Below are 116,308 nucleotides of genomic sequence, written 5' to 3'. Positions count from 1 at the left end.
ATATGATATTTGCACTTGGTGTTAATAGCATCTAATTGCTATTTACACCAAGTGCAAATAGCCGCTGCCTACTTTATAGCGGATGCTAGTTTTAGAAAATGGTGAACGTGTTATATCTTTAATTTGCTGACACTAAACATGTGCATTTGATTAAATTTGCATTAGAACATTATACATCGGCTCTGGCTTTCATTTAAATAGACATTGTTCACACTGTTGTGAATTTAAAATATAATAAGGCGAAATATAATGTGAAGCCTGTCTGCTTTTTATAAAGGAACAATGCTGTTAAAAGTCAGTCCATGTCAAAAGCATGCGTGATATTTTGGAGTTTATAGTGCATTGTTAATCTGTTGAGCACATCTAAGTAGTCACACTGTCAAACATTTGGTGTGTGATCAGTCCTCCACAGTGTTGGGCCGTAACTAGTTACTAGTAACTAGTTAAAGTAATAATATTTCTTTGTGCAGTAACTAGTAGTGTAACTAATTATAAATAAGATTTCAGTAATAAAATGACAGTTACCATCCATAAAACAGCTAGTTACTTTTGATGCCTCAAGGCCTATTGATTTTAAGTCCAACAATCCAATAATTCCTAAATTTATTTTCATAATTTTCACGACTCATGAACACATGGAGTCACCAGAGCAGCAGGAAAGCTTGGAATATGGAAAAGCTTACATTCAACGGATGGAAATATTGCCATTACATTGATTTTGTGAGAAGAAAAGATGATCTGAACACTAGTGTGTAAGTTGTGGCATTACTTTACTCTGGCATTACAATTGCCCACCCACATCCCTCTGATCCTGATATAAATTGTATTACTATAATAAAAAAAATCTTTTTAGAAAACGAAACATTTTCTTACAAAGTAATGCTATTTCTTTTGATAAAATAAATCATGAAATATAATCGTATATGGGTAACAGAGAAATTATAGCAACAATTAGCTTCAAGCAACACATGACAATTTATGAGGTTAATACAACACTTAAAAGTCACTATCAATCACCACTGTGTGTTTGTAATAACTTCTGACTGCGATCCAACGTGGATTGTGGTCAAATGATGAGGCAGAAATATATTGGGTAAGTTACGCAATTACAACTTGTGAAGGAAAAGTAATATAACTAGTAGTGTAACTAATTACTGTTGCCAGAAAGTAATAATTAAAGGAATAATATTACTTCTGAAAGGAGTAACTAGTAACAAGTAATAAATCACTGGTCAACCAATCAAATGTCAGATATTGTAATGTTCAGGACTTTATTTTCACAATAGATCTGTCTTGGAAAAACAAAATGAAACAGAAAAAATGTAACACTTACTCCATAAATAGCTCATTCACCTTGTTTTTAAATGTAAAAGGATGATTATGAGGGTGCAGCAGTGAAGTTTTGAGATAGCAGGCTGAAGATGATGTGAATAGTGCTGTTATCTGAATTACGCACTTAACTGCATTATTGAAATTATTGGCGTTAGGTTTGTTTTTGCTTCCACTCAAGGGTTTGTAGTTCTATCACTCTTCTTTGCCTATGAACGCTAGTACTTGACATGGTAAAAAGCATTGTGTGTAAGTGGTGATTATGCAGAATGGTTGCAATCAAGGTTCATGGGGACATTTTGGAGTAGATACTCTAATCAGACCAGAAAACTCTAAATCAGAATGTCCGATTCTAAATGCAGTAGCATTAAAAAAAATCTTTTAACCTTTTCTTTAACCTTTTCCATACTGAGTAAAGAATATAGTGGACTGACTTCAACATCATTAGGTAGCCAGTCTTTTGCTGTGTTTAATTATCAGCCGTTCGGCATATTTAGTGTGGATTTTGAAGTCAATACAGTGTGGTTGCTTTTCTCATCTTAACTGGTCAGAAAAACACAATATGAATCCTTCAAGAAGATGTTCAAGCTTCAGACACAGAGTGTGGGTGAAACATTAAGTGTGCTGAAAAGCAAAAGGAGAAGATGAAAGGGCCCTAATGGAGGAGTTTTCCATATTCCTATCCAGATCTGGCCCGGACACACATCCATAAACTGAACAACCATAATGCCTTTTGTTATCAGGATAATGTCTTCCCCTTAGATCCTTTATTATTGAAATATGACCGGACTCTTCTCTTTTGTCCCATGATTAGCAGCAAGCATATGCATTTCTGATTACCCGAGGTGTGATTTTCTTTCTCACCTAGTTACATAAGCTTTTAAATTTATGCTTTGTGCAGGTCCGTTGTTAAGCCGCCTTTGGTGATGTTGAAAGTTAGACGTGAACTTCATTGGCCAAATGGTTAAAAAAAATACAGGTTTGATCTCTTATTATCCATACTAGCCCTATCCAGGCTTATGTTCTTATCAAAACCATCAAAACCCCTGTGTCAGCACTAAAACAGCCCCTCTGGGCGGCCCAGACTGCTAATCTATTTCTGCAGAGGAGTGTAGTCTATAGCACATGAGACTCTGAGAATTAAGATTTAGGAAGCTTTTCTGGCACCTCAGGGATGAGATTAGAGAGAAAGGAGCCTCAGAACAGGTTTGTGCTTGTATATGCTGTTCACACTTCCATCCCCAGTTTGTTGAGGCTGTTAATGATCCAGCCACAATAATAATGTTCGTAATCCAACATTTTTGTGAGTGGTTATGCCAGCTGACCAGAACACATGTTGCTCTGAGTGGACACAGAAAACTGGCACATTACATTGACAGAAATGTCATTGAATTCACCCACAGTTACTTTCACACCGCCTCAATTTTATAGTAATTGCTATAGCAATTTTATGTCAATTTGCCTTTAGTTTGAGCTCAAGGTTCTTAGTTTTCCATTACTGATACAAATGTGTTATAAGACCCACAAATCTCTTCAAGTTCAAGTGCTGAAGCTCCATATGACACAATGGACCATCATTTTTTCAAACGTAAATATAGACTACAGGGTGGGCTGCTAAATTAAGCAGGATAAATGAAAGGACTAAATTAAATAATTGCAACAGCAACAACAGACATCAAGGGGGCTGGGCACCTTTTCACCGTAGTAACTGTTCCCCCTGACAACGGTGAAGAGTGACAATTATATTCAGGGTCCTTCAATATACCCAGGTTTCCCTTGCTCATTTGCTCTATTTGGCTCCATTGAGCACCTGGGACGGCTGGGAACGCTGCTTGCACTCGGGGAGAACTGGGAGCTGCTGACGCCACACAGGCAAGACTGCTATTTTCTGACTCAAACATTCTGTCTGTATTGCTACGAATAGAACATTTAATTACATCCAGATTAAGTTACATGGTTAGAAATAAAAGCAGTCTGCTGTATCTTCAAGAAAGTTTCCAAGAAAGTCTCAAGTGACACTATGTCTGATTGTTTGGCAATCAGGGTGAACTGAGGGTTATTAAAGTTGTACTTCTGCAGAGATGTGCACTATAAAGTGTGTTTAAAACAACACTGAACCCCATTGACTCATTGTATGGGGATAGCTTGACACTTGTTACTGCAAAGTGTAACACTGCTTTAACAGCGCTGCTCCATAGTATGGTTAGCACAATTCTAAGGGTTAACTGAATCTTCAAAGACCTCTTATTTGTTTGATTGACAGCACAAGGCTCACATGGTTAGAGACTTGTACTTAAAATTCTTTCTTTATTTCTTGTTTTACAGAGAACATTTTGTGGTTGGTCTTTTGAGATCTGGTCTTGGTGGATCTGCTACTGGATAGGGGTTCCAGGACAAGTGGCTTACTAGTTCATCCTGTCAGCATGGGGTCTGGCTCCTCCTCCTATGCTCCCAAAACCATCTATTTGGATGTAGATGGTAAAGTGCAGAAGGTGAGTGTCTCATTTAATCTATGTTTATCTGGATTTAAAATCACAAGCTGGTTATCTTGAGATCATGAAGTACTATTGGTGGTTGACCAAAAACTAGAAAGCTAGAATATAAAACTAGAATATAATCCTGACAATTTAATGAGTTGAATTAAATGCACACACACAATTGCTTAAATTAAATGAATGCATTTTATGAAAAAATACTGAAGCAGAATTATTATCCATTGACAAACAAAATGGATAAATATGGTCCTGGTTGATACAGCAGTTCATTACAAATATGAAGTCCTGAAATCCTGAATCAAAGCCAATAAACCAGATATTAAGCAGTTTGTCATGGCACTAGTAAATCTATCAAGAGGAGTGCTGGTGTGATCAGTGTGCACAGGTTAAAAATAAAGATGAAGGTGGTGTGTTCCACAGGTGTGACTGACATTCAATGCTTATGACACTTGACACATTGTTTTCTCCTGTTGTTTCCTTGAGAATGACTGAAGAACTATTAATAATTGTGTTTAAGTCCAATTTACAGAGTGTTGTTCTACATACAGATCTTACAGATGCTCAGTCATACTCATTATCTGCATATTATAATTATGATAGATGAAAAATGTTTTATATATTTTAGAAATACATGTGTCAGATTCAGCAATTCATCTTGAAGTGTACACAACTTCTTAAGAGCTCAGAGAGGCCAAGTGGACATTGAGAGCATTGAGTGTGGCATATGTTTACTGTAGTATGGGATCTATTGGTGATCTGAACCTGTCTACCACAGCTGCCTCTTTCACCTTTGTTATTCTCTATTTAAATGCTTTTAATTAATAAACTAATTTAATTGAACATACGAGTTCTAACATATATATCTATACATATTTAAACCCTGAATTCCGGAAATGTTGGGATGTTTTTTACATTTTAATAAAATGAAAACGTAAAAGACTCGCATGAGCCAATATTTTATTCACAATAGAACATAGAGAACATAACAAATGTTTAAACTGAGAAATTTTACACTTGTATCCACTAAATGAGCTCATTTCAAATTTGATGCCTGCTACAGGTCTCAAAAAAGTTGGCATGGGAGCAACAAAGGGCTGAAAAAGCAAGAAATTTTGAAAAGATTCAGCTGGGAGAACATCTAGCAACTAATTAAGTTAATTGACATCAGGTCTGTAACATGAATAGCTATAAAAGAGGCAGAGTCTCTCAGAAGTAAAGATGGGCAGAGGCTCCCCAATCTGTGAAAGAGTGTGTAAAAAGATTGTGGAATACTTTAAAAACAACGTTCCTCAACGTCAAATTGCAAAGGCTTTGCAAATCTCATCATCTACAGTGCATAACATCATCAAAAGATTCAGAGAAACTGGAGAAATCTCTGTGCGTAAGGGACAAGGCCAAAGACCTTTGTTGAATGCCTGTGGTCTTAGGGCCCTCAGGCGACACTGCATCACTCATCGGCATGATTCTGTCATTGACATTACTAAATGGGCCCAGGAATACTTCCAGAACTACTGTTGGTAAACACAATCTGCTGTGCCATCTGCAGATGCCAACTAAAGCTCTATCATGCAAAAAGGAAGCCATATGTGAACATGGTCCAGAAGCACCGTTGTGTCCTGTGGGCCAAGGCTCACTTAAAATGGACTGTTTCAAAGTGGAAAAGTGTTCTATGGTCAGACGAGTCCAAATTTGACATTCTTGTTGGAAATCACGGATGCCGTGTCCTCCGGGCTAAAGAGGAGGGAGACCTTCCAGAGTGTTATCAGCGTTCAGTTCAAAAGCCAGCATCTCTGATGGTATGGGGGTGCATAAGTGCATACACTATGGGCAGCTTGCATGTTTTGGAAGGCACTATGAATGCTGAAAGGTATATAAAGGTTATGCTCCCCTCCAGATGATGTCTATTTCAGGGAAGTCCTTGTGTAAAATGCAAAACCACATACTGCAGCTATTACAAGAGCATGGCAGAAGAGTCCGGGTGCTGAATTGGCCTGCCTGCAGTCCAGATCTTTCACCTATAGAGAACATTTGGTGCATCATTAAACAAAAAATATGTCAAAGACGACCACAAACTCTTCAGCAGCTGGAAACCTATATCAGGCCAAGAATGGGACCAGATTCCAACACCAAAACTCCAGAAACCCATAAACTCGATGCCCAGACGTCTTCAAACTGTTTTGAAAAGAAGAGGAGATGGTAAACATGCCCCCATCCCAACTATTTTGAGACCTGTAGCAGGCATCAAATTTGAAATGAGCTCATTTTGTGCATAAAATTGTAAAATTTTGCCATTTAAACATTTGTTATGTTATCTATGTTCTATTGTGAATAAAATATTGGCTCATGTGATTTGAAATTCTTTTATTTTCATTTTATTCAAATTTAAAAAATGTCTCAACATTTCCGGAATTCGAGTTGTACATTACTCTTCAAAAGTTTGGGGTCTGTAAGATTTTTAAATGGTTCTGGAAGAAGTGTCATATGCTCACCAAGGCAGCATTAATTTGATCAAAAATACAGGAAAAACAGTAATGTTGTGAAATAATATTAAAATTTTATAATAACTCTTTTCTGTTTTAGTATATTTTAATTATTTATTCCTGATGGCAAAGCTGAATTTTCAGCAGCCGTTACTCCGGTATTCAGTGTCACATGATCATACAGAAATTATTTTAATATGCTGATTTAGAGCTCAGTGGAATGATACTAGGGCTGTAGTACTCGAGTCCGGACTCGATTCGTTTTTCTGTCGTCTCGGACTTGTCTTGGACTCGTTGGTATTTGGACTCGGACTTGTCACGGACTTCAGTGGACTCGCCAAATGTTCTAGTTGGTCTCGACCGAGTCCAGCTATATATGCTTTTTTTTCTCTTTCAAAACAAAACCATTAATCTGGCTTGCTTGTTCGGAAAATAGGTAATGTAATTGGTTTAATTTACAATCCATCTAGAACGGGCATTGCCATTGGTCGCCTGGTAAATGCACTGCTGCGTCATATGGCTGGCTCTGACTGTGCTGGCTGCACAGTGGCAAAATTCATTTTTATTTTGGCCACAGACACAATGTCGGCGAATTGCATAATGCAGTTTGGTTTTACAAAGTTTTTTGGAGTTTTCCCTCTCTTCCACCTGACTTTCCTTCGTTTTTATATAGCTTATAAATGCCCGTGCGCATTTTACTTTCATTTTCAATAATGCAATTCCGCTCAATTGCTTATCTATAACTTACAACGACAAATTTTCAGCAATAAACATGGGACTTTTATTAACAAAACGAACACACCATATGCTATAAGCCTAATATAAAATAACAAACTTAGAAATGTTTAAAAGTAAAAAAGAAAAAGTTGCTTGAATCATGTTGTAGTTATATTTTCAAGTTGACTAGTTAAAATTGTACAAAATCGAGAATTGGTCAAATATTCTATGAAAATCTTTTTTTTTTTTTTTTGCCATATCGTCCAGCCTAGAAACAAATACAAAAAAACCTTCCAATTTTTAATTTCTTTAATTTTTCAATCTTTAATTGTCTGTTCTCTAACTGAACTAAATGATTTTTATTTCTACTATTAAAAATGGCCTCAGCTTAACACCTGTAATACTGTCTATAACCCCCTATCCCCGGGGGATATATATTTCACCTATATTATATGGCCTAAGGTAAACAGCAAACAAATGCATGCGCGCCGACACACAGACACACAGAGCTGAAGGTGTTTATGCTACACAGCCTTGCTTGGGAGGGTTGCATTGTACTATGGTTTCTTTAGGACAGGGGTCTCAAAACTTGGTCCTGGAGGGCTGGTGTCCTGCAGAATTCAGCTCCAACCCTAATCTAACACACTTTAAACAGCTAATCTAAGCACACTAACTTTCAGGCAGATGTTTTGAGGCAAGTTGGAGCTAATCTCTGCAGGACACCGGCCCTCCAGGACTGAGTTTAGACACCTTGCTTTAGAACAAGTAACAAGTTCAAGAATGGGAACATGTTGATTTATTTTTTAGACTTATGTTGCTTGTTCTTTGTAATATTTTCCATTGGCAGCCCAGAATGTGATTGTTACACTATAAGAAAAATGCTGAAAATGTGAAGTTGCACTTCAGCTTATGTGACTTTAGTGAAATTGCTAAACCTAAAGTAAATAAAATAGCCTAATTTGATCCTACGGTGTTGCTGCATATGCTTTTAGATCATTACAAATAATAATGATTATCTTAGAATAGAAGATATGCTGTCTCTTGTATCACATAAATGATCGATAGTTAAGTATGTGGTCTCATTTGGACTTGGACTCGAACCTCTTTCGACTCGGTCTTGACTCGGACTCGATAGTCCTGGTCTTGGACTCGACAAAGGTGGACTTGACTACAGCCCTAAATGATACTATGAATATGTAGATCTGGGTAAAGTGTGAAACTTAAGCCAAAGTCTCTATTTCTGCTTAGGAGAAACATTGAGATATAAAGGGATTTTTCTGGTGGAATCAAAATCATTAATTTATCACTGCACCCCATAAACACAAATTAGGACTTCGAAAAAGCTGATCAACCACTTCTTTAAAATCCCCAATATTTTCAATGACATTTCAAGATACTTATCTCAAGATATGTGTTAGAATTGCATTGCAGTATTAATAGCGCAGTAGCATGAGCCTATTGTTTTCTCATTGTAGTACAAGTATGACGACAAATATACCCATAATACAACTAACACACCCTTATTTGTCCTGCTCAGGTGCTTTTCAGTCGTCACTGCAGCCCATGTGATATCAAAGAACTGCTATGTTCCTCCTCCAACATCCCTAGGTCTGTATATCACTGATATCGGCACTAATCAACACCTCAATCGATTTTGTAAACCTGCAGTGGTTGAGAGTGAAGTTCTCTTTAGTGTACAGCACGTTCCGTGCCAGACATAATAAATTCATCAACTTTTTATTTCTTCTGTCTATAGGAACACTGCTATAATGATGGTGGACCCTGAAGGTGCACTTGTGTCCATTGATCCCACGATGCCCACCAACACCCCCAAGTAAAACGCAGCCTGGCCCTTGTTTGTATGAGCAATTATGTTAATTTTCAGTTTAATCTGTCAGTTAATGATCCCTTTTTGTCCTTTTTTGTAGCTCCCTGTACAAAGTCATTCCTTTGTCTACCGGCCAGCTGGGAGGTAACATACATCTTTTTTTATTTTTTACAGTGGTTGACTCACTTATGACCTTTAGTACCCTAGATTTACATTTGCTCATAATGTTTCAAGCTAAGAGATGTTCTGCCCTGATTTATAGCCTGTGTATTTAACTCCACAGAAAAGGAAGATATGTTTCAGAATGTGCTCTCACAGGTAGCAGAGCAGTTCAGCAGGTAATGGACATGTTTGTTTCCTCATGGACTGAAGATGAATCTTTATCACCTTAATGGTTTGTACTAAAACCAGGAAAATATTTTTCCTTCACTCCATAGAGCATTCAGGATCAACGAACTTAAAACGGAAGTGACCAACAGACTGGCTATGCTGGAGAAGAGAGTAGAACGTATGTGATGAAAGTGTTGCTGCTTGACTACGTTCCTCTTGTTATCTGATTTGATTGTTGCTCAGACTTAAAGCTGAAGTACACTACAAGGCTCACATGATTCTAAACAGATTTTCATTTCAAGCAGCACGTGAACTGATCATCTATTACTCTTTACTAGTTATTGCATGAAATAAACTTGAATGAACATCAGAAGGTTTCTTGTTTCAATTGCAGAAACACGTCAATGCACACCATTTTTCAAGTTCAGGTCCACCGACGTTAATCTACTCTCCTGTCTGGTTTGTTTGTCGGAAAAATGGCAGATTCGGCATTATGATTGGTCAGATCGCCTGACAATCAAACTCCTGGCAAAGTGTCAATTATGGCTTGTTGAGGAGAGGTGTGATATTGCTTTAAGCCTTCAAGCTTCTGTTGAAGATCCTGAGGACAACACTGCACAATATTTAGGGACCCAAATATCATAAAGACTAGGCTCTTTTGGCTCTGGCCACCCTAGCAACAGCACAGACAAGTGATAACCACTCTTCTTACTATGATGATTTTCTATGCAGTGGAGGGGTTAAAGGTTGTGGAGATCGAAAAGTGCAAAAATGATTTGAAGAAGCTAAGAGATGAGATGACATCCAGAGCAGGAGGAAGGTAAGTGAAAGAAAATAACTTCTAGTGAAGTCAACGCAAGCGTGACGATCTATCTGTTTATCCATCTAGAGTGTCTCTTTTTCAAAAAAGAAACACAAATGTATCTAAATGACTTATCAACCACTCTCCTTTTAGAGTGAATTGTCCATGCAAATACAATTTCTCGGACGATGGAAAGAAATTAACTCCTAGACGTGACGTCCCAAGCTACCCAAAGGTGCTTTAAAGTTTTATGACACGCTTTGATTGAATTATGGGCCCTGCGGAAGAACATCTTGTCTCTATTTGGTATTAATCTCTGTTAATCTTGATTTCCTCAGTACACGCTTTCTCAGGAGACCATTGAAGCGCTGAAGAAACCAACCTTTGATGTTTGGCACTGGGAGCACAATGAAGTGAGTCTGACTCAGTGGAAAATTCAATACATTTAGAGATGAAATCATGTACACATGCTCATTTTATGATTTCCTGTTTATCAGATGCTGAGTTGCCTGGAGTACATGTACCATGATTTAGGCCTCGTGAAGGAGTTTAACATGAACCCGATTACTCTCAAACGCTGGCTGGTAAGAAAATTAGTATAATTGTAAAAATGAAAGGGTGCAAGAAAGGTGATTTCCACTGAATTTTCCAGGTTAACAGCTCTGATTCTGATTCTTTTTATATGTTCTCAGCTGGGCATTCAGGAAAATTACCGCAGCAACCCGTTCCATAATTTCCGCCATTGTTTCTGCGTGAGTCAGATGATGTATGGCATGATCCACCTCTGCAACCTTCAGGTGAGAACTTTTACGTACGTAGCAATTAGCACAGCAATTACTGTGTTACAGTAAAAGTGGAAACCTGTGTGTGGCCTACAGGAAAAGCTCACGCTGACAGATCTGGGCATTTTAATGACTGCTGCCGTGTGTCACGACTTAGACCACCCTGGATACAACAACACGTAAGATCTTCACCTCTGTGTAATTATGCTCTCGAGTCAGAGCTCATAAAAACTTACAGGTGTACCCAAGTATTTGCCTACACATTCGTGATGACAATTTTACAGTCTTATATCTGTACCGTTTATCTTAATAATCATTCCCATGACATATGACTAGATAATGTAGCGCTGTATGTATGCAGGTACCAGATCAATGCTCGTACTGAGTTGGCAGTGCGTTACAATGACATCTCGCCCCTGGAGAATCACCACTGCGCTGTGGCCTTCCAGATACTCTCACTGCCAGAGTGTAATGTATTTGCAAATGTGGACCCAGAGGCCTTTAAACAGATCCGACAGGTATAGCACAAAATATCAACTCTCGTTTAAGAAATTTAAGGGACCGTTCACACAGAATGCATTTTTGTGTTAAAAAACGTGAGACGCAGGGTAGTGGAATGAAAAAACATGAGGTCTCAAGACATCATACCCTTTCTTCAGAGAGTGTGTGTTTATCGTGCATGGCCAAAAGAATTCAAAATTGCAATATTATCGCTATATCAATAGAATTTTTTTAAATAAATAATGCTATCAGTAGAATTCATCTTTAACTTTGTTTATTTGGTGTTCTCTTTTATTTGGCCACTGAATCACACTCAAAATACGAGTGTAGGGAGGTGGAGAGAAAGTTTGTTACCAGAACTGTACATAAGCATACAAAAAAACTACTTCCTGTTGATCTGTGCTTCCTGCAGACTATGATATTTAACACCCCATTTTTTTTTTTACAGAATCCAAAGAATTCCCATATTGGTGGCTAACTTTTTTCAGGTTTGAATAGATTGTCTTGATTTCTAACGTGCTAACGTACTAACGTGATATCAATATTTATTTTTATTCCGTTATTTTTATTTTTATATGTTTATTGTCAAAATTAGTATATTGCAACACCCGTACACTAGATGCTGAAAAAGATGTAAGTGCAACCATCAAAGATGTCTGTCTAGCACATATAAAACTGAGAGTGGTAGAAAGCAAAATCATTCTGTGTGAATGGCCCCAAATGTTTTTTTGTTTTTTTTTGTAGTAAATGCTCTTACAATTTGTAAAAAATTTTTTATTATATGACCATGTATTGGCAGGCTATCATCACACTGATTTTGGCCACGGACATGGCCCGACATGGTGAGATTCTGGACTCGTTCAAGCATAAAGTGGACAATTTTGACTTCACCAATGAGGAGCATGTGACTTGTGTATGTATCATGCACCCTTTTTGCTAAAACCATCTTACACTAGCTATAACCAGCAAAAAGATTGTTTTTCAGCAGTATATGGCATGAATTTGACAGGTTCAGATTTGTTGACAGTTAGACAAGTAAGGATGTGTCGTCTTCTCATGTGTTCAGCTGAAGATGGTTCTTATTAAATGCTGTGACATTTCCAATGAAGTTCGGCCTACAGAGGTGGCAGAGCCGTGGGTGGACTGTCTGCTGGAGGAATATTTCATACAGGTTTGCTGACTCTACATCTTCTGTTATAATTGCTCTACATTGACAGGTGGGTTTGTTTACGCTGTCTTGTCTTTGTTCAGAGTGATAGAGAGAAATCTGAGGGGCTTCCTGTGGCACCCTTTATGGACAGAGACAAAGTCACCAAGCCCACAGCCCAGATTGGCTTCATTAAGTTTGTTCTCATCCCCATGTTTGAAACTGTCATGAAGGTAGGTGAAATAGTATAGTCAACAGTATACTAATAGTTCACCCAAAATGCAAATTCTGTCATCATTTGCTCATTTCATTATGTTTCAAATCCTGTCATGTTTATCCTCTCAGCTCTTCCCTCAGATTGAAGAGATTATGGTGCAGCCTCTCAGAGACTCACGGGACCATTATGAGGAGCTGAAGCAAATTGATGATGCCATGAGTGAGGTAAACACTCCTCAGCTCATATATATATATATATATATATATATATATATATATATATATATATATATATATATATATATATATATATACTGTATGTATGCATGTATATATATATATATATATATATATACATACAGTATATACTGTATATATACAGTATAGATAGATAGATAGGTATTTTATATCATAGACATAGACATACATATCATAGAGCCTCATTATAGAGCCCCATCTTGCTGAAATAAAGGTATGTTTTTTTGTTCAATGAGGCACAGAAGAAAAAAACTGAAAATATGTCATTAGGAGGGAAGAAGAAATAAGCACTGCTGTGAGCATAATGATACTGTGTAAGTATATTTGATGCATTATACAGTGAGTACAGTGTTTTGTCCTTTTAATATTCCATAAAGCCATTCTTTTCACTGTTATATGCTTTATGTTTTCTTTTTCCTTCACTTGCATCTTATAGTTATTTTCCAGTAATCTGTGCTTTTTATAGTGGAGCATTATTGGAAGAGTGATCATATGACTGGTGAGTTTTATTGTGTCATTTTAGGAGTCAGATTTTTGACCCGTCTGCACTGTGTGGACAGAGTTCTGGTGCGAGGATCTGTGAGACGCTGGGCTGCTGTTGAAGATGGCTGGTTTGAATCCACTGAATCGAAAGGGTCACCTGAACACGAGTGGCTTCCTTTTGCCAACAGACTGCTAGGCCGGTCTGATTATTTATTTTTGTCATCAATCAGTTATAAAGCCTTTTCAGCTAACATGGGCATATATATTTATCTCTGCAGTTTTAATCCTGTTTGGTTGGTTTTTTGTTCTATTTTACAGTGTCCAATGGAAAAATTGCATTTCTATTACATGCACTTATAGTATGTAGTCATCTGAAAGGTTTGTGATCCCAAAGCAATTAGGATACCGGATTACAGCATGATGTATAACCGTAACTAGTGCCTTTTGAAAATGTGTTTTGATGATTATAAAAGGTCAGCACGATATGATACGGTTCCTTTTGTCAGCTTTTTCTCTCCTGAGTTCCTCCAGAATACAGCAGTTCACATTTTAGGTGGTTTTGTGGTGAGCACAATACCACTGTACATCTGAATATAAGCTTTTAAGGAACCTGAGAACTCCCTTTGCAGTGTTTTGATTCGGTTTCCCGTTATTTATTTGGCTTTAAATCAATGCTTTTGCACTAGAACATCCAGATAGATATACAACTGAAAGGAAAATTTGATCATAATTTACACACCCTCATTTTTTCCTACAGAACCAAAGAGAAGTTACTTTGAAAAAAGTCTCAGTCCTGACTTGTGTGGACAGTTGAAACATTCTTAAAAATATATTTTTTAGTGTTCTGCTGAAGAAATAATGTCATACAGGTTTGGAACAACTTTGGAACATCAGAATTTAGATTTTTGGGTCACCATCCCTTTAAATTAATCAATTTCTTCTTTTGCTATCTGAAAAGTCATACCAGAAGTCATACCTGCTAACCACGTTCAATATTTCTACCCTTTGGCTCAATGTTCTCACCGTTTTTTGTTCTTTGTATCCTATTTGCTCTGGTTTGCTTCAAATACTTCCTCAAAATAAGACAATAAAGTCTGTGGGAGTTCTGCCTCCTGGCTGTTCTTTTCTCCTTTTATCAATGTGGTAATAAAAGCTCTCGCTAGGAGGTCACATGTGTTTGCTATTCTGACAAGGTTTGGCCTGTATGCATCATTTCATTCATATGTTTCACTGTCAGCGTTTGGCGTCTTTGCCTTTAGAGCAGAACATTTTGATGGATGGAGATCACGGCACATATTTCCTTCGCTTACGGCTGCTTAACTTGTTGAAACAGGACTGGGGTACAAAGTTTGTCATTGCAAGCTATCAATTAAAGCAGATTTTAAAAGATGAGTGGAAAGTGATGTATAAATAGATGTATTTTTAAGTCATGTGACCCAAAATGCCGGTCTAAAGCACAAATTATATAGCGCTGTTTGTCTGTCATTGTTCCTGGTGCACATGTACGTCTCAACCTGTATTTTAGAGTCACGCTTTTTCCATCCCAACTGGATCTGTTTGTGCCTTTGGCTTGTTTTCATGATAAATGGCATCATTTTCTATCAATTTCTTCATCTTGTTGCCTCTATTAGATGATAAGCCTTAATTTAAGCTTTCAATTACCCATCTGCTGGCGTGTCTTGCTTTGTCTCCACTCGACTGTGACATATTGAGTTCACAGATTATGAAAGCCTGTTTCATCACCCACTTCAGAGAAATGAAAACATTCATTTGAATGAAAACAATGCTCGTTCTGATTTCAGTGCATCCAGGCCCGCCTTTGCTTTTAGCTACATGCGTGATATATTTACACTTTGATTGCATTTTTTAACAGCTCTTGAGTAGAAGAGCCATCATTTATGTCTCAGACATGTTCCAAAAAGTCCCAACATCACTTTTATCCTTCCCATACTAATTAAGAATCAACAAAAAGTTGTTTTGTACCCAGAAGGCACAGACTGACCCATTAAGTTGTGTTTTGTGTGTGCTGGCACCTTCAGGTTTTGTCGCCTGTGCTCCACTTACTGTTCACAGGGTGGCAATATTTCTCTAAAGAGCTCTTTTGTGATCTCCACTCAGACCACTGAAAGAAGAGCAATCAGATGACAAAAGAAAAATTCTCAAGAGTGGAAACTGAAAACGGTAAAGAAAGTCACACCCAGGCATATAAAAGCCTGGTTTTTGGTCATATAATAAACTTACTGTGTGAAGTATTGTATAACTTGGCGCCATTTTCAGCATTTAATATATTTCTGACAAATAACTTTGAACTTTTTACCATCTTTTTATATTTTCAACATTGTTGAATATTGTTTTTTTGTTGTTGTTAAATTTAACATTGGTAGTTGTTGAATTTAATTTTCTGGAAATAAAATGTATAATAAAATATAAGAATAAAGAAATCCATTTCTAGGTCACTAATCAAATATGCGGTTTTGTAGATTTTGATCAGTTTTGATCAGTTTTTTGATTAGATCAGTTTTTAATTCTAATAATATAATTAGTAAAAACAAGTATTAAATATAAAACTAAATATAAAAGCAAAATAGCAGGCATTTTTATGAATATGAAAGTAAATGTAAAATAGAGTGCAATTTACTTATATGCATGTATACAGTTCAAAGGTTTGGATTCAGTATGATTTGAACACTTTTTACTGTTAAATTGATCAAAAAGACATTTATAGCAAAGACATTTATAATGTTATTTTAAAAAATAATTCAAAATAATTGCTGTTCTTTTAAACTTTTTATTTATCAAAATGTATCACTGTTTCCACAATAATATTAAGCACACACACACACACAAAAGTTGAGCAAACTTAAAAGTTTAAGGCAACCAGCTTCAGCAGATTTTTGAGTTTTCTCAATTTATTTTTTAGGAAATTTCTCAACTTTTAAAACAAGAAGTTGAGAAAACTCAAAAATCTGCTGAAGCTGGTTGCCTTAAACTTTTAAGTTTGCCCAACTTATTTTTATTTTATTTTATTTTTTTAACAGTGCAGCACAAGTGTTTTCAACACTGATAATAATAATAAAATGATTCTTGAGCAGCAAATCGGCATAGACATAAATCGGTTAGACTGGACAGAAACATCAGGAATAAATTACATTTTAAAATATATGCAAATAGAAAGCAGTTGATTTAAATTGTAAAAATATTTAACAATTTTCCTGTTGTTTTTTTTTTTTTGGTCAAATACATGCAGCCTTGGTGAGCATGAGAGACTTCTGTCAAAAACAGTAAACTGACCCCAAACTTTTAAGTGGACAATATTTCAACTGTTCTGGTAGTTTTTAAACATTGAAGGGAATATGTTTGGTATCTGGTGCTCATTAGTTTTGGTTTTCACAAGCACAAGTGTCCAGAGTGATTCTCCTGGAAAGCAGCACACATTATCTGTGTGAGGAACGGGCCTCTGGTAATTTGACTCTGCTAAAATTCTCTCTCTGCCACTTATCACCATTTATCTGTTCAGTGTCTCACTTGAAGCTTGTCAGTGAAAGTGCGTTGGAGATAAGTTCCCTGGAACGTTTTTCCTAAACAGATTAAATCTGCTTTGTGTCACTGTGGTCTATGTGGTGTAAACAGTAAAGTCAAATTAAAAGATTTGGATTCTCTTTAAAGGATTGTGTTGTTTTGCTATCCTTTATTGCCATTAGTTTCCAAATCCATCTTGCTAATTAGGGGCTTTTCCACCAATGAATCCTGTTTGGAGTTTTAGGATTTTCAGGGTATTGTGACAATAGCTATGTGTCGTATTTCAAAATGCTGGGCTGGATGTTTACAGTGAAGAGACTGTCAAAGTTTATTCGTCAAATGTGCAACAACACAAGTACTTGTTGATAATGAAAATGTGTGAAAAAATATAGTAGTCAACATTTGAAGTGGCTCAAAAAAGTTCATCAAAGTTGTTCTAATACAAAACACATTTTGGTTTTAGGTTTTAGGACAACTTTGATGAAAGGTTTTGATCCACTTCAAATGTTGACTAGTGTATATAAAAACAAATGATATAAAACGAGTTAAAAATTAAAAGACTTTAAAAGTGAGACGTGCATTTGTAATTGAGAAGCATGAATTGTGTTAACTCTGAGTGAGTAATGGACAGCAGTGGAGCTTTAATAACATTCCTCATCCAAAATCTATTAAACATCAAAGCTGCAGAACTTTCCCCTCATACTGTATTTCCTCTCTAGATACTGTCTTTGTCTAAACACAAGTCTCCTCCGGTCTGTGTCTCCTTTCTGTGTTTTCTTAAAGGGGGCCATGAGTTAAAGGTCAGTGTTCGGGCTGTCAAGGGCCTCTCCTTTAGAGGGGGCGTCTAGATTTCAGTTCACCACAGACCCATGAATCATCTTCCTTTAGGAGAAGAAACAGTACTGAGCAGAATGTTTCATTTCCTTTCTTTCCCAAACCATTTTTTCAACTCTTTCACCATTTTTGAAACCCATTTGTAATGAAATATAAGGTTTTTTAAACTTTTTTCGATGCAGTAATGATGCATTGACATGGGACTTGCGGTTCAGTAAGTGAGTCATAAGGATGATTCATTGTTTGTACTGATTCGGTGAGTTCATTCAGTGAAAAGTTTGTCTTCAGCAGTCTTAAACCGTTAACTGTTAGTTTATGAGTCTTTCTGAAGCATTCCTTAAAAACCACTTTATAAAAGTCCTTAGGTGGAACTCCATTAATTCCATGAGAATCACTAAAAACCTGATAAAGATTCATTAAAATAACCGACTCATTCAACTTCATGAATTGAGTGAGACCCACTTATTTGCATAAGACCCACTCAAAATGAACTATGGTAAAAAATACATTGTGTTTACGTTAACACTTTTTATATGAAGTACTGAAGCAATAACAGGAACTTGCAGTTAAAGTGAGTCAAATGTTGATTCACTAGCTGCTTTGGCAGAGTTCACTCAGTGAAGGATTCATGATGAAGAATTGATTCTTGAGTTTATGAGGTTTTTTTATTTAAAAACCTGCTCATTTTTCATGAATCTGTTGGGACTAACTTGTTCCCATGTGACAGTTAACAGAAATGAAATATGAAATGCATTTATTCTTTCATTAACACTTTTTTTTATTCTTGAAGTAATGATGCAATGATGTGGAACTTGTAGCTCAGTAAGTGAGTCACATGTTGATTCACTAGCTGCTCTGGTGGATCCTGTGAATTTGTTCAGTAAAGGATTCATGAAACTGGTAACTCTTGTGTTTGTGAGTCTTTTGAATCATTTAAAAAACCTGATAATTTGTTCATGAATCAGGTGGGACCAACTTGCTCCTATGAGACAAAATTAATGAAATACGAGTAGAAAAAATGGCCATGATTTTAACGGTAAAAAAACTGTGAAAATGCTACAGTAAAAACATGTTAAATGGTTAACGGTATGTTCCTGTAAAATTTATTTATTTAGAATTCCCTGCGTTGCATTTCAAATTTTGTTTGAATTTGATGCTTTTTTCTTTGAAATAACTGTTTCTTCTTATCAGTTATGTTTATTAGGGTTGTATATTACATCTTATATTGTTAAATTAATGTTATTGCATATTTCAGTTTAATGAGTCTCACCATGATGGTGTTTAGTGCTTGTGTGAATTACACTGTGCACCTTCTATATATAATATTATTTAAAAGCTGCTTGTGATGGGCTTTGGTTCATCATGCTACTTTCTCATTACCACCTGCATTTGGTGGTTATCAGTGTATTTCAAAGGTACAAAACAGTTTCAGTACTTCAATATATTAAGTAATAATTATTCAGTACTATTTGCTATATTAACATTATATCGGTTAATGAAATTACGGTATTTAACTCTAAATTTAAACCCAAAACGTTGTTACCATATCCTTTACGGTAGAATTCCGGCAACCACAGCTGCCGTTTTTTACTGTAGATTTTACAGATTTTTTTTTACAATGTATTTATTCTCTTTACATCAACCCTTTTTCTTCTTAAAGTGAGTCATATGAAGATTCAATGGGTTTGTGAAGAACTCGTGGAAGGATTAAGCGGACTGATTCCTGAGTTTGTGAAGCTTTTTTATGCATAAATTTAAAAATGCTAATTTAATCTATGGCTAAATTTATTCATGAAACTTGTTCCCACACTTCGAAAGCACTACTCTAGATCAGATGACAAAAGAAAAATTCTCAAGAGTGGAAACTGAAAACGGTAAAGAAAGTCACACCCAGGCATATAAAAGCCTGGTTTTTGGTCATATAATAAACTTACTGTGTGAAGTATTGTATAACTTGGCGCCATTTTCAGCATTTAATATATTTCTGACAAATAACTTTGAACTTTTTACCATCTTTTTATATTTTCAACATTGTTGAATATTGTTTTTTTGTTGTTGTTAAATTTAACATTGGTAGTTGTTGAATTTAATTTTCTGGAAATAAAATGTATAATAAAATATAAGAATAAAGAAATCCATTTCTAGGTCACTAATCAAATATGCGGTTTTGTAGATTTTGATCAGTTTTGATCAGTTTTTTGATTAGATCAGTTTTTAATTCTAATAATATAATTAGTAAAAACAAGTATTAAATATAAAACTAAATATAAAAGCAAAATAGCAGGCATTTTTATGAATATGAAAGTAAATGTAAAATAGAGTGCAATTTACTTATATGCATGTATACAGTTCAAAGGTTTGGATTCAGTATGATTTGAACACTTTTTACTGTTAAATTGATCAAAAAGACATTTATAGCAAAGACATTTATAATGTTATTTTAAAAAATAATTCAAAATAATTGCTGTTCTTTTAAACTTTTTATTTATCAAAATGTATCACTGTTTCCACAATAATATTAAGCACACACACACACACAAAAGTTGAGCAAACTTAAAAGTTTAAGGCAACCAGCTTCAGCAGATTTTTGAGTTTTCTACCATTTTTCTTCTTAAAGTGAGTCATATGAAGATTCAATGGGTTTGTGAAGAACTCGTGGAAGGATTAAGCGGACTGATTCCTGAGTTTGTGAAGCTTTTTTATGCATAAATTTAAAAATGCTAATTTAATCTATGGCTAAATTTATTCATGAAACTTGTTCCCACACTTCGAAAGCACTACTCTAGTCTAAACTGTTAATAATCATGTGGACCTTTTTTTATTATAAACATAATAAAAATCTAATAAAAAGCTTATTAAAAGACACAATTGTCTAGTTCCTCTCAGACAGTCCAAAGGCAAACTGAGAATGTGTTTCCTGTGAGGTTTGCGTGGCTTCAGGGGCATTCCTTAGATAAAGTCAAACCACAATCTCCTCGACAGACAGCTTTTACAGGACACCTCACACTTTCCAGACAGTGAACACCTGTAGTGCTCATCAGGTCATTTGCAGTCTAAACAGTTTAAGCGTTATACTACAAAAACCAACTGTCTGTTTGTGAGCAAGACTGTGGATATCTGGGATATCTCGCAAGATTTATCAACAATCCGACGGTTAAGCCAAGACAATGTAGTGATAAATATTTTGTTTAAAAGAGAGAAAAAACAACATGCCTCAGAGGAGATGGAACAGACAATCTAGTTTCCTTTAAAAGTCTGGAAGCCTCCTCTCAGGATGGACCCACAAAACCACACTCTGCTTGAGATCATACTGCTGTATGTCCATAATTTATGCCTGGAGAATCCTGCACACCAGCCAAACATGCCTCAACCACGATTTAGGAGAGCAAAGTTTATGTTTTGGCAATAATGTTCTTGGAGAATTGCCTTATCTCAGTCATTTGACTGCTACATTTTTTTCACCCCTATCAACCTCTGCTGTACTGTATTTTGAAGATGTTACCGTTTGAAGTTACTTCGGTAGACTATTCATCAGTATATTCAAAACAACTAGGTAGAACTGATTTGAGATGCATTTGATCTCTCAGTATCATCTTAAAAACATTTGCACATGATTGGTGCGTTTCTCAAGACAGCATTGCCTTCGGCCCAACTTCTCTTTATTCTTTTCCCCTATTTTTTATTTCTTCATTTTGCTTGACTGTGTCCCACACGAGTTCATAACTTTTTATTTACAAGGTTTTATATGTCTGCAGCCGTAGACGCTTTAATTGGTGGTTCTTTAATTAAAACAATAAAGGCTTCAATGGCTTTTCATTTTGCAGCAGAAAAACTTGACATTGAACATATACTGTATTCTGTTTGAAATGCGCTTGTTTTTATGCAAAACCAAAAATAGGATTTACAAAACTAACTTTTTTAGCTTTAAATATTCCTGAATAAAAATCCAGAACATAGTTTTAAGATTTAGTATAACATTTTAATGTAAATGCACATAAATAATAATTAGGCCTAAAATGTATTATAATATTTATTTTAATAGTTATCTATGACGTATATTTTATTTTAGATTCTATATAAATATTAAAACAATAAACATAATTTTAATGTTTATGTATAACACACTACAGTTCAAATGTTTGGGGTCAGTAAGATGTTTTAATGTTTAAATCTTTTGTACTCAACAAGGCTACAATTATGTAATACAGTAAAAAAAATACAGTAAAACTGTAATATTGTGAAATATTGATCTTGTAATTATTTTTTGAAAAAAATACACAATAATAAAAATGTATAATAAAAAAATATTTATTTTAATAATATATATAAAAAAGTAATTATATCTTATATATATATATAAAATACACATAATTGGTTACATTTATATAGCGCTTTTCTGGGTACTCAAAGCGCTTTTACATGAAAGGGGATAAGAAAAATAGAGTAAAACTGTAATGTGAAATATTATTAAAATTTCAAATAATTTTTATTTTCTGTTTTAGTATATTTTAAATTGTAATTTGTGTGTTACGGAGCCAACGAGAAGTGAGACGTGTGGATCCATTTACTTTTATTTAGAGACGTGGTCATAAACACAGGCAGGGTCGAACATCAAACAAGTATGGCATAGGTAAGACTCAGAGTAATCCTAGGGCAAGCGTGGGTCTATGATTGGCGAACGATATCAGAGGGCTTGAGAAGAGGGGTAGTCCAATAACCTGAGCAATAATCCAAACGAGGTATGAGCAGAGTCCAAACGGCAAGACAAGGGTTAATCCAAGATACCCGGGCAGGAATCAGGAAACGAGGCTATAAACAAAATAAACTAAACTTAAGACTTAGAAAACACAGAAGGGCTCCGTACTGTAGCTATCACTAGGAGAGCGATAAACGCTAGACAATACTGGAACTAAACAAACACAGTATGGCTCGGTAAAGCAGCTACCACTAGGAGAGTGATGAATTCAGAACAATACTCAGAGCTAAACATAAACACAGAATGGCTCGGTGAGGCAGCTAACACTTAGAGTGCTAAACACAGAACAATACTAAGCAATCTGTGAAAGGAGTTTAAGTAGGGTCTGTGATTGTGTAATAGTTCTCATGTGTGAGCATGTGATAGAGACAGCTGGGCGTACTTAGTGCAATCAGCTGTGTATGTGCAATCAGTGCAATGGATGATGGGAAATGCAGTCCATTGTAATGTGAGGTGAGTCAATATGATGGAGAGACGACCTCTTGTGGCAGTCGGACAAAAGACCACGAACCAGATTCGTGACACTACGATGGCAAAGCAAAATTTTCAGCATCATTACTCCAGTCTTCAGTGTCACATGATCCTTCAGAAATCATTCGAATAAGCTGATTTACTGCTAAAGAAACATTATATTTATATAATTATAATATATTATATATTGTAATTAAATGATTTAAAATAATTCCAAAACATTTCATGAAGGATGTTTATTATATTCACTTCTACTAAAAATAGGAAAGGCGAGATGATACCTGAATGTAAAGTACGCTGTAATCAAATTTTAAAGTGCCTTAGGACCCCAAACAGAACTTAAAAAAAAAAAACAGTAAAAGGAAAAAAATCAAGCTGTCTGCGAGCGATCGGGCCAGATGTGTTTACATCTCCCAGTTCTGCATTTATATCCAGCAGGCATCTTGAGTGCAGTTTGGCAGCAGATCAACAGCTGTATGTTGGCTGTGCCTTAAGACAGAACATAGGATTGTGATTATCCACACCTCCTCCGAATATTAGCGCTGATATTAACCCTAACACACTTTACCGATGTGCTAAAGAAGACCTCTGCATCCGAACACACATGTAAAGGTTTTTATTCGACTTATCATTATCACTTAGGCTTCAGTTTGTTCTTTATTGTCTGGTAATAAAAAATAAGTGCGGAAACACAGGAACACAGGGTGTTGTAGGGTATAATCACATATGGAAAGAATGATTCGGGTTTGTGAAAATCGGTTTTCCAATGATTTTCCAAAGGGAGGTTTGCCAGGATTGTTGGAACCTAAATTGGAAATGCAATACTTTTTCCATGCAATTAATACAATGCATCTTTTCTTGCAACAAATGGATGGGTTCTCGTGTCTCCAGAAGATTCGACAGCACCTGATCAAGGCCCATAAGCCCGCAGCACCAAAACCACAGCACTGGAAGAATTTTCCAAGGAATACATGGCAAATTGATGGGTGCAGCAATGACTTCACATGCCACAGATGACTGTTCCCTCAAACTCAGCAGGGAACTCTCATTTATAATCAGAGTGTCAGTAGATATAATCATTTACAGACCAACGTGATAGAGCGCTAGCCAGATGTGTGCGCACAGGCCTGCGACAGCCAGTTCTGTAATTACGAAAAAACCAAGTCTCACTCATGGTATTGTAAAGAAAGGCTTGGAGTGGAGCTCCAGTCATTCCATTATGCCGTTTAAATGTGGATTTTCTTTAATCTTTCATTTGAGCCGGAGCTACTTCTGAGGTTCCTAATGCTTTCCTAGGATGAGCCCAAACATGTTTGTTTGTTTTGTCATCTGAAGACCCTCTTCTCGCTTCTCACACTTTGGGAATTTCCACAAAGAAGTGTGTGTGGAAAGACAGTTTCCACCAGGCAGGAGAGGAGTTAAGTAATCACACTAGCCGCTCCAGTGCTCTCTCTTCAAACATGCTTTGGAACGTAACGGGTTTTGCTGGAACCGTCCCATCTGGAAGCCACTTGTTCGGGTCAAAAGAACAAATGAGAGCTGGGGGAGGGGTCTGTCGCGTAGGTGAACCTTTGGGATGTCCAAACACACTAATAAATTCACCACTATTTGTTTTCCACAAGCAAGTGGATTTATGGATGTCTTGGAGTTTCTTGTATAATCGGAATGTGTTGAATTTAATTAAATGTGTTTTATTTTCCAGATGTTATTGCATCACATAATTAATAATAAAAAAGTATAAGAAATCATATTTATTTTACTATTTATATAGATTATATAGTTTTACTATTTTAGTATTTATATAATATATCTATATATCTATTTATATATAGAGAGAGATATAGATATAAATTCACATAATTAACATTAAAAATGTATAATAAGAAATACTTTTAATATTTATATACAAATTAATGTAGTATTTATATCCTATATAAATATTAAAATAATACAGATCATTTCAATATTTATGCAATATATATGCAACACTACCATTCAAAAGTTTGGGGTCAATATGATTTTTCAATGTTTTTTAATAGAAATGTGAAACCTTTTTGTTTTCATGACTATTTGATGAATAGAAAGTTTAAAAGAACAACATTTATATGAAATAGAAATATTATGTAGCATTATAAATGTATTTACTGTCACTTTTGGTGAATTTAATGCATTTTTGCTGAATAAAACTATTAATTTCTTCCCAAAAATCTTACTGACTCTAAACAGTACAATATCAAATATTATAACAATAGTATAATATACAATAGTATATCAAATGATTTTATATTATATTGTTACTGTTTATATACAAATATATATATATATATATAGAGAGAGAGAGAGAGAGAGAGAGAGAGAGATTAATACAAGAAAAAAATATACATACATAATTCTTTTTATTTGTATGTATATATAAACCATCTTTTGAAAGCTGTGAGACTTAAGCCTTAGCTATTACTAAGCCTCAGTGCTCCTGAGCCTTTAAATCCAGAAAAAGGCCATCGGATACGGTTTCATCTGTGTTTTGCAGGCTTAACACAGTTGTCACGGTTTGCTGAAATAGGGAATGTGATGTACATGTGCTCTGCAGATGTTGGGCTCTTGGTGGAGATGAAAGTGGGGTGGCATTAGACATTGTGCCCACTCAGACCTCCCTGAGCTGTTTACTCACACACCCACATGTGAGATTCAAACCTCATTATAGTATGACACAATGAGAGTGGGTCTGCAAACATTGCTCATGGTCTGGATTGAGTCCTGTTCTCCGTTTATGCTTTTACTCCAGGGGGTGAAGTGCTCTCACAGAACAGAAGCACACATGTAAAGGGATACCCTTCCATCCACCATCCACAAACCAAAGCTGTGCAGACATATTTCCACCATGTGGAAGTGACTCAAACTTAAAGCCAGCAGGACTTTTTATATAAATCCCTCTTTGTGTTGCTCTGGAATAATGATCAAGGTCCAGGATTCAGATCCATCCATATTGCATGCAGCTTTTGGAATGGGCCAACATGCAGACGTTCCTTTTCTATTTTTCTGCCAAGTTCAGTGTATGGGGATCTTGAATCATATTGATTCAATGATTTCACTTATAATCCAATGAAACGTTATTTAAAGAACATGATTTACCAACAGGGGACATCTTTTTATCTGAAAAAGATTTACTGATGTTTGAAACAGGAGTAGGATGTGTTTTAAGAGCTGAAGAGTTGTTCCATGTGTGGCTCTTATTTATTTCAATGTCAGTACTTTCATTATAAATCTTACCCCCACCACTCACTGTAGAATTAATTAAGTTTAAAACAATTTAATATCCAAGGACATCCTGTTGGCCTGAGCCAAAGCTATCTTACATTTTTTGATAATCTATGTATTTTATGCTTGCATAAAATATTTTGTTTACAAAATTTTTCTTTTCTTTTTTGTAACTTTTTTAAAAATTGCAAAATTTACACGTGTGTAAAATGACTAGCATATGTAAGAATGGGTGGAAGCATCCTGTATAATTTTTCAATGTTTGCATTTCTAATGAATCCATGGTTCTGTATTTGATATTATAATATTTAACTATATTATAATATTTAATCATAGAAAACATGCTAAAAACCTAAATTTCACACAAATATGTAAAAACACACATACATAAAGAATAAAAAAAAAATACATATTGTATATTCATCATGTGAATATAAAAGTAGTTAAACTAATAAAAAGTAAATTTTCATGTATTGGGTCTAGCAAAAGAAACCTACTAGCTGATTGCATGACTGTGCCATCAGAAAAAAAATGGTTACTGTTGAGCCTTATAAAGTAATTTGATTAAAGATTATGACACTGTTTGCTCTCAGATTGGCATTTGTTAAACTCAAACTGTCTGAACTGGTGCAAAATCTTCTTTGTGGTGTAAATCCTCTTTGTAAAATACATTCTTTCAACAGAGGAATTGTGCATTAGAAATCTTTAGACTCAAGCACAAGTTTAACCCAAATACCACACAAACATTCTTGCCAATCATCACGTAAGAAAACATTCTCAAGACATTTTGTTAAGACAAACATTTCTTTGCTGTTGCAATGGAAAAAGAGGAAATAAATAGCAGAATGCCTTATTTTGATATTGTTTGCCAAGTTATTAAATCATTGCAACACCTCAAGGGGAATGTATAGAGGAATTCCGTTTAAATGAATGCACCTGCAGACTCTTCAGTCTTTACAAGCTCATTTTCGTATCCGCTCAGAGACAGTTTGCGTGAAAACATACAAGTTGTCTTTATGTGAAGGGTTACCTGTTTGTCCCCTCATTATAGGAGTTGCGCCTATACAGGCCCTTATTAGATACATGTGCATATGTGAGCTCTAAATCTTTGAATAGGTTCGAAAGCAAAAAGTAGGAAATGATGATCCTAAAATGGCATAGATGACGATTACAATGGAACAAAAACAGTGGCTAGACTCGTCGGTGCTTGTCCTACTCATCGTATTTCTGTCATTGCTCTGCGTATTGAGACAACAAACCACACACTCACGATCAAACAGGTATAGATGGGGTTTTTTTTGGGGGGGACTACTTTGAAACGGCAGTTTTTTAAGTTTTTTACTTATAATGTAAAGTAGAGTGAAGTTAACCTTGAAAAGTGAGAATATTTTAGATCTTTCTATCAAAGCATTGTATATCTGGCACATAAGCATGAGATTCTTAATAAAGGTGACACTGTTAAAGTTGCATTGAAAAATGTACACTAAATACAACTAATATAACTAGAAATAGAGTGATAAACATCAGAATTTAACCAATCTTTACTGCAAGGACTCTTACCCCTGCTTCTTTAAAATGAATCAATAAATCAATTGTGAACCAAAGTAACGTAAAATGTTGCTGTAAAATGCGTCAAAATTATGCAGGTCCACACAATTAAATCCACACAATTTAGAATTTCGGATTAGGGGTGTGTGAGGTGATTCAATTAGTGTTTATCTTTCAACATGCAAAAACACTGTTTACCAATATAAAGATGCTTAGATAGGAAGCGACCTCCAAGTAGTGCTTCATGCATTGCTACATTATTGATATTACTTATACTTTGCCCCCAAAATTTCACCTAAAGATCTGGACACATTTACCATTGTTCAGTGAATTTTCTCAGATAAAATCTAGTAATTTCAACAGGAATCCATACAACCGTGAATTTAATGTGAGTGCAAAAACTTTCCAAATACAGATTTTACAATGAGTTCAAGTTGGTCACATGGATTCACTATATTAAACAAAAGAAAGCTGCTTGGTTTGAAAGTGACCTCTGTGTGAATGGTACTTCATACATCCCTATACTTTTGCCCGCAAAATTCCACTAATGTGACCGCACCTTACATTGTGCACCTATAGTTCATCCAAAAAATTAAAATTCAGTCATCATTTACTCAAACCTGTATGAGTGTGTTTCTTCTGTTGAACACAAAAGATATTTTGAAGAACTCAAAAGTTGCAAGTAGCCATTGACTTCCATAATATTTTTTCCATACTATGGAAGTCAATGGCTACCAGCAACTGTTCGGTTACCAGTATTCTTCAGAATATCTTCTTTCGTGTTGAAAAGAAGAAACAAACTCATACAGGTTTGAAACAACTTGAGGGTGAAATTTCATTTCTGGGTATTCTTTTCCTTTAATAGTGTTAATACTACAGTGCTGAATGGGAAAATACAAGGCAAGGCAAGGCAAGTTTATTTATATAGCACATTTCATACACAGTGGTAATTCAAAGTGCTTTACATAAAAGAAAGTGAAATAGACATTAAAAATCAATAAAAACATGGGAATAAAGATAATAAAAACAAGGAATTTTAAAATGATATAGAACACCATGTTTAACTCAAAGAACAGTTTCAACAAGAATTACAATATTAAATATTTAAAACCTATTTAAAATAAAAGATACATTTTTGCTACCCTGACCATATAACTTATCTATAATCTATAAATTGCATACATTGGCAGTTTCCTCTATAAGCCATGTCAACATTTCAGATAAGATTTTACAACACATGAAGGATATGAATCAGCCTTCAAATCATTATTTGATGATAGCCACATCACACCGTAAGTGGAAGCACATTACGTAACTCACATGTGATGATTCATATTAAAGAAACTTCCACCAATTACTGTATATTGGTAAACAATGACAAAATTTGAACAAGACAAATTTAGTGTTGTTTTTATGAGTTATTATTCCATGCTTAGTGGTGCCAATGCACCCAAAGAACAGGAAGTGCCAAATGTCCACTCTTTGTCCAACTATAGACAAATAACTCCGCACTCTTGTAGCTCTACACACATTTTAGTAGTTTAAAAGATCAGGAAAGACTTGAAACAATGGCCTGTTCCAGTGTAGCAGTGTGGTGTGTGTGTGAGTCTCTGTGTGTGTCTGTGTGTGTGTAAGCATCTGACAGCTAAATTAGTGAATACCTTGTTAATGATTTACAAAAGTTATACACTATAACCTTACCAGGACGCCAAATGTCACTTTGTACTACAAAACCTGGAAAGACTGTAGAAGTATGATTTCCAGAAAAGCAATTATGTAAAGCAAGAAAATATTGTCTAACTCTATTATGACATCTTTGTCGTCTGACATCAATTCAAATACATTTACATTCACACTAAATACATTTTACGTTACAATTAAAATAGACAATGTGCATCATACAGTATGCAACTGCAAAATGATGCAAACATTCAAAACAAAAATGGGGAGTAACAGCTGATCAAACGTGATTGACTAAGATCCACACTCGCTGTCTCTTTTACCTCCTCCAAAGCTGTAAATGCTTTAGCTTAGCCAGTCACAAAAAGCCATGTTTACCTGAACTTCCCTCCAATCTATCACCTGTATTGACCAGTGTCCTGACCCAGCTGACAGTGTTTACTCAAGCCCATAGTCTGTCTGTTTGCTTTCTCCTCCAGTGAAGCTCTCCAGCACATGTGCCCAGTGGTGATGTGCTCCCTGAGGAGGTCACATACTTGGGCCACCCAGCAAGAAATACGTCACCTGGTAATATGAGCTCTGATGAGCCACAGCTGGAGGATCTTCTCCTCAAGAGGCAATTCACTGTGTAATATGCCACTTCTAGCATCGTAAACATTTCCAGATCTGGTGTATGGAAATCATTATCCTAGTAGCTATTGTAGAGATCCAATTCAGATTAAAGTTTTTAAAGTTGGTATGAAATAAAAATTCACCATTATACAGACTTATGACGTATATTTAGGACTTCTCCAATCATTTAGACTGCTTAAATTGGGCTGAAGCGACATCATTACTTGATTTTCCACAATTTTTTTTTTTTATTTTTTTTAAATTTTATATAAAACATTATATGTTTGCCCTGTAATGAAAACTATAGAGCTTGGGTCATAAAACTAAGCATTTAAATATCATCAAAAAGACATATTATTGGAACAACTGATATGTTTTTTTTATTTTATTTAATCTAAGTAGTCTGCTATACAATTATAAATATGTCATTGTTTACCATTACAATGAATGAATGAATTTAGGCTTTTTACCTCTTCAAGTTATCTTATCTCTATATGGGCCATAAAAAGCCTGATGTATGAAACATAATACAATATATAAAACAAACAATAGTTTTTTTAGATATAAATATTTTCTCTGAAGGTTAAATAAACTGTTCCATTTAAAATCGATTTTTCTGACAGTTATTTCATATTTCATTTATCATAAACACAAAAAATATAAAAATATATATATTTTTTATATAAAAATATAAATGTATATTTATTATTATATTATAATATAATAATAAATATAAATATATTATTATTATATTATAAATATAATTTTCATAATATGAAAAATATATGTTTTTTCACTCACGTGGTATGATTTTCGTAGTTTAAAATGTAGGCTACTTAATATTTTTCATGGCTGATTTTCATATTTTTTCATATTAAATTATTATTTAATATTATTTCATATTTTTTTAAAGGTGAAAACATAGGCCAGTTTTAATGTGACCACAAAAACACCTCAAATCCCTCATGAAAGTATCAAAAGTTGAAGAACTATAGAACTATATATATATATATAAATCTAAATAATCTAACATGAATATCCCACATGATCTACCTGTCTTGTAAATCTACTATAAAATCAAATTAAGAAACATGTAACTTTGAGGGTGATTTTGAAGTTTATGACTTTTCTCCTAAACAACTTATAGTATATATTAAATAAATGAAAAAATATTACCTAATATAAATTTATACACAAATATATTTTCTGCTTTGTTTATGAATATTATATAACGGTTACATACATACACACACAAAGAGTTTAGTTCTAGAAATGTATCTGAGGAGTTGTGTTATTTGAGAGGGCGCTATGCCTTTAAGAGTTTCCTGCGAAACTTTGGGAGGCCGTTGGACTGCTGCACTTTGGATAACGAAGGAAGTGACGAATCCGCAATCCTAGAAGAGAGAGAGAGAGAGAGAGAGAGAGAGAGAGAGAGAGAGAGAGAGAAAACTCAAGAGGAGAAAAACAGAAAGTAAGATAGAAGTCAGCGTGAAGCGCACTGTACTGAATGAAGGCGAGCGTCAGAGGCATGAGCACGAGTTTCGCGAATCAAGTTCCCTCACTGAGAGACGCGGCTCTCCTAAATGTTTATTTACCAATCGTGAACAGCCTCTAGACCTGTTTTAAAGGACTTTATGAATTCTTTTGTATATCCAGCTTCCAAAAAATATGGATGAAGTTGTGAAAGTGGAGCCGCTGTGATGTTTTGAGGAGATCTGTTGTGGAATGAGTCGAAGCGCATCAGCGACTGTTATTCCCGTGGATTCTCCTTCTGAGCTCGCTTTTTGAGTTTTAGGATTATCTGGAATGTTTGCGAGGTGGATTTCGCCGGGTTTAGTTCGGTTAACTGTTTTGCTTTGGCTGCTCACGGTGTCAGTAACTCTCGGGTCTGCTTCAGAGCTGAAGGTGAAGGTTCGTTTGGGCGATGGACAGATCACAGATGAACTTCTGGAGGCGGACAGTGAGAGAGACTCCATCACTGTGGAGTTTAAACAGGGAGATGGGACTCTTATAACTTTTGTGGCCGATTTAAAGCAGGTAAATTGAATAATGTGGCCAGGATTAATGTCTGTGGTGGTTTAATCTGATTGTCACATGATATCACAGAGGTGTGTTGAAATGCAAAACATTTCTTGCCCACCCTCCTATTTAATTAGCTTAATTATTTGTTGATTAGTCTGAATGTCAATTCAGGCATCTAATTTTTAGTTTTACACTTATACAGTTCTAAGTGATATTACATTTTTAACGAAACATTTGAAGGACAGATGCTCTATTACTTTCAGAATATGAAATATTCTGCTTATTTAAACTGAATGCTCTTAAAATGATATTAAGAATGAAAACTCATTATTTTATGGAATTCACAAACCTTTTTCAGTTTTTACATTGTTGCATATATAAGCCAGTATTATACATCATTGCTGTATTACTTTCATACAAACAATATGCAATAAAAATTTAGCATATTTTGCATTTTAACATTACTAATTATATATTTATTATTACTAATTATGTGAAATCATATATATATATGTCTTAAAATGATATTAAGAATTGGAAGTTGTTTGATAAGACTTTGCATTTTCTTTTTTAATACAGTTACATTTATTTAGTTGTCTGACACTGTAATCCAAAGAAAAGTACAATGCATTCAATGTATCTTCTCATTTGAATGATTTTACCTACATTTATAGCTCTACTACATTTCTTTTTTTCATTTACCAGATCATTTGCAGTGATAAAGCCTCAAATATTGGTGATTAAACTTGTAATTTGAGAAGTGGTTACTTTTCCTTCCTTATAATCAGTGTACTTGTGTTAAATCATCCACATTAGCACTGAACTTCTGACCTGAGGTCAGATTCTTTCACTGGTGATCATACCATCAGGATTAGCAGTGGCACCGTCACTGCCCTCATCCGCCTCAGTTCAGTCACGTCAGCAGCCCTCTGCCCTCTCGCGTCCCCTGATCCTGCACAGACATGGTCAGTGTGGGGGTTTGGATCACTTTCGGGAAGGCTTGAACTTTTCCTTTCCTCTTTTTATCAGTTCCACTGGCAAGCCTGTCTCCATTCTTCTCACATGTGTTTCTCATCTCAAGTTTCCCCTGTATCTCCGGGATTTATGGAAAGTTGAATTAATAATGACTTCCAGCTGGATTTACTGTACGCTGCACTGCAAAGGCTTTAATGGGGATGGAGGAAGACAAATACTCATTCATTAGAAATATTACTGAATGAAGTATGGTTTTGCTGGCATCCGCCTAATCAGGTGCTAAGTGAACCTTCTGGATTTGATCTCCATAGCAGAAGTATTTTTCTTTTGTTATCTTTTCTACTCATTTCTTTTACATAAGCATTTGATGACAGATTTGGCGCAGCACAGCTCTTAATTTATCTTTCATTTATCAAGACGACCTGTGATTTCTTCACATCAGAAACTATTAGTTTTCTGGAATTTACATGGATGAAATGCCAATCATGGCATATTTTAGACCAGTTTCAGAAAATATTGTTATTCTGTCTTTTACATAGCATCATTAAAGGGATAAATAGTTTTTTTTTTTGCATATATTTACATTTCCAAAGCATACATAATATAACACCCAGACCCCCCCCACCACGGAAAACATGTGGGCTGTTAGAGATTCTTCAGCCATTTGGTCTGCTTCAGCTCTGTTTCGGGGCTGCAGGAATTCCACTAACCAATCACAATCCAGCGGTGACTGTTTGGTGGAAGAGTTACTATGTGTGATCATGAATCTTTCATCTCCAACTCAAGCTCTTCTCTTAAACTGTTCCGTTGTTTTTCTAGTGGTATTGTGTTACTCAGCGCTCTACCTCTGCCCATTGGCAGCATAGACAGCGGTGAAGATGAATTCATCTCAGCTCGCATCCTCTGCCAACTGAGGAGCAGAGCGGTCTGCTTTTATGCTCATCTCCCTATTGGGATATCTGTGACCTGCTTGGACTCAGTCCAACCCTCCTCTTTGCTTTGAAATGTTATCAGCACATAACTTTTGGCCTTCTGGAAACTTCATTATATTAGATTCAACAATCATTTATTGTTGCTTGTGGCAAGAAGTTTTGGCTTTCGTATGAGAAACTCGTACGTTCAGTGGCATCGAAGTTGTTTCGCTTTTCAATTTGTCATTTTGTCACTTGTGGGAACTTGTCTGTCTTTTATGTCTCAGTTTTTCAATCAGCATGCAGTGTGTTTGGATACTATCCAGGTGCGTGAACCTGCCCAGTCTAACCTGTTTCAAAATGTCCCACTGAGTCATGTGAGATGGATGTGACCTTAACCACACACCGCACAGGCTTGAACAACCTCTCTCATGAAGCGTTATGACACAAATGGATGTTTAAAAGATTTATGTCAAGATGATTGACAGACCACACCCGTTGTGTAGACTTTGCTGTTTTACATTACAATAAAGTAACTAAGAAATGCATGACTGGTGAGGTATAAATATTGCATTGAAAAGTGCTGTATTTAGAGGTGGTTTGTGTCAGAATGCAGAAATGGAACAATTTGCCTTTGAAATCACTTGTAAAATTATTTTTTCACCACACAAAATAAGCTGCTTGCAATATGCAAAACGGTGTGCATTGTCTCTGACTAGTTTCAGATAAATACAGCTTGAATTCAACTTTTCATGCAAGTGTGTCGGCAACTGGCAGGCCATCTCTGGCAGCCCCTTGGCTACAAGCTGATGTCTTTATTCAATGCAGAATAAGGCAGAGGTTGACCCTTTGAATGCTGCTGTGTAGGAAGACGCCTCTTTTACCCGCAGAGGGAGCGGCACACACGGTTATGCGAAATGCTTTGAACTGTTCAAGTTAGTTTATCCAGAGCACATTTGTGCAGTGAGCAACTGAAATATGCAGATTTTTAATCATACTTTCTTGAACCTCCAAGCACAGCAGTCCTTTAATATATACGTGTTGCAATTTGGTAAAACTCTTGATTGCAGAGCACAGATTGCTTTAAAAAAAATCCCTGTGTGAACTCAAAATGGACTGTCTTCATGTTTCATAAAATTGTCAAATAGCAGTTTGATTGCTCAAGATTGTTTTCATTGTACCTTAGCAGCATACGGTGTATTTAATCAACTTGGTAGTTTCTTCCTCAGTCTCTGGATTTCTAGATATGAAGGATACACAAATTTACACTTTTAATATTTGTATTTACATAAGTATTTGTTGTAATTGTGCGTTGTAATTTTTGTTTTGGTGGCTTAATGTAAGCAGTATTCCAAATCCAACTTCTAAATGAACTTCTGATGGCAAATTTTTCACTTATTCACTTAGGAAAAAGTGAGATTGTGAGCATTGCAACAGATGCTTTACCTTTTATTTTATTTTTAATCCTTGAAGCATCAATTTCTTTAATCCTGTAATTGTATTTCCAAATAAAGTTACTGGGCAGCTGCCTGCCAGCTCACCAAACCTAGTTTTTATTTGCATAAGAACTTGGTGAATGTTTTTGGACCCTGAAGGTATATGAGTATTTTACTATTCATAATTAAATAACTATATAGCCAGAGTTAGTTTTCATTGTTAAACATGCTTTATCATTATTAAGGATTAGCTGTTTCCTTAAAGCCCCTCCAAAACGGCATGTCTTAACACAAGAGAATAAATAACGTCTGATTTGTTTGATTCATTGCTTTATGAATCAAGCCTTGGGTTACATCAGTTCTTGCTGAGTCCAACTTCCCATTGAAAGGCATTGTATAACCCAGGGTTACATTTTTGTTTTCTTGATGAGGCATATCTTCATAGAAATGAGATGTACTTCCCCTTTTAGTTCACAGGAACAGCATGAATCCTCCCTGGTGTGTTAGGGTCTTGTCTTTTCTTCTCCCACGCTCTGACGTCTCCCTCTGGGTCTTGTGCAATACCTTTGGCTTGGTATGTTGTGCTGAAATATTGGCATAACGGTTGTAAAGAGGCATCAGGTTTAAGATCTTGATTTATTATTCAACACATGAGCCTTTGTGCCAAATCAAGATGTTTTGTTAGTTATGAGATGGTTGTGGAAGGAGTTAACAGCCCATAGGACGTACCACCGTGATCCTGACTAGAGCAGATGAGATGAATGTATATATCAGTGACTGTGAAGCACAATCAGACAGCTGTAACAGGGTCTAAAACATCCCTGCCGTCCCGCAAGAGCTCAAGTTAGCCACATGCCAAACGAGAGTCAAAGGTCACACGTTGTCAGCCCAGTGGAAGCAATGGCCTTCCATTACCATTAGAGCCAAGTGCCTCTATTTTTGCCTTGCTATTTGATTTTTGGTGTCATATTCAGAGGAAATCTACTTTAAGATGTTACCAAAACAGAATTGCATTGAGTTTTATTTAGCGCAATACATTTGTTTTTGTTCTAAGGTGTATAAGACCTCAAATTCCTTTTGTATTTAAGCACAGCTCAAGCATTTCTCCCACGCTCTGTCTTTTGTCCGAGGTTGCTGTTCATCAGAGGGAGAGGTTAAATGCTGGCATGCACCTATGCCATTTCACAAGCCTCCTTAGAAAACCAATTAAACATCTCTGCCGTAATCTAGTTAAGGGAAATTCTAGACAATAGTGTTTCTGTAATTTCTTTTCAAAGAGGAACCACGTTTACAATAAACATTTAGCATACCTGATTCTTCTGGATCATGTCTGCGTGCCTTGTTATTGTTTGCATTAATCTTGAAATTTTCCCCCAGTTACCTTTAACTGCTCTGGGTGTTTAGTTATTTGTAATGCATCATAACCGTTAAATCTTTCAAGTCTTGACAATCTGGAATTTTGTTTCACAAGGGAAATTTCAAAGCATGCAGACCTGCATTCTGACTCGATTACTATGGCTTGAAGGAATAGTTCACCTGAAAATGAAAATTATCACTCTTTACTCAAACCTGTAAGACGTTCTTTCTTCTGTGGAACATAAAAGATAGTTTGAAGAATGTTTCAACTGTTTTTGTCTATACAATGAAAGTTGTTTTGGAATCCATTGACTTTCATTGAGTGGACAAAAAAACATGAAGACATTTCAGGTTTGTCGTGAGTCATGCAGGTTTGGAAAAACACTGAGCATAAGTAAATGAGGCCGGAAACATACTTTACGCAGATCAATGCTTGGCGAACATGCGTTTGTATGTATTTATGTGGTAGTAAACAGTACTCAAGGGGGCTTTAGAGTTACCTTCAAATGTCTACGCCATTAAACCAGATGCGTTGTTACTCAAGTACCAGCTATAAAAATGTCGACGGTTGAATGTGTGCTATTGTATTTACTAAACTGTTGCTACTCCATTGAGAAAACTGACTGTTGAAAAGAAGAGCATTTATGTTAACATTATGACACATTATGAATTATGTTCAGATAGATTTCAAATATACAGTATGACGTGTGAAATCGTGCATTCACATACATATGCGTGGATTGGGCCTTGGAGTAATTGTTTTGGGAATTTAAAAAGGATCATTATTGTTTCATCTAATCAAATTCATCCGCAGATCTGTCTGTAGTTAACTCACATTTTGAATATGGTAATGAAAATGTTAATAGTGCATGTAATGTAAAATCTTGAAATATACCAACTTGTTTTGCACAAAATTTTTTTTTTTTCCATTTCTCTTGTGTATCTGTTGTGCAGTACAAAGTTTTTTGATAACAGCATGTGTATTATATTGCAACCACACATCTTAAGCAACTCTTTGGTAGATATTATTCATGCCAGTTGTTACAATGGAAAGCAGTCCTTGCAAACAAAACAAACATCTTTAATGTGGCAAAACAAAGAGCATTTCATTGACATGGTTTATAAAATCATTCATCAGTGTCAGTGACTTGTACTGGCAGAATGAACAAAAATACATTCTATCACGTCTTTCATAGTTGCTACCACAAATTCAGATCCAAACAACGATCACTTAGATACAAGTTCCAAAACTTTAGCACAAAAAAAGTAATAATCCTTGGGAAGGTTTGAGTCATCTTATGTGCACTTGGCTTTAGTTACACTAACAGACAAAAGTTTGGAATAATTGTTATTGTTGTTATTTTTTAAAGATTTTTGAAAGAGGTCTTTTATGCTCACTGAAGCTGCTGATCACATTGATCAAAAGAGACAGTAAAGCCATAATGCTACCAAAAATGTCTATTACAAAATAAATGCTGTTCTTTAGAACATTCTACTCATTAGATTCAAAAGAGTATATCAGTTTGAACCAAAACTTTAAAGCAGCAAACGGGTTGACCAATTATCGGCCTGGCCGATATTAAGCAATTTTATGGTTATCGATATCGGTCATTTTCAAAAGTGATTTTCCGATGAAATAGGCTAATTTAAAAGCATTTAAAGAGAGTTTTTGTCAGAGGAATTGTTGTTCTTAATTTTGACATAAATGTTCATTTTTACACCAGACATTGGTTATCGGCCTACTTTATATTTAATAATCAGTATCGGCAACAGACTCCTAGTTCTCAACATTGTTAATAATAAGAATCAAATCAGCAATGATTTTTGGATGTTGTGACTCTGAAGACTGAAGGAATGGCTGCTGAAAATTCAGATTGCGTTTGTGTTTTTGATCAATTAAATGCCGCACTGGTGAGTAAAAGGAAAAAAAAAAGGTCAATTATAAATGATTAATTTACTGATCCTTATAATATTTTGACACATATCTGTTTTTTTTCCCCTCACATTCAATGCAAGTCAATGGGAACCAATGCTGTTTTGGACTCCACTGAATTTCATTGCATGGACAAACAGTTGAATCATCCTTCAAAATATCTTTGGTGCAGCCAACCTTTCATCTATGACTTTATTGTTCTTGATAATGAATCAACATTGTATATCTGACATGAATTTTATGGCAAGAGCACCGTTTGGAACTGACAGTGAAAGCAGTGCCAAGTTTTGTGACAGTGCCACAGTCAGACGTCAGCATAGTCCAAACAAACTGATCAGAAAGCAGGACCAGGAACAGAAGCTAATGTTTGCTTTGACTTCAGAGATGCCATATATTTCTTCAGGACTGTCAAAATAAACTTTTCGGCATTAAGATTTATGTTCAGCCTCTAATCTGGGCATTTGGTAGACCTGCTGAAGGTGGGTGAACAAATGAAAAACTGAGCCCAGGATCAAGCTGACTGAAGTATTTACTCGCTAACCTGGTTTAGACATGTTCCTGCATGGAAGGGGTCAAACAGAATTGTAACAAGACCCCGAAGGAAAGCGAAAGAGATACTCGCCACAGATAAGGAAAGAGGAAATTGCCAAGCAGTGAAGATAAAGCGTAGTTGTTAAGAGAAATCAATGAGATACTGATATCAGGTTGGCTCGCGTCAGCAGATGTTAGTGGTCTACCTGTGCAGTGTCAGTTTGCTGGGTTTCTCACTGTTGTCATTGAGGTGTTTGCAGAGCAGTGACACCAACACTTCCCTGTAATTAAACTGAGTGCCTAGAGCAGTTCCCCCACCAACGCCCCCTTCTCAAACCAAACCGCCTGTCTGCCGGCTGGGAGGTCCTTCTAGTGCCGGAGCTTAAAATAACACCGGCCTGCTCACTCCCCCCCTCTTGTGTTTGCTGATTGTTCTGTCACACATGCGGTAATTCCAGCAGGTCTGCCTCCTCCGTCAGTCTAATTATCTTCCTGCTGCTTCCTCCTCGGAAGAGCTTCCATGCAGAACGGTTCTTTATTAGCACTAAAGTTTTGAGTTATATTTATTAACTTAGCATCATTTCATGTACAGAGACTGGGATCTGTGTGCTTGCTATGTCTTTGTTGTAGTGTCTATTGGGAACAAAAAGTTTCACACAAATGCTAGATAGTATTTGAACCACTTACTGATCCTTTTCCACAAAAAGTAGTATTTTGTGACAAAGATCAGAGGACCGAGGACAAAATAAATTAGCATAAGCATTGTAAAATTACACTACTTTTCAAAGGTCTGAAGTCTTTTATAGCAAAAAGTAATATCATGAAATAATATTTAAAAGACGTTTTCTATTATCAATGTTGATAAAATTTCCTGTTATTATCAATGTTGAACACAGTCGTGCTGCTTTTTTTTCGTTGTTAAAATACTTTTTTCTAAATTCTTTGAATAGAACGTTTAAAAGAATAGCATTCATTTGAAATGGAAACATTTATCATTTTGTAACATTATGAATGTCTTTACTTTCATCTTTGGTCAGTTTAATGCATCATTGCTGAATAAAAGTATTGTTTTTCTTTTAAAAACATCATCTTGACTACAATTTTTGTATTTATTTATCAATTTATAAAGTGATTTATTTATACTTTTTAATACTATTTTAAGTGCCATTTCTAATCGTCCACAGAAAAGGTAATTTGTTCTAAAACAAAATTGCCAAGAAAAACAGACGTTTAATTTGGATCGGATGGCAATCGCAAAGTTTGTCTGCGGAACTGAATTTACACCCTCAGGCAAAACTTTACAAATAAGATCATTGTCATTCAAATAGAATGCTAGAGGAGGTGAATGATTCTTGGCTGTCTATCTGCCACGAGCTCAGTGAGACTGCTGCTCCTTGAGTTTGGGGGTTGACCAACTCTGGAAACCAGATGGAAGATTCTAGAAAGTGGGTGAGATGAGAGCTCCAGAGCAAACAAAGCCAGATTGGGCTTGTTTATTTGGATCGTCTGAGAAAACCTCCTACTTTGCGAGCGAAACCCTGAAAGCTTGCTCCCTTCTGTCGGCTCAGTGCTCAAGACCTTACTGTGAAAAACAAGAGGAGGAGGAGGGAGTGGGGAGAATGTGTGTCTTGCAGAGTCATGGGGATGCCAGAGCAAGGAGAAACTGATGAATGGGTAGACAGGTCCGCGGCCTTGCTTTCCTCTCTGGGTTTTCCCATAATGCCTTTACATAGAAGTCTTTATAGGCACAGGGGCACTGCCAGATATCTGGTCTGGTTGCTAACAGCAACTTAATGATGTGCTGAAATATACAGTGTCTCTCTGTTGTTCTAGGCTGGAACGCTATAAAATCTTCTAATGAGGGTCTGACTGTAAACTTGAAGATCGATGGCTGACTTTCATATGCTAAAAAGTAAGAATTTAGGAGCCAGAATGAAACAAATTGATTGGTATTTGATGCCATATGCCAATTTCAGCAGCCATTAGTCCAGTTTTCAGTGTCTCTCGATCCTTCAGAATTCATTCTATCATATTGATTTAGCTGATTTGGTGCAAAAGTTTCCATTCAGCAAAAAAACATGACAATTTCCAAAGAAAAAGCAACAAAAAACATCTTTTAACATTGATAATCATAAGAACCATTAATAATAATAATAATAATGGACTGCCAATAATTGATAATGATTGAGCATGAAATCAGCATATTAGAACAATTTCTGAAGACTGAAGACTGTTTTACTGTATTTTTGTTTGAATAAAATCTTTCTTTTTTTTTAAAGATTTATTTTTGGCATTTCTGCCTTTTTTTATGATAGGATAGTCAAGTATTGACAGGAAGTGAAGTGGGAGAGAGAGAAGGGGATGGGATCGGGAAAGGTCAACGAGCTGGGACTTCGAATTCGTGATGCCCGAAGCGCAACAGGGCTATATCTCGGCACGCTGCCCACGAGGCTTTTGGTGTCGACTCAATGAAAGCTTGTTTCTAAAACATTAACAAAAATGTAATCACTTCAATTGACTTTTGACCGCTAGTGTATTTCTTAAGGAGTGGCACAGTTGAAAGATGACTACATGTTTTTCTTTTCAGGATGTGAAGATCTTCCGGGCGCTGATCCTGGGAGAGCTGGAGAGAGGGCAGAGCCAGTACCAGGCGCTCTGCTTCATCACACGGCTCAACCACAATGAGATCATCCCCAGCGAGTCCATGGCCAGACTCCGACAGGTCAGTCCGTTGCTCCCAGGCTCCCTCGGAGGCTGATGACAGGGTAGGGAGAAGTCACTCGGGTGAAAACAAGCAGAGTTGAGCTCATGGGTTAACTGTGTTGCGTAGGAGTGTGATGTTTTAAATGGGAGATCTCAGAGGAACAAGGCTGTAAAAGGCCTTTGATGAGTAGTTCCTGGGAGGGCGGCCAAGGTCTTAGATGTGTGAATATGAATGAAAGGTGTGAGAAAAGACTGGAAACATCTAGCTTTAAAGAACAACAGGACTAATACTAAAAATGTTCCTTTTTGTATTACAGAAAAATCCCCAGGCCATCCGCACAGCGGAAGAGAAGAGAAGCACGGAGATGCTGAGCATGAACGTAGCAGTCAATTTGACACGGACGTGGCAGCTGAGCGCCCACATCCACAACATGTGCAGCGTCGCCCGCGAGGCCGTGTACACGCGCGAGGCTGATGTCAGACACTGGCTGGACAGAGGCAAGCATGCTTACTGCATCCCTTAATTACACCCTACCAAACCCAGTACACTTAAATATATCACTGACATAGTGCACTTCACATATTAACCCTCTATAGCCTGATATATGAAATAATAGTCGCACAAATCACTTGAAATTCAAAAAAATCAGTTTAATGTAGTTAGACATAGTACAGATGCATTACTGTTTTAACTGGAACACATCTGCATTTGTAACGCCTCACTGACCTACATAGCTTGAAGCTTGATGATCGTTAACTATAATAAATTATTTTTCCGATTCTTCAGGCGTGGAGGGCTCCATGTTTGAGCCTCAAAATGTGGAGGTGCCAGCCCTGCAGAGCTGCGGGACAGTGAAGGACCTGTGGCAGCCTTGCTCCTGCAGCTATAACCTCAGACTGGAATGGTACCCCTGCCTGCTGAAGTACTGCCGCAACAGAGACGTCTCCGGCAGGAGCAGCCCGTATAAATGCGGCATCAAGAGTTGCAGTAAAGGCTACCAGTTTACTTACTATGTGCCTCACAAACAGCTGTGCTTATGGGAGGAAGAGACCTAGAACCACATGCTTCTGCAAAAACATATTTAATGTGACCTTCACCACCTCCAAGCCTTCAGACTCGTGCCTTCTGCACAGGGCAGAAATGATGCTGGAAGGTGTGTGATTTGAGCAGTGTGTCACGTCTTTGAGCTGGCCAGTAGTTTTAAAGCTCTTTCTGCTTTTACCAGCACTGTGGAATGGAATTGAGACCCAGCTGAGTCTGGAATGAGCAACCTGTGAATTAGTCAGTATATAACAAGATGTAATCTTAAAATTAGCTGGATTTCGTCAGGTTGCCAATTTTAATTTCTTCTGAAACTGGTATTATTTATTTTGCAGTGGGATATGATTGAAGACACTTAAGCACAGCGCACACGTTCAGAGAAAATGCCTTTTTTCTCACTCTTTTTAGTTTTGTATTTTGACTGTTAGATTCAAAGCGCTGTGGTATAAACGTACACATGCTTTGATTAATATTGGTACATACAGAAAATGCTATAAATTGAGTCATTCAATATTTAATTCAGACCGATTCAATCATGTGAATTATCTCACCTCAAGTCTTAATGCTGGGATTTTTTGTGAGTATTTGTTTTCATTTTCATAAGGATGGACTTGTCTTTACTCCATTGCACAATAGTATAATTTAAGGATCAGGTGGATCAATACGGTTTGAAATATGGACTCTCATTAGTTGGGAACAGGCAACATTGCAAGAGTGACATGAGGAAACCAAAGTAAGTGTATGTTCTGAGGGATAGAAAGTAGAGAGGAAAGGCACCAGGCTGATGAAATCCTGTCACTACTGTGCATCCAATACTGCCATCTTCTGGTTAAGCAGCATTACTGTCACTCGGGCTCCTCCAATCAGTATGACCTCAAAACATCAGCAGAGCTGTGAAACCATCACAAATACGGATTCCCAAAGGTCCTAGAAGAAATCACTTTCATTCAACAGGTCCAAATCTGCAGAGTGAGCTCTATCATGAAGAAGAGAAACTGTATTATTGTTTCACATTTCACTACATTCACCTTCAACTCACGACTTGCCTCTCTTACCATGTGAATGTTCATGTTTAACATGCCACAGTTGACTCGGTTGTCCTTCATGGTACTAAAATGTTTATACTGATTTATTTAATTTTGTTTCAGAGAGTTTGTTATTTTAAAAGTGTTTTTTGAGATTACACCTCCCCAAACAACAGCCATTGTCTGGGATACAAGTGCCTTGGTGATTCAGTGTTTACTGATTCTTTTTAAGGATAAAGCTGGTTTGAATAAAGTATCAAAACTATTTTCTTATGAAAATGAATATGAGCATAATATGAAGTAATTTTGAATAAAAGCTCCTTCAGCAAAGTATCTTTTATAACCCGTGTCTGTTTTCTGTAGAGCTGCAACATTGGGATTTGGTGTCAAGCCACCTATATCGTTTTAACATTTTATAAAACCTTTAAGAATTATATAATGTTTATTGTTATACACTAGTATTTAAAGCAAGCAGCACAACTGTTTTCAACATTTATATTAATAGGAAATGTTTTTGAGCATCACATCAGCATATGAGTGATTCCTGAAGGATAATGTGACACTGAAGACTGAAGTAATGATGCTGATAATTCAGATTTGCTCTATGAGGAATAAATTAAATTTTAAAGTATATTAAATTAGAGAACATACTTTAAATTGTAATATTTCTGTTTTTTTCAATTAATAAATACAGCCTTGGTGAGCATAAGAGACTAAATATGAATATTTATAAATATTCTACCTAATATATTATAAGCATTATGTTAATGTAATATGATATATTAAACGTTATTCATTGGAGATATTATTGAATAAAGAGTTAGTTACTCGTTCACTGACAATGAAAGGAAACTCCATATAGATAACTTTTTTCCCCACTATTTAAAAAAAAAACAAAAAAAAAAACTTGCTACTATAGTCAACAAGCCTATAGATTTTAAAAGGGAAAAAAGTAAATATCTCAATTATTATTATTATTTTAAGATAATTTTTCCCTCCCTCTTTTCCCTCGTATTGAAAGCTCAGCATACATTTCCTCATTTTTCTCATGACTGTTGTGCACTTGTTTATTTATTTTACCTGTTATTTAAACACAATCCGTTTTGTGGCAGCGGCCCGTGAGCCACGCATTTTAAGTTCGAAGTGACCAGTTTAACGTAGTGACCATAACACCGGCGGTTACTATGGTTACGCTGTGTTTTGTTGTGAAGGCCGCGGTCCGTACCAGCAGAGGTCGCCGTGCTGTAAGGATGCGTCTTCCTCTTTGTTGTCATCCTCGCTGTTGTCCAGCCGCTGAGGGGCTGAGCGGCTGAAATGTGGCTTTTGTTTATGTGGTGACTTGCGTACCATCTCCAAGACGATGCCGGAGATGATCACTGAGATCCCTCGAGGCCTCGTGTCCGTGATGCTGAAACGGGAGGCTCGGAGGAAGAAGACCGCATCCATGCTGAGCCTGAAGAGCCCTCCGGCCTGTCAATGAACATGCTATCGAGGTGACTATTTTAAGAGGTATACACTTTTCCTTTTTTAAACACCAGATTTAATTTCATGGCTACACGTTGAACCCGCTCATCTTAATTTAATGAAGGGTGGTAATTAATTTAACCTCAGCCAGCCCACAGCTCAGAAGATTAGCTAAAGTCTGGATCCAACAGTAACGTTAGCTGTTTTGCACTGTGAAATAAGAATCTCTGAGAAAGATAAGTTATATATATATATATATATTATTCAATATATATTTTATTTCAGTTTTAAATTTATTTTATTTTATTTTTACATTAGAAATGTGCATTTATACTGAACAACTCCTTGGCAACAGTAGTGATGGGAATCGAAAGAAATTTTACGATTCCTAAATGATGCTATTAACGATGCTTTTAGTGGGACTTGTAATGAATACATTTGGAAATAAAAATGTCTGTTGCCACATATTGCATAAAAATAATAAACACAAACATTGGTAACGTTTTTTTTTTTATTTATGTTTTTTATTAATCAAAAGCAACAGGCTCTTATGATTGAAAATGGCCGTTTTTTTTCATTGCATAATTTTGCCTGCAAAAGCTGGACCATGTTTTAAATTAATAATTTTTTTGTAAAAATATTTTATTGTATTAATTGTATTTTATTAATAATTAATTTTATTTTGATAGAATCTGGTATAAATAAAAAAAAGAACTATTTCTAAGTTCCTAAACCTACATATATATCAGTATCCTGATGTAAATATTTGATCAAATAACCTAATATTTATATAGTTCAACTGCTTCACATCCATGGTTTGGATAACATTAGGATAAAAAGCTGTGGATAAGGTTGCTGCAGTTACTTTTGAGCATCATTATTTTTTATTGAACCTCTTATGAATAAGAATTAGAACCCTTTCTCAGTTCCCAAAAGTACATAGACTATATCAGCATTTTGATATTTAATAAAATAACTTAATATTGACATAGTTACACTGCTTTACTTCCAAGGTTTGGACAACATTAAGATAAAGAACTGTGGATAAGGTTGCCACAGTAACTTTTGAGTGTTTATTTGATCAATTATTTCTTATTAATCCTGCTATGAATAAGAACGCTTTCTCAGTTCTCAAACTTGCATACAGGCTATACCAGTATCTGGATTTATACGGTCAAATAAAGTAACCTAGTATTGACCTGGTTCAACTTCAGCTGCTTTACATCTGATGTTTGGACAGCATTAGTATAAAGAGCTGTGGAGAGTGTTGCCACAGTAACTTTTGGTCTACTTTTGACACACCCAGATACAAGCCAGACTCTTGTATTTCTCAACTGTTAATGTGAAATCCACTGCTAGCCCTTCAGACATACTCGAATCGTTTTAGCGCTTATTCCACATCAGAATCAAAGGAAAAGTGTCATTTTTATACAATCAATCACGTAAGTACTCTCATGAATGCATGCATGCAGTCTAACATGGTAAAGTGTTTTGTGAATGTGACAGCTCATTGTATTTGATTAGGTTCACAGAATAAAGATGTCACCGTTGGTGCTGGGAGTCGGAGCATGCTTAGCTGGGTGGATTGCTCTTTATGCTTTGCTGTGCTACACAAATGGCTCTTGTGGCTATGAATGGAACTGTCGGCTAGTTACACTATTCCATGGCATCCTTGCAGTCTGTATAACTGCTTACATTGGATACATAGATGGACCGTGGCCTTTCACCTACCCAGGCAAGATGTACTAAATGTTAATATATATTAGGGGTGTGTGATTATATACAGACCTATTTAATGCAGCTCAGAGGTTGCATGAATGTATTTACACTGCAATTTTATTTGCATAAATGATGCTATGAGATTGTTTCAAATGCTAAATTTGGAACATTAAAATATGAAATAAAAAAAGAAACCAAAACTGCCAATAGATGGTGGCAAGTCACTTGCTGTGTCCAAAATCATATCTGACATAGGTTCTACGTTTGAATAAGAACTTTGAAGTTTGCGAGCATTAAATGACAGTTGTGCTGTTTTACTGCCATTTACAACTCTTTCACATTTTGGAATCTCAGTGGAATTTGTAAGTTGGTATTTTTTGCCTACTGTTACATTAATATTATGAATTTGGACTAGTGCTGTCAATTGATTAACCGCGATTAATCGCATCCAAAATAAAAGTTTTTGTTTGCATAATATATAGGTGTTCTGTGTGTATTTATTGTGTATACATAAATACACACACATGCATGTCTATATTTATATTCATATAATTTTTATATTAGAAATAAATATATTTCATATATAAACATAACAGATTTTTCTGAAAGTGAAAGTGACGTGACATTCAGCCAAGTATGGTGACCCATACTCGGAATTTGTGCTCTGCATTTAACCCATCCAAAGTGCACACACACAGCAGTGAACACACACACACCGTGAACACACACCCGGAGCAGTGGGCAGCCATTCAATACATATGCTGCGGCGCCCGGGGAGCAGTTGGGGGTTCGGTGCCTTGCTCAAGGGCACCTAAGTCATGGTATTGAGGGTGGAGAGAGCCCTGGACATTCACTCCCCCCACCTACAATTCCTGCCGGACCTGAGACTCGAACTCGCAACCTTTGGATTACGACTCTCTAACCATTAGGCCACGACTTCCCCCTGTATACATGCTATATACTACATACTATATATAGCATACTATATACTATTATATATACATAAGAAATATACACAGCACACACACATATTATGTAAACAAAAACTTTTATTCTGGATGCGATTAATCGCAATTAATCATTTGACAGCACTAATTTGGACATACTATTCTCATGTGCTCTTATAGAGTAGGGAAGTTGGCATATTCGGATGCAGGAATTTGCCTTAACGAGTGAGTCATTGACTCACATCTACAGATTCATATCTTCGTTCAAATGGCTGATTTATTAAGAAATAAAGCAAGTGGCAAAGCGACTGTTTATGAATCAGTCATATTCACTCAACTGTTTTTTCTGGTCATTAAAAAAAGCTTCATAGTTTCTACTACAACATCAAAATCCTATCTTGCCAATTCCAAATTAACCCATTAAAACAACACAATATTATCGCAGACATGTCTCACACCCCTAATATATAATGTTGTCTTATTAGCATTGCCATATTGTATTTTTTCATGACGAATGCTCATTTTTTACTATATATCATTTGCAGGTACAAAGAACACCCCTCTGCAGATCACCGCTTTGGTGGTCAGTCTGGGCTACTTTATATTTGACATGGCCTGGTGTGTGTACTTCCGCACAGAGGGCCTGGTGATGCTCGCCCACCACACCATGAGCATCCTGGGTATTCTGCTCACTCTGTGGTTGGAAGAGTCGGGCATCGAGTCTTGTGCCGTGCTGTTTGGCAGCGAGATCACAAACCCCCTCCTTCAGACGCGCTGGTTTTTGAAACACTCCGGCCGCTATGACAGCTTCCTCGGAGATGTGGTGGACGTTCTATTCGTGCTGTTGTTTATGTTCATGCGCATTTTCGTCGGTGGCAACATGCTGTACTGTGAGCTGATCTCTCCGAGACCCAAGTTCATCATTAAATGTGGCGGTGTGGCTATGTACGCGCTGTCCTGGGTGTTCATGGTTGACATCGGCCGCTTTGCATACCGCAAATCCCAGCTCAAATACCAGCGCTGGACGACTCGCCAAAGGATGGCAGAGGTCAACGGGCAGGATGTGAAGAGAGACTGAAAGATCTCTCAGATCAGTGGTTTGGCCTCTCGTTTCTAACACTGGAGAGAAGAACGAGAATCAGAACAAGTGTACCAGCTAATAAAGCTCTGCAGCTAATAGATGTTTACATGTTTTTTAATAGGATGTCAGCCATTAAAGTTTATTTCTGGTTGGTAATATACATGTGGGAAAACATCCATGCTGTGTCAGAGCCCTTAAACAGTCTTAATGTATTTTTTATTTGCTATTATGATTAACTCAAAATTCTTACAATCAAATCTAATTTGATATATTTGTACTCATAAAGAATGAAGTGTTTAAACTCTTATGTACTGGAAATATGTGATATTTTTGTAATTAGGAACACTACTTGTTATAAATTTTAAATATTGATGTTGCATTGACATTTTTTCCATTAAACTTTTAGTACGTGCAATATTCAGAAATGATCATGAAACACTACTAAATGTTTCTGGAAGATTACTGAATGATTTGTTTGTGATTAATGACTTGAATGAAATAGTTAATCTTGTCTGAAATGTAACCATTTTTAAATTGTGAGACTGAGTGATGACTTACAGGCTGTTTGCATCAGTTATTTATCTGTTATGGTGATTTGACCACACCAGTTGATAAATCGATAAACATCATCATCATTATTATAATAATGTGTTTTAGGGTGTTGTAATGTTGCAATTGATCAATGAACAATGTATTAAAGTTTACTCAAAGTCATCATGATTTGAATACACCTCTTCTGATTAATGTGATCAAATTCTGAATTACAAATCATTAAGATATTGGGGTTTAATAACCAAAATCGAGGTCTAGGTGGTTTAACTGTTAAGAGATTGTAAAATAAAAAAGTGCCATTAAAAGGTTATAATTGGTGATTTGAAAGTAATTTGGCATACTGTTTTATTATTTCTTCTAAAAAGCAGTGAAGCTGTTTTGATTTAAAATATTTATATTTCTATATATTTATTGTAAAGGTTTTTTTATTTGAGTGTTTTGTTTTATTCAGGTGGAAATCTTTTAAGAAATCGTCTTTAGATTCATGACTCAATTGTTTCTTTTTCTTGCAAATAATATGTGCATCTTAAACGGTTTTTTATTATTATTATTATTATACAAAGTATAATTACTAACCAAAATCCAATATAATGTACGTAAAAGGTCCAACTCAAGTAAAACGCGTTGCAGTTTTGTGAACGTCCACCATGTGGCAAACTAACATACTTGAACGGTTTTTCGCACTCTACGGCTTGACGTTATTTTTAATTTAATCAGTGACTGCCTCACATTTTCCTACAGATTAATTTAACTCATTTAGCCAGCTGACTGTAGATATAAAAATGATCGACTGTTACTTAAACAAACATAATAGGACGAAAAAAATGGGCGAAACCTTGTCCGAATCACTATGGATAACTTACATATGAAATGTTCCATTCAAAACAAGTACGTTTTTATGTAATTATAAGCAAAATACTAAAAAGCCAATACTCAAAGCTATCCAAAATAATAAAAAAAAAATTTCCCTGACTGGACGCGTTTCCAGAGTTTGAGTAAATCTTAAACGTGAAAGAGAAGCGTTGAATTACCATCTTCACTCCAAACTATAACCAAAACACTGACCGTTTCTCAAATTCCAGTGAGCTTGTCTACCTAGACAGCATGTTTGTGCACGTTGCAGGGCAGTTCAGCAGAGCGAGCTGGCGTGAATCGGAAATGCTGTCCGTGCAGGTGGCTCACTAGGTTATGAGACGCGACCCCGCGGGAGACACGGCATATCGCAACTTTCTGATGGACCGGAACCTACAACCTCCAAACTGATTTCAGCGTGGACCCTCGCTTCCATACGAGCTCGGTATCATCTGGAAAAAACACTCGGGAAGAGCTACGCGAACTTTGTCGAGTGGTTTTGTTTATTTTGATGCTGAAGTGATTTCGTCGCCTCTCCATGGGAACTCTCCGCGAGATGACACGTGTATGAGTGCTTGTGTTTTTTCTCCCTGTCTGGATGACTGTGGGATTGGTGTGGATGCACACGGCTGTTTATTATTGTTGGAAAAATATCGCGTCTCATTTTTGGAGTGGACGTTATAAGGCTGCTGTTAGCTTTAGCATAGCAAGGCCTCGTCTGCAGTCTGGGTTTGCGGTAGTGCTGCTGCTGTGTTGGCTGTGGACGTACACTCATACAACATTTGGAAGCTCAAAAGTGTTTTAATTGTCAAAGGAGTGTTACTTCGAGCAATAGGAAGTGTTTCGTCTTCATCTGGGAGCTGCTGCTGAATATGAAGGTAAATTTACAGCTGCACGATAAAGGGAAAATCACAAATTGTTATTTTGGTTTAATTATTGACTTATCTGTACAAGCCTCCAGACTTGTTACTATACTGTTAAAAGTAGCAAGTATAAGGTTTTTATAACGATATAACGTTTTTGTGTATACAGAACATATTTAGTTTTGTTTTATATGTCCAAACTGTAATTACAGTAGAGGTGGAGTGTTATTGTGCTGATGTTATTGTTGCAGGATTATTTTTTTGGTAAACAGCGCCATGACTCGAAGAACCAAATGTTCTTTGGGTTACTTCAGGATACTTGTAGATTGGTTAAAAAAACAAACAAAAAAAACATGTTAGCTCTGGAAAATATGATGCATAAGTACTTTTAGGTCTTCAATGCATATTATATGGTTTTATATTTTCTAATATTTAAAGTCATCTGCTCGTGGGTTGTTGTTTATGTTTATGATTGTATGGAATCACTGGGATTAATTGATGTTTTGGTGCAAGTTTTATAATAAATGTTATGTTTTTTTTTTTTTTGTGAATAGTGAACCTGGTCAGCACAACAAAATACGGATGCAACAGACTCATGCAACATCAGAAACCGATGCCTCTCCTGATGCATCTGAAAATGACTATAGGATATAGGACGAATAAAAGCTAAAAACAAAAGCCCAATGAGCGACACACGGTCCACAGTCACTGACAGGTATGTATGAGTTATGTTCGTGTTATGTAAACAAACTTGCTTCTGGTATGTGATCCATACATTTAAGCAAACATCTCAGCCTACATCTGTTAACTGTAGTGAACTGTATTCGACAGCATTGAGCTTGCATTGTTTGGTTTTGTAATAGGCTGTGCGTGGTGTAGGTTTATGGTTATGAAGTCCGGTTCTTGCCCGGTTTTGTGCTTTGCTTCCAGTTTTGAGAACTAGGTTTTCATTGGCCAGTCAGTGCATGTACGAGAATTTGTACGCACTCAAGTTTGTTTCTGTAGGTTTGCAGGTGTGTTGTATAAATACATACACAGACACACTGAGTTCTCTATCATGTTGGCATTGACTTGTATGTCTTTTGACCTATCAACAGTGAAAATGATTTAACTTAAGTGCAATTTAGCCATAATGAGCAACTTTCATGGTGCCTATTACACTTAAAGTAATTTATTGTGGCAACGTTTTGACTTTGACAGCTCATGTGGCATTATGGGAGGGTTTGTTTTGAATATCAGCAAATGCAGTAGTTCATCTGGTCTTTTTATGCCTACTGTTTTGCCAATATGTAAAATTCGGCATATTACTCAACCGATATTCTGCTTTTTGTATACTATATAGTAGAGAATTACTCATACCATTGGAGTACCTGTTTTATTTGAGTAGTATTTTAGTTTTTTTATGTCTTCTATATACAGTTTTATTTAATATTTTTATACTAGTTTTAGATCTGAACTAGCTTTTTATCTGAATTTTTATATCAGTAATTTGGTGCTTTTCTCAGTTTAATTAGTTTTAATTAGAGATGCACTAATACTGAATTTCTCTGCTGATAGCTGATTATTCAGAATGATATCGGCCGATACCAATACCGATATTTATGTGCGAGTTCAAATTTGACATGGTCGCGTTTGTGCCAGTGCATGGTCTGCGCTGTTCCAAAATGTCTACTCTGCTCCATACATAAAGCGCGCCGCCGCACAGAGCAGCAGGAGTAAGATTTCTGATCACGTGAAGAGTGAGAGAGGCGCTTTCAATGCGATTTGGATTTGGTTTTCAAGCGAAAGTAAAATAAAAGACTGCTTCTTAAACCAGAGAAGGTGAACATGTTGGTTTTGTCTTTGCTATTTATCTCACGTTACGCTATGGAGGCTTTCTTTTAAATGTTCTTTATTTATTTGATTCCTCAGTGTTTGCTAAACGTTCTGGTGTAGCCTATGCCACGCCTCGTCTTATTCGTTTGTTAATTATATAAGTTAGTTTGTAGCCTACTGTTTTATTGTTGTTGTGCTTTTCAATTAAGAATAACAATGAATCCATATTTCAATCATTTGTTTTAGTTTTAAACGGTGAAGCAAAACAGACAATTATATTTCTTGTAAAAAGTGACGGTCGTGAATTCGAAAGTGAAAGCACCCAAAGCCCGGCTTATAGCACAGCAAAAGAGGAAGTCCCTTTCACAAAATTAAAATAAAAAATAATATTGATGAAAAAGAACAGGTTGAATGTTAACCACTTTTGTTACCATAAACTTAAACTTAAACTTTCCTTTTTTTCTTCATAAATACCTTAATGCCAGATTTATTCAAACATGCATGTATAATTATAAGTAAAAAAAGCTCCTCTTCAGTGTTGTTTTATAACTAACTTATGAACTGTGAACAGCGGAATAACTTTGCTGAGGTAAATGTCACGTTAAGTGACATACTGTTCACAATTTTATTGGCATCTTTCTGCGGTTGAAACACTGATTGAGCGATTACATTAGACAGACATGATACATTTTGGTAAACCATACTGTATCTTTCAACATCTTATGATGTACATTCATGTGTATTTTACGCTATAACTTATTAAACTGGAAGAGACTTGAACTTGAACTGAGGTGCAATAGCGATATGTCACGTCACATTTAAAAGCATCAAAATGGCATTCATTGTTTGTATTTCGTGATAGAATGTACAGGATTTGAAAGCTGAGAGTTTGTTTCTTATCAGAAGTAAGAAAGCACAGAGCTCTTAGTGATTATTGGATGCGAGGCGTGCTACAAATGTTTGGTGTAGAGAAAAACTGTGGATCTGGCAATGCTGGCTTGAACTACGGGTGATTCATCTGGTCAAATAGAGCCTGCTTTAATGTCACTTTTTTATTTTTATTAATGCCTTATTGTCACGTTAATTTTGCAGTATGAGTTGCAGTCTGACTTTATTTTTATTTCAGGTTTACTAGTTTTAGTACTTCAGCTTTAACTTACTTTATTTATTTTAGTTGCCAAGGCAATGTCTTCTCGTTTTCACAAGATTAAGTTTTTTGATATATATATTTTCTTTTATTTCAATTGTTGAAAACTATTTTTAGTAGTTTTAGTGAACAATAACAACACTGACCTAAACTGCTTTTTTGTGCATATGTTTCTAAAAAAGCCTTCTCAGATATTAGATTTGTTTTTAGTCCTACCTTTCTTTATCAATTTTTCTGTTGCATGGTATGCTTGTTTAGCAATGCTGGCGTCTTAAATTCTGCATCAACCAGTATTCATGCTTATGTTTGGTTTGGTTTAGTATAATCCTGTCATGTTGCTTGCAGCGTATTATGCATTTCTTATATAAATGTGATCCAAACTGTCCCAAATCTCAATTCAGAAACCAAATGGCCAAACAACAACAAGCCTAAAACATCTGCAGATAGCGACAATGTTGATCATTTTATATAGACAAGTGGTTTAGAAGAAAACAATTGTAATGTTGTATTTTATTGTATTTTGCTGGTTCACAGCATTACGTGTTGCTTGGTTATTGCTTTTTAGACCAGAAAAATCAAGTAAGAATTCTTGTCTAATTTCATCATTCTGCCATTTGCTATTGATCATTCTCAGATTTTTTTCATAACAAGTGATTAGTGGAAACTAAGCCATGGGAAAATTCAATAAATGTATCAATAACCACAGTTTGCTCAGCCCTCACATACTTTTCATTCATGATGGCTGAAAAACGTCAGTCAGAGTGTTTTCTAATGGTAAGCTCTCACAGGTCTTTGCCACTGACGTCACTGCAGAACAGCAGACTGGTTGTCTGTCTGGTCATCTCCGTGATGACAGATAGCTTTCAGTGCTGCAGGGATTGAAACACAAGCATCAGAAGGTAACTCTGAGGGAGAGATTCGCTTGTTGATCTACCTAGTAGAGTAGCAATATCAGGATTGAACAGTTTTGGCCACCCAGGCCTAGTTGAAGATGATTGGTGTTCATCTCATCTGTTATCACCGCAGGTGATGCATTGTACGGCACCGTGTATGTGGCTAACGCATCTTTTGTTACCTTCAGCCATGCGGCATTCTGTTTTAATCCTAAGGTTATGCCAGTTCAAAGTCATTTGTTGTTCCTTTGTGTCTAGACTTCATTTGCTTTCACCCCTACACTGAAGAATGACATGTAAGACATAACAGGATATCCTTTAAGCAGATTGGTTAAAAGCTTTTAAGTCTGTGAAAAGATTGTTTTACCTAGACATTGTTCCTGTATAGTATTTAGGATTGAAGCAATAGTTTAGTGTAAAGCAGCATTTCAGATTACAGCTTTACAGCACATTGAAGGTAGGTACTCTGAATTTGTTTTTAGTTTACTGTAAAAAATAAAAACAAAAGCAACCTGATGATTTTTTTTTCATTAGCATTGATTAAATTGGAATACCAAGTTCTTAATACGTAAAAATTGATTTACAAATTGATGATAAATTGGTTTAGTGATGATAAATGGATTAATTTATATAAATCTTTCAAGAATCAAATTAAAATAAAAACAAATAAATATATTATAAAATAAAAACACACATGACAGTGCCTCTGTGTATAAGGCACGGTTCAAAAAGACATGATTGATTCAGTCAGTGTGGAAGAACTTGACTGGTCTGCAGAAAGCCAAGTCCTAATCCCAGCTGAACACATCTGGTGTGACTTTATATGCAGACCTTGAGCCAAAAACTCATCACCAAACACCAATGACTTGTATAGACAATATAAGGACAAAAGTGTTGAACAGAACAGAAAAAGGCACTAACAAAACTGTGGCAACAAAGATGGAAACATAATTCATGTATTTAAAAATTGTATTTCCATCTCTGTTGCAACAGTTTTGGACGTGTCTGAAATGACTGTACCCTTATGTACAAGTCATTGGTGTTTGGTGATGAGTTTTTGGCTCAAGGTCTGCATATAAAGTCACACCAGTCCAGAGGTGTTCAACTGGGATTAGGACTTGGCTTTCTGCAGACCAGTCAAGTTCTTCCACACTGACTGAATCAATCATGTCTTTTTGAACCGTGCCTTAAACACAGAGGCACTGTCATGTTAGAATAGAAAAGGGTCCTGTCCAAACTGTTGCTATAAAATTAGAAGCACACAATTCCCTAGAATATCATTATATTCTTAAACATTAAGATTTGTACTCATAGAAATTACTAAAGTAGTCAAAGATGTTCATTAGAAGGGGGTGACCCAATACTTTTGGCAATATAGTCTGTATACTGTGTGTATATGTGTATATATATATATATATATATATATATATATATATATATATATATATATATATATATATATATATATATATATATATATATATATATATATATTTATTATTATTATTATTATTATTTTTTTTTTTTAATCTTGCTCATTAAAATCTTTCTCCACCATAATAATGAATAATTGTCGTTAAACATTACTGACACTCGTATTTGTTCTTCTTTTTCACACTCGGAGGAATTATTATTGAAACGTGTTTCCTGTTCATCAGTGATAAGCATAGAGCAGCTTAATAACCAAGTTGCTTAAAATAGCTGTGCTGCTGAGCTCTGATGCATGGCGTCACTAATGATATTTTGACACTCCAGTATTTTAAACTGTACTGTTATTAATACATTCTGAAATGAAATGCATGTTGTGGTCATTACGGATGTAGCTCTGGTAAAAATGTAAGTCAGTTAGTAATGATATAGTAATGTTTGTTGTTTCACTGGGTGAAATGTCTTGAAAACATTTTTATTTTGACCATTGATTTTTTTTTTTTGCTTTGTTTTTTTCTAACAAACACAAACTCTTAAATTCATGTTACTGTAATGTGAAATGAATCTCATTCTCATTACTGTAATACAGCAGTGTTTCCTGCATCGATCATGCTATACATGTATACATACATACATAATTAAAATGAGTACATATATAATTATAATTTTTACATGCGTATATATTTATTTTAGTAGTTTAAATTAGTTTTATTATCTTACATAACTATGTATTGGAGAAGGAAGGTTTAATTGTGCTAAATTGCACAAAGTTAGTATTTTAGCTGTCAGTATATAAATCTAGTTGCATTGTGGTTAATTAAGCTGCTGAACAGGGTGTGCATGTATTGTGATCATGCAGAGCTCTCTTGAATCTCAGATTTTCAGTCCATTATTTCTACGCACAAAACCGGTTGGCCCACTCTAGCTTTAGATCATGGTGTAAACACGAGGGCTATGTTCTCCTGAGTCCTGATACACGCCCAGCGCTTTCTGCAATACAAAGATTCACGGTTGAGGATTTATGAAGCAGCACGCTGATGCTTTGAGTATGATATTGTTGTGTGCTCATCCTTGTAGCCATAGTGGCTGACAGATGCTCTCACTGGAGTGTAAATGAAGAGTGGAGTGGGCCGGCCTCACACCCTGCTGCCACTTTGGCATGCACACAACAGCCACTCCTTCTCTTCTCCGGTGCTCTTTCTGCACCAGATCTGTCTCAGTAAAGATCACCAGCCCCTGCTGAGGCACAACAATGTCTGACACCCCCCCCCCCCCCCCCCCCCTCCGTTCTCCCCTGCCCCCTCCACCTCCAGACAAATGGGCCTTTCACTACAGCACCGGGCCACACCTATGCTCACCTTTACCTTGGGTGAAGCAGCTGAAAGTCTCAGAAACACACCTAGTTACTCCGTTGTCAGACGTAAATATGAGCATGTAAGCTTAGCAGCAGGTGAGTCATCCGTCTTGTCAAAGCCCTCATTGTGATTTCAGCAGTGCTGCCTCGTGTCTTACACCCGTCTGAGCTGAAATAGAGAAATTGGTTTCTTTTTGTCTTGATGGATAGGGTGGAAATGCTGAAGTTTGCAGATTGATAAAGATGTTTGATGTTGGATTTGGACAAGAATACCAGTTTTGCCCAGTGGAAAATCGTAAAAAATGCACAAAATCATAGTTCGGAGGAAGGCTGGTCTGTGCGGGGTGGATATTCTGGTTTCTCTGGCAGCGTAGAAAATCTCAGTTGACAGTCATGAAGCCCAGACCGCACTGTGAAATCAACTGAAAGTCTATGAATAGAAGTAACTCAGAAATCTCAGTCTCACGCAGAAGATAGCCATGAATGCACATTTTGTGTTACAAAATGTGAATCTTTGTTACAAAATGTCCCTTTGGGAGTAATGTATATTGCGTCAACTGACAAGAAATGCATTTCACATGGCCATTAAAGTAATTATTAATAAGTATGGGCAAGTTCTCCCTAAGGTTCAGGTATGGTGTTTTTCAACACCCATTTAGAGTCAACACCCTTGAAATTTGAGTCAGGTGTTTTTCAGTTTTTGGTTGTTATTGTTTTCATCAGTTAATGATCATATGCCAGCTGTATGATTACAGGAATGGCTTGATGAATGGTTTTGTTTTGAATTAGCTGTTAGCATATAAATTAGCATACGACTGTTTTGATGGTGATATGTGCTGCAAATACTTTGCAACCTACAAGGATCAAATGTCATGAACGAAAACAAACATTTTGTCACATTTGGAGTGTTTGTGCGTAATTACTGGGCATGAATATTTAAAAAAAGCTGTGACAGCTCGGAAGTCAATGGAACGAATGACCGGCCGGTTACGCTATTCTTTTCGTTCCATTGACTTCCATTCATACGCGCATGTATGCGAAGAAGTTTCGTATTTTGCTGCATTCAAGTTTGGTGAACTCTGCGAATTCATGTCACATGAAGATGTGTGATCTGTAGAAGATCTTGAGCTCTTATCTGAATTAAAAATTGCAAACTTTAAAGGGATAGTTCACCCAAAAATGAAAATTACCCCATGATTTTCTCATCCTCAAGTCATGTGTATATGACTTTCTTCTTTCAGACGAATACAATTAGAGTTATATTTTAAAAAAATCCTGGATCTTTCAAGCTTTATAATGGCAGTGAATGGTGGTCAAGATTTTGAAGCCCAAAAAAGTACATCCATCCATCATACAAAGGACTCCCTATGGATCTGGGGGGTTAATTAAAGGCCTTCTGAAGTGAATCGATGCATTTGTGTAAGAAAAATACCCATATTTAAAACTTTATAAACCGTAATCTCTAGCTTTTGCCACCTGTTGTACGTGTGTTTACGAGAGAGAGGCGTTCCAGCAGATGATTTAGGATGTAACAATAGCTTTACTCTGAATGTTATAAAAAGTACATATTTTCCAGGTAATATTTGAACAATTTTTATGGCTTTAGTACAATGTAGCGCTGTCAAAAGTACAGACTGCAATACCATTCGGTACCAAGTGTGCCGCATTAATCCTCAAAAGTGAAGCCATCGTGTCTCGATCGCCCCCAGGTGGCTGGTCCCAGTATAGGTCATAAACCCCGCCCTCACAATGGTGGCTTCACTTTTCTTCAATGGAAGTGAGTGAAGGTGCGTCGTCCATCTTTTTTTACAGTCTATGTTTGGTACTGAAATTTTAAAAACGTCAATTTCCCGCTAAGATTTGAGAGCTGTTGAGCAGATTCTTAAACAGCGCTGATTGGTTATTGTTCACGCGCTCAATAGATATGACTTTGATAGGTAATGGGTCTTTATACGTGGAAGTATATAGTTGCCATTGCCACTATATTTTAGGAGAGGGGTCACTAGCAAATGGTCAGCATATTTAGGCTTTTATGGCATAAAAACAGTTGAAAACCCCTAATTTACACAGGAAGTGGGTGTCCAACTGACATATCAAACAAGTTGTTTGTCTTAACATCTTGACACTAACTTTCATTGTGAGAACATGCAACCATCAAATGAGATGGTTTTTGCAGATAATTTAGAGAGAGTACTTTTTTCCCATGTTTTAGAAGCAAACATGCAATACTTGTGTACGGCTTCAAATTATTGTATGTTTTTTTTAATTTTTTTTTATTCACTGTTGTTTACCATGTAAACGTTGACAAATCAATTCTGATAACTGGTAAACAAACTTTGTTTCCCGATAGAAAACTCTACACCCTGTCTCCTGAAATGTGTAATTTCCAACCAATCAGATGGATGTTTTTTACTGTACACAATGCTTCAGAAGGTGCAGGAATTATCCTCTGTGTACAGAGACTGAAACTATATTACCAGTAGTTTTTTTGTGACCTTAACAGATGTCAATAAAGAGCTCTAAAATTTGGATTCCTAGCAGTACAGCAAATGCCAGCCGAGTTTGGAGAGTTCTTTCACAGGGTTTGTTTGAACATAGATTCCCCTATACACCCCGGCAGCGAGTAGGAAATGTGTAGCTGCAGCCAATAGCCCCCTGGCTGTGGAGAGGGGGAGGGACATTGACCGAGGGTTTGCAGTGTTTTGATGTAGATGTTAATGCTCATATGCACTCGCCGATACCAAAACGCACGAAAGGTGCAAGTCTTTACCACGATGCAAGAGGACATATGTGTCTGGTCACATGACGTTGAAGCTTGCTGCCAGTGTTCTTTTCAACATCAAAATGAACGTCTAATATTCTCTGTTCCCTGTGCCATATCGTTGAGATCTGATATATTCCTTCTCCATTTGCAGTCTTGGCTTATGCAATCCCTGGCCTTCTGTGCCAAGTGGAGACCAGACTGCTGTGCTGTATTTTCTCCGGTGCATTAAGCTGTGACTGAAAAGTGTGGGGAGAGAGAGACGACTACCTCTCTGCAGAAGGCGATTGGATATGATTTATTCGCCTGTCCTCTTCTCCCTCACGCTGCGTGGATGCTTAAATCTTATGTAGTTTCTGGGGCAGCGTGGCAAGGCAGGCACACTGGGCCGAGATTAATCCTTTGTGTTGCGTGCTTTACTGCTGTGAGATGCTATGACAGTTGGCTGCAGGATTAACGCGGAACTGATGCACTAAAATACAGATTTTCTATATGGTGTTTTGAAAGATCTTGGTCATTCACGAACATTAAAGGAAGATAAAGGCTTACAAATTAAAAATGCAGTTTAATTTGAATTTAATTTAATTTAATGATTGGTGTTTTTTTGCATGGAGCATTTTTTTTTATTATTAATTTACATTTATACAAATGTTTTTATTTACTTTATTTTATTTTTTTGAATTCTTTTTTATTGTACAGGTTATATACACAGGTTATATATATATATATATATATATATATATATGTATGTATGTATGTATATACTGTATATACAAAAAATGTGTGTTTAGGGGTGGGCCATTTGGAAAAAAAAATAAATCTCTATTTTTTTTTTTTAAGAACATTTGACCGATTCTCTGTTTTTTACTATTTTTAACTAGTCAACTTGCATCTACAACATGATTCGAGTAACTTTTTCTTTATTGACCCTCTAGTTAAAGAAAGTTGTCAACATGATGTAAATGTTAAACCAATCACTTGTTAAATAAAATAAAAAAATAACATGAAATATCAGACATACAGTAGTAATTCTTTACAGGTTTTTTATTCGATTGCACTTCTTTTCTATTGTTTTTTCTATGTAAACATGGATGTGTTTGACTGTTGCACTCGCTTGTCTTGCAGCGTCTCAAGCATGAAACACGTTTTACCTATTGCACTGCCCGCGTTGCATGTTTGTCAACACAAAAGCACATTCTGTGTGGATGGCTTGGCGTTATATTTATGGTCCTTCACAGAGCGCGTCACACCTGAGAGGTTAATCACGTGCACCGACATGCGGCTGGATCGTTCTTTTCTCTTTACTGTTATCACCGGCATATTGTCAAAGTGTCAAAGCATATTCTAACATTTGGTAATATTTATATTCAAAATCGTGATTCCTCGATTTCTAAAAAATAAAATCGTGGCAAAACATTAAATTCGAATTAACCGATAAAATCAGGAAAATCGCCCAGCTCTAGTGTGTGTTTGTGTGTGTGTGTGTGTGTGTATATTAGGGCTGCCACTAACGACTATTTATTTCGATTAATCTAACAACTAATTTTTCGATTAATCTAAACGACTAATTTCCCGCAAAAAAAACCCCAACAATTTTACTTAAAAATATTTTATTAAACCAAATGAAATCTAAATTTCTATGAAATCCTTTTTTAAAGCAAAAGTGAAGTGCAGCATAGAGTGCAAGAAGCAAGTGTCCATCTCACAGTCCAAATCACTGAAATCACAGTTCAGTATTATAGTGTGAGAATGACAACATATCCACGTGTTCTAGTCTAATAATAATACAATTATAATCAAAAAACTATTTTTAAAGGAGTATTTACCAGAAATATTATTTACCAGAATTTATTTAGGTGAAAAATGTAAATGTGCAGTATTTCTGAAAACTTTTTTTTTATATAAAATCAATTAATTGGAGATGCTTTTTATTATTAAAATTTAATGGAACAATTAAAATGGAATCCAGAAAATAATGGAAAACAGAATTTGGTACAGATAAAACTGTAAAACTCAATTAATTAGACAGGCTTTTTATAGGGGCCTATAATTAATATATATATATATTTATTTATTTATTTATTTTGTGGTAATAAAAATTGATTAAAGTGAACAATAGCTTTTAAAATGACTTAAAGTACATATATAATAGCAATGATGCAATAATAATTAGTTCAAATAAAGTATCAAAAGCAAGAAATCATGGTTTTATTGAACAAAACTGTTAAAATACATAATGTATTATAAACAATAGAGCTATTGTAGATTACGCATTACAACAAAGGCCTGCAGGAGGCGCCGACGGCCTGATGATTATTTTTTACACATTACTGTTTAATATTGACCAAGCACCATTTCATTCAAACATACACTTAATCTTTAATATTTGGCCATTTCTTTAGGACAGAAATGGTATAGCCACTGTAATTATATGAATATGTGGACATCAAACCGTGTAAACTCAGAGTGAGGGTTTGAGCTTTTATTTTGAAATCGCGATGTATTCTCCTGTGTTTGTGTAGATTTATAAATGATTTATCTTACAAATCTGATGAAATGGCGCTGATGAACGTTATAATAAACAAAGACTCACAACAACATGCAGAGATGAGTTGGAGTCGCTTCACATGTAAATGATAACAGTTTCTGTGGAGCCGCTGTGAGACGCACGAACTTAACCTACACGCATGGAAATAGTGTGAACTGCATCCCATATAATTATTTAATTAAATCATAGCGTTTGTGAATTCACAATTATGCTTAATTATGATTTTTAAATGGGTTTAATATACCATGCAGCCTTGGAAAATAGTCTAATAATGTGTTTTATGGATTCTCGTCTGTGAAATGCGCCACTTCCGGTATTTTGTCGGCTAGTCGACGCGAGCAAAATGAAGTCGACGATTTTTAATAATCAACTAGTCGCGACGAATCGCGACAGCCCTAGTGTATATATATGTATATGTATATCAGGGCTCTCAAAATTTCTAAATCCCTGGTAGCCCTTCGGGCAGGTACTCTTCAGATTTTGGTAGCCCGAAAATTAATTTAACTAGCCCAAATAAAATAAAGACCATAAATGTCAATCAAAAACATTTTCAATACACAAATATCAACGAATAAAGGAAAGAGTTTTATTGTACTATTTACAAGGTATCTGCAGAATTCTTAAAAATCCATTTAAGGCAATTTGAAAAATTAATTCTTATACCTTTTAACGTATTTAAAAACCTTAAAAACTCTTCAATTTAATTGTATCAAATTTAAGGACCCGTGGGAGCAATGTTCCCTCAAATTTTTTTTCTTGCTGAGCAAAACTTTTCTCTATTGGGCGGACATTTGGGTCACCTGAGCAAAAGCATTCTTTATACCAGACCTGTACAGCATGCACACAAAAAAAGTGTGTAACTTTTAACTTTAATGTGCTATTTATATTTGATTTGACCCTTGATGTAACTAAATGATGTACATTTTAGGTTACCTGAGAACACATTTTTACTGTACAATACACTGCAGTTCAAACGTTTGGATCAATAAAGTTTTTTAAAGAGGTTTCTTATGCTCATCAAGGCTGTATCTATTTGATAAATATTTATTGTGAAATATTATTGCAATTTAAAATAAATGTTTTCTATTTTAATATACTTTAAAATGTAATTAATTCCTGTGAAGCAAAGCAGTATTTTCAGAGTCACATGATCCTTTAGAAGTCATTCTAATATGCTGATTTTTAATCAATGTTGGAAACAGTTGTACTGCTTTTTTTATTTTTTTTATATATGGTATTTTTTGGGACCTGTGATATTTAAAAAAAAAAAAAAAAAAGTTAAAAAGAACAGTGTTTAGTCAAAATAGAGATTTTGTGTTACAATATAATCTATTCAAAATTTTGGGTTCAGAATTTTTTTTCTTTCTTTTTTAAAGATACTTTAAAAAAGTTTAAAGAAAGTTAAATAAGCTTTATTCAGCAAGGATGTGTAAAATGGATAGTAAAGACTTCTATTGTTAGAAAATATTTCTATTTTGAATAATTTGCTGTTCTTTTAAACTTTTTATTAATCAAAGAATCAAAGAAAAAAGTAACAGGTTCCAAAAATATATTAAGCAGCACAACAGTTTCAACACTGATAATAAATCAGCATATTAGAATGATTTCTGAAGGATCATGTGACACTGAAGACTGGAGTAATGATGGCAGTGAGCCCCGGGACGGATTTTGCGAGCCCTGTATGTATGTATATATATAAAATAAATGGATATATATGTATATATATTAAATAAATAGATAAATAAATATATGGATGTGTGTGTGGATTTCTGATGATTCTGATATTTAGATCTGCATGCCTCACAAAAAAATTAATAAAGTAAAAAAAGTAAAATGAAATAAGTCGATAGATATACGTTTTTTTAAGAAGTTTTTTTTTGTTTATGAGTGTTTTTTTTTTTTTTTCACTTTAGTGCTTCTCCATCATGAGCATAATACATTTAGTCACTGTTGCTCCACTAACATACTCTAGTTTAGCCAACAAGCTTGCAGCTACAATTAAGGCTATATAATGTATAATAAATCTGTGTAAATATGAAGTTTTGGTTTAAGATAAGTAATGCTAATTAATGGTGTCTAAAGTGTCTTGTTTGGGCTGCTCTGCATATACCGTGCCAACTCAGCTGGCCGAAACACCCTTACAGTAGCAGAGCATGAAGCTTCTGTAGTAGCTTCTTCTAATTAACAGGCTGCCTGCCTTTAGTTTTTGACAGAGAAGGACCCATGTCAGTTGTGATCTTTTGTTTTGGGAGCCATGGATGGGTACGAGTTCTGACTACCCCTCGGCATCAGCTTGTCCTCCTGACCTTGGTTGCGACAAAGTGTGTTGTGAACTTGGCTTACTCTCTGCTTTCCCACCTCCTCCTGCAATATCAAAGAATTTAAACAGACAATCTAGCGTGAAGAAATGCGCATCCTCCAGCCCTGTCAGGACGGGTGATTGAGTTTATTGGAGCAGAAAAGGAAAATCTCCCCAGGCCGCTGTCGCTCAGCCCCCCATTCCTCATTGTGATGTCACCTGGGGGAGGGGCCGCTCATTTCAGAGGCCCAGCTCGACCCGTGTTGTCTGCCATTACCCTAAATGATACTTCCACATCCACTTACTGTTTTATTTCTGTTCTCTTTTGCTCTTGCTTCCCATTATTACGTAGACTGTATCTGTGTGTGTGCACTTTCACAAGTACACACATACTCGCTGTGCTCTTGTTCGATCATGTCATTACTCAGTCATCACTGTTTAATGGGTTTTAACAGCTGATGTTTGGAGCAAATGTTGGCTCCTGTTAGAGCCAGTTGGTGCGCTTGGGGCCATAAAGACTGCCTCTCCTATCTGTCCGCAAAGCATTTGTCCTCCTCTTATTTGCCTAGATGCTTTCCCGGATTTGCTTATTCATTTTGGTTTGTAATGGCCATGCATGCAGCCTTTTATTTATTAAATGACTTGATTGAGGTTTTCTGAAAAGACATCCTCAGTGTTTATTTTTCTGTTTGCTTCTGCTTCACTTATTTCCACTGACTCAAGCAGTCAAAATTTGACAGGTCTGCAAATGAGACCTCATCTCTTGGAGCGGGTGGTTTTGTCCCTTATAGTTTAAGAAGAATTCCTCATTTGGTATTTAAAGGAGAAGTGAAAGGCTGTAGTGTACGTTTACTCAGGGGTGTCCATGTGATGTTATTTCTTAGAAAAAAAGATTTTCTTAACACTTAATGCGAATCAGTTAAAGAAATCTTATAGGTTTTCCTTTTCTTTCTTTTTTAATTGATCTCTTTATTAAATGTATTAGTTTATGGACAGCATGATGTGAATCAACACAGAAAATAGTTTTATTAATTTTGTTTGCTTTTTTCCCGTTTGGCCTACAGTGTTGTACTCATCACAGAATTTAAATATTAATGTATATCGAATGCAAACATTACTTCCTTGTTACTTCACAAGGCTATAATGTGAGTCCTTGTCCTGTGGTGTGTGTTGAGTATTTCCGTCTGGCTGTTGGTTCAGGTCAATGTCTGATGCACACTGACTCTTGCAGAAACACATACATGACCATTTGGAGCGATGCAGCCGTGCTCGACAGCGGTGATGTCATGAGTTGGAGCACAGAGGTCCTCTGGACCGCATTGGCTACAAACAGCAAGTGTTCTTTCTTCTACAAAGTCACTGCTCCTTCTCGCTCACTGCCAGCCCAACACTCACTTGTTTTTTCCTCCATGCTCAAGCCAGCACTGATATCATCCCTCGGCTCTACGCACCCCACCCCCCATCTTCCTGACAGCCTGCCCACCGCAACCTGAGCATGACACCATCACATGCTCACACATAATGCATGCACTAAAGAAATCTGTATAGTGAACTTCCAGAAAAGTGTGGAAGAGAAAGGACAACGTAGCAAAAGAGCCATGTTGTTTTCCACCCCGTATCCCATTTTTCCTTCAAGTGGTTTCTGACAAACACGCCTTTCAGAGTCAAGTAATTGGGGGTGTCCCTCATGCAGGCCTTTCTGGCTTCGGGTGGAACGTTTTTCCATTATTGCACAAAACCTCAATTGAGCGGAGAACCCACCCCCTCCACTTCACCAATCCCTTCTGCCGTTCTTGCACTTCCTTTACTATTCCAACTCAGCCCCATTGCTGCCTCCTCCTCCAGGAGTGAAGATGGCTTTATTTGCATCAGACCGTGCTGTTGACTCTACATTTAGCAAACTCATCTGATTCTAGAAAGTATGCAAGTTTGTTTTCGCCATAGGAGGAAAAAAAAGTTAAGTTTATATTTGCCATTTCTGACTTTATGAACTCAAAATTGCAAGAAACTTGTTAATTCTGAAAAGTTCTAGCAATTGAGAAAAAAGTATTTAAAAAAAATATATATATTTTTTTTTTATTCTGTGTCTGAAACACAAAAAAAGAACAGAATTGTGTAATATAAACTCAAAATTGAGGGAACAAAAATCTAAATTTTGAGAAAAAATGACTGAATTGGGAAAACTCTAAATTGAGTTATTAACTTGCAATTGTGGAAAAATGGCAGAATTATGAGAAACTTGCAATTACAAGAAAAATAGCCAGAATTGTGAAATAAGAAGTTGCAAATATATATATATATATATATATATATATATATTCATTCCATGGTGGAAATAAGCTTCCATAAGAGAGGCTAGACCAGTTGGAGACAAACAAATCCTGTATAAAATCTTTTATGCACATTCACAAGCATTACTGTAACCGTTGTGGTCATAAGCACAAATAGCAGTATTCTTACGTGTACCATCAGCATGCATGATTCATTAGGGAGAGAATAACATGTAAAAGGTAGAATTATTGGCTGCTTTGGTTGTTTGGATTTACTTTTCCTTTCCTCCTCTTTAGCAGGAGGTTTTTAGCTGAGCAGGCCATGGAACGTTTTACAGGCCCTTTCATAAATGGCCCATTCAGTTCCCTCAAACTGCTCTCAAAAGGATCCTGTGTCACTACAGAAAGTTCTGATACAAGCAAGAACAGCCCCTGCTTGAAGACTGAAGAACTATACGATTGTTTTGACTCTTTTCATTTTAAAGTGATAGTTCATGTTTTTCAGAAGATCCTGTATGTACTGTTCAAAAGTTTGATGTCAGTAAGATATTTTAGCTTTTTGTTATTCAGCAAGGACTTTCGATTTCAATTTCAAATATGCCATTTAAAATGCTAATTTCAAAAATGCTATTTATTTGAACTTTCTGTTCATTTATAAAAATCAGCATCAGCAAATCAGCATATTAGAATGGTATTTGAAAAATATGACGCTGAAGACGAAGACTGAAAATTCAGCTTTGCATTACAGGAATTAATTGCATTTTGAAATGTATGAAAATAGAATAGAATTATTTTAAATTGTAATAATATTTCACAATATCAATGTTTTTGCTTTATTGATCAAATAAATGCTGCCTTGGTGTGGGTAACAGATTTCTCTCAACAGTGTGCATTTAAAAAAAATATATATAAAGAATCTTCATGTGATTGTGAAGGGTTTTTTTTTGTTCTTTTGGTTTTGTTTTTTTCTACTCAACATCTAGCACAATTTTTTTTAAAGTCCAAAAATGTCAAAAATGCCTACAAGTTCTGCAATATTCAGAGTCTAGTAGTCATCATAAAGTCACTATTCACTCACAATCCTGCCCTCCAGCGAGCCAATAATTAGAAAACCACTGTGACTGGATCATTGAGTCATTCTCAACCAGTTCAGTGACCAGATTGTTCATTTAAACCTGTTCTTTTCAATAAACTGTTGGTCCGGTTCATAAACTGAACTGATTCATTCACAACTCAATGATCTGTTTGCAACAGTTAGAGTTAACGGCTCATTTGAGGAGAAGGTTATCCAGTAATAACAGTGACTTAAATTTAGTCGTTCCGCATGAAGCTATCCGCTTTAAAAGACTTGAGTTATAGCATATAATACGTGTGAACTACTATTAAGATGCTTTTAAAAATGAAGCTTTTTTGTATCTTAACAGACATGTTTACTGTTGATTTACATACAATGAAAAGCTAGAGCAAATGTGCAAATCATGGCCCCTGTTGGGAGCGGGAAGAGAAATGCTTCATATAGGCCTGTACCACTCAAGGTTAATTTTATTAATTGAGTTTTAATTGAAAAAGTCAGTGATTGACGGCTGCTCTCTCATTAGACTTAGTCTAGTTTACCAGCAGTGACAAATTGCTCTGCGTAATCTACCGGCCTCCTAATAGGTGGGCTAATCCCACCGACTCCTTTTCATTACTTTGCTGCAGTGTTAATTTCACAGTTAGCTGACCACTGAAGCAATCTTAGAAAAGTTAGTTAAGCATTCGCATGATTATTCCCTGTGTTTAGAGCAACACTGAAAATGTCTCGCACTTCACTGTGAGGGTATGGAGTCCACTCTCTCCGATACTGTCCCGTAATGAACCGGCCCGTTTGGCTGACCCACAGAAATCGACAAGCAGTCAGGCTGACAGACATATGTGAGGTCTAGCTGACCCTCCATCGTTTAAAATGCTGAAGTGATTGTTTCGCAGAGATGTTTCTCATTCTGCAAATCATTTTCAGTCAGTTTGGTGTTCTGCGAGGTCCACGGGTCAAGCGTGTGAGTCCAGGTGAAGGAAATGGCAGTGGGTTGTTAGTACAGTGGCTCTCAGTTAGATGCAGTCGGACAGGCCTACAAAGGGCTTCTTCAGCACTGTGTCCCATCACCGACTGGCCTAGAGAACAGAGGTTTCTCACACGGCCTGTGAGCGGGAAGCAGAGCACTGTTAAACACATTCACCCCACCTCAACTCACCTTACTGGTTGAGGCTACTTTTAGACCTGGAGTCATAGCTACTGCAGGCTTTTCCACTTGTCTTTGTGATAAAGAACTGGCAGGACTCATGCGGAGCCTCTTAATTGATGTGTGTAATGAATAGGGTGACTTTTGCGCAGTGGGGCACATCTGTTGTCCTAGCAGGAAGTTAACTAAGCAAATAGTGATTTCACACAGCAAGAGGATGCTACTCAACACTACACAATACACAGTGCCATCAGTCAGTGCACTTAAAGCTGCGCTGACTTAATAGTTGACGATATGAGTTCTTTAATGCTGTTGCTGATATCTAAAGAACAAGGTTTTCAATCTAATGATGATAAATACAGTACAGTTAGTACAATTTTATCATGACCTGATACATGCATAATTACTATAACTAAATATACAGACTTTTTAATATAAGAATAACAAAAAGTATTATTCATTGACGAGTATTGATGTTTTAGAACGGACTCTTCTGCTTATTTTAATCAGCTGAAAATGGTAAAATATGGATTAATCAGTCAGTCACTGATCTGAATGTTTACTTTCCAATGATTTTTCATTGTAGATCGAGTGATGACCCAACACAGCTTGCAAAATTGTTTATTGTACAAAAGTATTAATTAATTATTATATATTATTAATATACTTAGATATTAATTCAAATATTTCTTTACTGTAGAATGTGGTTAACTGGACAAGCCTAAACATCTGTCTGGCTATTTATTTATTTAATTGTTTAATTATTGCATGATTTGAGCTAAAGAAGCACAATGTCATGATTTATTAGCCTATATCATATATTTCTGATTTCAAATATGAAAAGTAGCTTTGACAAACATGGTCTTTCTCCATTCAAATAGACAGGAGCTGTAGTTGCATGACTGGAAATAGACTCCCCAGGGGCGTTGCCAATTTGGCCGCAGAGTGAACTAACTCATCTTAAAGGGACCTAGGGAGTTTTGTTTATGGAGAGTTTTGTTCATTTTGTTTTTGGAGATCAGGGCATGTCACACAACCTGTCCATGTTGACATCTGACAAATTTGACTAACTTTCACCAAGTAGCAAATTAATTTGTGTTAAATATTGTTGTTTGATGTCCTTTAATTTCAGCAACAACAAAAATAAGAGAAGCATTTTTTTATATTGTTAGTTTATGGTTTCATTATTTGCATTTAGCATGTTTTTTCACCTACTGTACTCAGCCCTATTAGACTGCAGCGCATTTTTGTGTCACACTCACAACCCTCCCAGATCAGAACCACTGGTGTATTATGTTATGTGCTCATTGCAGTGTGTTAATGTATTTCATTGACTTTGCATATTGATTTCTCCTGTTTGTGTTTACAGAACCAGTAGCATTCTCAGCAGAGACCACCCTCCCGACAAGAGACCCCAAAGTGATAAGCAGCCTGGTACCCCTACACACGAGTTTGACCCTACAGGTAAATTTCATCCGAGAGTTTCTTTCACACTGTACTCATACAGAATGGCAGTGTTTAGCTGTACTAAAGGCTGTCCTGACTGCTCGTGTGTGCGTGTGGTGTGGACTAAAGCACACTGCTCCTCTCACACGGTCTCTTCAGACTCTAAAATGGAAACGGTTTCCTCCACACACAGCACAGATGGAAGGCTGTGCCCATCCACTAACTGCAGTGGAACGGCTTTAAACAGCGGCATGATTCATACTTGCTGACCATAAACGATGCACATGTTCCTGGCCCCGGTTTTGGCAGTTGAAAGACATTGTCAGTGTGTTTTTCTTTCAAGTTTCGCCTCTGTTTTTCCTCTGGTGAGAGCAGAGAAGGAAAAGCAGTCCTGTGCATGGGCGTTAATGTGAGGTTTATGGTGGAGAACAATGTGATAATCGTATCGATTAAAATGCGATTCACATTGTTTGGATGGGGAGATGTTTTCCTGTTTGATTGAAAGACGAGTGAGATGATGACAGAATTTCATCAGGGGTCTTTTCAAAGATTTCTGAGCTATTCTGAAGTTTTCACATGTGCGTAGTATGTTTTATAGGTTTGATCTAACATGAATATCTCACTTTCACATGTTGGAGAGAATAGCACTGAATGGAGGATGTGATGCATGTTTATTTCTGATGTTCCTTTGGTGTTGGACTCACCTCTTCTGATGCATGACTAAAACATCTTAACCACGGTGTGGCGTTCAGTGTTCTCTGGGGTTGGGCAATTTAATATAAATATGATTAATATAATACTATAAGATACTATTAAAATAATAAATAATATAATACTATAAGACCATTTTTATTTATATACACCAATATAACATTGAGTCAGAGATTCAGAGTGCTGCTGAAATGAGTCCTAAAACCCAGAAACAAGTTAACATTTTTGCATATGCAGTTCCCTGGGTTTTTTTTTTGAAGAAGTCTTTGGTCAAATGCCTGAAATAAGGTCTATCACAGGTTGAAGATATTTTCATATTTTTTCTATGACATAAAATACATTAGTAATAACTTTTGTTTGTTGATTGTATGTTGGTCACAACTTATTTTCTGCAACATTCCAAGAACAATGGAAAAATCCAGTTGGGTTTTTGTTGATGGGTCCAGCATGATGCTAACTTCAAGCTTGGCCTACAAAAAAAAAAGTCATCTCTCAGCACTCTGATTCATGGAAATGGATTCAACTTACAAACATCAACACAGTTTTGCTGCTTAAATTTAAAGAGATGGCGTTTGTATATCTCTGTTCTTACATTCTTTTGCCCTCAAATTGTGAAATTACCTAGAAGCCAAACAAAAATATATAGTAAAAAAAAAAAAAAACAACCCACACACACACATTAGAATCATTGCACTATTCAAAATGTTGCTTAATATTAAATTTCCAGGAAGTTAATTTGAGATACATTGATATATCGCCCAACCCTAATGTCTTCCCAATGTCTCTTTAGGAGTGTCTGAACAGTGTGGCTCTTTTGTGTGATTAATTTCAGCCCAAAGTTGTATAGCCTTGCATAATGGTGGAGACTATTGTTATAAATCGTATACATTCCGTTAAACAATATCACTGATTTCATTTTTTGAGAAATTCAAGTAGGCAAAGGCTAATCAAGTCCACAGTTTACTCTCTTGTGTTATGATTAACTATGATTAACTATATTTCAAGATGAAAGCAAAAACCAACATCCTTTCGTAATCGTTTTTGAGAATGTTATCTCTCGTTAAAGTACTTTTCACCTCAAACTCTGTTTATTGGTTATCTGCATCTGTGCCAAGCATTGATTTCTGGGTTAACACCTGGGGACCTTAATACCTGAACACCTTATTAATCATTTCGGGGAGACACTTTAATATGCAAGACCTTGGGGATTTGACTGCTTATAAATAGACAATGACCCATTCCAAAACAGCCACACTGTGTGTATGTGTTATTGCTCATTTTTTCATTTGAGTCCTCTCTCTGTGTCCTCTGTGATATGTGCGTGTGTGTCCTGTGTTGTATCATGATGTTGTGTGGCTCAGACGTGCTGGTGCAGAAGAGTGGATTTGTAGTGGCTGACGGGAGACCTGAGTCTTGTGGTAAGACGATCGTACTGTTGCTCTGTTTCTAGTTTTGTTTTTACTTTTGTCCAGGTGATTCTTCTCCAGCACTGTGAAGTTCAAGTGTTATCAGAGTTTATGTTCAGCTTCCCCGCTGAGTTGATTTTGGGCTCTCTGTGTATTATTGGAAAATAACAGATAGTATTATTCTTAATGGTTCAGAAGATAAAGACTGAGAGAGTCTGGATGCGGCGTTGAACTGTTACAGATATACTTTTAACTATTACATGATATACTTAGAACTTACTGATGTTTTTTTTGTTTTGTTTTTGTCAGTGAGCAAAGTGAAATGTTTGCACTACAGTTGTTAAAAAAAAATCAGATCAAAAATTGTGAAATATTATTACAGTTTAAAACTCTTATATTTTAGTATATTTTAAAATGTAATTTATTCCTGTCAGTCAAAGCTAAATTATTATTATTACAGTTTGTATCAATGTTGAACACAGTTGTGCTACTTAAAGGGTTAGTTCACCAAAAAAATGAAAATACTGTCATTAATTACTCACCCTCATGTCGTTCCAAACCAAAGACCTTCGTTCATTTTCGGAACACAAATTAAGATATTTTTGATGAAATCCAAGAGCTTTCTGACCCTGCATAGACAGTAGGGCTGTGTGATATTGAAGAAAAATATGATGTGCGATACCTTGTTAAATAATACGATATGATATTGCATTAAGTGTGTAAGAAGAATCAATTTAAATTATATTTTAAAATAGTTAAAAACTAAAAATTCTATAATCAATCTTTCTTGGAAAAGAAAGCATCACTACAACTTCTGAATGTGAGCAGCAGTGTTTTACCATTACATAAAAAGCACTGTCACAAATAAAAAAAAAAAAACAAGAAAATATAAATGAGAAAAACAGTGCTTTAACTTTTAACAGCTTGTCAGTGTTCTGTGATCAGTAGTAAATACTGCTAGTAGTCAGACAGCACAAGAGTGCAAGTAGTTGTTGTCTGCAACTTTTTCTGCACTTAATGACTCTTTTTAATGTCAACAGAACAGAACTTTTCGCAACATTTAGATGTAGCCCATTATTAAAATCATAATTCAGATGTCGCATGCCATTGCGATATGCAACGCAACACAACTACCATGTTCAGGGTCCAGAAAGGTAGTAAGGACATCATTAAAATAGTTCACGTGATATCAGTGGTTCAACCGTAATGTTATGAAGCTACAGGAATATTTTTTGTGTGCAAAGAAAACAAACATGAAATTATTAATCAATTACTTCTCTTCCTTGTTAGTCTTCGACGCACGTTCATGGCAGTACCTCGACACGTGTGTGTGTGTGTGTGTGTGTGTGTGTGTGGTGCTGCTGACACTGGAGCCAGTGTTCTGACATAGAATGTCCATCTCTCTTAGTTCATCGTCTGTATATCCTGGTTGAAAAAGTAAAATTGCAAGTCATCCTCTGATGAAATCTTCAGACGTGTTTACTAAGACTGTTTTATGTACAGTGTGCCTCATCCTCTGATTATAAACAAGGTGCAGCGCATCCAGGTTCTACGACAGGTTATGCACGGCTCCTGTATCAGCAGCATCACACACATACGTCGAGGTACTCTTGTGAACGCGCGTCGAAAAAATTGTTAAAAAAAGTCTTTATTTTTTGTTTTCTTTGCTCACAAAAAGCATTCTCATAGCTTCATAAAATTAAGGTTGAACCACTGATGTCAAATGGACTATTCTATTGATGTCCTTACAACCTTTCTGAACCTTGAACTTGGTAGTTGCATTGCTGTCTATGGAGGGTCAGAAAGCTCTCGGATTTCCTCAAAAATATCTTAATTTGTGTTCCAAAGATGAACGAAGGTCGGGTTTGGAAAGATGTGAAGGTGTGTAATTAATGACAGAATTTTCATTTTTGGGTGAACTGTCCCTATAACATTTTTGTAGAAACCATAATGCATTTCTTTTCAGTATTCTTTGTTGAATTATCTAAAGAACAGTTTTTATTTGAACATTTATTTTATAACAAATAAACTATTATTATTGAGTTAACTCCAGAAAATGTTGAATTCATGATTTTTTTGTTATATAATTAGTTGTAATTTGGGGGGTTAAATCTGACAGAGACAGCGTCTGTATGGTGTCCACTTAGCCAGAAAATAAATAAATTAGTAAATAGTCAAATTAAAATGACTTATGAAAAACATGTTTACAGTAATGCACTTGGAATCATAGCCCTGGATCACCCTGTTTCAGAAGTATATCCATAACACTGGATTACATGGGTTAGCATGTAATATAGTCAATTACCTGTTCTTTTTAAATTCAGTCTTTTCAAATTCAGTCATGACCATTTAGATCAAGTAATTTTCACGATACATTCAAGGATATGAGAAAGGTATGGGTTTATAACTATATGTAAAGCACTGTTTACAAGGAAGCTCATTACTCTGTTGAAAACAATACTTGACTGTAGCTTTGTCATGTTTAAACTGCAATATTTCTTGAAGAGTTGGGGGTATATTACATCTGTGTGTGACTGTTTGAGCAGTTCATATTAATTTCTGTGATCTGAGAACTGCGGCTTTTGTTTTCAGATCTGATGAGCTATCAGTTTTGAAAGTAGGCCCATCTCTCACACTGCAGCATTAGATGACCGTGATAACCCACGGCTCCACTGCTCTCATCATTTCTTGAATCTTTCTATTATTCTGGGAACGGGGCTAGATTTTAAGTGAATTGCAAGATTGATGCGCTCATTTCACAACTCTTCAGTTTATATTGCCAAGTACTTTATGCCTGTGACTGCACTTACTTACCCTGTCAGTTCGATCGGGTATTGGAGTCATTGTTACTGTAATTTGCTTTGATAGGCCTCTCCTGATGAATGCTTTAATAAAGACATTGGCAATCCAGTAAAATCATTTTCATAGCACCTTCATAGCTCAATTTCTTGTTCTCTCCCTTTCTCCAGGGCTGGTTCAGAGATGCGTGATCATTCAGAAAGATGAGAATGGCTTTGGGCTGACCGTCAGTGGGGACAACCCTGTTTTCGTGCAGCTCGTCAAACAGGGTAAGATGCCAGTCTATCATACTGTCTGTCTTTCTGGCTCCACCCACATCATCTTCTGTGGGCATCTGTCGAGACTCTCCCCTTCCCAGACTTGATCAAACTTGGCTGCAGTTCAGAAATGGAGCTGATGTGCTCTGAGCAGGACCAAGAGGACACCTAAAGCATTATAAAAGAGAAGCAGGGCTGCAAATACATTAAATCAACATTATATATATTATATAAACACATTTAATTTGACAGGAGTGTACCGACTGTACTGCAGACAATTGTTTAACTTTCCAAAAACATTTCAGTAGACAAAATTATAAAACAGTTTTCAGTGTTTTGAGTTGTGAAAATTTGGAAGGACTCGTTTTGTAAAATGGACTCTTAAACATTTACAGTTTTTTTTTTTTTTTTTTTTCACAAGTATATTTAAAGATAAATATTACGTTTAATTTTTTATTTTTTATTTTTTTATGTTGTATTATATTGTTGAATGTTAAATCTGAAGCTGATTATGGCAATAAATTTAAATACAACCAACATTTGAGTTTGTGAAAATTTAACCCTCTGGTTGTGTTCGGACTCCGGTCACGCCTTTTGTGTTACCGGTCAAAAATGACCGGACTCCAAACAACTGCTTATAAATCTGTCATTATGCTATATTATCACCAAATATTGGATTCAATCTTTTTGTCAACTTGTTTTCTTTCATTTAGGACTGGTTTTGTGTTTCTATTTGCTTCTGTTTAATCGTAGGCCTCATTTATCCGAGAGTAGGTACCTCATTTTTTGAGTGAAAAAAGCATTTTTTATGAATAATTTTCACAATATTAAACAAAAAATTATAAAATTTTGCACTGTTTCTCACACTAGTGTACTTTAATGTTTAATCAGGAAGTTTGCTTTTAAATGCTTTTATTTTGTACAAAATTGCAAGAAGTCACACTCGTGGTGTTCCCGGTCAAAAATGACCGGACTCCGAACAACTGCTTATAAATCTGTCAATATGCTATATTATCACCAAATATTGGATTCAATCTTTTTGTCAACTTGTTTTCTTTCATTTAGGACTGGTTTTGTGTTTCTATTTGCATCCGATTAATCGTAGGCCTCATTTATCTGAAAGTAGGTACCTAATTTTTTGAGTGAAAAAATAATTTTTTATGAATAATTTTTACAATATGAGAGACAAAATTATGAAACTTTGCACTGTTTCTCACACTAGTGTGCTTTAATGTTTAATCAGGAAGTTTGCTTTTAAATGCTTTTATTTTGTACAAAATTGCAAAAAGTCACACTCGTGGTGTTCCCGGTCAAAAATGACCGGACTCCAAACAACTGCTTATAAATCTGTCATTATGCTATATTATCACCAAATATTGGATTCAATCTTTTTGTCAACTTGTTTTCTTTCATTTAGGACTGGTTTTGTGTTTCTATTTGCTTCTGATTAATCATAAGCCTCATTTATCCGAGAGTAGGTACCTCATTTTTTGAGTGAAAAAAAAATTTTTTATGAATAATTTTCACAATATTAAACAAAAAATTATAAAAATTTGCACTGTTTCTCACACTAGTGTACTTTAATGTTTAATCAGGAAGTTTGCTTTTAAATGCTTTTATTTTGTACAAAATTGCAAAAAGTCACACTCGTGGTGTTCCCGGTCAAAAATGACCGGACTCCAAACAACTGCTTATAAATCTGTCAATATGCTATATTATCACTAAATATTGGATTCAATCTTTTTGTCAACTTGTTTTCTTTCATTTAGGACTGGTTTTGTGTTTCTATTTGCATCCGATTAATCGTAGGCCTCATTTATCTGAAAGTAGGTACCTCATTTTTTGAGTGAAAAAATTATTTTTTATGAATAATTTTCACAATATGAGAGAAAAAATTATGAAAATTTGCACTGTTTCTCACACTAGTGTGCTTTAATGTTTAATCAGGAAGTTTGCTTTTAAATGCTTTTATTTTGTACAAAATTGCACAAAGTAACACTTGTCAAAAATGGCCGGCCATTGAAAGTGAATGGGGAAGAATGAAAGAAACAACTAGTGTTCAGGAGCATGTTGTGCTTGCAAACATAAATGCCTTGGACCAGTGCGTGCATGTATACTCACGCTATCACACACACACACACACACACACACACACACACACACACATCTATGCATACAAACTATTGTATTACACCTATTTCATCCTACCCTGAACTGTATGCAATATGCTTTTATGAATCTCATATTATAACTCTCTCTCTCACACACACAATGCACACAAATGCTCAAACTGCCTTGTCTTTGGCCTGCATTGACTTCAAAATAATCTTTTTTTTTCCATCCCTCGACCAGAACGTTACATCAACTTCAGCTGGGTCCTCAAAATCAGAAGATTGCTTATTTTCAGTTGTTGCAAGGTTTTCAGCTTGTCCAGTGATATTTTTATCTTCCAATATATCTTGCAATGCATCGTCACTGTAAAATTCTTCTTCAGTTGTCTCTTCCTCGTGTAAATGACAAGCAAGGCACTGTGAGGCATTTGTATGCTCTAGCATTTAATTGTAAACTTTTGTTTACTCTGAGAGAACACGAAAGCCTCTAAACATATTGTCATAATGTTTTGTCTAGTACGGAGCCGCTTAGAGCTCATGGTGGTGGAAAGATTTCGGGGTGGGTGAAAAAAAATCGGGGTGGGAGGAAAAAATATTTTTCAAATCTTTTGCGTTCCCTTGCAAAACTTTGCATTCTCTCGCAAAGATGTTTGCGTTCCCTCGCAAAACTTTGCATTCTCTCGCAAAGATGTTTGCGTTCCCTCGCAAAACTTTGCGTACATATTTGCAAGAGAACGCAAAGTTTTGCGAGAGAAAGCAAACATCTTTGCGAGAGAACGCAAACATCTTTGCGAGAGAACGCAAACATCTTTGCGAGAGAACACAAAGTTTTGCGAGAGAACGCAAACATCTTTGCGAGAGAACGCAAACATCTTTGCGAGAGAACGCAAACATCTTTGCGAGAGAACACAAAGTTTTGCGAGAGAACGCAAACATCTTTGCGAGAGAACGCAAACATCTTTGCGAGAGAACGCAAACATCTTTGCGAGAGAACACAAAGTTTTGCGAGAGAACGCAAACATCTTTGCGAGAGAACGCAAACATCTTTGCGAGAGAACACAAAGTTTTGCGAGAGAACGCAAACATCTTTGCGAGAGAACGCAAACATCTTTGCGAGAGAACGCAAACATCTTTGCGAGAGAACACAAAGTTTTGCGAGAGAACGCAAACATCTTTGCGAGAGAACACAAAGTTTTGCGAGAGAACGCAAACATCTTTGCGAGAGAACACAAACATCTTTGCGAGAGAACACAAAGTTTTGCGAGAGAACGCAAACATCTTTGCGAGAGAACACAAAGTTTTGCGAGAGAACGCAAACATCTTTGCGAGAGAACACAAACATCTTTGCGAGAGAACACAAAGTTTTGCGAGAGAACACAAACATCTTTGCGAGAGAACACAAAGTTTTGCGAGAGAACGCAAACATCTTTGCGAGAGAACGCAAACATCTTTGCGAGAGAACGCAAAAGATTTGAAAAATATTTTTTCCTCCCACCCCAAATTTTTTTCACCCACCCCGAAATCTTTCCACCACCATGAGCTCTAAGGGGCTCTGTAGTCTAGAATATGTGGTGAAAGAAAAGATTATTTTTGAGGTCAATGCAGGCTAAAGACAAGGCAGTCTGAGCATGTGTGTGTGTGTGTGTGTGTGTGTGTGTGAGAGAGAGAGAGATCCTTTTTTATTCATAAAAGGATATTGCATGCAGTTCAGGGTAGGATGAAATAGGTGTAATAAAATAGTTTGTATGCATGGATGGATGGGTGTGTGTGTGTGTGTGCGCGTGCGTGTGTGCGCATGTGTGTGTGTGATAGCTTGAGTATAAATGCATCCACACATGCAAAGGTCCAAGGTCTTTGTTTGCAAGCACAACATGCTCCTGAACACTAGTTGTTTCTTTTATTCTTCCCCATTCACTTTCAATGGCCGGCAATTTTTGACAAGTGTTACTTTGTGCAATTTTGTACAAAATAAAAGCATTTAAAAGCAAACTTCTTGATTAAACATTAAAGTACACTAGTGTGAGAAACAGTGCAAATTTTCATAATTTTTTCTCTCATATTGTGAAAATTATTCATAAAAAATGCTTTTTTCACTCAAAAAATGAGGTGCCTACTTTCAGATAAATGAGGCCTACGATTAATCGGATGCAAATAGAAACACAAAACCAGTCCTAAATGAAAGAAAACAAGTTGACAAAAAGATTGAATCCAATATTTTGTGATAATATAGTATATTGACAGATTTATAAGCAGTTGTTTGGAGTCCGGTCATTTTTGACCGGGAACACCACGAGTGTGACTTTTTGCAATTTTGTACAAAATAAAAGCATTTAAAAGCAAACTTCCTGATTAAACATTAAAGTACACTAGTGTGAGAAACAGTGCAAATTTTTATAATTTTTTGTTTAATATTGTGAAAATTATTCATAAAAAATGTTTTTTTCACTCAAAAAATTAGGTGCCTACTCTCGGATAAATGAGGCTTACGATTAATCAGAAGCAAATAGAAACACAAAACCAGTCCTAAATGAAAGAAAACAAGTTGACAAAAAGAATGAATCCAATATTTAGTGATAATATAGCATAATGACAGATTTATAAGCAGTTGTTCGGAGTCCGGTCATTTTTGACCGGGAACACAACGAGTGTGACTAGGTGAAATAAAACCCACAAAAAATTACGAAAATTCTAAAAAAATTTATGAGAAATACTTGTACCCTATGTGCGCAAAGTCAATAAGTTTGAGTCCAATGCGATAATGTTAACTAGTATTTTCAGGAAAAAGAAAAAAAATTTCAGGTGAATTTGACCCGAACACAACCAGAGGGTTAAATAGTTTGCATGTCTTTCTAAAGAATGTAAGTGTGTCCCTCACGATTTTGTTTTCTACCGAATAAAATTCAATATGGCGTCTTCCCTGACTGAAGTCTATAAGCTTTGACCATTAGGGGGCAAAAAAAATTGTGCATGTTACTCAACTTACTCATTTTTTAAGCATGAACAGCATAAATATATCTAAATATATGGGGAATTTACAAAACTTTTTTTGATCTTAGTCTGAAAGTCATACTGTGTGGAATATTCTCTAGAAGTACACTCATAATTGCTCCGTTTTCTCAAAGTTTTTAACTACATGACATTGTAGTGAATCGTGATCGGGTGAACATGTTTACATGAGACGCAAATGCATGAATACCCAAAATGGAGGTTTCATCATTTGCAAAATGACAGTGAAAACCAATTTGTGTGCAGTATAAATGGAGCACATAAACCACATAGCAATGTGCTGAAAAACCACTCAGATCCTCTTAGCAACCAGATGGCAGCACTCTGGCAACCACCCACTGCACCAGAAAATGCTTTCAATTCATCATCGTCATAATTGTCTCCTGTCTTTTGGTAGATGGCGCTGCAATGCGTGCAGGTGTTCAGACGGGGGACAGGATCATTAAGGTGAGACGCTTACAGATGCAAGAGCTGTATTTCTCACTGCCAACTCTCTTCACCACTGCATTTCAGCATCTGTCTATTCTGCCACCTGCTGGTCACAAAATGACCTCATCTGTATAAGAGAACTCACATGTATATGGTTTTATAGTCAGAGTATATTGCATTTTAATATTTGTCTTCTCTGCTTTAGGTGAACGGGACATTGGTGACTCAGTCGAACCATGTTGAAGTGGTGAAATTAATCAAATGTGAGTATAAATCATTTGCTTGGGTAAAGACGACATGTTTCCACCGCTGACCAAAACTCAAAATTTGTTCTTCACAGCCGGCTCATATGTGGCCCTCACAGTATTAGGCCGGCCTCCTGGGTTGCCCCAGATCCCCCTCTCTGAGGTAGACCTGGGTCTCGGGTCACCTGGGGGTTATGTTACATCTCCCAACTCTTACAATGCAGCAGAACGCACTTCCTCTTCTCTGATATCATGGGTAAGATGCCCATACCTTCCTGCAAATTGTTTTCCCATCTGATTTTGTTTTGTTTTTCAATTTGTCTTTATTTGTTGTAAGTTCACTTCCTTATATCTCTCCTCCAATTAAATTACGTAATCAAAATGTATTATTTGCTCCTCCTTGTCGTTTGTCAACCCAACCCTACATAGGAAGAGAACAGTGCTCCACTCAACCAAAGAATGGACAACAAGAGGATGGTGTCCAAAGAGCAACAGGACATACAGGTCAGAATCAAAATATCAAACTCAAAACTGCTGGTTTAAAGTGGGCACAAATGCTGCTTTCAATTTCACAAAGTGTGCCTGTCAGTAAAGTGTTGAGTTACAGAGCTGTATTGTTGCAGTATGACTTAAGTTGATAAGAATGAGGCCTTTCCTGTTGGGAGGTAATTTAGAACTTTAGTATAGCTGATAAGTGAGAGGCTAGACTTAAGAATCCTCCCACTATGTTTCAACACAGTTACCAACTTCACATTTCTTGTAAACAAAGATCTGTCCTTCTCATTGTCTTGGAGAGCAGCACAGAAGTAGACTTTAACAGAGCAGAGCAACAAGTTGTTAGGGTTATACTCGTTTGTTAACCTTTGACTGTGTGTGTACCAGATCTGATTATATAATATATGAAAATGTATCTTCTTTAGGGACTGAAGGAGGACTACAGCAGAACTCCTACACCCAAACCACTACGGGATATCCAGGAAGCCAAGAAGCACATTCCACATCAGCAGGGCCAGCTTAACAGGGCTACACATGTATGACATTTCTGACCAGTTTAAATTATATTCATATTCAAAGCATCAGTAATACACTGTTAGGGACTGGTCAACCGATTTGCATATAGCTAGAGAGATAGATTGTTTGATTATAAATATTTTTATATTATATGATATTAAAGTTAGCCCAACCGTTTTCATCATTTGATATATTGATGATAATAATAAGAAATGAGTACCAAATCAGCATATTAAAATGATTATTGGAGGATCATATGTCAAATTCAGCTTTGCATAACAGGAATAAGTTACATTTTAAAATTGTATATAATTATAAAATGTATTTAATATATGCAAATAAAAAAGATTACATGTTAAATAGTAATATTTCACAATATTATTTAAAAACCTTTGAATTGCTAAAAATTATAATAGTATTTTTGGGTAATAGCAGCTTCCACTTGTTTCTTTAAGCGATCAATTTTAGGCAAACAGTCTTCAGATATATTCTATATTGATATATAGCTTGACCATTAATTAGAAATTATGTTAGTTTCAAAAGATCTTGAATCAATATATTGATGAATTGAATAGCTTTGAATTATGCGCACATGTATTGACTTTAAATCTGTGCTTTAGGAGAGTCTGTGTCTCAGGAACAGTGAAGATGGCTGTTGTGTGGATGAGGATCAGTATAAGGGAGATTTCAGTCCGGAGGGTTTCTGGAGTGGAAGTTCAGTGTCATCTGTAAGTGTACACTGCGTTCTCTTTTCTTTGAGATATCTTCACTGATGTCATTTAAACAGTGGCACTTATCACGAGTGTACTCGGTGCCTCTTGTTCCTTGCTTCCCTGTGGTGTAATTAATTGTGTTTATGGTGTGTGATGTACAGGTCCCGCGCCGGTTCTACCCAGCCTCTCCAGAGAGCCAAAGGGAATCCAACTGTTCTAGTCCGAAGAGCACCCCCAGGGATAGCCTCAACTCCTGCCCCTCCCCTGAGGTTGAGGACGGCTCCGACCTGGTGAGAACCATTACTTTTGTCAGACCTTTCTGCCTGATTTCTGATGAGCATGATTGTCACACCTCTCTACTTCCCGTAGGATTCTCGTTTCTCATCCACCATAGGGAGCCCACCCTCCCGCCTGGCTTCAGAGATCATTGCAGCTGAAGATGATGAATTTGACACTGAGCAGGAGCAGGTATTTTTAGTTCCTTTCTCTCAGTTGCAGGGAGCTTGGTCTTGGTCACCTGCCTCTTTAACCAGATCTGATGTGTCTCAGGTGAACGGACAGTGCAGCTGCTTCCAGAGTATCGAGCTGCTCAAGACTCGCCCCGCTCATCTTGCTGCCTTCCTGCACCATGTGATCTCTCAGTTTGACCCTGCACCTCTGGTGAGTTCCAGCAGTAATTAGCAGTGCTTGCTAAGGCAAGCAAGACTATTGATCATTCTTTCTAAGCAATCAGATTTATGGTTTTCTCCTGAAAGGCAATAAAACAGACAAAAGGAGTCTCACAGAGTTGTTTTGAAGAAGTGATTAGATTTTGGATTAAGATTTTTGCTTTAATCAGTTTTTTTTTTTTTTTTTTAGACCAATTTTTTTAACTATAAGCATGCCTGCATAGATTCTGTTCACCATATGTGAGAATTTAAATTGTTTTGCCTTTGATTATGCTTTTCATGAGCTGGAGATCCACATGCATTAATTTAAGAAAACATTGTTAAAAAAAATCTTCATGCATGTCTCTGATGTAACAACCAGTTGCACAATGAAAGCACAATAAACCACTCAAAAATCCAAAGTGCATGTTTGGGTTAAGATGCACTGACAAAAATAATTTTTTAATCAAATTTCAAAAATGTAAGAATTTAATAAAAACAAAAACTAAACAAAATTTAGTTAAATAGTCAAAATGGGAAGGAAAAAACTGTTTGGATGCCTGTTTGAGCAAAGTTATAGAGTTATGGATAAAGATACACTACTGTTTAGGGATGGGACGATACACCTACCTCTCAACACTATTGCGATACTTGGGTGCCGATATGATATGTTTTGTGATTTTAAGAATTTCGATTCTACAAGTATTGCGATTCGATATTGCTATGTGTTGCGATTTTTGTTTTTAACTCTAGACCATGGGAAAAAGTTGAAATACTTGATTATACCCTTAAAATAGACTGTAACCAGATGATGAGTCATATTAACAAAAACAATGCATCACATCTTTCTGAACTTTTATTACAGGAGCATACACAGCGTATATTTAAAGTACCTTGAACCATGAAACTTTAACATAGTACCAAAGCCCTGAACTTGCACATGAATCTGATAGTCAAATGTTCAACAAAATGAGTTGAAAAAATACTTTCTGAACTAAAATAATGTGCTATGTTACTTTGCACACCGTTTTAGTCATGTTTTCCCAGCAGTGTGTAAAATCCAAAGTGTTTCCACGCTTGGGATTCAAAACGTGAAGGTGAATTCTGGAAGAGGTTTGATCCTCCATGTTTTTTTTGTTTGTTTGTTTTGTTTTTTCTCCCACCCATATTAATATTATGGATAAAGATAAACTGCTGTTCAAAAAAACTTTTTTTATGTCTGTGCTGATAGCCTCGTGGGCAGCGCTGCCTTCGGGCGTCCCGTGATCGAGTCCCGGCTCGCAGACCTGTCCTGACACCCCCCACCCCTCTCTGTCTACAACTTCGTTTCCTGTCTAACTACTGTCCTTTCAAATAAAAGGCAAAAACGCCAAAAATAAATCTTAAAAAAAAAACATCAATGTTGAAAATGTCACTTTGAAATTTGAAATAGAAATCTTTTGTGACGTATATCTTTTCTGTCAATTTGATCAGTTTTTTTTTACATCCTTGCTGGATGAAATTATTAATAATAAAAAAAACTCCTGACCCCAAATATTTGAAACATAGTGTTTATTGGTGACTATATCGGTATCATCAGTAATGTTTTACATTTAAATCAGGCAAACATATTCACAAATCTTTCTCAAATTGCTGTTTATCACTGCTACTTACACACTTATTGCTCTTTATCTCACTTCCCTCCACAGCTCTGCTACCTGTACGCTGACCTCTACAAACAGACCAACTCCAAAGAAACACGGCGGATCTTCATGGACTTCTTGACGTTCTTCATAGACCGGGGGGCAGTAAGTGGAGCTTTTCACACCTCATCTCTTCTCGTTCAAACCCGTCATTGTCTGCTCTGCCTTGGTATCATTTGGTCTGCGGGCAAGTTGAGGCAAAAGCCTGTATCCACCCAGATCAACTGTGCCTTTTGTCCTGAGAGGTGTGTGGAGGGTTACTCCTTTCCCAGCACCCTCAGGGTCAGGAAGCAAACACGCTCTTAGACAACCTTTTACCTCCACGGTCATCGCATATTGTTGTTCTTGAATTCCGTGTGTGTTTGTGATTGGGTGCGCGTCTTCCCTGCAGCAAACTTTGCTGTCTTGATGGACGGGTAGTTCATTTTGAACTTGTGCATATCTTTTCCCACAGCTCTGCTGTTTTTTTACCTTGTTATTGTAGGGTTTGTTGTTGTTTTGCTTTTGTCAGAAAGCCCTTTTTAATTTATTATTTTTATTCAACAGAATTTGAAAGTCGCTGTGCCTGAATCCATCTCCTCTGAGCTCGGTAAGCACAGTTAATTTTAGAAGCATCGTTCTCACCCTCGCACTGTTGTTTGTGTATTCATTTCAACATCCAACCACATAATCATTTCTCAGCCCTCGGTGGGAAACCTGCAATTGTTCAGAAAGCACAAATCCTGTTTAACATTCATGTTGACTCTTCATGTAATTATGGATTTAGGCTCTGAAGGACTTGGTCACTCTGCCCGTGTCATGTTGACATTTGATTGAAAAGGCAACATGTTTAGTGACGCATTCTGATGCCGTTTCTGTTCATGCAGGTTGTTTACTGGTCATGTATTGGTGTGTATTTGTGAGAATTGTTTTTGTTTTGTATGTACCTAGCTATAATTTGGGCCAGAATTATCCTTTGGGGACATTTGAGGATGTCCTCAATTGAAAATTGTTTTCTAAATCATGCAAAGTGTTTTCTTTTAAATAAGATTCTGGTTTGTCTAAAGCAATTATTAATAAATTTTTTAGTAAAAACAATTTTTTTTCTATTATGAGTCTGACATTGTCAGCATTGTCACAAAGATAGTAAAGCTTGATATAACCTAGATTTCTGGATCAGCTAGTGGTTCCATGAGGATTTGCTCAATAAACATACTAAAAAATGAAACGTGACTACTAATTTTTTGTGTCTATATGTTGTCAGAGCGGCGGAGACCAGAGCTGATTCCAGAGGAATTACACAGGCAATATATACAGACAATGCAGGAAACTCTCCTTCCGGATGTACAGAGAAACTTGGAGGACTTCAGGTCAGGAATATAGACATTCTCATTTCATCACTAACCTGTGCTGCCACGTTGCACTCCTTCAGATTGAAAATAACACGTACAAAACAACTGCATCCGCTCTTACAGGCAGAAGCGCAGTATGGGCTTGACCCTGGCTGATGTAAAGCTGTCTCGTCTGGACTCTGAACAGCTGGCTCTAGAGAGAGAGAGATCTTGCGCTGAACACATCCTCTCCAAGATAGATGACGTTCTGTGAGAATCACACACACAATACTTATTAAACAAAGCTATATACTTTTTATTTGGCCATTAATTTTTTTCTTGACATTCGTGACAATAGTCTAGTTTTGCAATCTTTCATAGTCTTGGTATGACAGCCATCAATAATAGGTATGATTTAATCTTCAGTTGCAAAAATGTTATAATTTGAATCATGAATAATATGTATTAATATTAGTGCTGTCAAATGATTAATCGCATCCAAAATAAGTTTTTGATTATATAATGTGTGTGTACTGTGTATATTAATTATGTATATATAAATACACACACATACAGTATATATTTTGAAAATATGTACTTATTTACATGTATATATTTATATGAATATAACTTATAATTTATATAAATATATTTAATATATAAACAACATATTGTTCTATATATATATATATATATATATGCATGTGTGTGTCTTTATATATACATAACAAATATACACAGTACACACATATATTGCGTAAATAAAAACTTTTTTATTTTGGATGCAATTAATCATTTGACAGCACTAATTAATATACATATATAATTAAATATTTGTTCTGAATCTTCTTGGCTTCAATGGCTGTTTGGCTAAGATTTAAATGATGATAAAAAATCTTAAAATGGATAAAAATATAATGTATTATCACCCTTTATTTAAGAGTTTTATTTATGTATTTCAAAAATACAAATCAAGTCAATAGACAGAAAAAAAGATTTAGCTATTTTGCTAAATAATAAGTATTTATCTATATTATCATCACACGTATAGCATGTTTTATGTTTCAGAGCAAATACATAAATATCAGAATTAAAATGTAATATTGTCAATAGACAAAAAAAATAGAAATTATTTAGCTATATTGTTTAATATAAATGTGGCTATATTGTTTTGAAATAATTTTGGCTCTTTAATTTATCTATTTCATTGCAAATTGATAAATACCATAGATATTGTCAATAGACTAAAAACATTTTGAGAAATGATTTGCTTATATTGCTAAATAAAAAAATATTTAGCGTTTTTGTTCAACATTTTAACTTATTTAACGGTTTTCAGAGAAAAATATGTAAATGTCAAAATATATTTTGAATATTCTACTCCACATACTCAAGAAAGTCTGCTCAGCGACTGTTCTCCATCTGTCTCTTTCAGGTTGACTTCACAACCCGCAGAAGAGGAGAAATTGTGAGAATTTTTCATGTTTTCCTTCCGGCAAACCTCATCCATAATGATTGACAATAAAGACATTAAAGATGAGGGTTATTTGATCGTGCGTAAAGATGTTGCGTTAGATTTGTTTGTATATTGCCAGCCTGGGGTACGCCAGCATATTGGCACTTGACACAAATGCAAGATGCTGCAGAACAGAGCAACTTAATGAGATTTCTAATCTTCATGCATTTCCTACTCCTCATTTACCATAGTGTAGGCAAACATATTTGAGATGCCATATGGAAACACCACAAGCCTGTATGATTTATGAATGTACAGGACATATGTGAGAAGATAGATGGTGAACTTGTGCGCGTGTGCACGTGAGTTATATGAGACATATGGCAGAAGGCACAATAAGATTGGAGTCATGTGGAACAGAAGGAGTTGGCCACATACAGCCAACAGCACTCAACCGGCACAACACATCCCTCGGAGACTCAAATCTAAATTAGGAAATGAAAGACTTCGATGCTCAATGCTGTGCTCTAGTTACTAAGCTTGGACAGGGAGTGAGAAAAGAGTTCAATTCAACCCTAATACACAGTTTTGTCTTTTCCAGCAACACCATACAGTATGTGATCTTTATGTACATGAAGCATCTCGGAGTTCGAGTGAAAGAGCAACGAAACCTGGAGTCCAAACGAGTTCGAATTAATTTTCTTCCTTCCAAACTAAGAGTATGTGTTTTCTGAAACCTCACATTTTCACAACACGACCACGCAACTCTGTTCCAAAACCTGACTTGCTGTCTACATAGGCAGTTACCTTCTGAGGGAACATTCTAATGGAATTTCTTTTGACTGATTTGGAACGTTCTTTGTAAAATACTTTGACAGAAGTATAGTTTCATGTTAGCATATTAATCTAATAAATATAAAAATGGATAGCGCACACAAATTGATGTCTTTTTTTGGTTTTACAATTACCTTTTTAAATATTTTACTACATGTGGTCATGTTGAACCCAATGGAATCACATTGATTTGATGTAAATGCATGAACACGATCCATGCAATCCATTTATAATGAACATTTTTCTCATCTTGTATGTATTGTGCAATTTAGCATGTTATGTAAACGATACGTAATTAGTGTGGCATAATTGTGATGCCTTCATGTCCGGAGCACGCTTATAATGTCTGAATTACTCCCTCTGTAGGCAGTTTACTAGCTTATGGAACAAAGCAGTTGTCTTCTCAGTCTTCCCATAGCAAAGTCGTTACCCTGAGGATTGTCGTTTTATTCTTCCTTAACAGAAAAGCAAAATAGAGAAGGAAGGGGAGGAGAAACTCAAAAGGCCTCGCTTTCCCATCCGGGTGCCCACACGTTGGCCCAGTCGCGTCGATTCAGTACCATGTAAGTCTAATGCAGGGGTCACCACACTCAGTCTTAGAGGGCCGGTGTCCTGCAGAGTTTAGGTCCAACTTGCCTCAACACACCTGCCTTGGAAGTTTCAAGTATACCAAGCAAGACCTTGATTAGCTGGTTCAGGTGTGTTTGATTAGGGTTGGAGCTAAACTCTGCAGGACACCGGTCCTCCAGGAACAAGTTTGGTGACCCCTGGTCTATTGCAAAGTTCTACAACATGCAGCTATTGAAGACACAGGCTTTTTTTCTTAAGGCTTTGAACTTTTTTGTGGATTCAAATCCAGTATTAACCACTGGCTGGTTTGAAAAAAAATGTACTGGACATGTATTGTTTATAGCTATGAAACTGTCTTTGATGTTATTTAATTAAAAACAGAAATATTAGTAGGCTTGGCTTGTTTTTTGTTTGTTTTCAGTAAACATGTTGAAACTCTGTCTGCATTTGTTAAAATATGTTAATTCTGCAGTCAAATATACACTACCGTTCAAAATTTTGACAAAAGCACTGCTTTAATTTAGCAAGTATTGATCAAAGGTGACAGAACATTTTATAGATTATATAGATAAATAAATAGATTTATTTTAATATCAAATAAATGATATTCTTTTGATATTTCTAGACTTTCAAAAACATTAAAAAAATTGACCACAAACTTTTGGTAGTGTAGTTAATGTTAGGCCTGAAAGCTTGTGATTCCTGGCAAATTCTAAAAGCAGAAGACTTGCCCTCATTTTGCTTTCCTTCCTCTGGGTTGTGAAAGATTCATGTTGATGGCAAATCTTGTTTGGTGTGTGTTTGAGCAGCTGGGAGGGCCGGGGACAACATCAAGCATCGGCCTCAGAAGCAGATGTCTCAGCCAGCTTTGGGCGGGTCAGAGCTGATAGAGGGTGGACGTCTGCGGGGCAGTCAGTCGAGTGAGGGCTCAGACCTCCTACAGAGCCCGAGTCTGATCACCTCTCCCCCCTTCAGCGCCTCTTACGGCTCACCGTCAGACCCCTCAGGCAGGGATCCGGAGTTTAGTGAGTACTGCATCTCCATCTCATTCATCTGAGTGATCGTTCTTTTCATTTCCTGGACATGCCGTCTGAAAATGGCTCTTCTGTGTGCTCAGGTATGAGCCTGTCTGCGGTGGTTCCCCGGCTCAGTGATGGGCTGCAGTCTGGAGATGTGCTGGACAGCATCTACCCACCCTGTGACTACATCCCATACAACATGGAACAGCTAGATGAAGATGGAGACAGGTGCATGTTTAAAAGCTTATCCAGCAAAGCATGTGTTTTTATTTCTCACATATTTCTTAACGTGGTCTTGATCTGTCTCAACACGTGGTCACATTTACTGTTGTTTTGCAAAATTTTGTCAGAAGAATACAGCCATTTCAGTAGATATGTCCGCAGTTGTGACTAATGTATCACATGAGTGCAGAAAAGGTACTTCATGCATCTCTACACTCTTGACAATGGACTTTTTTTTCTTTTTTTTTTTCACTGCCAGCTAAATTTTGTTGAAATTTCACTAATGTGACCACGCCTTTTAGCATCAATCACTAATTCTTCAACTTCTTTTCTCACTATGTTAAAGGGATAGTTCCCCCAAAAAATGAAAATTACTTCATGATTTACTTAGCCTCAAGCCATCCTCTGTATATATGACTTTCTTCTTTCAGATGAATACAATCAGAGTTATATGAAAAAAATGTCCTGGCTCTTTCAAGCTTTATAATGGCAGTGAATGGTGATCGAGATTTTGAAGCCCAAAACAGTGTGTCCATCCATCATAAAAAGTACTCCCCACAGCTGAATAAAGGCTTTCTTGAAATGAAGCAATGCATTTTTAATATAACTCTGATTGTATTTGTTTGAAAGAAGAAAGTCATATACACACAGGATGGCTTGAGGGTGAGTAAATCATGGGGTAATTTTCATTTTTGGGTGAACTATCCCTTTAAGGATACTATTGTATCAATTATCGGTAGATACTAGGGGTTTTCTTTTCTTTGTCTGTCTTTTTTTTTTTTTTTTTCTATTTGTATCGATTGATATAGAGTATTTAATTGTGCATGCTCATTTTTGCTATTTGTACATTTTGAAAACTTTTGCCACTCATTTAAAGTTCATATTTTAAATAATACAAATTGAATAACACTGTTAAATATAATTGTCATCAAATCTCAAAATGAATATCCATTTTTTTAAACTGTACATAATGTTGGGTTGTCTGGGTTGTTGGGTTCATTTGTAGATTTTTTTATTTTTATGATATTAATATCAGCCATTTTTTTGCTTATCCATAAAATGACTCATCGTATCATACCAGGATTTTTATATCAGTGTGGTCACTTTATGTCAGTGAAGTGAGCAAGTATGCCCTGTTTTCCAGACTCCTTGATGGGGGCACACCTAAACTGAGTAGAAGGTACAGACACTGGCTGCTGTCGATCACCCACATCACACTACACACTGTGTCCTAACCAGAAGCAACATGATAGTGACAATCGATAAAAGCCATTTCTTTTTTCCCTAACTAGCTGTAATAAGGACATTTTCTCCACCGCCTGGTTTCTAGTTTGTGCAGGGCTGCCATGCTCATAGTGCAGTCTTACTTGTTCAAAGTATCTACCACATTGAGCATCACAAATCAACTGATTGGCTGAGATTATACCAGTAGTTTCACAGTCGGAATAAAATGTTTTTCACATAATGTTTTGCATTAAAATTGGTTAGAATACAGTGTTAACCCTCTTTTTGATGAGCTTCCTGTGTGTATGACCTCTTATTGTGAATCAGCTCTCACATTCAGATACACATTGAGCTTAATGAGAGTGTTAATCTATGTACCATCTCCTCCCTCACAGGTTTGAAGAGCTGCAAAGTGAGGATGATCAGGGGAGTGATGTTTACTCTGATGTAGATCCTCCAAACTGGCAGCAGCTGGTCGGGCGTGATGTTTTAGCAGGCCTGACGCCCCATGAGATCAAGAGACAAGAAGTCATTAATGGTACGATCTTGTTCGCTTTTGACTACATAAATCAGACAGGTGCATGTCAGAATTAACATGCACAATGCATTGTTAGAGCTGCTGTTTTGCTTTGTGGTTTGCTTTTGAAGTAACTCTGTCTATCTGATGCTCGCAGAACTGTTCTATACAGAGCGAGCCCACGTACGCATGCTGAAGGTCCTAGACAGCGTCTTCTACCAGAAGCTCACCCGAGACAACATACTGCCCCCTGCTGACATCAAGAACATATTCACCAACCTGGAGGAAATCGTCCAGTTGCACAGTACGTTTTTTTTTCCAATAATTTTTTTTATTCTCATAAACCGCCCCGTGTCAGATCACGGCATCTGCTGTTTAAAATTTCAGTGATGATAGCAGAACAAATGACCGCAATACGCAAGAAGAACGAGTCGTCGGTCATCGACCACATCGGAGATGAGTTGCTGTCTTGGGTAAGGGCTCCTGTTTTGCTTGTATCCTGTGGCCGTTGTGGAAGATCTTCTCTGGGTGATAAGACTCCCACGCGCTCACAAATCCTCTGGCTTGTTGTTTTCTAGTTCAGTGGTGGAGAGGAGGAGAAGATCAAGCAAGCAGTGGGCACCTTCTGCAGTAACCAGCCCTTCGCCCTGGAGCTCATCAAATCCCGGCAGAAGAAGGACCAGCGTTTCACCTCCTTCATGCAGGTGGGTCGAGACTCCTCACTGGCCGCAGGGCTGTGAGAGCTGCAGTTCACTTGAGAGAGACTGTGTTTGGAGCATTACAGACATACAGTGCTGTTCAAAGTTTTGGGGTCAGTAAGATTTTTTTAAAAATCTTTTGAAAGATGTTTCTTTATGCTCATCAACACTGTATTTATTTCATCATTAAAAAACATAAAACAAAAAAACTTAAAATTAATACGTTATTGCAATCAGTTTTCTACTTAAATATATTTTAAAATATAATATTAAATGTTTACATTATAATTATATTATAAATATGTAAATTATTAAATATTATTATATTAATTATTTAAAATAACTTTAAAATTATTACTCCAGTCTTTAGTGTCACATGATCCATCAGAAATCATTCTAATATGCTGATTTGATGCTCAAGAAACATTTCTTATGACGACTAGCGTTGAAAATAAGGTTTTTGCTCCTTAATATTTTTGTTGAAACTGTGATGCATTTTTTTCAGTATTGTTTGATAATAGAAAGTTTAAAAGAACATAAAGATACATAGAACATAAAGGTATAGTAAAAATGTCAAATCCACTGTTATGCTCATTATGCCTTTGAGGTGTATATTAGAGAAAATATAGCTTTTTCACATCTTAAAGAAGCAGTTCATCCAAAATTGCTGATGTTTATTCACCTCCATGTTGTTCCAAATCCATCTGACTGAATTTCTGCTGAGGAACAGAAAAGTTTTTTTCCAAGCCTGTATGACTTTTGCTTCCGTAGATGACAAATGGAGATGTTTGGCAGAATGTTCCCGCAGCTCTTTTCATGTATTGAGAATTAATGATGACCAATAAGAGCAGGGGTAAAGGGGAACATTTTCTGTGAATAATGACCTACTTAATATTTTGAATTAGGTTTTATTTTATATATTCAGTTTTCATTTTAAATTTAGTTTTAGTAATTTAATGTACTTTTTGACATTTTATTAGTTTTTTCTATATTTCTATTTAACTTTATTTTTATTTCAGTGTTATTTTCATTAATAGTAGTATTTCAGATAGTTTCCAAAGGCATCATTTCTAATTTGAATTTTTTTAAATCTAATTTTAAAAAGTATTCATTTATATTATTATTATTTTTTTTTTTAGCTTTATTTTAATTAACAAAAAATATTTTTTGTTAACAATAACAAATCTGGTATGGAAAAGAGCAGCATGAACACTAGGTTTTGTCATCTACGGAAGCAAAAGTCATACCGATTTGGAAAAATATGAAAGTGAATAAATGATGATAGTATATTAATTTTTGATTAAACTATCCCTCTGATGAAGTGACAGTATATTTACAGATTTCAGAGATGTATTATGGTTGTTTACCAAGACATTAGTGATTCCAGTTACCTTGCTGACGGATCACAATGTTGTGACTTGCAGAGAATTACTTTCTCACTTGAGTGAAGAATAAAACCCACACTGAAGTGCATTATTCATGATGTTGTAGACTCATAAGAACAAGGAAATATGCAAAAGATTAGGGAGGATTTTGTTGTGGATTTGCATGTACTGTTGTCCTCAGTTTCTTGTTTGATTGTCTCTGCACCATCTGCAGGAGGCTGAAAGCAATCGACTGTGTCGACGATTACAGCTAAAGGACATCATCCCTGCAGAGATGCAGAGGTTCACCAAGTACCCCTTACTGATGGACAACATTGCCAAGTGCACAGGTATTTTCCTTATTCATGCATCCATTCTTTTTAAAGCATTCCATTGCAGTGAGGTTTACATTAAAGTTAAATAAATGCTTGTTCTACACAATATTTAAACCAAATTCACCACAAAATTATTTAAAAACAAAATGGCAATGTTTAAGATTAACATCCAAGTTTACTAACAGGTGTGACTCCTGTTCTCCTGTGCAATTAAAACAGTTGGAGAATGAGGGAGAACATCTGTTCTGTCATTTTCTGTAACCCGAAAGGGCTTGTCAATCATAGCATTGCTGATTGACAGCAAAAAATGATCTGTGACACTCTCCCCTCATGCCATAGGTATGTCAGTGATGTGACAGACAGCTAGTTGTCGACTGGAACAACTAAACTCATTAAAAATTCAGTTGTGAGTCCTGAAAATTTTGAGGAAGTCACTTCCGTTATTGAATGCAGTTGACTATCTTTTTTTTAAACTCTGTACAAAACCTCAAGACAACCATTATTTTCAACACTGATAAGAAGACATTAATAAATGTTTTCTTGAGCAACAAATCAGCATATTAGAATGATTTCTAAAGGATCATGTGACACTGATGACTGAACTACAGATGCTGAAAATTCAGCTTTGCATCACGGTGAGAAATTGCCATTTAAAATATATTAAAAATACATAAAAAATATTTTAAATTTAAATATTATAAAATAAATCATTTTATAAGATATTTTATACTATTATAGTATTATTAATATTTTGAATAGTTTTCTTTGTGTTCAGTATACATTTTAAATTTAGATTTTGTCATTTTTATTAGTTTTTCTATATTTTTTACTTTTTTCAGCTTTGCCATTACTGTCATAAATTACAATTTAAATATATTCAAATAAAATGCGTATTTTAAATTGAAATATTTCAAAATAAACGAATCTTATTTATTAATAAAATTACTTATTTGCATACATGTTCATACAAATCTATATTATATATAGATTTTTTTTAAACAACTATATGCAGATTTGGTTTTTATTTCTTATTGTACGTGTTGTACGCGATTTTATAAGATCTTTTAATTTTCACAGATCCCAGTCACCCCCTTTGCAATCCCTACATTTTGGGGAAAATTAAGGATTAATTCATCTTTTAATCATATTTGCAAATGTCTTGACTCCACAGCCAACAGAGCAATTTTGTCTTCACTGTTCCAATACTTATGGAGGGCCCTGTATGAGGGAAGTGTGTATATGTTTGACAAATAAGTCAGACCCTCACCTTTATTGTGTTGGCTATTCAAAAAGTGTTTGCTGGCTGGACACCAACCATTAGTAAATTAGAGCTATGCCAGCTCTTAAATCTCCATTATTATTCTGAAATGTTCTGAAGCGGGAACCGCACACTTTCAAAGCGTCTCTCACATTATTTGGCAGACGTGTTGAATTGTGGCTCACTTGTCAGAGGAAGGCAATAAATGTAAAGTATAACTAGCGGTTAAAGAGGAGGTGATTCTCCTCATATTCATTGGCACTTGGCAATAGTCTCAGTGGTGGGCACTAGAGGAAATAGAGGGCACTTGGCTGGCCAGGATGTTCTTAAAGTTGATTGGTCTCTTCTTGAAACGTGTGTGCATGTACGTTATGTATCGTCTTTACCGACAGATGAGTCAGAGGAGAAAGACAAAGTGAGACGAGCAGCCGAGTGCTGTCGACACATTCTCAGCCACGTCAACCAGTCTGTGAAGGAGTCCGAGAATAAACAGGTAAGCAGTGCAACTTGATCGAGCTGCCACTCTCTCCTGGCTCGAGGTAGGCAGACTTTATTGCCTCAGGTCAGCTTAAAGGAAAGACACTGGAAAACCAAAACTTAATGATTGTCAGCATTCATCTTTAGGTTGAAAGCTTCCAGGTACTCTTACATCAGCCCTGAAACTGCTCTTAGAGTAGAAACAGGATGATCCAACCTTATCATTCTTAAACGATTGCAGCTTTAAATGTTTTTTGTTTGGTGGCTAAATTCATAAGAGGGCAGCCAATGTTAATGGATTCTTCAGCATAAATATGTATTTTGTTTGTGTCCCACAGAGACTGGAGGACTACCAGAGACGGCTGGACCTGTCTTCCCTCAAGCAGAGCGAGAACCCCATGAGCTTGGAGTTCAAGGTTAGTGCTTATCATACAGATTTGTCTAGGTTTTTTCCTAGACAACCGTATTTGAGAAGCAGAGAATAGCAGGTTATCCCACCAGTTTTTCATGCGGATCAACGTCAATCATATTTGTGCGTCTGAGATACATTTTTAGGAAGACAACATCGTGAGGAGCTAAAATCAAGTTGAAGTTGCGTATTTATTCAGACAGACAAAAATATGGTTTTCTTGGCATCCTTTTCGTTTTTGTAGCTTGGGGAAAATTTTTTAATTTATACAAACATTATGGTTTCTAATTCAGTTAAAAATGGATTTTAAAGTTTTTCAGTCTAAACAATGTGATCTAATTTATTATTCAGGACATGACTTAAAAAGTTTTATTAATGTGTGATTTAATATTTAGTATATTATTAATATTTTAAATGAGCTTTTGTATTTTTAATTTTAGTTTAATTTTATGTGCTTTTGTCTGTTTTATTAGTTTTTGTTTTTTAATACCTCTAATTAAGCTTAATTAAGAGTTTTTATTCTGTAGTATTTAAATTTTGTTCTGTTTCAGCTTTATTTTATTTTATTAAAAAAAGTATTTTTTTTGTATATTTTGTGTTGGAAGTTTTTGACATTTCATTTTGATTGTTGTTAACCGATTGAAACTATTCTATTGGTTTTTATTTTTGCATCTCTCTTATTGAATAGCAACAATAATAAGAGTTAAAGTAAAAAGTAATAGTTTTCCATTTCGAATTTACCCTTTAAAGCTCATATGTGGCATTCACGATGTAATAACTAATCTAGATGGGGGACATTTATTACCCTCTCTGAAAATGTTTCATTTATTTGCTTTGTCCGTGTAAACAATCAGTCAGTCCACATAAGAATCAGATTTGAAGAGCAAATCTAAATTGGGTGCTATATGAATAAAACTAGCAAGACCTTTCTACAGCAAGGATTTTAAGGATGCAAGTTACTCATTCATGTGTTGTCCCACAGAACCTGGATCTCACTAAAAGGAAGATGGTCCACGAGGGTCCTCTGTCCTGGAAGATTAACAAAGACAAAACTATTGGTAAGCCACTGCTCTCAAACTTCCCAAAAGCTTATTTTTTGATGATTGTATAATAACACTAGTGTCTGTTTTTGCCTCAGAGTTATATACTTTACTCCTGGAAGACATCCTGGTGTTGTTGCAGAAGCAGGACGAGCGTTTTATTCTCAGGTGTCACAGCAAGAACCTTGCAGGAACAGCTGACACGAAACACATATTCAGTCCCATCATCAAACTCAACACTGTGCTGGTGCGCTCGGTGGCGACAGGTGAGCATCTGACTTCTCATTTGTCACATACACACTCCCTATATATATATTTCAAGAATTAATCCATACAGGGTTCCTTGATTTCCCCACACAGATAACAGATCATTCTTTGTGATCTCCATGTCCAAAAACGGAGCTCAGATTTATGAGCTGATGGCACAAACCGTGTCCGAGCAGAGAATGTAAGTTTTCATCACTTCTCGTGTTTCTGCAATCCACTACTTTCTAGTTTATAGAGCAGTGTTAATTGTCTTTTATATCAGGTGGCAACGGCAGATTGCTCAGAGGGCAGATGTTATAAACGCCAAACCCCACAGTGTCATTCCTTTGCCTCAGCACGAGTGAGTTCCTCTCTACTTACTACTTAATTTAGATAATTTTTATGTTTGATTTTTAAAGTATTGGTCTGGGACGAGAGTAACAATAAAATCTATGCATAAAATGCTTTAGAATGTAGCAAATATAAATGATAAAGGCCTTTACCTTACATAACTGTTCCTTTTATGTTCTAGTGGTGACAGAGATGGTGTCGAGTTAAGCAAGTTCAGCAAAGGCTCTGAACGGATCTCCACAGGAAGCATCCAGTCCACAGGTAGCTGTGCATGTACAAACGCTCCTGATTGTAAAAGTGTTGATTGCCACCATATTCAACTCGAGACTTCATAATCTGTCCTCAGAGAAAGACAGTGAATTTTCACCTACGGCAGCCCTGCGGGATTGTGTCCCGGAAGCCAGCCCTGGGGAAGAGGACCAGGTCCCGAGAGCTGGCAAGGATGGCTCGTTTCTGGACTCTGAACTCTTGAACGGCAGGGATGCAGACTCGCAATCTTGTTCGTCTAAAGCAGATGAGGCCCTTAAAACCTGTAAGACTGCTTTTGATTACCTTACCTTATTATTAACTGGATTACCTTACAAATCCATGCCTTTCATATCATGTTTTATTTTTGACAAATAATAAATGTGAAATAATCATTTACATAATAAATTATGCTTGCCAAACATCTAAACAGTGCCAGATTCCTTGAGTTAAGGCTACTGTGCCTGTTTGTTTTGGCTTGTCCTCAGCATTGGGAGGCAGCTGCCAACTCAACAAACTGACAACTCAGCCTCTATTGATTAAAAAACTACAGTAAAGAGTTATTTATTTTTAAAATTGTCTTTTAATTACAGTATCTAACAATAGAAGACTTTTAAGGTCTTGTGTACTTTTGCTTCCTAATGGCATAAACAACAAATATGTGAACTTGGGATCATCTCTATTTTAACATAAGCTTTATGCTATTTGTATGAGGTCAACTTGGGTCTTTTGCTATCAGACCATCATGTTGGGAAGCAGTTTGTTTTAGTAATAGGACTCATTTCTGCAAATCAGTTCCCTTGAACAGTTTGTTTCAGTGAACTGATTAAAAAAACACACTGTTTTACATCCCTGTTAGCCCAGTGTGGTGTATTTCATGCTCTAATATGTTCAAATAATTCCATAGATAGGTGCATATTCCTTTTTTTGTTAAAAGGATAGCCCATCCCAAAGTGTTGGTGACTAAACCGTTTTGGTTCCCATTGACTTGGAAGTCAAAAGGAACCAAAAGTGCTTAGTTACCAACGTTCTTCAAATTACCTTTTTGTGTTCTGCAGGGGGGAAAACTCATAGAAGTTTGGAATGATGAGGCAAAAGATGACAGAATTTTCATTTTTGGTTGGACTGTCCCCTTAATAAATTGTTTATTATAATTCCTATCGTAACAGCACAGATTCACCTTATAAAATATAGTCGTCATTCTGATTCAGTTAGATTTATGAACAAATAACATTTCTAGTTTTCTTGGTAATATCAGTTATAAATGGGGTCTCAATATGACGCTTGTCCTGTATGTTATGTAATCAGCATCTTCATTTCAGGTTGTTTTGAGGTAGTGTATCATTTAATAAGGTCTGTGTACACGTCATGGTCTTTTTCAGTGGCGGCGCTGAAGCAGGTGCTGGTGACTCAGCTTATGGCTCAGGATGAGGGCGAGCAATTGTGCCGATCGGCCGGCAGTCGTCTCCTCAGGACCACTTCTCTACGCACACCGGTGGAGCACAGCTCCACTCGCACCCCTAGTCGAGCTCAGGACTACTCTGGAGATACGGGCTTCTACGAGTGCCCCGAGGACTACGGTGAGTGTTTGACCAAGAAACTCTCCTGTCCTGAGTTAATGTTGGTTTACATGCCATTATAAGTGTTTAATCTTATTATTATACATTACTGACACTCTATCCTCCAGTTTGATACTGTTAAGTGCTTTGACACAATCTGTATTGTTAAAAGCGCTGTATAAATAAAGGTGACTTGACTTGACATGGAGAGGTGGACTCTCAAGATGTGGCATGGCGGGTAGTACACATGCTCCGACATCCAGGTGTCCCGGCTGATTGTAGTTGTGCTTTCCAGCAGCTTACCTGGTCCTGGACGGGTACGGTGGCCCAGACGAGAGCAGTACAGATGACAATATTCAGGTCCGGAGAAAGGAGTCGAGTTTGGCCCACAGCTGTGCTGCTGACTCGGGCATCAGCCTCAAGTTCTCCTCGCCCTCCTCAGGCAGCACATCCCGCCTCAGCAGACAGGTCCTCTCACATCTACGCTGCCTGCAGGCCAACCTCAACCACCTCAAGGTCTGTCTGCTCTCACCACTCTTTGAATTTTAGGGCTCCACAATATAATATATATTCACAATATACTCAATGATTGTTTTGTTGGCTATATAAAGTGTGATCTTGATGATTTTAGTGCACTTTTTGAGGCCATTAAATTCTTAAAGTCAGTCATTAGACTAGTTTTGTCATTTGCGATATGGGAGCATCAGGTTTTTTTTTTATAGTTCATACATTTTTAGCCACTATACTGAATTTTTATGACTGATACAGATCAGATTTTTGTCTGATAACTATTATATAGAAGTAATTTTAATTCATTGTAATATATTGTAATTTATTAATTTATGTAGTTTATAATTTAATATATGCACAAATGTGTGTATATATTATAAAATAAAATCAGTTTTCAAAATTGTATGTTTATTTTATTTATTTAAATATATGTTTTTTATTTATACATACATTTATTATTTAATAATGATCTTTATTACATTAATAATAATTGTATCACTGTTCATGATTTAATAATTGTAATTATACATAATTTATATGTATATTATTTAATAAAACAATTACATTTATTAATAATACAATTATTAAATTATATGTAAGTACATGTAAATATTTTCAAAATATATACTGTATGCGTGTGTATTTATTTATATATATATATATATATATATATATATATACATACATACATACACACACACACACACACACACACACACACACACACACACACACATACATGCATAATTATACACAGTACACACAAAATTTATTTTCGCTTGACACCACTAATTAATTCTATATATATTTTAATACTTATCAGGTAATTTGAATAATAACTTGTAATGTTTTTCAGGAGATGGAAACAAAGTATTATAATCTACTTCGCCAAAGGCCTGTTGGATCAACCGCAGATACGGACGAGAGCAGAGGTAACGTGAACACCACTGTGACTGCTAAACAATTCAGATCACACAGCCTTTGACTTAGAGTTTCTGTTTCAGGATTATTCCATCACTCTGCTCTGTCTCATTCCTCCCACAGATAAGAAATAGAGTGGCAGAAGTTCCCGGCTCCTGTGATGACGGGGGCATCGCTTCTATCCGTAACATGCTCCGCACAAGCCTGTCTTCCTCACTGCTGAACACCTCCATCCAAAAATGAGGGGAATATTCTAACAAGGCCTCTCTCGCTTCTGTCAGCACTCGTCAATTAGGGAAGACGGACTGTCTCCTCTCAGCCTTACCTGTCCCGAGTACATGTCCTAATTCCAACGAATGTGGGCAGCCCAGTCTCTTCTCCTTCCCCAGCAGCCCTAGCTAGAGAAAGGAGAACTATACCAAAATGTACAAAGCTGTGTGTTTAGAAAATATATAAGTTGAGAGAGGATTTTTTGTAACTAATAATGTATTAAGCTGTTTTCTTTTTTTAAATCCCAAGATGTATTTATTTTTCCTTTTAGTGTTTTCCATGTTTCTCGCATGCTTCTGGCTGTTGAAACTCTTAAGCTGTCTGTCGCTGTAGGCTCCAGTGTGACTGAACAGGGCACAAGTTTTATGCGTGGAAGCCCAAGTCTGTGCCGTACATCAAGAGAAGTTTTTGCTCAAGGCCTCCTTCAGTTACTCCAGCCAGCTGACATTCCTCCCAGAGCCCTGGACTGAGGCATTCGCCCCTGAGACCCTCCTGCTGAGATAAAGAGTGGATGGATCTCAGGCTCTCTCGGTCTGCAGCTACATTTTGATGACTGCAAAAAGAGAAGATTTGCCATCAGGATTGAAGGTGATGCAAAACCTGGAAATAAAGATGCAATGACAACCTTTGTACTGATCGATTTTTGGCAGTTTTTTTAAATGCAGGCATATAATGAGTGCATGTGCTGGAATATTCGTGGCATAGAATGGGAATTTGAGTAGCTTGTCAATCAAAACTGCATATAATAACTGCAACTCACTGTTGATGTCCTTTAACATGGACAAGAGGAGTTGAGAAGTAGTGTGTGATTTCGGTCAGAAAAAATAGTTGAGTAGTTTCATATTTCTTTTTCTTCACAACAAGACAGGAAGCATTTTAGCAGTAGTGCTACTAAACGGAGAGCAAAGATTGCGAGCATAATTAATGCTTTAATTATGTGCTGCCACGGAGAATGATCGGAAATTTAGTTTGTTTTTGAAGTCGTGCAAGCCTGTCTCCTCATAAACCAGCTAAATGAGTTGTGTTTTCTGCCAAGCTTTATCGTTATTCCTCATCAAGGGTACATAAAGTGGCTACCAACTAAATTGTACAGTCATCATTCACCGTTACGACGTTTTATGATCAATACCAATTTGCTTCCACCATGATTCTTTCCTTGACACACCCAGTGTGTGAATTATGCACTGACTGTCGGAGTGATGAATCTTTATAGTACTTTCTGTGAGGGATTTTGGAGTAAAGTCTAAGGTTTGGCTTTTGGTACCCATAGTCTTTAAACTCTTGCATGAAGAATATTTTAACAAAATGATTTTGTTTGGAATAGTAAGTAAATCAATAATAATGTTAGAAAACATAACTTTCTATATATGATGTAGTGAACTTAACTGCAAGGCCTCGGGCTGCTTACTGTTGTTATGGTTATATATTCAGGTGATTGCGAATATTTAATGCTAATGCTATCATTATTGCTGTTATTATGTACCTGTTTTACACAACCAGTTAAACCTTTTATATTTATTTACCAATGCAACCAAAATATAACTGACATTTAATTGATAATTGTAAATTCCAATTGGGACATACAGATTACAGTTACCTTTTTATTGATAACATGATTATATATTATTCACACAGTAGCAAGTTGATTCTACCTAATTCTTCTTTTTCATCTTTTAGATTTCTCCTTTTTAAAACAGCCTACTGCTTATATATATTCAGCCAATTTTGTGAAACTCGGTCACGAGTCAGGTGGCTGTAATTACACACAAATTTTCAGAAAAGCAGAAGTCTTTGATTTATTCTGTTCTTTGCTTGAGACATCCAACATTACATGGTATAAATAAGTATATGCACCAGATTTTCTTGTTGATTATACAGTGACAGGCCAGTAGAGGGCAGATAGTGCTTGTTGTCTGTGTTTGCCCATAGGGCTGCAATGACATCAATACTCTGGGTTTAACTGGACCCTACAGGTTAGCCAGATACAGAGCAGAGCAAGTGTTTAAAACTACAACTCCTGTTACGCTCAGTCAGTCCACCTCAGGCATCACTCATTACCACGGCACTTGTTGCAAATCATTAAAAAAAAGAAGAAAAAAGGTCTTCAGTTAACCATGCTCTTGCATAAATCAGTAGTGTTCATCCAAATGAATCACAGAGCTCCATTGTAGCCTCAGTCAAGTTTCCCCTAAGCAGTTTTAGAGAGACACTCTGTTCCTCTGAAGGAAAGTGGTTGTCCTCTGAGGTCATATGTTCTCATCGTTTCACCCTTAAAACACTGTGCAGTTAAGTACAGAGAAACAGGCAGTCAGCAGGACAATTGATTGTCTCGGCATGCACCTGTCAATTATCTAATTGAAGCGCTGAGGGGGGCGAGAAGAAGGGCAAACTGTGGTGTCACATCACATCTCTCGCAGTCTCTCAGATCACCTAGACCAACCCAAGAGCCATTCCTGTTTCCATAACTCTGTTCCACACACTTGAAAACAGTGTGCATGATTACACAAACATAAACTATTGAAATATGCGGCTTTATGAAGATCTAAAAAGTGCTGTGGTTCATACCAGGGTATATGAGGTTCAAGTGAGACCATTAGTGAAAAATGCTTCCTAGATATAGATGAGTTTCTTTCTTCATCAGAACAGATTTGGAGAAATTTAGCGTCACGTCACTTGTTCACCAATGGATCCTCTGCAGTCAAGGGGTGCCGTCAGAATGAGAGTCCAAACAGCTGATAAAAACTAGTAATCTACAACAGTTTTCTCCAAATCTGTTCTGATGAAACTAACTCCATTACATCTACATTCACATTCATATTATCCTCATATTATATATTGTGCTCAGCCATCTTTATAATTTTAGCTCTATCCACGTTTTTCTTCCCGTAAAAATAGGATTGGCCATTTGTAAATTCTATGGGTCTAGCTTCTGGTCTCATGTCCACTGTCCAGCTATTTTTAGCTGTACAAAACAGTTTTTTTTGCTGCTTGATATTGAAAATTGTGTCTTTGCCATATTATTTTAATGTAATAACAATCTGCATGGAGGTGGGGTGAAGCTACGAGGTTTCGCTGAGGATCCAATGGCGTTAAGAAGTTCTACTGACAAGCTCTTTTGAATGCTTTTCATTGGTTAAATATGTTAAAACCTTCAAACAGACATAAGGAAGACCAATAGCACTGATTTAAAATAATAATAACGAAATATAGGCTAATAGAGAAATGAAGTTAATTTTCCACGGCACGCCTGACTGGGCTGGGTAATGGCGACGGCCATACTCTGCCATATGGAAATGCCGCCGCTGCTTTCAGCATGAAATAAACATGAAAATAAATAGTACAACTTAATGAAATCTGTCTCATGTAATCGGTCAATCAGTGTTTCAACCGCGGAAAGATGTCAATATAACAGCTTGTAAAAATAATGTCACATAACGTAATAGAAAAACCTAAGAAAAACATATTTAGTGACCATAAACTCATTAGTGAGCTAGAAAAATAAACTATGGAAAATTTTGCTAAATATATGCACCATATAACCTATTCATCAATTTTTTACTGTTAAATGTTTAATTTGTTTTAATAAATCCGTTGTTTTTTTTTTTATGTCAGCCACCATTTAAATGTTTATATTTCAAAGAAACATTTGGAGTAGAGATATAATTATGTAATTGTAACTTTGTTATTATAAAAACTTAAACTTAGTGTAATTTAAGCGTTTGTATATAAATCAGTTCATTTTAACCTTCAATATTATAGTAATGTAGTAGTCTACCAACTGACTGTCATTTAGGCCTATATTTTACCGCATTAGTTGAGATTTTTTTTCTGTGAGAAAATTTGACATGTACCTGCATGTATATCAAGTTAAAGATATCGAATTGAATCGATTCATGAAATTTGTGTCAAAACCCAGCCCTATTTGTCAATATTTTTAGTCTAGCCTTATAAAGTCTTCTATCAAGTTTTGCATTGTATAACCTATACAACACTGACGGTGCAATACAACCACTGGCTTTTTTCTTCTGCCTAAAACTGAGCTACTTTCATTATGAAAATAATCATGTACCAGGATTTTCAATGTTGTTCTGCAGGCGTACATTATGTGTGGGTTTTGTTAGCGCATTCATTACAGTGGGTGTACATCCTCACAGCCACTTTCTACCTGACACATTTATTAAGGTACGTAATCAGTTATTTTCCACTTGACATGATGTGATACCCATATTTTAATATTAAAAGTAAGTCATCCTAACAAAAAAGGCAAGCACGACAGTTAAAGTCACCCTAAGTGATTTTCAGAGTAGCAGGCCACGGCACGAACAAATACGCATGCTTGACATGAATTTGGATGTTTTTTTTATACTAAAACAATAGTACTTAAAGGCTTAATTTCTCAAGTTAATGTGAATGGGCTATATTATTGTCTTCTGAGACATTTGAGTTTGACCGAGAGAGTTTTTCCCAGTACAGTGAAGACAATAAGCTAGGCTATTAGAAACCTCTCAAGCTTATTATCACGCAACGTGGCAGCAAAGAGAGAAGCAAGGAGAGGTTATGAGTCCCCCGTAGGATGCTAGTGTTTGATTATGACCTCACTTCCACCCCTCGGTGAGTAATGAACCTCTCCACTCATATTGACTCGTCTAAATGGAACGTTACCCCTCGGCATTTAGTCTCATTGGAACAGCACTCAGCTGCTTTTAATTACATAGGTGAACCAATCTAGCTTAATATAGAACGAATTAACACACCCCCACCAAATTATTATTCAAACCACTCAGCAAGAACACACGAGTTAGTGTGAATGACATTCGTGGTATAGGAGATTGAATTGAAAAAGTCATGCAAGAATTATTTTTCCAGTCGACCTCAGAATTGCGTCAAATTTACAAATGAATTTTAGCAGAGTTGAGATTTAGAAGTTTATTGCTGATGATGGGAAGTACTACAACACGTACTGGATTGATATGCAAATCAAAGGTTTCACTGGCACAATTGTGTTCATAGCCAACTATTATTTAACAATACAGTTAAATAAGCTACTGTATAAACGAGTCAATTGCAAAAGGCAAATGAGATGAGGGTGTCTGGATCACGAAATGCATAAAATTACCTGTTAAATGGAATGTACCAATACTTCTTGAACAGGGAAAAAGGTGACGACGATTCTAGGGTCCCCGGCTGTTCTAGGCCCCCCCCACCGGAACGCGTTTTCAGCCAGGGCCCCACATACCCTAGCTATGGCCCTGTCAATGATAAAATGCATTTCGTAATACATAGATTATTTTATCCCCTATCATTTATGCCTTTAAAAGATGAATAAACTCTCTAAAAAAATTGTAAGATGTTGACTTTGAAATCCAAGAAAAAAAGTCAGAATTACGAGAGATAAACTTGCAGTTCAGAGAAAAAGTCATAAGTCTAGAGAGGTTAAATCAGAATTCCAAGAAAAAAGTCTGAATTTCGAGATGTAAACTCAAACCCAAATTGCACCGTTAACTGAGAATTCTGAGAAAAAAGTCCGAATTGTGAGGTTCAATATTGCGAGATATTAACTTGAAATGCAAGAAAAAGACAGAAGTGTGCTATAAATTCACAATTCTGAGATAGTTGGTCTGAATTCGAGAGCTTGCATTACTGAGAAACGACTTGCAATATATAAATTTGGAATTGCAAGAAATTAGGGAGATTGTTTCAATTCCATTTTTTTTTTTTTAATTCTATGGTGGCAACAGGTTGCCATGTGGAACGTCTCTGCACACAATTTATGCTATAGCGTATAGTACTGAAAATGTACGGGTGTGACTTTGATCATAGAATGTGCTTGTTCAACTTGCAAATAACCAATTTATGTGTGAATCGTATTAAGTCCTCAAAAACTAGACTGACAACCGTATTCTGCTGCTGTGTGAACAAGGCCTCTAATGCAGAACTATGGCAAATGTGCAAAGCAATCGATCAGCGCTGACAACAGACAACCACTGAGTAAAGACTGGTGGAGTGTCTGTACGATATGCTTCACGGCCCTTCTCCTCCCACTCTCATTGTGTTCGTATCTCCGTGTCCTGTCCACAGGGAGCGCACGGCTCAGCTCTAGTTCATACAGATGGTGCCCCATAAATTTCAGCAGCCCTTTCTCCTGTAGGGTGCCAACAACATCGATGTACTTATCGAGCTGTTGGTTGAGATGGAGTTGAAGGCGAGAGGGGGTTTAACCACTGTCTTATTACCATGGTGAGCAATCCGACACGTCTGCTTCATCATCCTGGGCCTCCTGTGTGAAGCGTACATCTGAGAGATGCGGATGCCAGGAATGACCCCGGTATGTTCCAGAGCCCGGTGCCCTTTCTTTGGCCGCAAAGCAATGAGATGAATGACTCTTCCATCTTCTTCGGATGCCTTAAGCCCTGTTTAATTATGATGGAGACCGGGCCTGGGTGCTTTGAGTGTGACATCAGAGAAGATGAAATGAGTCATTCTAACCTTGCACTTGATAAGGTCCCATGCAGTAAGAGTCAGGAAAATTCTGGTCATGATTTGGCACTTTGCTGGTTTATTACTGTGGACCACTTACAGTTCATTCACAGACCGCTGATACAAAATTGGAAAGCATTTGTAAAAATCACAAGCTTCAAACAGACTGCAACAAAATTTCCAGAAGTCAGGGTGCATAGGATTTTATCACTCAGCCAAAAACCAAAATTATGTTTTACTAGCTACTCAGTTGGCATTATCTCGTCTAATCATTGTAAAAGTGTGCCATGTTAGTGGCATCATACAGAGCTTTGAGGCTCTGAATATACTGTAAAAAAATTTTTTTTAAAGATTTAACTTATATTTACATTTAAAAACTGTACTTCATTAACTTATAGAATGTTAATATATATTGTAATCTATTTAGCACCTTTGTAATATACTGATAACCAGCAAAAGCAGGTGGTGATGGAAATATGATGAATCAAAGCTCATCACAAGCAGCTTTTCCACGAGTTGAGAAGGAAAATATTAACATTTATAGAATGTGCTGTCATTCATACAAACAATAAACACCATCATAACACGCATCAAACTGATATAATGCAATAAGCATTCATTTATCAACATTAAATGTAAGATACAACCATAATGTACACAATTGATGAGAAAAAAACTAAGAAAAAAACATTGTAAACATTTGTAGATCTCTATTAGTTGTGCATACAAAAATGTTACATTTAGATGTCAATGCTGAAGATGTGCGTTTCATTTCAGTGTCTATTTACAGGATTACAATTGGTCATTTCCCATGTCACTCAAGACAGTCTCTTGTGTGATTCTTATGCACAGCCTGGCCAAAAGTTGAGGTCTTTGATATGAGGGCGGCATATGATACATATGTTCCCGCCACTCTTTATCCATTTGAAAAGCATGCCCAGCAGTGAGATAACAGGAGGTGGAATGAACGGCTCTTTGGGAACGCTGAATTGTGTGTAGGTGACAAAAAAGGTCAGGTGATTTAATCTATCTGAAACACTGTCACAGCATTCTGATCAATACGCTCTCATGCTAATGCCAGCGTGAGGAGACAATCCTCGCTACGAGTATCAGGTGGATAACAAAAGCCTGACTGGAATTAAAATGACTTTTGTGCTGTTGTCCGTTACCCCTTTGCAGGTCAAACTCAATACGGAGCCCTTCTAAAGAGGCAGTCAGACATCCTGCTGTCCACTTTAATGCAGCTGATAGCCTCCTGGCTTCTGCAGGAAAAGGGCACCTGTTCACCAGTATTGCCATTCTTCCAACGGCCCTCACCACTGCTGAAAAGTTCAATGCGCCTCTTAATGAAAGGGTTGAGAGATACAGAAACGCACACTTAGTGAGGAATGAACAGGTTCCACACGTATTGTAGTTTTATTTTTAATTCTGTGTTTAAAAAGAGAGAAATTGAATTGTCTCATTACAAATGCTCTTATGATAAATTCAGTCCTCTTGACAAGAAAAAGGCCTGTTGACTCTGGTTAGCCCTTAATAATGTTTAAGCTTTTGACTGACACCTAAAGCTAATCGTGTAGACCTTGAGTAAACCGACATACACGATAAACGAGAAAAAAAAAAACGGTTCCAAGGTTTTGTCAATTGAACAAAGATCTTAATCAAATTAATTACATGATAGGCTAATTAATTAATTAAATTAACTGCATGATGCCACTGGTTTGGTGAGGTGAGTGATTAAACGTAACATTATTAGAATTCATTGTAATTTAACAAGTTCAAAATAAAATGCATCAAAAATATGGCCCTTGAGATGCAATCCGTTGCTTCAGATATATGGACAGATGGAAGGCTTTTTGTTTATGCTCATTTTGTTTTCCTCATATCACCCATGAGGTTCGGTTATTGTAAGTAGAGCTTGGCATGTGTAAACATAGATATGGTCTGCTTATACAATATTAATATCTGTTTAAAGAGGGGTGAATTTGCTATCAAAGGCCGGAGAGCTCAACTGAGGACATTTTTATTGAATAGAATGTTGGTCCTATTTATGCTTAGTCACTATGTGTCTTATTTCAAATTTATTACTTTTAATATTTTTTATTTAATATTCCAGTTACTGTTCTACATGCTATATGCTGTGCTACATGTGCTAGACACACTACAAACTATTCCTTTAAAATCAATTTAACTAATTTCATCTGATTGCATAATTGTTCTAAACCCTGTCATATATCATCAGAGAGTGAATGGCAGTTTTGTTAAATGAACATGGGTCTCGGTTTTATGGCTTCAGAACACTAGGCTTTCTGTGGTTGGTTATTGGGAGAATGCCAGAGCCGTTACGCAGCTGTCTGTCTGAGAGAGGAGAGGAATCTATACTTCTGGCTGACACACACACAACAGCACAGCAGTGCATTCAGGCCCAGGAGAATGGCTGATTCATAACTAATGAATATTTTCCAAGCCTGCTCAGGTTGCATATTACACTTCAGGAGCCACTGAACCAGTTCTGGTTAGCCCCTCATGAAATCGACACTTAAAAAAAAAAAAACATTTCAGATTGCAAGGGGGAAAAAAATGCAGAATGAATTTAAATATTGTAAACCGTGTTAAGCTGAGTTGAGAGTACTACAATCTAATTGGCAGCTAAAAGGCTTATTGGCAAATCACAAAGGCTGACAATACTAAGCCCAGAAGTCTGCTCACAGCAAATGGTCTCTTGTCAAATGTGCATGTTTGTTCTGGTGTATATTGCCTGGTCAGTGAAATATGATATTAACTATTGTCAAGGGATACTAAACTGCCAATAACCTGAAATCTGTACTTCCAGTGGTTCTTAATGTATGTTGCACAGACTCCTACATTCATTTTCACACAAACAAATCTAAAGTGTTGTTGATAGAAGAGAGAAGCAAAAAGGTTTATGTGCAGTTTTTCTCTTCTCTGCCGCCTTCTCCTTATATGGTGTTGAGTGCACTCACTGTGCATATTTAAACACATTGTCATTCTCCCTTATGCACCATATTCAAGCGGATATGGATAAGGTTTTAACTTTAAAGTTTTGTCTGGTTTTAAGTCTTCAGAAGACTTGGAATAATGTGAACAAACCATATATGTACTACTTTTGTGATACTTTGTATCATAAAACAGGGACTACTTTATGATAATATGTGCATTCATGTATTCACAGATGAAAACGTCATAGTAAATTACAGAATATTGCTCCTGCAAAACAGTATGGGAGTCCAATATATATATATATATATATATATTCGTATATATTCGTTTAAGTTTCAAAAACATGTTTTTTATGTTATCATGGTTTTTATTGTGTTAGTTAGCTATATTTATTAGTTATTTTTTAACCTAATCAAAATAACCCAACTGCAGTTTGATTGAGATTAATTGGAGTGCAATGAAAAAACTCTTCATATTTGTATATTCAATTTTGTTTACTAATTACTAATTTATATCCCAAAATTCCGTCTTTTCTTCTCCGAGAACACACTACACGATTGTCAGGGCGATTATGAATGGAATCTGGAATTAGAATTGGAATTTCAAGGCTAAGGTCAGTGTAGTTTAAAGCTGAGTGGTAGTGAATGTGATGGTGATATTTACATGACTCACCCAAATCAACAATTCTTAGTGTTTGCGTTTTTCTTTTAGTACATCTAGGAGTGTTTGTAATTATAGCCTTGCCCACCATGGAGACACTGCTATTCTGAACATATGCTTCACCAGGCATTGATTCAACCTCAACAAAACTATGACGTTCCATCAGGTACACTGAAGACCCAGTACACCAGCTCCCTGGCCGGGATCAGTTCCCACAATCAATAGGACCAGTGTTCTGTGCACAGAGACAAAGATAAACAACTCATCCTCATGTTAGATGGTCCGCAAAAGCAGTCCTGGCAGAGACTTTTATGAGCGAAACAACATTACGCAGTCTCGAAACACTTGCCTCAACAAAGACGACCATGACTGACTTCCAACTCAAAAGAATCCTTTTCAGTAGCAGAAGTGTCACCTCTCTTTTCTCCAATTCATTTCTCATTTACGCCATATTTGTGCATGCTGCACTGCATCTTGTCTACTGACGCTAGAATATTGTCAAAATGCGGGGATCATTTATGGCTAACGCTCTGCAGCCTAATGTGCGTCTGCATTTTGCCCCGATGCATAATTTCTTCAAATGGAGCTCTTGATTGATGGCCTGCGCCATTCCAAACACCATCCCGTCTGTAATAATGCATCACCTGTTGCGCTCTGGTTTGCAGTTTCTATTTGAAATTATTCTGTGATAATGAAGTGCAAATGCCCTTGGTTCTGGCATAAGATTGAACTGCCTCAATGTAACAACCTTTCTACAGGCAAATCATCTCCTTGGACTCTCGAGTTAATAAATCTAGGTGCTATGAAGAGAAAAGACTGTCAACAGATTGTCTTTTGCCATTGTTGATGGATGAAATTTCACAGCGACCCCTAAATCCTCAATGTAACAAGTCAGTGTATTTGATAAAACAAGAAATATCTGTGCTTTATAGATGATAAGAGGAAATCGTATTCATCACCCCAGGAACAGACGCACACTACATCTGTTTACCACCGCATGGGTTGTCTTAATTTCTCTCAGCATAAACTTATGTAGCTTGTAATGGAAACTCAATGACTTTAACAGTACATTTAATTATCACATTCTGTTGCTTTGGGTTCACTGCCAGGGGAATCCGAAAGATGCCTCAAATATTCATATTCTGTGCAAAATGTATAGTGTATAAATATAAAGCTTTATATGAGGTACAATAAACATACTTGGAAAATATGACATTTTAGATTTCATTTCAACTTAATACAGAACAAATCTGTTGCCTCACAGGCTGTTATACAGACGCCATAGAACAAAAGTACTGGATGATAACTTTCAAACTTGGCTCACTTAGATATGCATAATGCGAATGTTAAATCATTGGCTCGGATCACACAGTCACAATTGATTTGAGGTTAAAAGTGCCATTACATCTTTGGAGATTAAATGTCTGTTCTCTCTGTTCTTTTACTGACAAGGTGAGTATGTGCCTTTTATGAAAGATAAAGTGGATGTGCATTTGTAAGTTTCATTATACTTGCTAGTCCTCCCTTTTTATAGATGTCAGATGTTTCCTATATGAGGAAGACTCATGAAGAGTCCCACTGGGTGAAGGGCTTTGACAGCGTATACTAGAGAGGAGTAAGTAGGCCCACACAGAACCAGAACTCTTCAGAAGTGGATTCAAATAAAAGTAAAATGTCTTATTAGTAGTTGAAAGCATTATTAAATGCAAAATATTTCATTAATAAACAAGGGGTTGGGGATTTGTTGAATTTTGTTCACATTCTGCTGATGGGACAATTATTTGACGTTATTATTCATCATTTCCTCTTTACTAGCATGAAATAAACATGAATGAACATTAGAAGGTTTCTTGTTTGCACCGCAGAAAGACATACACTATTTATCAAGTTAAAGTCCACCAACGTTAATCTACTCTCATAGCAGATTCTGCATTATGATTGGTTAGATCTCCTGTCAATCAAACTCCCGGTGAAGGGCGTAAGACTTGAATTGAACATGACAATGACTTGAGCATGTTTTAAATTTCTGAAGTAAATTTTAATTTGATTTTGTTACCATTTCTGATGCAAACAAAGAAACAAGTCAAATGATATTCTTGACAAGAAAATTTGATTAGGTTTTTGGAATATTATTGTTGTTATTTATTAGATTTTAACAAAACTGCTTCACTTAATTAATGTAAACTCATGTCTAGAAATGATTGGAGTACATTAAAATAAATTACATTTTGGTATTCATCCAAATGCCATTTTTAGTTGTAAAAAAAAAAAAGCACTTATTAATATTTTAAAAACTTTGACTACCAAGTCAATGCAGAAAAAAAAGAAACCTAAAACAGGACCCCTGCAGACCCTTTTCAGTCATGACTGCATGTCAAGGTGAAAATATCTTAAAATTTCAGATAATTTGACTTTTTTTATAACAAGACCAAAAATATTAATAATAAATGTTAATATGTGAAGATATAATATTTGATATATTTTTTAAAAAGATATATATTTTACAGTTTTTTTTAAATAATCTTTTTCTTTATCATGGACACACTTATTTGACACGGACCCAGAAATCTGTAGAGCTTTCCAGTCATCAGTTTAGCAGAGCCTCCCGCTGCCCCTTTCCTCACCCGTTCTCTGGGAGTTCAAAGTGTGCACCTCTATTGGAATGACAGGTTGCGTGATTGGTGTGTGTTTGAGGGAAAAGGTCACATAGCTTGACATCTGT

At 36.3% G+C, this 116,308-nt stretch overlaps 4 protein-coding genes across 9 annotated transcripts; all 4 read left to right on the top strand.

Moving 5' to 3' along the window:
• Positions 1 to 3,752: 3,752 nt before the first annotated feature.
• LOC306850890 (high affinity cGMP-specific 3',5'-cyclic phosphodiesterase 9A-like) lies at positions 3,753 to 13,172 on the top strand (the record flags this gene model as incomplete). Its single annotated transcript, XM_079386835.1, has 18 exons — positions 3,753 to 3,821; positions 8,559 to 8,629; positions 8,778 to 8,855; positions 8,950 to 8,993; positions 9,133 to 9,187; positions 9,287 to 9,357; positions 9,912 to 9,999; positions 10,135 to 10,216; positions 10,320 to 10,394; positions 10,479 to 10,565; positions 10,674 to 10,778; positions 10,860 to 10,942; positions 11,125 to 11,281; positions 12,064 to 12,177; positions 12,331 to 12,435; positions 12,516 to 12,644; positions 12,757 to 12,852; positions 13,122 to 13,172. The coding sequence occupies 18 exons, from the start codon at positions 3,753 to 3,755 to the stop codon at positions 13,170 to 13,172; spliced, it is 1,560 nt and encodes a 519-aa protein (XP_079242961.1).
• Positions 13,173 to 31,512: 18,340 nt separating this feature from the next.
• Positions 31,513 to 44,319, top strand: LOC306851693 (out at first protein homolog). Its single transcript, XM_079388127.1, has 4 exons — positions 31,513 to 32,083; positions 41,798 to 41,932; positions 42,231 to 42,411; positions 42,701 to 44,319. Exons 1-4 carry the CDS (start codon positions 31,853 to 31,855, stop codon positions 42,967 to 42,969), a joined length of 816 nt encoding a protein of 271 aa, XP_079244253.1. The 5' UTR covers positions 31,513 to 31,852; the 3' UTR covers positions 42,970 to 44,319.
• An 868-nt stretch (positions 44,320 to 45,187) lies between these two features.
• On the top strand, positions 45,188 to 50,150 carry LOC306850909 (TLC domain-containing protein 5-like). 3 transcript variants are annotated; one of them, XM_079386869.1, is made up of 3 exons: positions 45,188 to 45,489; positions 46,969 to 47,179; positions 48,656 to 50,150. In XM_079386869.1, the coding sequence occupies exons 2-3, from the start codon at positions 46,984 to 46,986 to the stop codon at positions 49,186 to 49,188; spliced, it is 729 nt and encodes a 242-aa protein (XP_079242995.1). In that variant the 5' UTR covers positions 45,188 to 45,489; positions 46,969 to 46,983; the 3' UTR covers positions 49,189 to 50,150. The 3 variants fall into 3 exon arrangements, with proteins under 3 accessions (XP_079242995.1, XP_079242996.1, XP_079242997.1); XM_079386870.1 differs by having other exon boundaries at positions 45,191 to 45,473; XM_079386871.1 differs by lacking the exon at positions 45,188 to 45,489 and adding an exon at positions 46,784 to 46,886.
• A 712-nt stretch (positions 50,151 to 50,862) lies between these two features.
• Positions 50,863 to 105,569, top strand: LOC306850908 (rho guanine nucleotide exchange factor 12-like). Of its 4 annotated transcripts, none has more exons than XM_079386865.1 (41): positions 50,878 to 51,473; positions 52,013 to 52,173; positions 71,562 to 71,656; positions 73,711 to 73,767; positions 76,725 to 76,823; positions 82,326 to 82,375; positions 82,563 to 82,620; positions 82,698 to 82,858; positions 83,032 to 83,106; positions 83,523 to 83,633; positions 84,234 to 84,341; positions 84,488 to 84,616; positions 84,696 to 84,794; positions 84,876 to 84,986; positions 86,662 to 86,760; positions 87,202 to 87,244; positions 87,899 to 88,004; positions 88,110 to 88,235; positions 89,401 to 89,433; positions 90,023 to 90,140; positions 90,719 to 90,818; positions 91,635 to 91,850; positions 91,943 to 92,072; positions 93,211 to 93,246; positions 93,686 to 93,828; positions 93,965 to 94,111; positions 94,195 to 94,280; positions 94,386 to 94,511; positions 96,105 to 96,219; positions 97,855 to 97,955; positions 98,278 to 98,355; positions 99,331 to 99,406; positions 99,487 to 99,654; positions 99,749 to 99,836; positions 99,918 to 99,995; positions 100,167 to 100,246; positions 100,332 to 100,517; positions 101,614 to 101,811; positions 102,086 to 102,306; positions 103,157 to 103,232; positions 103,345 to 105,569. In XM_079386865.1, the coding sequence occupies exons 2-41, from the start codon at positions 52,142 to 52,144 to the stop codon at positions 103,353 to 103,355; spliced, it is 4,170 nt and encodes a 1,389-aa protein (XP_079242991.1). In that variant the 5' UTR covers positions 50,878 to 51,473; positions 52,013 to 52,141; the 3' UTR covers positions 103,356 to 105,569. The 4 variants fall into 4 exon arrangements, with proteins under 4 accessions (XP_079242994.1, XP_079242991.1, XP_079242992.1 ...); XM_079386866.1 differs by having other exon boundaries at positions 102,089 to 102,306; positions 103,345 to 105,268; XM_079386868.1 differs by lacking the exon at positions 73,711 to 73,767 and having other exon boundaries at positions 50,863 to 51,473; positions 102,089 to 102,306; positions 103,345 to 105,268.
• The last annotated feature ends 10,739 nt before the right edge of the window (positions 105,570 to 116,308 follow it).

The sequence above is a fragment of the Barbus barbus genome (assembly GCF_936440315.1).
Source record: "Barbus barbus genome assembly, chromosome: 31".
Lineage (NCBI taxonomy): Eukaryota > Metazoa > Chordata > Actinopteri > Cypriniformes > Cyprinidae > Barbus > Barbus barbus.
Note: the sequence above shows the minus strand (reverse complement) of the source record. Positions and strands in the feature narration are given on the sequence as shown.

Bases quoted from the DNA above. Each gene is read 5' to 3' on its own strand.
- LOC306851693 (XM_079388127.1), top strand. From the start codon at position 31,853: ATGTTTGCGAGGTGGATTTCGCCGGGTTTAGTTCGGTTAACTGTTTTG. The intron at 41,933-42,230 runs GTCAGTCCGTTG...TTTGTATTACAG, and splicing joins CCATGGCCAGACTCCGACAG to AAAAATCCCCAGGCCATCCG. The intron at 42,412-42,700 runs GCAAGCATGCTT...CCGATTCTTCAG, and splicing joins CAGACACTGGCTGGACAGAG to GCGTGGAGGGCTCCATGTTT.
- LOC306850909 (XM_079386869.1), top strand. From the start codon at position 46,984: ATGTCACCGTTGGTGCTGGGAGTCGGAGCATGCTTAGCTGGGTGGATT. The intron at 47,180-48,655 runs GCAAGATGTACT...TATCATTTGCAG, and splicing joins GTGGCCTTTCACCTACCCAG to GTACAAAGAACACCCCTCTG.
- LOC306850908 (XM_079386865.1), top strand. From the start codon at position 52,142: ATGAGCGACACACGGTCCACAGTCACTGACAG. The intron at 84,342-84,487 runs GTAAGTGTACAC...TGTGATGTACAG, and splicing joins GTGGAAGTTCAGTGTCATCT to GTCCCGCGCCGGTTCTACCC. The intron at 99,837-99,917 runs GTAAGTTTTCAT...CTTTTATATCAG, and splicing joins ACCGTGTCCGAGCAGAGAAT to GTGGCAACGGCAGATTGCTC.